This window comes from Cervus elaphus, chromosome 28 (assembly GCF_910594005.1).
Source record: "Cervus elaphus chromosome 28, mCerEla1.1, whole genome shotgun sequence".
NCBI lineage: Eukaryota > Metazoa > Chordata > Mammalia > Artiodactyla > Cervidae > Cervus > Cervus elaphus.
In genome coordinates, this window is record NC_057842.1 from 22,227,177 (window position 1) to 22,371,355 (window position 144,179).

At 39.3% G+C, this 144,179-nt stretch overlaps 1 protein-coding gene and 1 long non-coding RNA gene across 4 annotated transcripts; one reads left to right on the top strand and one right to left on the bottom strand.

Annotated features, from left to right (window-relative positions):
- Positions 1–11,200: 11,200 nt before the first annotated feature.
- Positions 11,201–66,916, bottom strand: LCA5 (lebercilin LCA5). 3 transcript variants are annotated; one of them, XM_043890282.1, is made up of 9 exons: positions 66,796–66,875; positions 63,836–63,913; positions 51,855–52,206; positions 47,073–47,602; positions 18,814–18,951; positions 17,782–17,878; positions 16,909–17,051; positions 14,506–14,638; positions 11,201–14,143 (listed from the first exon to the last, which is right to left on the bottom strand). In XM_043890282.1, the coding sequence occupies exons 3-9, from the start codon at positions 52,045–52,047 to the stop codon at positions 13,284–13,286; spliced, it is 2,094 nt and encodes a 697-aa protein (XP_043746217.1). In that variant the 5' UTR covers positions 52,048–52,206; positions 63,836–63,913; positions 66,796–66,875; the 3' UTR covers positions 11,201–13,283. The 3 variants fall into 3 exon arrangements, with proteins under 3 accessions (XP_043746217.1, XP_043746218.1, XP_043746216.1); XM_043890283.1 differs by lacking the exon at positions 66,796–66,875 and adding an exon at positions 64,353–64,367; XM_043890281.1 differs by lacking the exon at positions 63,836–63,913 and having other exon boundaries at positions 66,796–66,916.
- LOC122685470 lies at positions 54,873–72,635 on the top strand. Its single transcript, XR_006338402.1, has 3 exons — positions 54,873–54,883; positions 64,197–64,201; positions 72,489–72,635. It is a non-coding gene; the product is annotated as an uncharacterized LOC122685470 (long non-coding RNA).
- Positions 72,636–144,179: the final 71,544 nt, after the last annotated feature.

The following is a 144,179-nucleotide window of genomic DNA, read 5'->3' on the forward strand; positions in this document are numbered from 1 at the left end:
CTCTCATTGTGGTTTTGATTTTGTATTTCCCTAATGACTAGTGATGTTGAGCATTTTCATGTACCTGATGGCCTGACAAATATCTTCTTTGGAAGAATGTCTTTTGCCCATTTTTAAATGGGGTTATTTGAATTTTGCTATTGGGTTATAAGAGTTCATTTTATATATATATATTTTTTTTTCATTTATTTTTATTAGTTGGTGGCTAATTACTTTACAATATTGTAGTGGGTTTTGTCATACATTGACATGAATCAGCCATGGAGTTACATGTATCCCCATCCCAATCCCCCCTCCCACCTCCCTCTCTACCCGATCCCTCTGGGTCTTCCCAGTGCACCAGGCCCGAGCACTTGTCTCATGCATCCAACCTGGGCTGGTGATCTGTTTCACCCTAGATAATATACATGTTTCGATGCTGCTCTCTAGAAACATCCCACCCTCGCCTTCTCCCACAGAGTCCAAAAGTCTGTTCTGTACATCTGTGTCTCTTTTTCTGTTTTGCATATAGGGTTATCGTTACCATCTTTCTAAATTGCATATATATGTGTTAGTATACTGTAATGGTCTTTATCTTTCTGGCTTACTTCACTCTGTATAATGGGCTCCAGTTTCATCCATCTCATTAGAACTGGATCAAATGAATTCTTTTTAATGGCTGAGTAATATTCCATGGTGTATATGTACCACAGCTTCCTTATCCATTCTTCTGCTGATGGGCATCTAGGTTGCTTCCATGCCCTGGCTATTATAAGCAGTGCTGCGATGAACATTGGGGTGCACGTGTCTCTTTCAGATCTGGTTTCCTCGGTGTGCATGCCCAGAAGTGGGATTGCTGGGTCGTATGGCAGTTCTATTTCCAGTTTTTTAAGGAATCTCCACACTGTTCTCCATAGCGGCTGTACTAGTTTGCATTCCCACCAACAGCGTAAGAGGGGTCCCTTTTCTCCACACCCTCTCCAGCATTTATTGCTTGTAGACTTTTGGATAGCAGCCATCCTGACTGGCGTGTAATGGTACCTCATTGTGGTTTTGATTTGCATTTCTCTGATAATGAGTGATGTTGAGCATCTTTTCACGTGTTTGTTAGCCATCTGTTTGTCTTCTTTGGAGAAATGTCTGTTTAGTTCTTTGGCCCATTTTTTGATTGGGTCATTTATTTTTCTGGAATTGAGCTGCAGGAGTTGCTTGTATATTTTTGAGATTAATCCTTTGTCTGTTGCTTCGTTTGCTATTATTTTCTCCCAGTCTGAGGGCTGTCTTTTCACCTTGCTTATAGTTTCCTTTGTTGTGCAAAAGCTTTTAAGTTTCATTAGGTCCCATTTGTTTATTTTTGCTTTTATTTCCAATATTCTGGGAGGTGGGTCATAGAGGATCCTGCTGTGATTTTGTTAACCTCTCATCAGATATATGGTTTGCAAATATTCTGTGCCATTCCGTTAGCTGTCTGTTCACACTGTTGATCTGTTGAGAAATCTACCCACAGTCTTGTGGGGCTTCCCTTCTATGTAGCTCTCTCCCTCCCTTTTTCTGTTGCTTTTATCTAAGTCTGACTTCTGACAACTTAATCACAGTGTGTCTCAGTCTAGCCTTATCAGGGTTCAGCATCCTGGGGTCTTTTGGGTCTCTTAGATGAAGTCCGTTTCTTGCCATAAATTTGGGAAGTTTTCAACCATGACTGCTTTAAATACACTTTCTTCCCCTTTTTCATTCTCTTCTCCTTCTGGAATTCGCATAGCTCAAATATTGTTTCTTTTCATTTTGTAAGTCCCACAGGCTTTCTTCACTCCTTTTCCTTCCTTTTTCTTTGGGTTCCTCTGACTGGATAATTTCAAGTGTCCTGCTTCCGGGTTGCTGATTCCTCCTTCCACATGGTCAACTCTGCTTCTGAAGCTCTCTACTGAATTCTTCAGTTATTTTAGTGTTCAACTATCGAATTTCTGTTTGCTTTTCATTGTTTCTGTTATGAACTTCTTGTTTTGTTTATACACTGATTATCGTGAATCCTTTTGACTGAAAGTTCATAGATTTCCATTTCCTTATGGTCAGTTATCAGAGCTTTAATAGTTTCCTTCAGTGGTGTCACATTTTCCTGATTTCTTTTTTTTTGGATCCTTGATTCTTGGCATCGGTTATCTCTGTGTTTGAGTGGTGTGCTCTTCTGAACTTTCCAGGTTTGCTTGGGCAGAGACATTTCTTCACCAGTCAGCTCAGTTTGGGTTTCTGGATGCGTTCTGCTGGTCACATCCTTGGATGGGGTCGAGGGGTAGGGGGCTGCTTTTAAGGTCTGTTTCTGGCTGAGGCAACTACTTGAGCTCTGAGGTCAGGAGGGGTGGGTGTGCCTCTGGCTGAGCGCAGCTGGGTGGACGGCTGGCTTGGTTCCCTGCAAAGGTGGGGCTGCAGGATGGCCTCGCTATTGCTTGGCTTCGCTGGATGTCTCACCAGACAGTCCAGACCCGGTGCTATCCTCAGCAGTGGGCTGGGCTATGAATTAGCGTCCCTGCCCTCGCGGGGTTACAGGATTGGACCCAGGGCCTGGGAGGCTCATTGTTTTGGGACCTAAATCAGGCAAGAGTGCGTGTGCTGAAGAGTGCGTGAGGCCAGCAGCTTTGCCCTGCAGACGGGGAGAGACACGGGCTGTACTGTCTGTTCAATCGCCACTTGACCTGTCAGCAGGGCTGTCGGGCGGGCTGCAGAGCCCGCTGTGTGCTCTGCTGAGGCTCCCTGGTTAGGCAGGCTGACCACTGTCTTCAGCAACAAGTGGGGCTCTGAGTTCGTTTCCTGACCCGAGCTCATCAGCTAAGTCCGAGCTCCAAGGCCACTGGTGCTCTTTGTGGTCCTGACTCAAGTCAGCCTGCGCCCCAGGTTCACTGGCTGAACAGGTGCTACTGGCTTTGCTCTGGGGACCGCCCGTTCTGCCCACTCACCTGCCCATCAGCTCAAGAATTGCTGGGTTGTGCAGCTTCCAGGTGTTCGGGTGTTCTTGTCAGCCCTTTCCATCAGATGGGGGCAGGCAGGGACTACACTCCACGGTGGGCAGGGCTGTGACCCGACTTCTGCCTGGGTGGAGCTGGGAGAGCCCACTTCAGGCAGCTCCCCACTTTTCCTGAAGAGGCTTTCTGGTACGAGGGGCTGGGAGCCGTGATCCCCATGGAGGATTGGGAGGGGGGCTAAAACTCAGCTCTTCTGCTGGATGTGGGCAGACCAGGCTGCAGGGCTGGGAGAACTCTTCATTTGGAGACCCGAATTAGGCAGACTTGGGTGCACCCGAGTTCCCTGGCCAGACTGTGCCAGCCAGCTGGGCTGCAGCAGAGCAGGCTGCTGGTTGGGTTTCTTGTGTGTGCTCTGTAAGCAGGAGCTCTGTCCTCCAAGACCCCATTGCTGCTGGCTGGAAGCCCCCCTCCCTTTGTCTGTCCCAGTCAGATTCCCAGTGGTTGAGCCCACAGAACTCTGTGATTCCCATGGGGCGAAACCAGAGCAGGAGTTCCCAGAGGTGACCCCCCAGTGCTGGGGGTGCTGGATGTCACCCCTGTGCGCTCCTTTGCCACTGGAGGAGCTGTAGGCAGGTGCCACACTGGGGAGAAGGCCCTGCGGTCAGCGCGTAGCTGTTCCTCTCACCCTTTAATGCAGCCTGTCTCGGTCTGTGTGGTGCAGGACGTGCATCAGCCTCATTTCTGTGTTCTGAGATTTGCTCAGTGATGTCTTCTTCTTGCATAGTTGTTAGTTGTTCTTTTGGGAAGGGGAGTCACGTCAGGAATGATCTGTGTTACCATCTTGGTGGCATCATTCTTTTTTTCTGATCTGCAATTCCTAAACAGTTGAACCCATTTTCCACATTGGTATAGAAGTAATTGCTCCAAAATGAAACCCTTATGTCATCAAAAGTCCTCTCTGACTTCTAGGAAGTTGCATTTTGTATAACAGAAGCTCCATAAAGTCTTGTTAAATAGACAAATAAGTGAACACCCAGATGATGGGCAGTGAGTAGATTTAGGTACAGTTATTTTCAGACTTATTAGCTATAAATCAATTGTTAGAAGAAATACCAACCAATTAAAACCATTTGCTAGAATTTAACCTATGAAACAGCGGTCCAATCACACCAAACCATTACAGATGAAATTGATTTTCTTTGTAAGTTTCTTGATTTTATTTCATTAAATCAACCAGAGATGATGATGGCAATTTTAAGAAATTTTGGAGTTGAAAAGACCAATAAATAATATTTATAATAATCACAAGAGGATTTTGGCAGTACTATAGACACAGTAGAGATGTCTTTCTTAGTGGTAATTTAAATTTCAGAATTCTTTCAGTGCTAAATCCATATATATGTTGTGCAACACAAAGGAATATTCCTCCCCCCCCAAAAAAGTGACTAATTTTCATCCATTAAATTATTAAGAATGTGTTATTCAAAACACAACCTTTGTAAGGGTACCTACACACGTTTCTATAAAATTTAAAGCCTCCAGAGATATATAACACTCATCTTGCTATAAATTTAAATGTAATCCTGACCTGTATTTTTATGAATCAATAAAAATGCTACTTTGGGTAATCTGGGTTTTACAGTTAGTCAAGAGAATTGTGCCTGTAAAAGAGTATCCCAGCAACCCCTCAGGAGCTAAGGAAAGACCCAGATGACAATATACACCAGTTTAATTATGCTGCTGGTCTCCGGCAAACTATGCAGTTAATCAAAAAGATACTTAAACAGAATTTTAACAGAAACAGAAATTAAGCCCACAGCTGAAAATTAGCACTGTTGGTAAAAGGGCATAAGGGAAGAATTTCTTGACTATAAAGAGAAATTTTTACTCTGGAACATGTTTATCAAAAAGAGTAGCAATGAAATTGGTAAAGTTATGATAATAGTAGGGGTGTCAGAACCAATATATTATTTACTCTAAGAGCTTGCTAGTCTAAGGGTCAAAAATTACATTGGAATACTAGTAGCTTGGTAGATAAACTTGAAACCCAACTACATTTTCAAGGTACTGCCTACATGTATGTTTTCTAGTGGTGATGCATTGATGTATTTTAAGGAGACTAAGCCCTGGAGAAACACATTTCTCTTGACCATACACTTGGAAATAGAGCTAATTTCATCACCACTACCTCCTTCAACCACCCCCAGTAATCACCCCCACACCCAGTAATCACCCCCACTATTTTACCTGGCTTGATATTTGGCCCCATCTGTATCTGTTTATATCTATATCTGTTTATAACAGATTATGTAGAAACAGTTCTGTCCTAGATGAGGTAGGGTTTGTTCTTTTTTTTTTTTAAGAAGCCAGAGAAAGACAGATGGAGACTCTGTATAGCAAACAAAATCCACACTTGTGAAAACATGACCTACTTTATTTATAAATAAAAACTTCCTCTGGACATCTATAGGCATTCTTGTTTATTTACATCTGCCTTCACCAACACTAAGGAATGGACTCAAGAAATCTGAATACTTAGGTCTCATTTTTATTTAACATAGTCCCTGCACACAGGCTAATTTCTTTTAGATAATTTTAATATTTCTTAAACCTCAGGTACAGAAGCTACTTGCCTGGGTCATTAAGTACACACACACACATATATACTTCTCAAACTTAAGAAAGCTGAACTTTTAAATTTAAGAAACTTTCTACTAATCTCAGACTCCTAATTCATCCAATAAACTTGCCCTAGAAGTTTCTAAATGTTTGCCCTTGATTGCAGTACTTATAACAGTAACAAGGACAGGCCCACAGATCATATTTTGAGTAGCTTGCTCCAAGACAGTTTGTCTTTTTCCTATTTTCTGAGGGTCTGAATAGCAACCAGCTCCTATTCTTTACATTTTCTCCATGACACCTATTTATTTACTGTTTGAAATTTACCATTTAAAATTTATTTACTGTAGAAATTGACTGGGTCTTGGAAAGGGAAAATAAATTAGGAGTTTGGGATTAACATATACATATTACTATATATAAAATAAATAATAAGGACCTACTATATAGCAGGGAGTTATATTCAAATTCTCCAATAACCTGTATGGGAAAAGAATCTGAAAAAGAGTGAATGTATGTGTAACTGAGTCCCTTTGCTATACACCTGAAAATAACACAACATTGTAAATCAACAACGAAGTGAAAAAAGTGCAGGTGTTAGCTGCTCAGTCATGTCCCACTCTCTGTGACCCCACAGACTGCAGCACACCAGGCTCCTCTGTCCATGGAATTTTCCAGGCAAGAATGATGGATCGAGTAGCTATTCCCTTCTCCAGAAGATTTTCCTGACCCAGGGATGGAATCCAGGTCTCCTGCAATGAAGGCAGATTCATTACCGTCTGAGCCACCAGGGAAGCTCTTAGGAAAGTGCTTTGTAAATTTTAAAGGGTCCAGGCAAGAATCTAGGGTGGGTTGCTATTTCCTACTCCAGGGGATCTTCCTTACCCAGGGATCAAATTCGTGTCTCCTGCATTGGCAGGCAGATTCTTTACCATTGCACCACCTGGATCAACTATACTTGAATATAAAATAAAAATTAAATTAAAAAAGTGTTTCTATGACAAAATGTATGTTCACAAAGAATTCAGATGTAAACCCCATTGATTAGTTTTGCTTCAGGGAGGGTTGGAGGATGTTTAGGTTTTTCTGGACGCTTGGGGGTTATAGGCTGTGATGGAGGAGTGACCCAATCTTTTTGGCGCTGGTTGTTCAAAGGCATTTCGCTTTCCTAGTTCAAATCTTCTGATAGAAGACTAGTTTGAATTAGAAGACTAGATCAAATCTTCTGATACATTATCCACAGAGAGCTGACAGACCGTATCTGGTTATAGCCATAAAAAGGTGGAGTATTTCTAGTCTAGGTTGCAGGCAGTGTGATGGACAAAGGTGAGTCCATATCCTGAATCTGCACACTGTGACCCCAAGTCCTAAGTGCTGGATTCAAAGTTGCAAAATCCTGCAGGCAGCCATGTCTGTCTGTAGAGCAACATTCCCCCACCCTCACCGCCTTGTGTTACCTTAGAGCAACGGTTCTCAAACTTGAGCTGCATTGAAATGCCCTAGAGGGACTCTTCATATACAGACTGTCTCATCCCTGGGAATTTCTGGTTCCAGAGGTCTGGAGAGGAGCCCAAGAGCTGGCATTTCTAACAAGTTCTCAGGGGACACTGCGGCAGCTCTGCGGGGTGTGTGTCGGGGGGTGAGACACTTTGAGAACTACTGCAAGTATAAAGCAAATGTCTAGTTAAATGATGCTGAGTCTGTTCTTCAAGAGGAAAACTGTGGTTATTGTCCAGGGAAATGCCATACTCCTGCTTGGGACCAAGGAGTGTGTATTTGTTATACAGTTGGACTTCAGAGTTACAGGCAGCACTGATTCTGAACCCTGGTGATACTGTTTGAGGTGATAACATGAACAGATTTTCTTCTCGACTGAAAATATTTTAGGTAAAGAACAAATCTGTGCTGATTACTTCAAGAAGCTCCTCTGTAAGTGCTTAGGGAGAGCAAATATTACAGATATCATTGAGACTAAAAGCAAATATTGAAGCTAAATTTAAGATTTAGAGGGGGAATTTCTTAGAGAAGGAAAAGACTCCACTACACCTTTGCTACCAGATGTACCCAGTTTTCAGTATCCACGATTGCCTAGGTAGGTAACTCTTGGGTTCTTTTCATCAGGATTAAAAAAAAAAATCTGACATCTATGATGTCCTGTTTTATATAGACTGGGTGAAAAGTATACCTAGCCAGGATCAATATCACATATCACGTGGGACAGGAATTCTGAAATCTGATACTCAGGTCAGTTAAAGAGAGAGGCAAGGCAGCCACGTTTGGCCATGCTATTCAGGGCAACCCTCGCTCCGAGGCCAGGAGGCTTCACCCTGCATTTCAATGCCGTCTGCAGACCACAGTGTGGGCTCCTGATTGCCATCTATTCCTCCTCCATGGAAACGGTTGGTGAAGCAAAACTATGTGTGTAAAACTACTCCTCCCAAGGGCTGCTGATTCCCAGAAGCAGCAAAGTGCCTTCTGCGAAAGACCGTAACCTCCGCGTGGGTCTGTAAAGACAAGAGCCATTTCCAAGATGGCAGATCACAGGGTAAAACAGCACGTTTAGCTTCTTTGGCTCCACATTAGCAAGTGTCTCTTGTTAAAGAGAAGTTTGGGGTGTTGAGATAGAAGTAAAATACTGATGAGCTGGTGCTCTCCCTCTGCTGACATGCTACAGTTTTATTCTCTGGAGAATATATCATCTCATTCATCCTCACAATACCCTTGTAAGATATGATCTGCCCTGTTTTGCATCTGAGGAACCTTAAGAAAAATTATTTGACCAAAGTAGCAAGTAGTTTAAGTTACAAACTCCCAACCCCAAAGCCTGGGTTCTTTCTCCCCTACCCTGGTCACTTACTTCTAATTTTTGTTCTGCTCTGGATTGAGGTGGAATATCTTTGTTTTCTATGGATGTAGATTTCACAAATGTAGCATTTGTATGAGAAAATATGTATCTGGATGTCTAAGCCTTTCCGATAAACTCTAAAGCATAGTTTAAATGTCTTGCAGACTCATCTATTGCTGAAACTGCTCACCTTTAACAAAATGAACTTCATAGCAAGATCTTATCCCCAAAATGGCTTGTTCCTAGGAATAAGGCTTGTTGAGTAAGTAACTAGTGCTATTCCACTGAGAACCTTCCAATATTTCTTTCTTTGAAAGTGTTAGTTACTTAGTTGTGTCCAACTCTTTGTGACCCCATGGACTATAGCCTACCAGGCTCCTCTGTCCATGGAATTCTCTTGATATTCCCTTCTCCAGGGGATCTTCCCAACCCAAGGATCAAACCTGAGTCTCCTGCATTGCAGGCAGATTCTTTACCATCTGAGCCACCAGGCAATAGCCATTAATTTTTAACAAATTGGGCAATGTAGTAAATATGGTTTTCTTTTTATGTATCCAAAGTGTCATCAGAGAAAAATGCCTTCCCCATTCCACAGCAATACTGATCATTCCATGAAGAGATGTACTAGGGTGTCTACCCCTCCCCTGCCACCAGCCCTACAGGCGAGCACGTTACATCAACTAGCCAAACAGACCTTTGCCAAAACTACAGAAAAGATTTTCTCTTTCTGAGGTAGGTGCAAGCTGAAGGGATGCTGTGGCTTGAGGCTGCTAATTCCAATACTATTAGCAAACGTAGAGTTAAAACTGGAAATGATACCCAGCAAGGCAGAGAGGTGGGCAGAGTAAGGACTCCTATTTTAATCTCCAGAGCAAACTACATTTTCTTGAACCTGCCAGATTCAAGCCAAAATAATCTCCTGGTTCAGAAATTTAGGTATCTGTCTTTTACCACTTAAAAAGTACTAATGCAAAACTCTTCCTAAAATATTCTATTTCTCTGGACATAAACTGAGACTAGTGAATGTAGTCTATTACCTGTGTATGATAGATTTGGCACATATTGCAACCTGTTAGTCTCAATGATAAAAGGAGAGCAATAAGTACCTTCTTTAGAAAAAAACTTTGTGAGGATTCAATGAAATAGAGCATGTACATTAAAAATGCCAACCGCCACATATAGAATTCAACAATACCACATCATTCCCCCTTTCCTCCACTACCTTTCCAAAATATCAACAACTTGAGCATCAGATAGTCCTAAGTGTTTTTCATGCATCAACTCGTTTAACGTGTGCAAGTACCACAAGCTAGAGACTATAATTAGCCCATCTTATAGAGGGGAAGGGCGGTATCCAGGGACACACACAGACATTGAGGGAGCTCTGGTACACAAATCGTTGCATTAAGTGATTGAAGTCCTGGGTTTTTTGGATTTCATTGTCGTTTTATGAGGCTAACTCTCACTCCTCCTTATGTCACTAAACCTGTCCTCAGAAAACCTTTCCAAAATTTAGCTATTCTACTCATTTGTATATTAGGGAAGCAGCTCATCAATCACGCTGCATGGTTAGTGCTGAATACAGTAAGGGATATGCCAAGTGCAGGCCTAAGAGGCACGATCTATTTGGTACAGATGTTTTCTCTTAATTCAGAGGTTTAGAAGCTCTTTTTGCTTATATTGTACTCAAAGTATAGTGTCAGTATATCATGTACACATCTATGCTCTATTTTTTTCCAATTATTCCCTAAAGGGAAGTCTATAAATAGCTGTGACGACAGTTGAAGTTTACTATTTGTCAGGTACCAGGCACCCTGCCAAACCTTAACCTAAGTATTTACTCCTCATAGCACGTCTGACTCTTTGTGGCCTCATGGACTATAGCCCACCAGGCTCCTATGGGATTCTCCAGGAAAGAATACTGGAGTGGGTTGCCACTTTCTACTCAAGGGCATCTTCCCGACCCAAGGATTGAATCTGTATCTCTTGCATCAGCAGGCGGATTCTTTGCCACTAGCACCACCTGGGAAGCCCAAGCAGTATTATAAGAGACCAGTGAGTGCAGGAACCCGAGGACACCTGGGGAGTGGACAAAGGGCAGGGGTGGCCTTGCTCCACGTCCACACTGAGGGAGCGGCAGGGTCTTCCTCTTCCTGGCACCTAATGCTGAGCAGGGCACCCTCAGGAAGCACTCAGTTAATGAATGAATACATGCCATGCTCTTCACAAAAGTAAAAAAGCACTTTCAAGTGATATAAAAGGGGACTTTAATGTGAAAGGGGCACTTATTGTGCAGAAGGAAAAAAAGCTTTAAGAGCAGATCCTTTCTTGACAATTTATGGTAACTTCTTTAATCCTAGAAAGTCCACACTGTCACAGTAACACAAATTTCCCGTCCCCTTTTCACCAGGCCGACTTGCGGGCTCTACCCGAGTAACACCCAGTCCAGGACAGCAGAAGTGAGGTATGTCTGAAAATGAGGTGGAGAGGAGGAGCAGAACAACAGTGAGTGAGCTGTGAAGTGGGTTTATGATTCAGTTTAATCCTCCTTACCTTTGAATATTATGAGCAATATATGCCATTATGATAGCTATTAAGGGTGAAATGATTAATTAAAACTAATTATCTGATCAGACTAAGCATACTGTCTAACCTGATTTAAGGCAAATTCATCTACTTCAACTAAAAATACCGAAAAGGAAAATTAAAAAGGTGAATAAGGAAATAAAAACCTTTCAGGTTTTATTTCCACTATATATTTCCTAAGTGACCTAAGGAAAGTATCAGTCAAACAGAGTCACAGCATATTTTAAATTTTTATTAGCAATAGTTTGGAGTACAAATAAATTTAACTTGACATTTAGAAAAAAAAGTTATCCATTAAGGTTTGTTCATAAAGAAAAACTCGTTCTGTACACTTTAATCTCCAATTTTAATGCTTAACTCCATAATGCTTCAAGTCTATAACTTAATTTTAGATTTAATTTTAACAATTCTGCCTTATTACATCTAGTTAAAAAGACTGGAAAACATCAAGTAGAAAAAAGAGACTAATTAAAATGACCTGAATTTAAAACTTTACTAAAGGACTTTTGAAAGAAAAGAGCCTTTAATACAAAAACAGCCTAAAAATGAGAATACTTTTGGCTGAAAAATTAGCAGCTATGAAAAACATTAACATTACATAATATTTTATCAAGACCTGCATTACAAAAATATTGTGGTTTACATATATTAGAATGATTTATAATGTAGTAAATGCTTATTTATATCAATCCAAAAATCTCTTTATAAAAAAATTTGATATAGTTTAGCACTTTTGAGAGATTTGGTTCCTAGTAAGTAACAGGAACACAATTTAGAAGATGTAGGTAGTACATCTTGTAATTAGAGACCTAACCAGTAAGTCTTGTCAGATAATTATGAAATTATATTCAATAATAAGCATTTATATGAACTCAAGATAGTAACTCTAATCCCCTGATCAGTATGTATGCCTGGCATCAGAAATCCTACTATGAACAAATATGTAGCAAATTCTAGAAAACAACAGTTCATTTTAGAACAAGTGCCAATCACCACTTATTCTTGCCCTGATACACTTGTTCCCACCACTCTTCATTTGCACTGCGCTTTCTCCTAGGCCGCTGGTATATTTCTGCTTCTTAGTGACCAATCATGCCCAGCATAATCCAAGGTCCCTGACTCCTCTGCAGCTGCAGACAATGATCATGTGATACCATTGGACTTAAGAGGACTAGTTTTAAAGCAGCCTTGGTGAAAAGTGCTTTACAGATGGAGCTCCTCCCTTGCTGAGTAGGGTGGAAGATGTTTCTGTGCAGAAGGACACACTGTGCAGAAACATCTTCCACCCTACTCAGCAAGGGAGGAGCTCCATCTGTAAAGCACTTTTCACCAAGGCTGCTTTAAAACTAGTCCTCTTAAGTCCAATGGTATCACATGATCATTGTCTCTTTGGTTTGACAGTAAGTTCAAATCTTAAAGTACATACCGAAATTTCCAAGTTACGTTACTCTGGAATCATAATTGAGTTGCAAATCTCGCTCCAGTGGAGTGAAATTTCTTCCATTCTATGCATTTGGTATGACCTCTCACAACCAGTCACTGAGACACAGATAGCATTAGGAGTTCAAGGAGAGGAATTACCGATTACACTGCACCGGAGCCTCTGGAAGCCAGGACAGGGAGGGCGTCGTTCGTGCCAACAGAAAGACGTCTTCCGAATTCAGCCTAATGAGTTAGCACAGCTGTAGGTAAGTGATAATGAGACTCTGTCACTGAGAAATGAGTACCATTTAACTGTGGTTACCTCCAGAAGAATGGGAAATTCCCATGTTGTCACTGTTTCCACTTAAGAGTAGCTCAGTCTTGGCGTATAAGAAAGGGACCCCCTTCACTCTTCGTCACAGTGGAGAGGTTCCTAGTAGCACCAGCTCCCTACAGCATCTCTCCATTTCCACACAACCATCAGCAGGAAAACTGTACTTAGCTCAGTGAGGATAGGATCAATAATAATAGGGATAAAACAGAAAATGAATGTGTATGCCGATGGAGTAAAACTCCTCATAGAGTTGATTCAAGAGGTAAAACCTATTTGCAAAAAGGAAGTGAGATACATCTCTATTTGGACAAAGAAAGTAAGATACATCTCTATTTCTGGTTTCATTCAAAAGAGCCTCCTTCCTTATTGGCAAACTAGCTACATGTGTGTAGCTACTAGTGGTATCAGCTACTTTTCACTGTATTTATATACTAAAAATTATCCCTAATGAGGACTTTTTAATATTAGAAAGCCTAAATGTTCATAATAAATACTGTATTAAAATATCCTAATAATTACAATTGGAAAAAAACATTCTAGTCAGTCATCTCAGCACTACTTCTTCAATTTCATCTTCTGCAGAATCAACTACTTTTACTGTTGGTTTACTGTTTGCATGTCTTAATCGGTGTCTACTAGGATTAAAACTTCTTCCTTCGCTGAGGAAAAAGTCATCATCATCACTATGTTCCCTACCCCGGCTGTTTTTATCCCCAGGGAGAAAATTTAGAGGGTCACAGTCTTCTTTAGTGACAGCCAGAGAATTTGGGTCACTGCTTTTAGAGGAAAGGCTGCTGCTACCACTGGTACCAAACAGCTGTTCCATCAGGGTGGCTTTTCTTTTTTGTCTGGTAATTGAATCTATACTGTCTTTACTAAATTTCTCTGTATTATTTCCTGAGAAATCCAAAAGGTCACTTTTTTGGCTAACTGGATTTGACCTCGCTGATGTTTTTGCAAACGAAGGCACATAGCTACCGAACACAAGCTCATCTGGAGAGGCTGGGCTTCGAGAGTGGCCTGGATTCTGACCATCTCCTTTCGTTGTTGAAAGATTGAGGTCTTGCAAATGATGCCCGTTAAATAATCTCTCTGAGGATCCGGAGGACATGTGTGTTCTGGGGTTTCTCTTTGGGGAATGCAGTTTTGGCTTCAAGTCAGGAAGCAATGGCAGAGAAGGATATTTTACATTCTGAGAGTCTTGTTCTCTGTTGATTTCATTCAGTTTAGCAAGTAGTATTTCTCTCTTTAGCCTTTCTTCTTCCTCTTCTTCCAGTTTATCAATTTTCTGAACTTGGTACATTTCCACTTGGTATCTTCCAGTTTCCAACACTGGCTTTCCTTGTCTCTCCAACAAAGATGTCTTTTCCTTTGGCTTTTTAGAAAGTTCTTCTCTTTCCCACCCTGTATGAAATCAAATTTTTAAAACGGGATTTTATAGTAGTCAGTATTTTCAAATAAGAAAACAACTCTCATCTTAATTTACAAACCAGTTTTAGCTAATTTGTGTATGATCAGTTCACTATAAATTTCATTTTTATACTTGATATTCTGTGTTTAAATATACTTAAAGACTTAAAGTCATCATTCTTTTTCTTTCCTTCAAAACTTCAGATGTTTGTGACTCTTGATAAGAATCCCCCTACCACTGTCTCAACCTTCTCTTGTTCCGAATAACCAGTTCACTGTTCAGCTGGAAGATATTAGGGGATATTAACCCATTCTTTCCCAAGGGATGTTGACTCATCATTTGCTTAAACTCTTACCATTCTCCAGCTTCTCAACATCCTGTTTCACAACACGGAGTCCTTGATCTTTAGCAAATTTGTCTTCTCTTTCCACAGTTGGGTTTAGGATCCCAGCTTCTCCAAGATTATCTCTCTCTTGTGATTCCAGATCCTATTATGTGTTTTTTTTAAAAAAATGCAAGTTCACATGCCGGAAAAGGGGGAAAAGTAAGTATTATAAATTTATCTCCCATTAAGCATATTCCAACTAAGTTAGAAGTTAAAGCAAATTTTCCATTTCTAAAGCAGCAAGCCACAAGTTACTGCCTTTGGAAGATTTTCACAAGCACACAAAATTCTTACTTTAGTTAAAATTTTTAAAGAGGCATTTGGAAGACATAGCAGAACCAATATCCTACATAAAATTCTAAAGTACCCTTACTTCATACATTTCACAACAAAATCTGATGAATTCAGCTAACAAGAAAAGGCTATTTATTCATCAACTATTAAAGGCCCAAGTGACACACTCAATCTTTCAAGTTTATACTATGCCCAAGGCCTCCAGTTAGTAAATCTCATAACATTTAAAATCAATTAAAAATGTAAACTTAAAAAAATAAATAAATAAAAATGTAAACTTAAAATGTATTGTTTCTTATGGTCTCTTTCATGTGTGTGTGTGATTTTTCTTAATAAAAGTAGAATATATAATTAGTGGGCATGCAGAAGAAAGAATTGTCCCCTAGTATCCATTTCCTCCCTCTTCCTTTTAGTTACAGAATCCCTTGAGTTTCAGCAGCGCATAGGGCTCCCTAACTGGAGGTCTCATTTGCTAGTCTTCCTCTGAAGCTAGACAGGACCAGTGGAACGTGAGTGGAAGTATGTATGCAACTTCTGACCACATTTATTCCAACAAAAACTGCTTGCCCTCCACTTCCTTGTTCCTCCTTCTCCCAGGTGTCATAAGCCAATTCCAACCACACAGATGAGGTTACACTCTTTACGACTGAAAAACAGGCAAAGAATGGCTACCATGGAACAAACGTTTCTACCTATCCTGGACTATCCCCTGACCTTCAGTTTACTACCAGAGAAGGCATCTTGAATCTTGCTTGAGCCACTGTATTCTGGGTCTCTTTCCAATAAGTAACAGCTCCCATCTGCTGGGACCCCTTAAAGTTACAGGATAAGCTTCCTGATTAGTTACTACCACAGACCTGAAGGGTAACCCTCCTTGTTTTAAAGATTAGGAAACTGATGTTCCAAGAAGTCATACAAGTCACTAAAATGTTAGAATCATAATTTAATTAAAAAGCAGCACTAACTCCAAGTCCACATCCTCTCTTTCACCATACTAGATCGCTGCTGCTTGCGCTGACTCTTAAAAAGAGCAATTTTTTTTTTTTTTTACCTTTCTAAAATTAAGAATTACTTTGGTATTCTACAGTTTACCTTTAAAAATAAATTAGTATGATCTAGTCTCAATGATGGGCTTTCCAGGTGGCGCTAGTTGTAAAGAACCCTACTGCCAATGCAGGAGACATAAGAGACGCGAGTTTGATCCCTGGGTTGGGAAGATCCCCTGGAGAAGGGCACGGCAACCCACTCCAGCATGCCTGCCTGGAGAATCCCATGGACAGAAGAGCCTGGTGGGCTACAGTCCATGGGGTCGCTAAGTTGGACACGTTGACTTTGCATGCACACATAGTTTCAATGATATTCAAATGTAGGCAGAAACACGGAGATACAATAACTATTTTAAACTGTAAAACAAAATGAAATAAAGGAAAAAACTGGAGTACACACAGGAACTAATTTAGTCCATCCTTTCTGTTTTATACCACAGGTATAAAACAGTTGAGGAAGAGACCTCAACTGTAAACACCAAAGACAAAACCCTATTAGAGAAAAGGACCTTTCAGTACTCAATGCATCCTTTTTAATGAGGACCCAACACAGAGCTCCTCAATGCCACTCTAATTTGAATGATATAAAGTCAGATTCTACTGCAGTTACTTTGTTCAACATTCAGCTAACCTATAAAAGTCTCTTATGCAGGAGGCCAAAAAGATATAGTCAAATTCTGACAAATCATTTGAAAGCTACTATAGTTTGCTATTAAACACAAAAGGAAGAAGGACTTTTAGAGACTATCTGTTAAGAGGCACAAAAGGTAAGACACTTAAAAACTTTTCTTCTTTCTCCAGACCAGAAAGTACAACCTTTCTGAAGCCCCTGAAAGATAGTGTTAACTGACAGTCAATCCAAAGGAGTTTAATAAAATGCACAGATGTTACCTTTTTCCTTATAAAAGGCTAGTTGCATATTTATACAGCTACAGCACTCGCTTCATTGTTGAAATTTTTAAATGTTTGATATTGTGTATTTAGGAATACTTCACACCTAGAGTTTAGTACCTAATCATATTGCTAAACTCACCAAAGAAAGACGTTCGGGTTCTTCCCTTTTGTTTTCATAACACATAACTGTCTGTGGTGTTATAGGATATTCCTCCAGCTTGAAGTCTTCACTGGTTTGTACTCCTTTTGTACACTGGTTTGTAAAATCACTCTGGCATGCAGCTACCATGAAAATTATAAAAGAATTTTTCTAATCGTACAGTGCTAAGATATATGGAATTCAACTGGTATATGTTCATGCTCTACATGAGATAACTCATGTTTCTCAGCTCCATGACTACTCACTATTACTACTTTTTTATTTCTAGGATTTGCTGGCAATTTTGTGACTTGAAGGCAATTCTGAGGAATAAATCCTATTTCTAAAAATAAATCCTATTTTTAGAAAGTTTATGTTTTTAACTTTTTGGAATTCAGAAAAGAAGGAAATCTACACTTTTGTTTTTTTTAAAAAGTATGGATGTGCATAAAAACACCAAAGTATTTATGAGTGAAATGAGCAACAGCTGGGATTTCCTCTAAGGTAGAAAAAAAGTAGACAAACTAGATGAAATAAAATTAGTTAAATGTATAACTGTTAAAAGGTAGGTAATCCAAAAATAAAGGTTCATTATACTATAATCTCCCATTTAGGGTATGCTTATATTTTTTCATAAAAGATAAAAAAAATAACTTGTAATAAAAAAATTTTAATCATGTAAAAAATAATTTCAGTGACCTCAAGGGAAAAAACTGAGAAAGTGAAAGATTTCTGAAAAGTACCTATAAGGGAATTTAAATTTATTTCAATAAAGTTCTTTCCCCTCATCTTCCTTCTACCTAAAAATTAATTAATTTATTTTATTAATAATAAAAACTGCAATATGTCTTTCAACAATAATAACTACTATACCATTTTTTCTTGATGTAAATTCTTTTTCTCTCTTTGGAGAAGTCTTTGGCAGATGATTAGAATATATGTTTTTTATGTCCAGTTCTCTCTCCTTTTCCTAAAAACAAACCCAATATAATTAAGAATGTATAGAGTTTCAGTTTAAAATAAAAATCCTCATCTTGTCCACTGGTATTTTCCTCATCAAACTGGAATACACCTAAGTCCAGCTTCCCTTTGTAACTACCAACTATAGAAAGGAATGCTTTTAGGGCATTTAGGTTAGGGTAGACCAATGATTCTCCATTAAAAATCCAATACACACTAGCAGTCAAGAAAATCAGAATAAGGCAGAAGTCTTTTTCTACCCACTCCTATTGTCTTCAATTGACTTATAGGCCTAGCCTCAGAGACAAAGAATTTAATTAGCATCTCTCAAATTTGGGTTCCAAATTAATGATGAGTTAAAAATTAGACCATTTTTTTAAACACAAGTGTTCTTCACCATTTTGCAGCTAAGACTTTCTCTCTCTGAAAATTTGATTAACAAAATGAAAATTCTATGAAAGATAATGCATAAATGCTTTAAGTTGTACAACATGTCAACCCATCAGTGACTTCTGGATAGAATTAAGAACATCTACTTCAACAAAATTAAATAATTTGAATGTTTTCTCTAAATACTATGGAAAAAAAGGGCATTATTTGAAACAACTTTAAAAATAATCAATCATGGGGTTATATGAGGAAGAACATTAGATTACTCAACCAATGCAACACAGAAAGACTCTAGACCCATAATTTTTCTTCCAGGATTCTATAACTTTTTTCAGTTGTAGCACTGCTATCTACATTAGTGAATCTAATGTCTCATTTTTAGTTACAGTGATTATATTAACAAATATTTTCTTTATAAGTGTCAAAAATATGAGAATTTTGTAAATGATATTGTCTCAAAGTTCCAAATATAAATGATAACAGTGTTAAAATATTGAGTCTTCATCTAATATATATCATAGGGAGAAATGATGCAATTTAAAATAAAATGCTTACCTTTAATTTGTCATATAGTCCTTGTAGTTCTTTTTGAAGAAGTTTATTTTCATCATGAGCCTCACATGCCCTTTTCCTTTCAGCAAGCAACTGTCGTTGGAAACTGTTACTACTTAGCTCAAGGTTTCTTGATAGTTGCTATGATATGTATATAAATACATAGAAAAAAGTACTTAAAAAATAATTCAACAGTAAAATACTGCACATAGTGTCAAAATGACATTTTTTGTGGTACCTAACAAGACACACAAATTAGACTGTGCTTAGTGTTCATAAATATACAATGAAATGGAACATAGATTTATCAACACTTTAGTAAGATATTTAGCCTATTATTTCACTTTCATTGTTTTTCACAATGATTTATACATAAATGCTGCATGAAGAGTACATGGATAATCATTTAAATTGGAAGCAAAAGACAGCTAAAGGATGTGATGAGGAACACTGGCTTTGGGAACCATTGTTTAGCAAATAGAAACTGAGACTGCTGTGTAAAATTACACAGCACTATTCAAGGTGCAGAGAGCAGCATCCCAGTTTTTATTTATTTCAGCTCAAAAGACATACAAGAAAAAAGTGAAAGGATGGAATATGGTATTTTAAGCAAACAGAAACAGAAGAAGGAGGCATAGTTTTACTTGTATTAGGTAAAATAAACCCCAAGCCAAAAAAGGTAACAAAAATCAAAGGTCAATGATAAAGTAGTCAATACATAAGAAGACATAACAATCGTAACATATACTCTCAACACCCAAACACTGAAACATATTAAGCAAATACTGATAGATCTTAAGAGAGAAACCAGTGACAGTACTCTAACAGCAGGAAACTTCAATACCACCTATCAACAATGGAAAGACTGTCCAAACAGAAAATCAACAAGGAAATGTTGGAACCACACTTTAGAACAAATGAAATAACAGATATATACAGAACACTACATCCAACAGCAGCAGAATACTTATTCTCCTCGAGTACACATGAAACAGTCTCCAAGACTGATTATACTGATCACAAAACAAATCTTAGCAAATTTAAGAAGAATGAAATCATATCAACTATCTTTTCTGATCACTTATGCCAGTGTGCTTGTGCTAAGTCACTTCACTTGTGTCTGACCCTCTTTGTGACCCTATGGACTGTAGCCCTCGAGGCTCCTTTGTCCATGGGATTCTCCAGGCAAGAATACTGGAGTGGGTTGCCAGGCCTTCCTCAGGGGATCTTCCCGACCCAGGGGCTGAACCCTTGTCTCTTATGTCTTCTGAACTGACAGGTAGGTTCTTTACCTCTAGTGCTATCAATCAACAAGAAGAAAGTGAAAAGATTTATAAATGTGGAAATAAAAGAACACACTTCTAAACAACCACTAGGTCAAAAAAGAAATCAAAAGGGACATTTAAAAAATTATCTTAAAACCAACAAAATTGGAAATATTAAACACAACATACCAAATCTTGTGGGAGGCAGTGAAAATTCAAAGTTTAGAGCATCAATGCATATATTTATAAATTAGAAAGATCTCAAATAAGCAACCTAACTTTACTCTGAGGAGCTAAAGAATAAGACCAAAATTAGCGAAAGGAAGGAAACAATAAAGATCAAAGTGGAAGTAACTGAAATAGAGACCAGGAAAACAACAGAAAGGATCAATGAAACTAAGAACTGGTTCTTTGAAAAGATAAACAAAACTGACAAACCTTTACCTTGGACTAAGGAAAAAAGAATTGGAAATGAAAGAGGAGCGATTACAGCCAATACTACAGAAATGCTCTGAATCATAAGTGACTAGTATGAACAATTATGTGCTAAAAATTTACATAACCTAGAAAAAATGAAACACACAACCTACCAAGAATGAATCAGGAAGAAACATAAGATGTGAATAGGCTAATAATGAGTAAAGAGACTGAATCAGTAATCAAATTCCCAACATGGAAGAAAGGAGATCAAGATGGTGGAGTTAAGGGGACATGGAGCTCACCTGCGCTAATGAACACATCAAAAATACGTCTACAGATGGAGTAATTCTCACTGAAAACTAACTAGAAACTGAAAAAAGGACAGTGCAACCAAGGCTGTAAGGAAGATACACAAGCAAAGAGGAATGAAAGAAAAGTGATTGGGTAGGGACTTGTGCTTCTGGGCGAGAACTCAGGAAATGAGAAATTGCATGGGGAGTAAGTGTGTTGAGCCACAGACTGGGGTCCCAGTCCCGGGGTCTTAGTGGAGGAGAGAAGCACCCTGGACTGCTTGGACAGACGGAAAGGCTGGGGAACCCTGGACTCCACTAAAGAGCAGCACATGAACACTGGCCTGCCTCTGAGGCAGGGTGGAGAAAGGTCCGCTCTAGCACCTACCTGGTTTCCCACAACCACGTCCCTCCAGGCCCCAGCTCAAGCCAAGTGAACAGTCAAGCCCCGCTCACTCCAAGCCACTATGCAGTAATGAATCTGGGGTAGCCAGGATCAGGGAAAAGACTCAACCTTGGGACACAGAGGCGGCAGAGTCCTGGGGCAGGGTCCTGGTGGGTCTGCAGCAGCCATTTTTGGCATTTTTTAAAGCGGTGCCCAGAAACAGGACATGTTTCTGGGAGCAGCACTGTACCACACCTCAATCTCCCCTGCCACACAAACACAGAGAAACCACACAGGCTCCTCCCCCCCGGTGGAGGCAAGTGGAGACTGGGGACAGTGATCAGCTGTGAGGGGTCCTGCCGTGCCTCTGAGGGGAGGTCTGGCTGGTTTCTGGGTTTCCTGAAACTACTTCACTGTGTGCCCAGCCAAAGCCAAGCAAATGCTCCATCCCTCCTCAGTCCCTGCCACAGCGTGGCACTGGGTATGGGATGGCCACGACCAGGGAGAAGACTCTACCGTGGGTTGCATCTAAAGGAGCCACAGACGACCTGTCTGAGCAGCGCGCTGAACCTCTGTCTGTGAACAGGCCCCACCGGCTTCAGCACTCCTGCTCGGGGGCAAAGGCCCTGGTGCTGGGAGAGGGAAACGCACACGCTTAAAGGGAACGGAGGCAGCTTGAGCCTGACAGGAAGGCTTCTGCTCTGGCAACTTGGGATCAGACCCCATCCTGATAAAGAGGTGACAGCCACTGCACAGAGAGAAGTCCCATCTCATTCCAGGAAATTATGGCTGAAAACTTCCCAAACCTGAAGGAGGAAACAGATATTCAGATAAAGCACAGAGGGTTCCAAACAAGATGAACCCAAACAGACCTACACCAAGACATACAATAAAACGGTAAAAGTTAAAGAGACAATTATAAAGGCAGTAAGAGAAGAGAAGAGTCATATGCAAAGAAGAAAGGAGTCCCCATAAGGCTATCAGCTGATTTCTCTGCAGAAACTCTGCAGGCTAGAAGTGAGTGACATGATATAGTCAAAGGGAAAAACCTGTAACCTACAATATTCTGCTCTGAAAGATATTTATCATTTAGAATAGAAGTGATAAACAACTTGTCAGACAACCAAAAGTTAAAAAATTCAACATACGAAAAACTACCCTAAGGAAATGTTGAGGGTCTTGTGTAAATTGAAATGAAGTAAGAAAATCCCTGTAGGAAAGGCAGTATGTAGATTAAAAGATGAAAAATGTAGAAAAGCAGCTATAACTAAAACAGTTAAGGAATAAGCAGGAAGATGTAAAATGTGATATCAGATACACAAAATGTGGGTTATGCAGCTTAAAAAGGTAGATCTTTCAGAACGTGTTTGAACATTTAAGTTCAAACATTTAAGATTACCCAAGTTTAAAACAAGTAGATATAATTATGAGTCAACATATATGAACCCCATGGTAGCCACAACCAGAAAACAAGCAATAAAATGGCAGTAAGTACATACCTGTTAATAACTACTTTAAATGTCAATGGACTAAATGCTCTGGTCAAAAGACATAGGTGGCTGACTGGATTTAAAAACAAAAACCAAGACCCTTAAATATGCTGTCTGTATGAGACTCACTTCAGGGCTGAAGACACACAAGTGTGTAAGAATATGGAAAAAGATGTTTCATGCAAATAAAAATGACAAAGTATGGGTAGGAATACTCACACAAAATCACATCACCCTTTAAAATAAAAACTATAATGAAGGCAAGGAAGGCCTTGTATAATGATAAAAGGATCAATTTAATAAGAGGGTATTACTGATAGCTCAGATGGTAAAGCGTCTGCCTACAATGCGGGAAACCCGGGTTCGATCCCTGGGTCGGGAAGATGGCCTGGAGAAGGAAATGGCAACCCACTCCAGTATTCTTGCCTGGAAAATCCCATGGACTGAGGATCCTGGTAGGCTACAGTCCATGAGGTCTCAAAGAGTCGGACACGACTGAGCGACTTTTCACTTCACTTCACTTCACACTTGTTAATATATACACACCCAATACAAGAGCACCTAAACATATAAAGCAGATACTAACAAACATAAAGAGCGAAACTGATAATAATACAACAATAGTATGAGATGTTAGCATCCTACTGACATCAATGGGCAGATAATCAAGACTGAAAACCAAAAAGGCACAGGGGCCTGAAATGACAGAACAGTCCAATTAATCTTAATTGATACCTACATGAAGCTACATGCAAAAAAAAGCAGAATACACATTCATATCATATGCACATGGAATGTCTTCCAGTATAGATCACATACCAAAATCACAAAATAAGCCTCGACAAATTTAAGACAGAAATTATTTCAAGCATCTTTTCCAACCACAACAGTATGAAACTAGAAATCAACTACAGAAAGAAAAGTAGCTAAGGAACATATAGAGATTAAATAACATATTAATACTAATAAAAAAAAATGGGTCAATGATAAAATCAAAGAGGAAATCAGAAATACCTAGAGAGAAATGAAAATGAAAATACAACTTTCCAAAATACACCAAAAGGAACCCTTAGAGGAAAGTTCATAGTGATATGGGCCTTCCTCAAGAGCAAGAAAAATCTCAAACAACCTAACTTACCACCTTAAAGAATAATAGAAAGAACAAAGGCCAAAGTCATCAAAAGGAAGGAAATAATAAAAATCAGAGAGGAAATAAAGATTTAAAAGAAACAGTAGAAAAGATCAAATGAAAACAAGGGCTTTTTTTTTTTAGGATAAAATTGATAAACCTTTAACCGGGCTCATCAAAAAGAAAAGAAAAAGGACTCGAGTAAATAAGCAATGAAAAATGATAAATAACAACCAACACAAAAGAGATACAAAAAATCATAAGAAAATACTATGAATAGTTATATGTCAACAAACTGGACAATCTGGTAGAAATGGACAAATTTCTAGAAGCACACAGTCTGCCAAGTCTGAGTCAAGCAGAAACAGGCAATTTAAATAGACCAATCACTAGAAGTAAAATAGAATTTTTAATTAAAAATTCATAATTAAATAAAAACAATACCCAGAAAACAAAAGTCCAGGCCCAGATGGCTTCCTGGGGGAAATCTACCAAACATGTAAAGAACTTATACCTATCCTTCTCAAACTATTCCAAAAAACTGAAGAGGAGATAACACTGCCAAATTTATTCTACAATAAATTATCATAATTTATTTAACCATATTCTGCTTCTTAACATCCAAGCGTTTTCAATATCTCCTATGGTGGACATCCTATTATATCACATTTCAACTTAGTTTTATATTACTTCCTCAGGGTAAATGTAAAGAAATGAAGTTTCTGGATTGATAGACATTTATATGATTTTAAAGCTTTTGAGAAGCATTACCAAAATGCCCTCTGGAAAGACTGTAACAATTACATTCTCTTCAAAAGTCTAGAAGCCTTTATTTTACTATATTCTTGGAATGACTAGATACTGACATTTTAAAATCTGTGGACCAGCAAAAAACAGAATATTACTATTTTAATTTGTATTTCCTGGATTAATAATCCTGAAGTTAAATTGTATATTTATTGACCATCCATATTCTTTATAAACAGTTTTATGGTTGGATGGCATCATTGACTCAATGGACATGGGTTTGGGTGGACTCCGGGAGTTGGTGATGGACAGGGAGACCTGGCGTGCTGCGGTTCATGGGGTTGCAAGGAGTCGGATATGACTGAGTGACTGAACTGAACTGAATAGGAATTTAGAATATAATGACAAAATGGGGAAAAACAATATTAAAAACAAAACAAAAATGCTACAAATTTTCCAGAACTGAAGATATAAAGAGAGAGAATAGAGCTGGAAAACCATCATGATAAAGATTGAATTAGGAAAGAATCATCAGTGGATGTTAAATTTTAATGGGGAAAAAGATTTATACATCCCAAGTGGCTCACCACAGATTGCTTCTTGGTTTCACTGAAGAAGAAAAATAGTAATTTTATCAAACAATACATTGGCAAGGTGATTAAAATTAACATCAACAGTAAAGGATAGGTGAACATCATGTACCTCCAGCTGTGATAGCTTAACAAGGAAATATCACATCACTTATTCAGTATTCTGGAGAAGAATACAAAAACCTCAGTCTAATAAGAAAACATCAGAGCAATGCAAATTAACAATATTCTATTAAATGAAAAGGGATGGGGTACCATATTCTTCAAAAACATGAATGTTGAGACTTCCCAGTGGTTAAGATCCAGTGGTTAAGACTGCCTTCCAATCAGGGGACGTGAGTTCAATCCCTGGTCAGGGAACTAAAAGTTTTAAAATGTGAATGTCATAAAAGAGATTACAAAAGTATGAGGAAATGTTCCAGGTTACAGGAGGCTAAAGCTATCTGGACAACCAACACAATACTTGACTCTAGATTGAATCTTGTACTACAGCAGTAAAGGGGTATAAAAGACATTATTACATCAACTGAAAAAAACCAATATATTGTGGAGAGATTCTAGAATATTATTTTATAAATGTAAATTTATATCATAATTGTACTATGTTTATACAAGGACATATCCTTACTCTTAGCAAATAAAAACAATGCATTTAGAGGAAAAAAGCATAGGTATAGAACTTTCAGGAGCTTGCCAGGTGGTGCAGTGGTAAAGAGTCTGCCTGCCAATGCTGGAGACGTAGGTTTGATCCCTGGGTTGGGAAGATCCCCTGAAGCAGGAAATGCAATCCATGCCAGTATTCTTGCCTGGGGAATGCCATGGACAGCAGAGCCCAGCAGGTTACAGTTCATAGGATTACAAAGGGTCGGACACAACTAAGCAACTGAGGAAACACATAGAACTTTCTTTCAAATATTGAAAAAAAAATTACATGTGTATGTATGTGCACATGTATGTTTGTGTTCACACAAGACAGAGAAAGAATATGTGTACATAAGACAAATGGGGCAAATGTTAACAAAAGGTGAATCTGGGTAAAGAGTATGAGAGTGTTGTTAGAACTACGTATATATTTGCAACTTTCTATGACCTTAAAATTATTATCCCCATATTAAAAGTTAATTTAAATAAGTATACCTTTAGATACCTTAGAGGCAAAACAAGAAACCACTGAACTCAAACAAAATGTTTAAAAATCTACTGGAGGTTAAAAGAGAAAATCAAATTCTAAATGATAGTAACTGTCAACCTAGAATCCAAGACTCAGTAAAACTGTCATTCAAGAATGAAGATAAATTATATAGAAAGACTAGAAAATTAACTACTCAAAAGTCCTCATTGAAAGGATGACCAAAAGGATAAGAAAGAAAGTGAACCCTGAAGGAAAAGTGGATGATAATGAATAATAGTGATATGCAAGTAATAACAATGTGCCAAGAAACTAACTGTAAACCTCATAAAAATGATTAAAGAATTGAGGAATTTTAAAATAAGGTAAATTAAAACAGACAATAATAATATGATGACATGAGACTAGAGAAAATGTTCCACTGTCCTGATAGAATTTGAAAAAACACAGGTATTAAGACTTTCAGTTCAGTTCAGTTCAGCCGCTCAGTCCTGTCTGGCTCTTTGCGACCCCATGAATCACAGCACCCCAGGCCTCCCTGTCCATCACCAACTCCCGGAGTTTACTCAAACCCATGTCCATCGAGTCAGTGATGCCATTCAGCCATCTCATCCTCTGTTGTCCCCTTCTCCTCCTGCCCCCAATCCCTCCCAGCATCAGGGTCTTTTCCAGTGAGTCAACTCTTCGCATTAGGTGGCCAAAGTACTGGAATTTCAGCCTCAGCATCAGTCCTTCCAATGAACACCCAGGACTGGTCTCCTTTAGGATGGACTGGTTGGATCTCCTTGCAGTCCAACGGACTCTCAAGAGTCTTCGCCAACACCACACTTCAAAACCATTAATTTTTCAGCGCTCAGCTTTCTTCACAGTCCAACTCTCACATCCATATTTGACCACTGGAAAAACCATAGCCTTGACCAGACGGACCTTTGTTGGCAAAGTAATGTCTCTGCTTTTTAATATGCTATCTAGGTTGTTCATAACTTTCCTTCCAAGGAGTAAGACTTTAGACTCCCTTAATTCAAATACAGATTATCTTAAAAATTCGAGGCTAAACTTTAAAAGAAGAGTAGTAGAAACTGTCATTCTGAAATCAATGCAAAGGCAGGGTAAAGAGTAACAGGCAGGATGAAAAAAAAAAGCAGAGAAAAGGTGATAATAACTTTGTTTTAAAAAAATAACCCATGTAGATCTACCTATCTCAGTAATGCCAACAAATGTAGTAAATAAATATGGAACAAAATATTCTTATGCTGGATTCATTTTAAAAATTAATCTAGTCAAATATTGTACAAGCACAGAGATAAAACATTAACACAAAAAAAAGATGAAAGTAAAGGAAAAAATATATTAGGCAAAAGAAAAAAAATAAAAGTAGTGTAGATTAAAGAGGCTTTAAGACAAAAGCATTAGAGAGAGAGGATTTTTTATTTAATGTAAAAAAACCAAAACAATCACCAGAAAGGTAAAACAAACCTGAACCAATTTTAGTTTTTTAATTCTGAACCTATAAATAACACAGCTTCCATACATGCTACATTTTTTGGCAAGCTTTATCAAGAAGAAGAGGAACGTATTAACCGCATTAGGAATAAAAATGGGGCATATAACTATAGAAGTAATAGAAATTTTAAAATCATTTGTTGTTATTCAGTTGCTAAGTCATATCTGACTCTTTGTGGCCCCGTGGACTGCGGCATACCAACTCCTCTGTCCTCCACTGTCTCCTGGAGTTTGCTCAAATTCATGTCCATTGAATCAGTGATGCTATCTTACCTTCTCATCCTCTGCCACCCCCTTTGCAGGTGGGTCAGATGGTAAAGCATCTACCTGCAATGCGGGAGACCTGGGTTTGATCCCTGGGTTGGGAAGATCCCCTGGAGAAGGAAATGGCAACCGACTCCAGTATTCTTGCCTGGAAAATTCTGTGGATTGAGGAGCTTGGTGGGCTACAGTCCACGGCGTCGCAAAGAGTAGGACATGATTGAGCGACTTTGTTTTGCTTTCTCCTCTTGCCTTCAACCTTTCCCAGCATCAGGGTCTTTTCCAGTGAGTCAGCTCTTTGCATTAGGTGGCCAAAGTATTGGAATGTCAGCTTCCGCAACAGATCTTCTAATCAATTCAGGGTTGACTTCCTTTAGGATTGACTGGTTTGATCTCCTTACAGTCCAAGGGATTCTCAGGAGTCTTTTCCAGAACCATAATTCAAAAGCATTATTCTTCAGTGCTCCATGTCCTTTACAGTCCATCTCTCACATCTGTACTTGATCACTGGAAAAACCATAGCTTTGACTATACAGACCTTCGTTGACAAAGTGATGTCTCTGCCTTTTAATACACTGCCTAGGTTTGTCATAGCTTTCCTTCCAAGGAGCAAGCATCTTTTAATTTCATGACTGCAATCAGTGATTTTTGGAGCCCCTCCAAATAAAATCTGTCACTGCTTCCACTTTTTCCCCTTCTATTTGCCATGAAGTGATGGGACCAGATGCCATGATCTCAGGTTTTTTTTAATGTTGAATTTCCAGCCAGCTTTTTCACTGTCCTCTTTCACCCTCATCAAGAGGCTCTTTTTTAGTTCATCTTCACTTTCTGCCATTAGAGTGGTATCATCTGCATATGTGAGGTTATTGATATTTCTCCCAGCAATCTTGATTCCAGCTTGTGATTCATCCAGTCCAGCATTTCACATGACGTACTCTGCATAAGCAGGGTGACAATATACAGCCTTGTCGTAGTCCTTTCCCAATTTTGGACCAATCTGTTCTTCCATGTCTGGTTCTAACTGTTGCTTCTTGACCTGCATACAGGTTTCTCAGAAGACCAGTAAGGTGGTCTGGTATTCTCATCTCTCTGAGAATTTTCCACTGTTTGTTGTAGTCCACACAGTCAAAGACTTTAGCACAGTTAGTGCTAAAGGAGACATTTTTTCCCTTGATTTCTCCGTGATCCAATGAATACTGGCAATTTGATCTCTGGTTCCTCTGCTTTTTCTAAATCAAGATATCTGGAAGTTCTTGGTTCACACACTGCTGAAGCCTAGCTTGAAGGATTTTGAGCACTACCTTGCTAGCATGTGAAATGAGTGCAACTGTGCGGTAGTTTGAACATTCTTTGGCATTGCCCTTCTTTGGGATTGGAATGAAAACTGACCTTTTCAGTCCTGTGGCCACTGCTGAGTTTTCCAAATCTGCTGACATATTGACTGCAGCACTTTAACAGCATCATCTCTTAGGATTTGAAATAGCTCAGCTGGAATTCCATCACCTTTACTAGCTTTGTTCAAAGCAATGTTTCCTTCACACTCCAGCATGTCCTATTCTAGGTGAATGACCACACCATCATAGTTTTCTGGGTCATTAAGACCTTTCTTGTACAGTTCTTCTGTGTATTCTTTCTACCTCCTCAAAATCTCTTCTGTTTCTTTTACGGTCTTACTATGTGTTGTGCCCATCCTTGCATGAAATAGTCCCTTGATATCTACAATTTTCTTGAAGAGATCTCTAGTCTTACTCATTCTATTATTTTCTGCTATTTCTTTGCACTGTTCATTTAAGGCCTTCTTATCTAACTATTCTCTGAAATTCTGCATTCAGTTGGGTATACCTTTCCTTTTCTCCCAATACTATGAAAAACCTAATACTGACAAATACAAAATCTGAGATAAAATGAATAAAATAATTTTCCAGAAAATATAAATTATTAAAAGTTAACTAAAAATATAAGATCTGAACCGATCTATGAATGAAGTGAATAAGTAGAAAAAAATTTAAAGAAAAAACAAAAACAAATTCAGAAATAAGCACTAGATCTAAGTTTCAAAAGTGATAATCTACCAAATTTAAAGAGAGAGATATTCCCTATCTTCATTATAATCTGTAAAAGAGAAGAAACTCCCCAAGTCATTATTCATGAGAACTTTTATCATCTTGATCCCCAAACTGGATAAGAACAGCTTGAAATAACTACATTACACACCATTCTTACATATGTATATTGCTTCAAAAATCCCAAATATCAGCAAAAGAAATTTAGCAATGTATGACACCTATATCACAAGCAGCACTTCTCCCAGATAAGCACATCGTAAGAGTAGTATAACAGAAAAAATATATAAATGTAATTTTCCATGTTAATTAAATGAGAAGCAAAAAAAAAAAAATTGATAAAATTCTACACTATCTGTGATTTAAAACAAAAATCTTAGCAAGTTAGTAATAGAAGGAACTTCTTCATCTATAATATATTTTATACACACACACAGAGAAAGATCAAGAAGGGTACACATTAAATGCTAAAACTGATGATATCTGAGTATAAGAACGTTGTTTTTTAGACTTTTTCTCAAGTTTTAAAAACTGTACATGTGCTACTTTATATAAAAAGACAATTTCCAAAAATATGTTTAACTTTAAAGAAAAAAAAAAAGGAAGAAGATATATGAGCTTCCAAACAGTTACTTCTGAGGAGAGAGAGTAGAAGATGGATGTTTTAGAGAAAGTGTAAAGGGAAACTTTAAAGTAACATCTTATTGTTAAGAACTTGACCTAAAGCAAAATTAGCAAAATATCAAGTAGGTAGATGCATGTTTTAAATATTGTTGTCTTCTCTATGTTCAAAGTATTTCATAAGGAAAAAACTTTAAATATTTTAAGAAACTGAAGATATGGGATAGAAAAAGAAAAAAATCTTTGATTGGAAGGATCATGGGTGTTTTTTCCCCTAATTCACTTTCTGTACGTCTAAAACTGTAACAAACATTTTCATTACAGAAAAAAAATGCAAATATCTGAAAAAATAAGATAGAATTCTAACTCTTTAAAGAGAGACATAAAGGTTTACAGAAATGAATTTTTGCAAGTAAACCCAAAGAATAACTGAACTTATTTTCACTTATTTTTCTATTAGTTAATAAAGCAATATAAACTTTAATAACTGCATTTGTTAAAACAGGTCTATAAATGTCAGTTGTTTTGTGTATAGCTCAGTGTTACTGTAACTTAATTAGAAAGGCCTTCGGTTCAGTTCAGTCATTCAGTCGTGTCTGACTCATTGCGACCCCATGAATCACAGCACCCCAGGCCTCCCTGTCCATCACCAACTCCCAGAGTTTACTCAAACCCATGTCCATCGAGTTGGTGATGCCATTCAGCCATCTCATCCTCTGTCGTCCCCTTCTCCTCCTGCCCCCAAATCCCTCCCAGCATCAGGGTCTTTTCCAGTGAGTCAACTCTTCACATGAGGTGGCCAAAGTATTGGAGTTTCAGCTTCAGCATCAGTCCTTCCAATGAACACCCAGGACTGATCTCCTTTAGGATGGACTGGTTGGATCTCATTGCAGTTCAAGGGACTCTCGAGAGTCTTCGCCAACACCACAGTTATCAATTTTTCGGCGCTCAGCTTTCTTCACAGTCGCAGTGATTTTGGAGCCCAAAAATATAAAGTCAGCCACTGGTTCCCCATCTATCTGCCATGAAGTGATGGGACCAGATGCCATGATTGTAGTTTTCTGAATGTTGAGCTTTAAGCCAACTTTTTCACTCTCCTCTTTTACTTTCATCAAGAGGCTCTTTAGTTCTTCTTCACTTTCTGCCATAAGGGGTGTGTCATCTGCATACCCCAAAGCATTTTGATTTCTCCTCTTCCACACAACAGCTCTTTAAATACTGAACTTACGTTTTCCCTTAATTTGAATCTTATCCCTAATTCCATGCTTCTTCCCCTGTTCCTTATATGCCAGTTCTTTGACCCCCCTGCTTCTCCAGCTTGCTCTCTACATGTTAGTTTGTTACCTAAAAGTGGGTACACCTGTTATCAGATGTGACCTGGCCAGTAAAATTAGTTATTTTTACCTCGAGAACCTGGGTACCACTATCTTCAATTAACTGTTTTTCCTTTACTTATCATTTTAAACAGCTGTACGATTACAAGTTCTTCAACTAAAACCTTAGACTCAAAAAACGTTAGTAACTTTCAAGTCAGGTCTCCCATAGAGTAGCCATAAAATGGATAGGAAAAAACTGAGAACTTAAAAGTGAACTTGATTAACTTTACCTTGCTTGTTTTCTGCCAGATTTTGAACCTATGGAAATCAATTCACTCTTAATCTTCTCCTCCATCAAATTAGCTGTCCCTACTATTTATGAACCTGATATAAGTGCCACTTTATTTTATTGATCTATCCATCCATTCATTTCTTTAATTCTAGCCAGATAGCATGTCAAATGTTGCAAACACAAAATCAAATAAGACCTATTCGTGCCCTTAAGGAGCCCAGTCAAATTCACTGATAAACATGCTGAAAGGGACAAGACCTAACATGGCGTCCCCAAAGCACCCGTCTAGAAATGCTCTCTCCAAGCTGAGAGCTGTTTGTTCATTTGTACTCTTTGGGTTCAGTTACTGATCAACTGTAAAGCTTTCTGACATTCTTTTCAACCAGTCCACATTCCTTCACTAATCACAAACATGAAAAATTTACTTTATCTATTATATATCAAGACATACACTATATCTACTACTTGTCAAGATATACCTGCCAGAATCCAGTATATATAGTATACACCTACAGAATATAGATGTACATAGCATATATTATATACTATATAAGTGGTATAGTACAACATGTAGTATATATTGTAGAGAGTATAGCAGATAGTTTAGAATAAGGATGTATACAGTATATGTAAACAGAATATATAATAAATAGTTTACCTTAATGTACCAATCTAAGAATCTTATGAGGAAAAAAGTGAAGACACTCTAAGTGAGTAATATTTTCCAAAACATACTCACAAATTAGCATTTTGTATACTGATTGATAATTCCTAATCTATTTCCACCTATCTTTGAAAACGCTGGTACTTGATTCCTGTTACTTTTCTTGCCTTTCTTATTCTTCCTGACTCCTCAAAGTATACTGACGAAGATTCTGGAATCACATTCACAAGATTCTTCAGTCCTCTGGGGTACATAATTCATCTAAATCTGGAGACTGAGATTTTTTTTTAATGAGTTACCATCACTGACTATTTCTTCATCTATTTTAAGCAGGGAAAGAAAGAAGCAAATACAGAATCCAAAAGTTATGCTTCTTCTGAGCATTTCAAGAAGTGCATTTTGGAACTATTATTCTAATGAAACTACTTTTAAAATGTTTGCAAGTCTTTGCTTACTCTGGATTTTTGTGTTTCAACATCATTAGATTTCACTCCACTGTATTTACTGCAGTTAGCACCAAAACAAATTTCAGAAGTGGCTCCTACCCAACTACATATAGAGAATTAATATGATGAGAGATTTTGAGAAAATGATTTCTTTTAACATGAGGATGCTGATAAAATAGCCCAAGTTAATTTTAATATCTTAATTTATGCTATTATTAAAAATTATGGAAAAACTCAGATGAACTATTATAAGAGGAACGTATTATTCACCTTTTAGATACATGATAAAGTCGCAAGGATTTTTACTAAATAGAAAAGTAGAGTAACAGAATCGGAGACAAACGACTGCAGTTCTAATCCCAGACATGTGGTCCTAATGACCTGTGTGACTCTGTGTGACCTATTATTTAGTAAATAATAGAACATGGCAATTAACATCTCTGTCATAACCTCCTCAACTGTTAAACGCTGTGTTACACTAAACTAGAGAGTACCTATGAAGGCGTTTCATGGGTGGCCTCGGATTGCTGGGCAAGTGACTTTAGGAAGCCCTTGTTGCACCCTAACCAGTTCACGCTCACCCTTTGTCTAAATTAGTACTTGTAAACTTAAAAAAGAACCCTTAGTCCACTGAGCTCAATTTGAAAACCAATGCACTAAATCATTTCCATAGTTCTTTTAAACTGTAGGATACTAACTGTGAAGTATTTATTTCTAAATTGTGTACTTTTCTTTCAGCACATTTTTTTTCATTCATATATTAGGTGGCCGATAAATATCAAACCCTAAACTTTATAAACTTTAACATTAACATGGTTCATCACCTCCTGCAAGGTTTTACAGACTGAAAACAGGTTCAGATAATTTAAGTGGTAAAGCACATCATAAAGTTAGCCCAGAATAGAATGAGACTTGGAACCTTGCTCATGTAACTTATAGGCAGAGTACATCATGAGAAAAGCCGAGCTGGATGAAGCACAAGAGGGAATCAAGATTGCTGGGAGAAATATCAATAACCTCAGATATGCAGATGACACCACCCTTATGACAGAAAGTGAAGACGAACTAAAGAGCCTCTTGATCAAAGTGAAAGAGGACAGTGAAAAAGTTGGCTTAAAGCTCAACGTCCGAAAACTAAGATCATGGCATCCGGTCCCATTACTTCATGGCAAATAGAGGGGAAACAATGGAAACAGTGACACACTTTATTTTTGGGGGCTCCAAAATACTGCAGATGGTGACTGCAGCCATGAAATTAAAAGATGCTTGCTATGACCAACCTAGACAGCGTATTAAAAAGCAGAGACATTACTTGGCCAACAAAGGTCTATCTAGTCAAGGCTATGGTTTTACCAGTAGTCATGTAAGGATGTGAGAGTTGGACTATAAAGCAAGCTGAGGGCTGACGAATTGATCCTTTTGAACTGTGGCATTGGAGAAGACTCTTGAGAGTCCCTTGGACTGCAAGGAGATCCAACCAGTCCATTCTAAAGGAAATGAGTCCTGAATATTCATTGGAAGGACTGATGCTGAAGCTGAAACTCCATACTTTGGCCACCTGATGCAAAGAACTGACTCATTGGAAAAGACCCTGATGCTGGGAAAGATTGAAGGCAGGAGGAGAAGGGGATGACAGAGGATGAGATACATACAGTGGAATAATACAGAGCCTTTAAGAAGAATAAGAAGGCAAGAATGGCATAACCAATATGATGACACAGCTGTTCCTGACTTGGCTCCACTTTAAAAGAAAAACAAGTAACTATGCAAGAAGAAGACATCACTGAGCAAATCTCAGAACACAGAAATGAGGCTGATGCACGTCCTGCACCACACAGACCGAGACAGACTGCATTAAAGGGTGAGAGGAACAGCTACGCGCTGACCGCAGGGCCTTCTCCCCAGTGTGGCACCTGCCTACAGCTCCTCCAGTGGCAAAAGAGCGCACAGGGGTGACATCCAGCACCCCCAGCACTGGGGGGTCACCTCTGGGAACTCCTGCTCTGGTTTCACCCCATGGGAATCACAGAGTTCTGTGGGCTCAACCACTAGGAATCTGACTGGGACAGACAAAGGGAGGGGGGGCTTCCAGCCAGCAGCAATGGGGTCTTGGAGGACAGAGCTCCTGCCTGCAGAGCACACACAAGAAACCCAACCAGCAGCCTGCTCTGCTGCAGCCCAGCTGGCTGGCACAGTCTGGCCAGGGAACTCGGGTGGGGCGCAAGTCTGCCTAATTCAGGTCTCCAAATGAAGAGTTCTCCCAGCCCTGCAGCCTGGTCTGCCCACATCCAGCAGAAGAGCTGAGTTTTAGCCCCCCTCCCAATCCTCCATGGGGATCACGGCTCCCAGCCCCTCCGACCAGAAAGCCTCTTCAGGAAAAGTGGGGAGCTGCCTGAAGTGGGCTCTCCCAGCTCCACCCAGGCAGAAGTCGGGTCACAGCCCTGCCCACCGTGGAGTGTGGTCCCTGCCTGCCCCCATCTGATGGGAAGGGCTGACAAGAACACCCTGGAAGCTGCACAACCCAGCAATTCTTGAGCTGATGGGCAGGTGAGCGGGCAGAACGGGTGGCCCCCAGAGCAAAGCCAGTAGCACCTGTTCAGCCAGTGAACCTGAGGCGCAGGCTGACTTGAGTCAGGACCACAAAGAGCACCAGTGGCCTTGGAGATCCTTAGCTGATGAGCTCGGGTCAGGAAACGAACTCAGAGCCCCACTTGTTGCTGAAGACAGTGGTCAGCCTGCCTGACCAGGGAGCCTCAGCAGAGCACACAGCGGGCTCTGCAGCCCGCCCGACAGCCCTGCTGACAGCGGCACTTGAATGCAGAGCAAGGCCTGAGTCTCTGCCTGTCTGCAGATTCACATGTATGGAGAACAAACTAGCGGTTACCAGTGGGGACAGGGATCGGGGAGGAACAATACAGGGGCAGGGGTTCAAACTACCAGGTGTGAAAAAAGCTACAAGGATGTATTGTTCAACATGGGAAATACAGCCAATGTTTTATGATAACTCTAAATGGAGTATAACCTTTAAAATTGTTGAATCACTATATTGTACACCTGTCACTTATATAATACTGTATAGCAACTACACTTCAACAACAACAACAAAAATACCAACACTGATTCAAGAAGAGAGAAAGTCTGAATAGACCAATTGCTAGTAAGGAGGCTGAATCAGTAACCAAACCCAGTGAGGAAAAGCGCAGGACCCAGATGGCTTCACCAGTAACTCTGCTGAACAACAGAAACAAAATCAAACTAGAGGAAACATTTCCAAATTCATTGTAGAAGGCCAGTACCACCCTAACACTAAAGGCAGAAAATATCAGTACCAGGAAATAAAACTACCAATCAGTACCTCTGATGAACAGAGAAGCAAAAATTCTCAATATAATTCTAGCAGACCAAAGTCAGCAGCACAGTAAAAGGAACATTGCTCATGATTAGGTGGGATTTATAGCTGGAATGCAAGGATGGCTCAATACATGTAAATCAATTAATGTAATACACCACATTAACAGGAAAAAAAAACTCATATTTCAACAAATACAGGAAAAGTGTGACAAAATTCAACATTTCTTCTTGATAAAAATTCTTAACAAATTACAAGAATTATATCTCAACATAATTAAGGCCATATATGACAAGCCCACTACTAACATGATACTTAATTTTGATAGGTTGAAACTTTTTCTCTAAGATCAAGAATAAGACAGGTGCTCACTCTCACCACTCCTGTTCAATATAGCACTGAAAGTCCCTGCCAGAGCAGTCAGGCAAGAGAAGAGGAGGCATCCACATTAGAAAGGAAGAAGTAAAACTGTCTCTATTTGCAGATGGCATGATTTTATATTCCAAACATCCCAAAGACTTCAACCAAAAAACTGTTAGGTCTAATTACTGAATTGGGGAGAGTTATAGAACCTAACATTAACATACAAAAATCAGTAGCATTTCTATACACTAACAAATTATCTGAAAAAGAAAGAAAACAATCCCATTTACAATAGCTTCAAAACAATAAAATACTTAGCAATAAAGTTAATAAAAGAAATGAAAAAACTTCTACTCTGAAAGATACAAGATACTAATAAAGAAATCAAAGAAGACATATGTAAACGGAAGGCATACAGTGTTCATGGATTGGAAGAATATTGCTAAAATGTCCACACTTATCCAAAGCCATCTACAGATTCAATGCAATCACTATTAAGATTCCAATGGTATTTTTTAAGTTATGTTTTTTATTTGGAGTATATCTGATTTACAATGTTGTGTTGGTTTTTTACTGTACCTAATGACTTTTTTTTTAAACCAAAGCAGAAAGAAACAATCCTAAATTTTATATTGAATGGTAAAAAAAAAAAAAAAAAAAAAAAAAACCTATTAGCCAAAGCAATCCTCAAGAAGAACAACAAAAAGCAGGAGGCATCACACACTTCCTGACTTCAAGCTAATACTATATAGTAATTAAAGGGGCTTCCCAGGTGGCTCAGTGGTAAAGAATCTACCAGACAAGGCAGGAGCCACCAGAGACCTAGGTAGGGTCCATCCCTGGGTCGGGAAGATACCCTAGAGAAGGAAATGGCAACCCACTCCAACATTCTTGCCTGGGAAATCCCATGGACAGAAGAGGCTGGTGGGTTACAGTCATGGTGGGTCACGAAGAGTCAGACATAACAGAGCATGCACACACTCACATAGTAATTAAAACAGTATCGTAGTGGCATAAAAACAAGATCAATGGAACAGTTTTGAGCCAGAAATAAATCCACGCATATAAAGTTAAAACTAATATTTGATAAGGGAGTCAAAAACATTCTGTGGAGAAAACATAGCCTCTTCAACAAATGGTCCTGAGATAATTAATCACATATAAAAGAATGAAACGAGACCCCTATCTTACATGTCACAAAAATCAATTTGAAATGGATTAAAAAATGTAAGACGTGAAACCATGTAACCCCTAGAAGAAAACATTCAAAGTGAGCTCCTTAATATAGGTCTTGGCAATGATTTTTTTGGATAGGACACCTAAGCACAAGCAACAAAATAACAGATAAAATAAGTGACATTACATCAAACTACAAAGCTTCTGCACAGCAAAGTAAACAATCAGCAAGTGAAAAGAAAACCTACAGAATGGGAAAAAAATTATTTGCACTAAGAGGTTAATATCCAAAATATATAAAGAACTCATTCAACTTGTTAACAAAAGACACAAATAACCAAGTAAAAAAATGGGCAAAAGACCTGAATAGACATTTTTCCAAAGAAAATATACGAAAGGCCAAAAGTACATGTTCAACATGACTAGTCACTAGAGAAATGCAAATCAAAACCCCAATGAGTTAACACCTCACACCCATTAGCATGATGGGTAGTAGGATTGTAAACTGGTACAGCCACTATGGGATAAAGGATAGAGGATCCTCAAAAAATTAAAAATAGAATTATTATATGATACAGCAATTCCATTTCTGGGAATACATCTCAAGGAAATTAAAATACTAACTCAAAAAGATATCTGCATTCTCATTTATAGCAGCATATATTTATAATATCTGAGACATAAAATAAGTGTCCACTGATGTCCATTATTCATCAATGGATAAAGAAGTTGTAAGGGGTGTGTATGCATGTGTATGTAATAATCTTTTTAAAAAAAAAAAAACTCATAGAGAAAAGAGGTCAGATTTGTGGTTACTAGAAGTGGAGGTAGAGTTGGCAGGGGGTAGGGGTGGTGAGGAGAACTGGATGACAGTAGTCAAAAGGTACAAATTTCTAGTTAAAAAGTACTAGCCATTTGATGTATATATAGGATGAGGACTAAAGGTAACACTGCTGTAGAATATATATGAAAGTTGTTTAACAGAGCAACCAAAGAGTTCTCATTACCAAAAAAAAAAAAATTCTTTTTTTGCTTTTTCTTTTCACTGTATCTACATGAGGTGATGGAGATTTAAACTTGTTGCAGTAATATCTTCGCAATATTGATAAGTCAAATCTTTATGCTGTACACATTAAACTTATACATATGTCAAATTATACCCCAATAAAACCGGAAAAACAGAAAATAAAAAGGAGGCAGATTTAATATATGTGTATGTGAGTGTACACACATATATATATTACACGTATATCCACAAGGATATGTAAAGAGCACCAAAATATATTTTCAGTGAAAAAAACATGAAGCAATGTGTATGGTACACCTTCACTTGTAGTTAGAGGGTAAAAAAATATACACACATATAACCATGTGCATGGAGAGGTGATTTCTTAACAGAAATTACTTCTTGGGAAGGTCACAAAGGACAGCATAGACGGGACACTGGTGTTTCATTACACACCTCTCTGTATTATTTGAACTTGCAGGCCTTTTTTAGTGCTTCTATTATTTTTTCAGAAGAAAGTTATGATTTTAAATATTAACTTGAAATTTCTATAATAATTGTTCTATCTAAATGGGCAGTTTTTAAGAACACTACAAAATTTACTCTCTGCAATGGTTTAAACTTTGCCCTTCAATCACAGATCTTATAATTTCATTGTAAATCTCTACCAAAAATGATAAAAAAGAAACTTGTAAACAACAAAATCTAGCCAATATCTTAAATTATTATGCAATAAAAAATTAATAGGATCTCAATAAATATTTATTTTATAATCAGTTCCTTTTTTCAACATTAGAAATCTTTCATTTCTGCAACATTCAGTAATAGACATAAGGATAATTTTTTAAATAAATATGGTTTACCATACTAAAACCTTTTGACACATGAAAAGTTTAAAAACATGATTTAGACTCATCAGATTTCAGACCTGAGAGTGGCCTCAGAATCATTTAATTCCACAAATGAAGCAACTGAAGTTTGAGCATTAAGAGGGCTCACAGCATCAGAGCAGGGGAAGAATCGAGTTGAACTCCTGGTTTGACTTCTATTACTCTGTCTTAGTTAACTTCATTCTTTTACTAAGACACAAAGCAGGTAGGTGAGGCAAACATGCCTTCTGGGTTTGAGTTTCAGGGGGTGGGGGGAGGAGTGGGGAAGTAAAAGAGCAGAAAAACCTGCTCTTAGAGCAGAAAAAACTCTAAGCAGAAGTTTAGAGCAGAGACCTAGCCTCGAATAAGGTATGGCAGGGAAAGATTCAGAAACAGGACTCTACCTGGCCAACACTGCACAGCTCAGTTCTCATTCTGTATAAACTAGGAAGGGTAGGGAAGACAAGGCTGAATCAATTCTTTCTTCTGAAACTGATTTCCAGTGGAGGACGATATTATTATTTTATCAACAAGAAACAAATACCAACTTGAAAGCAGCCTTCGGGTGAAAGGAATCTGAATGCCAGTTTCTCATAAGGAAAACTGACAAAACAGAAAGTCTATTCAAACTTTCTTTGAGAGCTGTGTGATATTCAGGCTACTCAAATAATTTCCCCAAATCTTTAGAAATTTCTTAAAAGGGAGAGAAAGCCTACTTAATAGTTCCATTATATTTTTCTGACAAGGTTATTCACTCTGTGCCAATTTGATGTTAAAACAGAGCTGGATTTTTTAGTATATTAAAAATGTGTGCCCTACAGTTTACTTGAGTACTTGTAACAATTATGTACATGCTATTACACTTATGATCTTTTCATAAAGCTTAGTAGATAATTTCCCATTTAGTGATTAAGGATACTTACAATAGCTAGCAACTCACGGTATTTGCTTTATGACAGAGTTGTTCGTGGCTCTGACTCATCTCTACCACATCCTTAGATCAGGAAAGCAGCCTCCACTGTCTTTCTTTCTTACAAGGGATGGGAGAGAACTGGTGTCTTTAGCCCCTACTGGAGGCCAGTTCCAGGCCCAGTGAACAACGCTGCAGTTGGGCAGTCATTAATAGAAACTGCAAATTGGGGAAACTGCTAATGAAGCTGATAACAACGAACCACTGATATTCAATCAGTGATTCTCAAAGAGTGGTGCAGGGACCCTCGAGATCTGAGACGCTTTCAGGAATCTGCAAGGTCAGGACTACTTTATGATACAATATTGCTTGCTATTTTCACTCACCATCATGAATGTATGGTAGAGTTTTCAAAAGGCTATATAACATGTGATACTACATAACGAATGAAACGTCATTTATTGCTTAATGCAACAAACGAACATTTTCCAAATGACAAACATTTTCCAAATGAGTAATGTATGGTAATACAAAACCATTCATGGATAAAACATTCATTCAAAGGGGAAGACCATGGGATTTTAATGTGCTAGAGTATAAAAAGTTCTTTGATATGATTTTAGATTCCACATTGCAACAAACCTTTGAGAACACCACTTACTAAGTTTTGATATAGTATCAAAGAATATCCAGTTATCTGAAAAGCTTTTAAATATTCCTCTATTTTCTAACTCCTATAGACATCTGTGTGAGGCTGAATTTTCTTGTATTTATCAACCACAACAATATATCGAAGCAGACTGAATGCGGAAGCAGCTATGAGGACCCAGCTGTCCTCTATTAAGCCTAACACTGAAGAAATTTGTGAACATATAAAATGATGCCACTCTTGTCCCAATTTATTTTGGTTTAGAGAATAGATGTTTTTCATTAAAAGATTTTATGATACCATGTAGTAAGTTTTTATTAATTTTAAATAAATTAAGAAATATTTTTAAATGTTCTCAATTTTAATTTCTAATATGGTAAATATCAATAGATATACCCATATAAACAAAACTCCTGTGGTACTGGGGGGTGTGCAATAATTTTTAAGAGTATAAAAGGGTCTTGAAAACAAAAACTTTGAGAATCGCTGCATTATATAACTATTAATATTTTACTGCCACAAATGTTAGCACCTTAACAGTTTTTTTTTTGCAGCTTTTTACATTTGTTGCAGTTTTAAATATTAATAATATGCACATAACTATTAATATGAAAATAAATATATTTAAATGGGGCTGATACTTTGACAGGACTCTATTCAACAATCTTACTGAAGTTAAAGTCAAAATGAAGGTATAAAGCCGACTGTTAATAAAGAAATAAACATGCAACCTGATTTAGCTGTCTGCCCTTTTGGACAGAGTTCAAATTTAACCAATTTTAAATTTAACAAATTTACCCTGTCAAGCAGCTCTCTATCCCCCTAGGACCCAGCAGACCACATCACACAAGGCTGGCAAGAAGCAACTGCCATGGGTGACTGTCCCGACTCATACTTTTTTTGGTTCTGTCTAACCATCTATCTGCTTCTAAGCCACTGTATTCTAAAACTGAGACTATGCATTCTGTCACTTTCATCAACTAACAAAATAAACCTGTAATCAACCTATAGAGGGTGCAGAGATAAGTTTTTCACAGCTCAACTATTCAGAGGTAACCTTGAAGAATGCTTTCTTTTGCCTCCCGTAAAAAGAAAATATAACACAAGGGTTCTAAGAATTGTGGCTTAATATCCCTTCCGGGATGAGGCAATCTACAAACAAACAAACCTGCCTGTCACAAATTCCAGCCTAAGGACTCTTAAAATGCTATGTGTTAGTAGCTCAGTCATTTCTGATTCTTTGAGACTCCATGGACTGTGTAGCCTGCCAGGGTCCTCGGTCCATGGAACTCTCCAGGCAAGAATACTGGAGTGGGTTGCCATTTCCTTCCAGAGGATCTTCCTGACTCGGGGATTGAACCCGGATTTCCTGCATTGCATATAGATGCTTTACCATCTGAGCTATTAGGCTACACCAAACAAAAACAGAAAACACCACTCATCCTTAGCAAAGAATGGCACAAAACTTAAAAGTCAGCACTACAAGGATTTTACTGCAAATTCAAGGGACACTCAGGACTTTCTCTGATTTTAGTTCATTTGCAAAATGAAACATCACAATAGTTCTTAGACTCCTCCCTTACCCTTACAGTCAGTGGTACTGAGCTGGGAAGAAAAAAGATTAAGTAAAATTTGAAAAACTGAATGAGGCTTGAAACAAAAAAACAAACAACTACTCAGAGTAGTTAAATTAGCTAAAATTTTAAAAACAAAGCATAAGATGAGCAGAATCACTCTACCATAATCATATAAATAAGGTTTACAGCGTAGTCTATAATGAAAAGAATGTGGTGTCAGCAGAGGAAAAGACATATACATCAGAAGAAGAGACTAAAGAATCCAGAAATAGACCCACAAAAATATGCCCAACTGATTTTGGACGAAGGTGCCAAATTCAAGGAAGGAAGAATAGCCTTTTCAACAAATGGTACTAGAACAACCAGGCACTACATAGGCAGGGGAAAAAAAATAGAAATGATCTCAACCTAAACCTCACAACTTATATAAAAATCAACTCAACATGAATCATGAACTTTAAAGTAAAACATAAAACTGTAAATCTTTTGGATAAAATATAGTAGAAAATCTTTAGGGCTACAGGCAAAGGGTGACAGGGATAGGCAAAGAATTCTTAGACCTGACACCAAAAAGCACAATCCATAAAAGAAAAATCTGACAAATTGGACCACATCAAATTTTTAAAACTCTCTGAAAGACTCTGTAAGAGGATGAAAAGACAAGCTACACAGTGAGAAAATATTTGCAAACCATGTATCTGATGAAGAACCTGTATCTATTACATATAAAGAACTATCAAAAAATCAACAGTAGAAGAACAAACAATTAGAAATATAGGCAAAAAACAAACAAATGAACAGGATCTACTAATGGCAAATAAGCATTTAAAAAGATGTTCAACATCATAGGCCATTAGGAATAATATTAAGTTAAAACCAAGAGATATTGCTACACAGTTATAGGAATGGCTAGACTTTTAAACAGTGGGAACACCAAACGCTGACGAGGATGTGGAGGAAGTGAATCACTGATACACTGCTGGTAGAAACGTAAACTGATACTACTACTTTACAAAAGAAAATGGCAGTTTCTTACAAAACCAAATGTGCTTATCAAACAACTCATCAAACAATTTCATTCATATAACCCAGAGAAACAAAAACTAATGTTCACACAAAAACCTGTTCATGAATGGCCATAGACCTAAGGACTGTAGCCTGCTCTGGACAGGCTCCTCTGTCCATGGACTGCTCCAGGCATGAATACTGGATTGGGTTGCCATTCCCTTCTCAGGGAAAGCTTCCCAACCCAGGTCTCCTGAATTGCAGGCAGATTCTTTACTGTCTGAGCCACCAGAGAAGTCAGTAGCTTCATTAGTTAATAACTAAAACTGGAAACAACCCAAATGTCCTTCAACAGGATATACCATAACATTCTTGTATATCCATGTCATGGAATACTACTTGGGAATAAAAAAGGAACAAACTATTGATACATGCAACAACTCTGATGGAGCTCAAGGGGAAAAATGAAATCTGCCAACCTTAAAAGGTTAAATAGTAGAAGATTCTGTTTATATTACATTCTTAAAATAACAAAATTAAAGAAATGGTGAACAGATCAGTGGATGCCACACCAGTGTGCTAGAGAAAGCAGGAAGGTAACTATGCCTATAAAGGTTGGTAACACAGGGGAGCCTGTGATGGAACTGTTCTGCACCTTGACCACAGTGATGGCCACGTGAATCTGCATGTGATAAAACTGCACAGAACTAAATACACACACACATACACACTCAAACACAAATGAGTCCATGTAAAACTGGTTAAATCTGAATAAGGTGGATGAGCTATATCAATGTATCACTCCCAATTTCCTGATTATAATATTATATTTGTCTATGTGCTTCCCTGGTGGTTCAGCAGTAAAGAATATCCACCTGCAACACAAGAGACACAGGTTCAATCCCTGGGTAAGGAAGATTCCTTGGAGAAGGAAATGACAACCAATTCCAGTATTCTTGTCTAGGATAATCCCATGGACAGAGGAGCCTGGTGTACTACAGTTCATGGAGTTGCGAAAGTGACTAAACAATAACATATTATATTCTACTTTTGCTATATGTTACCACTGGGGAAAATGGACGGAGCGTATATGGGATCTATTTTTTTTTTAACTGCATGTAAATCTACAATTAACACCAAAGTTTTTTTAAAAATTTCTTACTCCAGTAAGAAAAACCTAAGAATTGAGAACACTGTACAGTAAGTATTTCAAAGACCTGAAGCTTCCCTGAGGGCTCAGCAGGTAAAGAATCTGCCTGCAAGGCAGGAGACACAGGAGATGTGGGTTCAATCCCTTGGTCAGGAAGATCCCCTGGAGGAGGAAATGGCAACCCACTCCAGTATTCTTGCCTGGAGAATCCCATGGACGGAAGACCTTGGAGGACTACAGTCCATGGGGTCGCAAACAGTCGGATGTGACTGAGTGACTAATACTTTCACTTTCACAGACTTATCACATATGACTGATTTTCATGCTCTCAAGTGAGTAGCCACATAATTCAACTCCATCTACAACACAGAAGCCACAGATTTGTTCAAGTTTTCCTTTCTTCTCTGTCTTTCCTCCTCTACCATTCCAACAACCCCCTTCATAACAAGCTATAAGAGAGAACTGCAGTATACATGTGTGGGGTGTGTGCATACATGTGTGTGCACTACAATTCTATGTTCTCTCTAGTTTTACAGAAATACACACAAGGTGTGGGTTGTTTTTAACCATACTTAATAATCAACCTTCTGTGCTCTTGGTTCCTAATTTTAAAATCCATATGGGCACATTTTGTACTTCCCTTTAAAAATAAACATCAGCTATTCATGACAATAGTTGCTTCCATCCCCTACCCTCACCCCACTACCTAGGTAGGTAAATGGTCCTTCAAAAAAAGTTTTCATATGGTTGCTCTGCAGTTTGACTTGATCACTGGTGGAACCTATGCAATAAGATATTTTCTGTATACTGAAGCAAAAGTTAATGATTGCTAATATTGGAGAATAAGCTAAGTTCTTTTTCTGGCCACTGATATACACTCTATTTAATAAGCCACTCTCTTTGGGCAGGGCATTGGTATATAGAGTCTGTATATTTTTTGCAACCTTTGCTTTCCAAACAGATTATATATATATATATATATATATATATATATATATCAGGTAGCTTCTAATATAAGTTCTCCATATAACAGTCATGGGGTAGTACTCTTTTCCTTTAATTTCAAGAAAAAAAAATATTTTTGTAAGATCTGCTGTATTCTCAGACTATTAACTCAGCATCATTCCACCCACTTTTCACATCAAGTCTTATTTGAGGGAGTAGAAGCACACCCTGCCCCAAAATATATCTTTCACAAATTTTCAAAGAAATAAAAACAGAAATTATTCATGTGGCATTTCTTACACAATGGCCCCAAATGTCAGTTTTATATACTATAGTTCTTATAGTATCATTTTCAATTTTCAAGAAACAATCACATAATCAGTGTATTTCCCCCAAATAACTAAGATTTGGGGAATTAAACATCTATTAGCATGTGGCCCATTAATGTACACAATTTTTCACATCTTGCTCTTAAAGATAAAATCTTAAATTTTTCCTAATCTCTTACTCAGAAAGATACTAAAAAAAAAAAAAAATCAGATTTCATTTCCAAGCAAATGCTGAACTGCAATAAGCAGTCTTAAAAGTGCACATCAAATGCCCAATGAAAAATAACACAAAACAGCACAATTAGAAACTGTGGAAATTTTACCTTAATTCTTCTCTCAGTGTCATCTAATTTTAACTCTGCAGAAGAGAGTTTCTTTGCTAAATCATCTCGTTCAGGTAGGTGTTTAGCTTCAGAGATCTTTTTCAGTTTCTGTAAGGAAACTTTTGTCCTAAGCAGTTCACCTTCTGTCTCTTTCACCCTTTTTTCAGCTGCCCGTTCTTTCTCTTGAGATTTTCTTAAGCGGTCTTTGAGTGCTGTAATCTCATTGTTATGACGAGCAATAAGTTGAGAGATTTCATTTTCTGTGTCTTCAAACTTATTCAGGGCTTTCTCCTGCCTGTACTGAAGCCTTTTCAAAGCCTTATTTTCTTTTAGCAGCTCGGCTAACTTGACCTGGAGTTCAGTTACTTCGTTCTGCAATTCATTGATTTTTAGCAGTCTTGCATAAAGAACCCGTTTTGTAACAAGATCAGGATCTTTCCGAAGGGGCTCCCTATTGAGGCTCTGGGAGCGAAATCCTGCTCGGACTCCCTTTCTGTTTGGTGAACCCTTAGGGCTTGGTTTCCTAAGGGCTGAAAAAGAAACAGTAATAACGTAAAGTGAAAGCTGTATCAGATGTAGAATTATTGACTCATCCTAACACAAATGAATCCATAATATTCTTTAGTAATTTTGTTTTCTTTAAGGAAACATTTTTAAAAAATGATTCTATAATATTTAAATATTTGGTTTTACTTAGAGCTTTTAGCATGTCGTTTTTATTAAGAAAGGTTTGAAATCTTTTAAGACAGTTCAAGAAACATATTCTGATCCAGCAAAACAATATGCCATGGTTCACAAGGAATTATTTTACACTGTTTTAAAATATGGCAACATCAGACCACCATTTTTACCTTTGCAGATAAGATGGTCAGCCAGTATTCAAACATAGGCACCATCAGCATTAGCACAGTGCCTAATAAATACAAAATATCATGATAATCAAGTCATCTGTGCCAAGATATTTGGGATCATAATTTGAAATATGGAAACATATGATTTTTTAAATTAATTAGAAATCTTTATTTCAGGAAAGAAGATGACAACATGACAGCAAGAAGATTTGGGGCTCAGATTTACTACTTAATAGATCCTTGGGCAATTCAACTTAAACCTTTTCCAGGTCTATTTTCCCTTTTGTTGTGAGGATTAACTGAAGTATGCGTATAAAACAGAAAATTCTCCACAAATATTCTCTGTCAGTATTAAGAACTTAATCCCACGTATCAGTGATTGAAAATGGAAAACACTTTAGCAGTACAGATGTGATTCTAAATGCTTTCTCAGAGGCTTTCTTTTGTGTGATGTTCAAATAAAAAACATCTGGCATAATTTAAGAACAAGATAAACGACTCCAGCCTAAAAAATTAAAAGCACACGAAATCTTTAAAGTGTACATATCACAACATTTCACAAAAATTTTGAATATTATTTACTCAAAGTTCATTAAACCTTGGCCTCAATATACAGAGCACCTGCCCTTTAAAAGAGGCATCTGGAAGTTTGCCATAGTTGAGAACAGCGAACTTTAATCTCTAAGGTGACTGCATTTTTTCTAGAAGGAAATGCATTCCAGAGGGGAAAAAAATGAAGAAAAACTAGAAAATCCAATCTTTCCCTACCTACTTCACCAGCCATGGATACCCTGATTTTACCATGTAAACAAGGAAAACATGTTTACAATGTAACATTATAAAGTTTCATTTAAAGAGACAGAAATTTTGTAGAGGGTATATTAAATGTGTACTGATTTGGGATTCCAGCTCTATACATGCATGAATGTTTGAAAAGAAGTAGTAATAAAAAGAAATGAAGGAAAGCCTATTAGTAACTTTGAAACTATGCTATCCAATACAGTAGTCACTAGCCACATGTGGCTACTGAAAACTGAAATGTGGGTGATCCAAGCTGAGTCCATAACTGAAATACACACCAGATTTCAAACACCTAACTCAAAGGAAAAAAAAAAAGGAATGCAGAATATTCCACACACTATGTTTTATACTAACTATATTTAGAAATGATAATATTTTGGATATTCTGAGTTAAATAAAAATTATTAAAATTAATTCCACCTTTCTACTTGTTTTTCTTTTGGCAATAAAAAATTTTATGTGTGGCTTGCATTTGTGATTTGCGTAATACTTCCATTGGAGAAACTGCTCCAATTTTAAATTGAAGCATCACCAATTTTCTTTCTTTCCCAACATACTGAGTAAACAGAGTTTTAGTATCTATATGCTATTATAGAATATGTATTCAGCTCTTGGAATGACAGAAACTTTATACATAAAAATGGTTGTACATAAGAATAAATGTTAATCATCCCAAATCTCTGATTTTTATGTATAAAATTATATTGCTCAGCAAATAAGATTTCATGCACATGGAAACTTAATTTGAGAAGTGAAAGTCTAGATATTGTACAAATCAGGTTACAAATTCTCCACTAATATTTTGTTCTAAGATATAGCCAGACAAAAAGGGTTTCTGCCACCAACATTTGACATCCTCAAAATCTGAACATTGTTTTCTACTATATTCTATTAACCAGATCTCAAAAAATATCTCTCACCTTTCATTTATCTCTTTCATTTTCAAAATGATCAAGATGAAATACAGGGCTAGTAACACTCAGAAGAAAGATGACTGACTGTTGAAATCATTCTTCATCTCCCCCTTGTTACCACCAAAAAGGGTGGGACAAATACTGTTTTCCTTCCATCAGGTGTTAAAATTACAGTATGACTCATTAAAAAAACATGTAACAAAGATAAACTATGCATCTACCAAAAACGTAGTATGTTTATATTACCGATAAAATGAGAAACAGAATATGTACATAATATGTAATATATAAATATGTATAACTGAAATTATTATTAAATTGTATTATACATATAACTTCTGATAGAGCACAAATTTTATTTCTAAAATAATAAAATAAGCTGAAAATGTAAAAGGAAGAAGGAAGAATATGTTACCAAATGTAAAATTTGCAAATTCAAGTGTTCAAGATGCTTTTTAAATCACATTTGGTTTTTCCTTAGTTTAGTCGACACTGATAATTGCCAACTTAAGCCGAAAGAAATCAGTGATTAGGGACGTTATCAGTTTGCCCTGTTGGCTTGCACTAAAGTAGCCATATTACCACAGACTTTAATTCAAAGGACAATGCAAAACAGAAAACAGTACAAGTCAGGTTGAAATTTTTCTGGGTGATACTCAAACTGTTTCTCACAGCTTTTTCTCAGATATCTTCTTAAATAAAACTGCTTCTAGGTAAGGAGTGAAAAATTAAAGTATTCCTACCAATAATTCCCAAGGTATGTGAATGATTTCTTAGGAATAAACAGTCATTTTCTAAGGTTCAACCCTAAGGTCTGTTTATTCTTAATTATATAGCAAAAGTTTAATATCAGATCATGCTCTCAACCACAAAATCAAAACAAGAAAATGACCCTGAGACAGATTTGGAGGAAGAGACTATGAAACCTGCAGCACTGTACTTGTAGCAATAATAAACAAACAAAAACATACCAGCAAAAACCATATAGAAAAAAAAAAGAAAAAACTTTTAAAGTTTTTAAAAGTTGTTGTTAAAAGTTGTTAAAAGTGTCAACATCCCTGGGAAGCCTGATCAAGGATTCACAAAAAGGTTGCTTTCAAAAGAAACACACATTCTTTGCAGATTTTAAAAAGGTAAATGTTACTTTTCAAAGTAAAAATTTATAAAGGCAAATTTAATAAAACCCCTGCTTCAAACTTTTCAATAGCTAACTATCCCCCCCACAGAAACAGTCAATATCTTAACACAGGATTCTAGGCATTTCATGACCTCACCCTGTTTTCCTTTTCGGCTCACATACTACTTCTTGCCTTGCAATCTTACCACTCTAAGCTACGAATGTGATGGCTGTATTGTATCTATTAACCGATACTATAAAACCTCATTTTACTGATGCTGGGAAAGACTGAAGGCAAAAGGAGAAGCGGGTGGCAGAGGATGAGATGATTAGATAGCATCACCAACGCAATGGACAGGAATCTAAGCAAACACTGGGAGATCGTGAAGGACAGAGAAGCCTGGCGTGCTGTAGTCCATGGGGTTGCAAAGAGTCGGACACGACTCAGTGACTGAATAACAACAAATAAAACCTCATTTACTTCAGCTTACCTATGATGTACTATCAGTCCTTACATATTTTGTTACTAAATACATACAGATTTTCTTGACTAGGGATTTATTAAGATGAAGAAGAGATTTCCAGAACATTATGCAGTCAAATATGTATTAATACCTAGCTCCAGACTAATAACATTCTAACAAGAAAAATTATTTCTAAAGATTTATGCTGTTTCATTATAACACCATTTAATAGAAAACAGACTGGTGGTCCCAAATTCCATTTCTAAGCTGAGTTTGAACTTTTTCAGTAAGAAGAAGTAATTTTACCCAATCTATAAAAAGGTCCCTTAACCACTTTATATCCATGCCTTTCACAACTTTCTGAAAATAAAGGTACAAATGTTTTGTGATTTTTTTTTTTTTTTTGCCTTTACAAACCCCAAGGCTATCATTTATTCAGGAACAAGCAAAAACAAAAATGAGAAACCTCAGTTAGAGTTCTTTCTTCTGGATACAGTATGGCTGTGAATGTAACAAAGGGTAGTACACTGTGAGCAACATTTATAAAAATATACCCTATTCTCATTCACACAGGTTTCCTTAAGCACTCAGAATGAATATGCTAGGTCTACTGGAGTCTTTTAAAGGATGCTTACCGTGATGATGCACTTGGCTCTCTGAAATTTGTTTCTTAGGATGTCTTCCCTTAACACTTGCAGGTGGGGAGGGATGCACCAGCGACGACCGGCCAGAAGACTGGGGAGTAGTTCCAAATTCAGATGAACAGTAATCGTGTCTGCTTGTCTTACTTTCTCGATCAGTAGCTGGACTTCTTTCTCTTTCCCCCATGGCTTTGAAAAATAGTCTCTATTCACATAATTTCACAGAGTCTTCTCAGAAAAATCCAAAATAAGCCTGAAGAGCAATTTTGAGTCTTCAGATCCTGGGGATAATATTCAGGTCTGTACAATCTGTTTTCTCTATGTACAGAAGATATGCTTTTTTCCTCTACAATTAAGGAAGAGGGAGGGAAACTCATCATATTTCATGAAATAGATTTCAAGAGTTAATTACAATGAAAGATACCAAAAGCAAAACAACATATTGCTTAGAACTTTAAAAAGAGGCCATAATTTAATTCATCTATATTTTCATACCTAGTTGTCTACAGTATTTGGAAAAACGATAGACTGTCATAGACTAGATAGAGAATGTGTAAAGTACCTGACATACACCTGCTTCTGAATAAATGTTAACTGAATTTGACTCCCTTGAATCTTAAGATTTATAACAAACACAAAAGCTAGGTGAAAATAAAGTCACCAGTTTTTGGTTTTGGTGGTGGGGGTGGGGGGAAAGGTAGTAAAGAACAAGCCTGCTAACAAAAATAAGAAAAATATCTAAGACTGACTGCATAAAAATGTAAAACTGAACCATGCAAAAAATTAATCAAATTAAAGCATGTGAAGAAAAATATTTGCAACATGACAGAAAAATCATGACCATCCTTAACAATCAATAAATACCTCATATCATGCCACAAGAAAGACAGGAAGTCAAAAGATAAATGGGCAAATACATGTTAAGACCCACAGCAGGCAATACAAAAATAGGCACAAAAAAATATTTAACTTCACGCATCATTTTAAAATCTATCAAATTACCAAAGATTCCTCAAAATAACACTCAGTGCTTCCAAAATGGCTATCAAAACAAGACTGGGGGAAAAAAAGCTGGCAAAATAGGTTAAAACTTTAATTATGCTTTTAACCTTTGATTCAATAATTCTATTCCTGGATACCAAGAAAATTACCCTAAAAACAGGGGGCAAGTTATGCACAAATGTTGAATGTGGCACAATTAAAAAGAAAAAAAAGTAAATGTCTAACCATTGCAAAATAAAAAATTAAGAAAAGTATTGAAAAAAATTAATACAGCATAGTATTATGCAGATGTCAGAAATGTTTTAAAAAGTTTGTCAACAAGGAAGATGCTTATACTATTATGGTAAAGGAAAAATTCAAAGTGTTGTATACAATATGATCTCAACTACACAGTCATTGAAAAATGCTGAGTCCTCTTTTTAACTGAACTCAGGAACTGGGGGAAAAAAAAAACAACCCTGCAAAAACCAAGGTATACACGTACACAAAAATAATTCTGTCTGGGCAACACGAATTTTAGATAAGTTTATCTGTCTCTTTAACAGAGTTTAATTTTCTAGTAAAATGAAACCGGATTACTTTTATAATCAGAACAACTGTTCTTAATATTTAGAAGAAACAAAGTCCATTGAGGAAATGCGTGTTAAAAGAACCCTGGGTCTAGTAATAAATGAAAAAGACATACACGAGGCAGCATTGCTGCTGTTGACTGCAGCACTGTGCGGTGGTAAAGGCCTAAATCAATCAAAATGACCAGCAACAGGGGACTGGCTACCTACACTGTACACCTCCACACAGCGAAGTACTGTGCTACCAAGCTCTTAAGGAAATGAGGACTACCTCTGCACACTCTCTGCAGTCTGCAGTGATCGCCAAGATACACGAAGAAAAGGGGGAGGGAGAAAGGCATGCATAGTGTGCTACCACTTATTGAAGGAGGGTTATAAATTCATCTATGTAACTTTCATATTTTTAAAAAGGAGAGGAACAAACTATACCCTTCATGAAAACACAATGGGTTCTTCAGGGCAGGGGTGTCCAACAGAACTGTCGGCAAGAAGGGAAATGTTCTTAGAGAAGAGACTGGTGGTTGCCGAGGGGGAAAGAGATGGGAGAAGAATGGAGGGGGAGGTTGGGGTTAGCAGATGTAAGCTTTCATATACAGAATGGATACTGCACAGCACAAAGAACTACAGTCATTATCCCATGATAAACCATAATGGAAAAGAAGGTATTTATTTAGAAACAAACAAACAAGGTATATATATATGTCTAACGGAGTCACTTTGCCGTACGGCAGTAATTAGCACAGCACTGTAAATCAACCACACTTCAATTTTAAAATACAGAAATGGTTTAAAATCAGTTCGGGATGATAGCTAGCTGCATGCAGCTACTGAACACTGAAATGTGGTAAGTGTGAACGAGGAACTAATTTTTAATTATGTTGAATTTTAATTAAGTGCTAAAAGCCAAATGCACTGGTGGTTAGCTGACTGGACGATACAGCTGCAGAGGAAGGGAGGAAGCCGAGCTGAGGGACAGGGATAGGAGTTAGACTTCTTTATGTTAACTTCTGTAGATTCAACGCTGGAAATCATACTTTTTAGAAATTAGGTTTTTAAAAAGCATTTCCTATGAATCAAAAGAAAATCTAACTGTAGGTGGCTCAGACAGTAAAGAATCCAACTGCAATACTGGAGACCCGGGTTCAATCCCTAGGTGGGTAAAATGCCCTGGAGAAGGAAATGGCAACCCACTCCAGGATTCTTGACTAGAGAATCCCATGGACAGAGGAGCCAGGAGGGCTACAGTCCATGGGGTCATAAAGAGTCAGACACAACAAAGCAACTTTCAATGAACAACTAACACTTTCACTTTCATATATACAGTTGGTGGCAAAGTCACACAGATTAACCAGTACTAACAACTTTAAAGAACACAAACCCTAGAGAGATGATCCTACTGACGAAAGAGGTCCAAAATTTTTCTAAAAACAATGTTCAATAACTGCATTGCTGGTATTATTCTACAATCTAGAAATATGGTCATACTAGAGAGCAAGAAAGATATGAAACACTCGTGATGGAGTGTCAGAAGGGTTCAGGACAGTGCTCCAGGAAGCTCCGATCAGTCAACGATGGGACAATTGCATCTTCAATGAGAACTGTATCAGCAAAGGATTAAAACACATAGAATGTGTTTAAATTCACGAGGTCATATGTTATTTTAAAAAACTAATGAGCTACCTCTGAAAGATACTAAGGAACCAACTCATTCATCTGAAAATTAACAGATGAAGAGGAAAAAAATCCAACATGTATCCTGTCTACACTGTTACAAGCTGTATCTTAGAACAACAAAATAGTAGATAAGAGGAAGTACTTCTTTACAGAATTATTCTAGCTAATAAATTAAAAAGGGGGATATTCGAATGACAGAATTAGAACATTGTCTTTTGCAGTTACTAACGAAATAATGAAACTAGATCATGCTCACTAATGGCTGCTAACACCACAGAAAGTAATCAGACATGGTGTGCCTCCAGAGGAGACGCAACAGTTCCACTGAGGTAATAGATTCCTTCTGCAAGAAAAACAAAATCTGACTTTGATCAAACTTCTAAACTGAAATGACAATTTATAGAAAATACAGGGGACAGAGGTAAAAGGAAGCAATTAGCAAATGTGGTACAAGGAAGAGGTACAAGGACGTAATTAGCAAAATGTGGCCAATTCTGTAGGACCAACTGGCTTCTTTAACATAAATTGCAAGCAGAAAAAGAAGAGATGGGGAGAGCTTTCTTTATATTTTAAAAGCCTCAGGAACACAAACAACTGCCATCTATGAGCCTTGTTTCAATCCTAATTCAAACAAATTATGTAAAAGAAAATTATAAAATTATAAAACTGAGAAAATTAAAACACTGACTAGATATTTAATGACATTAAGGAACTGCTATTGCTTTAGGTAAGATCATGATATTGTGGTTATTTTTTTTTAAAGAGTCCTTATATTTCGAGGCAGATGTTGAGATATTTATAGATAAAATTATATAATGTCTGGAGTTTACTTCAAAATAATCCATGGAGAAGGAGGTAAAAGTATATGTTAAATAAGACTGGCCATGAGTTAGTAAAACAATGTAAAAACTGTGGAGACCTGCAGCTTCATTACTCTAAAATCACTGCTTTTGTATTTGTTTGAAATTTCCCTTAGTAAAAAAAAGATTTTTAAAAAATCAAGCAAACTAACTTAGAACTTAGATTTTATTGCCTGGCAATCTCACTCACTGTTAAAATTAGCTTTTTGAGCTGAAATCAGCAAAGGCAAGGACTAATATTAGAAATATATAAATCAGTCTGAAGCTTTCACTTTGCAAATCATGAAAGAAAATATTTACACATGTAAAAAACTGTCCAAGAAAAAAGGATAATGAATTAAAGCAATTAAGTGGATCCATCACTTATCAGCTGTGCAAATTTCAATCTACATCTAAATCTCAATTTTCTCCTCTGTAAAATGGAAATAATAATGGTATCTTCCTTAGAAAATTGCTGTGACAACTAAATGGAATAATTTACTATCACACAGTAAGCACTTGGTAAATATCGATAATTATATTTATAATACAAACATACAAGATGCTCGGTAAATTCTGATTAACATTCCCTGTCAAAGACTTTCGGTTTTAATTTTTTAATAGCATAATTAAAAGTTGACTATATGATACGGATGAGGATTATTTCTGTTTATATGCATGTAGCAGAAGTAGTTCCCTATGACCTATCCCCTCTAAGTCAGGAATCCACCTAACTTTTCTTGCAAAGGGTAAGAATCCACAAAAACATTACCTGTCATTCATCTCATATGTACCAACACTAGCTCTCTCCCTACCCACCCCCCGCCCCCAATATATGCATCTTTTAAAAAAAAAAAAAAAGAAACAAGGAATTGTTATCCAAGTCTTGTTGCCTAGGACAACTATTTTAATGGCCTATACTTTTTTGCTTATACTATTCCTTTTTATTACTATAGTTGATTCAAAATATTGTGTTAGTTTCACTGTGTGTATACATGCATGCTAAGTCGCTCCAGTCGTGTCCGACTCTTTGTGACCCTATGGACTGCAGCCCGCCAGGCTCCTCTGTCCATTCCCTTCTCCAGGGGATCTTCCCAACCCAGGGGTTGAATCCAGGTCTCCTGCATTGTAGACCTGGGTTCCATCCCTAGGTTGGGAAGATCCCCTGGAGGAGGGCATGGCAACCCACTCCAGTACTCTTGCCTGGAGAATCCATGGGCAAAGGAGCCTGGCGGGCTGCAGTCCATAGGGTCACAAAGGGCCAGGCACAACTGAAGCGAGTTAGCAACACGCAACTACACGTTGGTTATGCAGAGTTTTTTTTTTTAGAAAAAAAACATTCTTCTTACCACTGATATCTATCAGTTTCTTAGTCATTCTATCTGTAGCCTGAAATCTGTTATTCTTCTTCTTAAGGACATTTTTTCTTGGAGACCAGTGATTTCCTATTCTAACTAAAACCAATTACTTTCTACTTACTGTACCACTGTCATTCTGGAGTTATTTTTATTGTACTTCTATGTTAATCTACCTTTTCTAGGAGTCCATGTCATTTTTATTAGTTTTCATTGTGTTCACTGCTCCATATTCTCACGTAACTTCTTCAGGAAGGGTCACCTGAAGTGAAAGCTCTGAGTCTTTGTATGCCTGAGAGTGTCTTTATTTTGCCTCATACTTGATTGTTTTCGTAGGTTCCAAATTCTAAGTCATTCTCTCTCAGAACTTTGGAGACACCGCTCCACTGTCTTTAAAACTTCAGAGCTGCTTATGAGATGTGACAGTCATTCTTTTATTCAACATATGTTTCTTGTGCTCTCATTATGCAACAGTAATGAAAAAAACAATGAAAAATCTCTGCCTTACGGAGTTTACACTCTAGTTTTGTCCACCTGATTCTCATTCTTTATAGGTAATCTTTAAAAAAAAAAAAAAAACTCCTTAGTTGCCTTTAGGCATTTCCCTCTTGCTATACTGAAATGTCACAAAGATGAACACACAGGTGTGAGGTTTTTTTTTTCATTGTGTTGCCCTTTTCTTCCTTATTGTGCTTAGGTTACATTTTTGATAATTGACTCTCCCTTTACTCTTTTTTAAACTTCTACTGGTTAAATAACAGACTTTGTCTTTTTGTTCTATTTTCAAAGACATTTACTCAATTTATCTTCAAAACCATCCAGGATTTTTGAATTTGTGCAAAAATCTTATTTTCTAAGAACTCTTTCTTGTTCTGATTTTTTTAAAACAATTATTCTATTCTTGCTTTAATGAGGCAATACGTTTTCTTCCCCTGAGAACACTCTAAACAAACATTTTGTGTAAGATCTCTTCTGATGCAGAAATTATCTGTTTCACATAGCTACAGTTTTTCACTTTGTTTAGCCTAGGCTTTTTAAATACTGCTAATTTCTTTGAATTTTTGGTCACCCATAGGAAAGAAGAAAAAGGATGAACAAAACTGCACGTGAGCATGGCCTCCTGACAAGCAGACGTTGCTTCAGGGTGAGCAACAAAGAATCAGCACTATATGGGGGACTGACTGAGAGTTAGCAAAGAGGAGGGATTCTCTCCAAACACAAATGTCCACCATGGCAACTCTACTTTTTAAGTGTCATCTTTGTTTTCATTTCCAGAAGAAATTACATCTGTATTTTTTAATGGGAAAGAGAGGAAGGGGTGAAGGGCAGAGAGAATCACACTGACTGTTGATGTGCACAGGCTTGGGTGGTAAAGGAGAAACAACTATTCCATTCATCGTTTTTCAATTATTCTTTCTTCCCATTTTTAATTTTTCCTTTCTTTTTAAATCCTAAGATTCTCTGAGAATCTGCAGGATACATCAGAATACTTCTTTCCCTCCTGAGTATCTTGTGACATAGTTCTCTTTGTTCTAATCTGTTCCATGCATCATTTCCCTTTCCTGTTTCAGAAATGTGTTGTATTAATAATCTCTCATCCACTGAGAGTACTCTATCATCCTTTCAATGTTAAAGGTTTATTCTCTTTTATCTTTAATGTGATTTTAATGTTGTCTCCAACTAGAAGAAAAGACAAATACATATGGTCAGATCTACATCTTTAACAGCAAATATAACTTTTTTTTAAAGTAAATGGCTATTTCTTTCTTTTAAATTTATTTTTAATTAGAGGATAATTGCTTAACAATGTTGTGTTGGTGTCTGCCACACATCAACATGAATCAGCCACAGGATGAGTTATCTTTAGGCTAACTATTCCTAATAAAAATGCTCAAACTTTTAACAGAACTTGATATAAGCAATCACTTTTCCAAAGTTTATGAAATTACTATTCAATTCATACACCTATTGAATTCAGTCAACAAAAATTACTAATGGCTACAGATGCCGTTAGTAGCCAATGAGGAAATTAAGATGAGCAAAACATACTATGAGTTCAGTTAAGGTAGGGTCTGGCTCTTCCATGACGGCCAGTTAAGGAAAAAAATCACAGTAAATTATACTATGTATCCTTTATATAGTCCCTAAAAATATTACATGTTAACTACATGAAAGCATTTTTTAAAGTGATAAATTCAGCCCCAGGACAGCACATATATACAGAGAAAACTATAATTTGAAAAGATACATGCAACCCAATGTTCACTGCAGCACTATTTACAATAGCCCAGATGTGGAAGCAATCTAAAGTCCACTGACAGAGCAATAGATAAAGAAGATAAGGTACATATATAGAATGGAATATTACTCAGCCATAAAAAGAGTGAAGTAATGCCATTTGCAGTGGAGGCCATGGATGGACCTAGAGATTTATCATATTAAGTGAAGTAAGCCAGAGAAAGACAAGTATCATATGATGTCACTTACAAGTAGAATCTAAAAGAAAAATGATACAAATGAACTTATTTATGAAAGAGACTCTCAGACTTCAAAAACAAACTCACCTTTACCTAAGGGGAAACACTGGGTGAGGGACAAATTAGGAGTTTGGGATTAACATATACACATTACTATATAAAAAATACATAATCAGCAAGGACCTAGTGTACAGTACAGGGAACTCTATATTCTGTAATAAGCAATATGGGAAAAAAACCTGAAAAAGAATAGATACATGTACATGTATAACTGCATCACTTTACTGTCCACCTGAAACTAACACAGCATTGTAAATTAACTATACTCCAATAAAAAATTAAAAAAAGAATAGTCCCTGGAACACTAGACAACATTTTCTTCCCTTTGCAAACTTCTGATTACTTAGCATCCATGCCAAAAAAAGGTAGGCTATTTTAAAAATATGTATAGCATATTATGTTACAATTCTTTATGACAACAAACAAGCATTCCTTAGAATGTATAGCAACCCGAAAATCTAAACATTCGTAGAGAATGGAAGTTTAGACACTTGTGAAAATTTTCTTTTATAAAAACACAGTTGCCTGGCTGACACTGCTGCCAGAAAAAACAGTTCAAACAAGCAAACAGGAAAACAAAACAAGTTAAAGAACATACACAAAGTATTAGACCAAAAAGACGAAAGGCAAGAAATGGATACAGACAAGATAATGCAACTATTAGAATAATAACTAATAAGTTTGTTACAAAGTACAAGAAAATAAAAACCCATGAATTACTACTAGTTAAACAAGATTATGTAACAATTTAGCACTGGAAGGAACCCTAAGAAATCGGTCCTTTCTTTGCATTTTTAAGGAAACTAAGACCCAGAAAATCAAAGTGATTTACCCAAGACGGCAATTTATCTAAGGTCACAGAGTTAGTAAAATCTGAAATGGACTACCAGTTTTCTGATTCTTAGTTGAGGGACCTATTCAATACTTCAATAGCAACAATCCGGTGAGAAATACCTTATCTTTAAAGGTGCCTCCATCTGCAACTACATCTCTTTATGGCACTCCCCTGCTAAAACTGAAGAAGCATTGCTGCTCCTTCTAAGAGCTAAACTTCTCACCTGCCTTCTTTTCCACTCCTCCTCTCCACTCAAGGACTGCACACCTGCAATTCAGCCCTCTTTACTGGGTCATTCCTACTAACAGGCTCTACTAAAGCTGTTGCTTGGCTCCAGGTCCCCATTGCATTTACAACCCAATTTCTCCACTCCAATCTTCCAGTAAAAGAATTCTATTCTATCTATACCAGAATAGTCTTCCCAACCCAGGAATCGAACCCAGGTCTCCTGCACTGCAGGCGGATTCTTCACCAACTGAGCCACCAGGGAAGCCCAATCTATACCAGAATATTATACTATATGATAATCTAGAACGTTATACCTCTACTTCCTTCCCAACATTTTTCTAAATTTGCACTAGTCAGGTTTTCATCTTGACCATTCCCCTGAAATAGCTTTTATCAAAACAAACAATGAGGTTCATCCTGGCAAAATCCAAAAATCGCTTTTCTGTCCTATTTGTCCTTGACCTCAGAGAGCATTTGAAGACTAACCATTCACTCCTTCCTACAACATTCTCTTTATAACTTCCACAGTCTCCTGCTTTCCTGGCTTTCTTACCACCTCACTGGCTATCTCTTCGTCTTCTTTATCTGTCTCCTCATTCTGATCTCTACAGGCTGGAATACAGAAGACACCATGTATTAGGCCCTCTTTTATCTACACTCTCTTCTTAGGTGATCTCATCTAAACGTCACTTACCCTGCCTTCCAGATTCATATATTCACTTTCCTGTTTGACAACTCCAGCTAGGTATCTAAACATGCCAATACAAAATCATGATCTGTTCGATTTCTACTCCCACCAACTCTTTCCTATTTTTCTGACCTCAGTAAATGGCATTTCCATCTACTAAATTATCCATGTCACAAACTGAAGGATCATCCTGGATTTCTTCTTAACCTTACATCCCACAACCAAACCATCTGTAAAACCAGGCTGGTTTATCTCCAAAACATATTCCAAATTGGATGATTCCTTATCATCCCCACTGCTACTGCCCTGGTCCAAACCACCATCTTCTCTCTGCAATAGCCTCCTAACTGATATCCTGCTTTCATCCTTGCTGCCCCAGTTACAGAAAGCTACGTGACACAGAGATCAGACAGCATCAAGCAGATCTTCGGCTTAATACCTTTCAATGGCTTCCAATAGTCATCAGATTCCTTAATTAGACCTACAAACTCCTGTAAGATCTGGCCCTCCTACTTACTTCTCCATCCTGATCTCATGCCTTATCTCTTCCCCTCATCTTCTGCAGCTACAGTGGCATTCTTTTGTGCCTCTAACGTGCCAAACCTGTCACCAACTCAGCGATCTGCTGCACCTTTTGCCCAGGACCTTCCCTTAGAACTTCACAAGGGTGAGATTACTCTGATTTTCTTCACAGACTTCATTACTATTGGGAATAATCTCACATTTGTCTCTTCCTGTTAAATATAAGACCCATGGGAACAGAAACCTTATCTGTCTAGTTCACCAGAATAATCACAATACCATGTATTAATCTTTTTGTGAAATGAATGATTAATCTATAATGCTATTTTGAATACAATATTAGTAGTTTCATTCAATAAAATGTACCTTTCTATTTTAAAGGAAATAATTAAATCATCCCACATTCAACTAATTGCATAAGACTTACATAAATCTCTAAAATGCCTAAGAAGGGAGAAAATGAACAAGTCAAAAGTTTTGCTCTGAGCCATTCCCATCATAAAGTTGGAATATTCTTACTGGGTTAATTTTAAATGACGGAAATAACCTGTAGCGCTTCAGACAAAATAAATTTCACCTGAAGTTACAAATATAAACTAGTCACATTAAGTGAACAAAATTTTTTTCTTAAAAAATTATCAACAGAGAACACTGAAGATTTATACTTCACGTGTAACTCTCCAGCTAATTTAAACTAATTTTTTGTGACATAGAATGAATCAGTTAACAGTTGTTCATCTGTTTCTCTTAATTGTACAAGGGTAACCAGATAAAAACAAAAACTATAAATCTTGTCCAATTTCAATTTCTAAATTGTTTATCTTCCAAAAGTGGCCAGGAGTGCTACTGTGGCAATGCTAGAAAGCCATCAAACCTACCACTTATCATTTTCCAACTGGTCTTTAAATAAAGTCCCAAGTAGTACACATCACAGGTCAGAAAAAAGATACCAGAAGCTTCTGCAGTAACAGAATTGCCTCCTATAAAGGATACACAAATCCAGTTTCAAATGAATCAGAAAGTAAACCAAAGCTGCAGAGTCCACTGTATATTGAATATTATAATAAGCATCTGATCCACATGACTTTAAGAAAAATTCATTTTAAGAAAAAGAAAAAAAAAGTATGTAAAATCAAAGAACTGTTCATTTCCTGTCATTTCTCTGTGTTCAGCTTCTTTGCATAAAACATTGCTACCTGGCTACCTCTGCTGCCAACAAGAGTTCACACAATAGCCAACTAGATGAGTGAAATAAAAATAAACCAGGAGAGAAAGATACGAACAATACTTACCCTCTCTCCCACTAAGAACACTAATAACTGAAGATGAGATTAAGGTAAAAACAATACTGCTGCATTAAAGCTATAACTCTTTCTCTCCTATAAGGGAGAAAGGATTAGAAACAAGTAGTGTTTCCATTCCTCTACTTCTCAACATTCTAGGACGTTGCTAAGTGGTTCCTTATCCTACATATATTTACACAGCACTGACTTTTGCTTAAAAATCAAACTATGTTTAGATTTTAAGTATAGTTTTCTAGACTTTAGGTCAGATGACAGTAAAGGCTAGACTTAAGATTTAAGGTATAATCAACTTCTTTTAAACAGCACATTGAAACATGGGTCAAACTAAAGCATCTTAACTACAGTATGTATTCCCAAACTTCAGTCAGTTAAATGAAAACATCACAGAATATTCATTCATTCGGCATTTACTGAATACCTACCATCAGGCACTGAACTATGGATAAAGCTGGAGACACAAAAATGAGACAACTGGTCCCTACTATTAAGAAACTTCCAGCCTGAAAAGAAAGATAAATAGTATTAAATACTAATGATAAAGGGAAGTATCAGAAGCTGAGGAAACGCAAAACTATGATTACAGGACCAAAGGGTGTTTGGGAAGACTGCCAGAGGAGAAAATGCCTAAAATTGAGTCATTTGGTATAGCAGAGGTCAAGTACAAGTATGATTTGGGTTGCGTATTTGTGTTCTATGGGGGCAAGATGACAGCTAAGGTTAGCAAAGAAGACAGCTGATGAAGCAGGACTCTATTTCGGTAAGAGGAAACATGTGCAAAAGTAGAAGGCGTGAGATAAACTGCAAACAGTTCATAACTGTGCTGTCCAAAGCAGTGATGACTGAGAACCTGAAATACAGCTAGTTAAAACAGAAATAAGCTGTTAAAGATAAAATACACATGGGATTTTGAAAACAGTATATGAAAAGAACGTAAAATACCTCTTTAATCATCTTAATATTCAATGTGTGTTGAAACAGCATTTTGGATATCTTGGGTTAAATAAAATATATTATTAAAACTAATTTCACCTGTATGTACTTTCTTGGGCAGTTCCTGAAAATTACATATACAGTTCACATTATATTTCTATTGGACAATGCTGGTTTAAAATGATTGTATTGGCTGGGGGTAGTGATAAAGTATGGATAATAATAAGTGAGATAGAATTAAGAGGAAGAGACCGTTACAAGAAGGGTTTTTATGCCATACTAAGTTGATTGAAAGCAAAGGATCTTCAATAAGATTAAAATGACCAACCCTGACAAAGATCTGACAACGATTCAAAAATAGAATGATTCATCCTCAACCCAAGAACTGGAGAGCAACAAAGCTTAAGGAATAATAACAACTGGCCTTGAGATCAGGTGACAAATGACAGAAGTTTGAACTAAGGTTCGGTAACTTAGAAATACAGAATGCAGAATTGATTTAGACATGTTTATCAAGTAAAATAAACCGGACTTTGTGGCCTATTATACGTGGAGTAGGAGAACGAACCTAAATAAACCCTTGAAAAATTGGGTGAATATGGTACCATTCAACAGGACAGATTTGGCGGGGAAACCTGATGAGTTCAATATCAGACACAGTGAGTTGAGGATGCCTATGGGAAATCTATGTGGAAATACCAAAAAAATAATTATATAAATTTGTAGCTACCTCAAGTGTTCCAGGAAAGAGATTAAAAAATGCATTGTATATTGATAAAAATATGGAAGGTGGAAGTGAAAATTATCAAAAGCCTGAGAATGAACTCAGCCAAGAAAAGAATACAGAGTGAACAGAAGACAGAAGACTGAATTATGAGGAAACACAATAATTAAGTGGTGGATAAAGGAGGATTCTATACAGGAGATGAGGAATGACAGGCAGGAGAAGAACCAGGGGAGAGATTAGCATGTTTATCCTGTTTATCCTAACAGTCCTCTACTGTGTCATACAGAATTATGGTTCCATGATTGTTTAACAGAAGAGATGTGACTCTGACAAAAGAAAAATCACTTTTCTAAAGTCACAGTTTTTGACATCTAAAATGACACTCTGTCAACTTAAGAGAATCAAAACAAATTATTTCCTATTATGTTTTGAATAAACATGCAAGTCAACATTCAGCAAAATCCTAAAGTGAAATATTCAGAACAGTAAAATAAATTTCCAATGTAAAACTACAACTGAAAAAGATGAAAATAATAACCACACTAAGGTGAGCAAAAAATAATCTCCAGAACTGTATCCTTTTCTGTTTTACTGTTTTCCAAGTTGCCTGAGGCCCCTTCAACAACAACAAAAATCATTTAAATGATGACTTTGATCCCAAAGAGATGGCTAATCCAAACTCTCAACCTGAAGTAAAGGACCATCATAAACGTGTAGGTGCCCAAGTGTACTTTTGTAGAGACAGGAGCCAAAACTTTCTTCAGACTTTCAAGGGGGTGCTCCACAACTGAAAATCACCACTCAGGGCAGACTATTTAATAACCAATTCTTTTTTTCACTTATGTAGGTATAGATGTGGACAGTCTCAATAAATTTAATCTTCACGGTATCTATACCATTCCCATTCTGAAATGGGAAAAAGTGATGCTAGTAATTTGTTCCTAGCCAGGAATCTGTTACTAATTAATGTTTGTAGATTATCCAAGGCCGCAAAGTGCATGAGAGGGATTTAGGCTCAGGTGAGTCAATGAGAGGGGGTTAAGCCCAGGTGAGTCAGAGAGGAGATGAAGCTCAGGCGACCTGGACCCATGATCTTCACCACTGTTAAACACTATCCCGTGGTCCTGCCAACCTAAAACACCAAGTATTTGAGCACCCACTCCAACTCATCTACGCCAAAAAGGCATTTTTTTTTTGGCCAACTCGTTCCTCCTCTCATCCCATCTCTGAAGGTTTCATAAGAATTTCACAGCCTGCACCAAAGATCCTCTCCACGCTAACCACAGTATTCCACTTCCCATCATTTATCATCCCAGAGCTACCCAAAGGCTCACAGCTTCTTCCCCCTTCTTGACTCTAGTCCTCCTTTCCCATTTCAGTCTACAGGCCTCTGGGGTTTTCTAATAACTCCGAACCCCTTTCTCTAAGTACTCCTACAATGCGTTCCCTTCCTTCTCTTCCCGATTCCCAAATCAACCTTTTCCCCCAACTCTTTCCCCTCAAATTCCCCTCCTCCCGGGACCCTCCTACGTGCCGGGCTCGAGATTTACTTTCCTAGGGACTTTCTCCTCCCCGCGCCCCCAAATCCTCCTCCATCCCTAATCCTTTAACAAGTCCACTCGCACGCCCCTATCCACGAAAAACACTTCGCCAACGGCCCAAAAGCCGGGCCTCACCCCGCACCCCCAACTCCCCCCATGTCTCCACGCCCACCCCAAAGCCCACCTCCAACCCTCTCCGGCCCCTCCTCAGCGCCGACGCGGCGCCCGCCGCCTTGCCTTCTCTCCGCGGGGCCTCGGCGTCTGTCGGCTAAGGAGGGGGTGGGGGGTGCCTGACTCGGCTGCGGGGGGCAGGGGAAGCTGCGGGGCGGGCGCGGAGGGGGCCGGGGTGCGGGAGGTTTGAACACTGCGCTAGAGCAGGGGCGGAAACGTAAGCCCCGGGCGGCCACAGCGCGGCGACCTCGACTCCAAGGTAACGGAGGCGGAGGCCCAGACTGCACCGCGGGGCGCCGGCAGCCAATGATATGCCCGCCCCCGACTTCCCATTGGCTTCTGTTGTTACAGGATTCTCTTTCTATTGGCTTCGGTGGAACTGGAAGGCGGAACGATGCGTACAAGGGAAGGCGGCCATTGGCTGACCGCTCTCGCTGTGGCAGCTGAGGAGAGGGCCGAAGCCCTGCGAGCCGCAGACCTGAGAAGCGCGCTCGGCGCTTTTTAGGCTCCGCGGAGGCAGTCATGGCTGCAGAGGGTCTAGGGGCTTCGTGGGTGGTTGGGAGGTGAAAGCCTCTGCTGAAGTGAATTGTAAAAATGAGCCACTGCCTAATTGAAAACATTGAAAATTGTCTCGGATCGCTTTGGAAATCACTTGGTTTGGAATTAGAAACAGCCAGTCGCTTCTCTGTTTTTAGCCCTGAAATTGCTGATTTTCAAGAGGATGTGGAGTAACCATAATGATTCTTCTGCCTCGAAGTCCTGGCTTTCGTGAAGGACGAAAGCGCCCCGTGTTTTAGAAAGGGTTTGAGGTGGAATGACATGTGAAACATTTGCGTGTGTGTTTTTTTTTTAAAGGAAACATCTGTGGCGCATGCCAGTAACTATTAAGAGCTGCTGTATGGCATATTTTCCCTTTAGAAATAATAGTGTATTAAACGGCATTAATCGCGGGAGGCGAGGAAGGTTAAAAAAAAAATCCTCTTTGTGATGAAGGTCCTTTTAAGCCTTTCAAAGCCTTCTGATGATATCAAGATGGTTTAACACCACACTCCGCTGTCTCGCCATTGTTAAAAGCTCTAGAACTTGCATTCTGCAGACAATCTAATTCTTGAAGGCAAAGGTGTTCTAATCAACCCTTGCCATGAATTATGATAATTCCTTTTCTTGCTTGGCCTTGTTTTAGACTTACACACTTTCAAACCTTTCATTTTATCCTATCAATATATTTCAAGTTAAAGATTAACCCACTTAAACAATATCATGTGTGCCTGCGTGATCGCTTCAGTCCTGTCCGACTCTGCGACCATATGCACCATAACCCGACAGTCTCCTCTGCCCATGGGGATTCTCCAGGCAAGAATACTGGAGTAGGTTGCCATGCCCTCCTCCAGAGAATCCTCCCTACGCAGGGATTGAACCCTCATCTCTCATGTCTCCCACATTGGCAGGCGGATTCTTTACCACTAGTGACACCTGGGAAGCCCAAACAATACCATAATTAAATATAATTTTCTCTATGCGCTAATAATCGCTTGAAGAAAGTAATTATGTTAGTGAAAAAGATGAGTAATGTCAGAAAATGCACTGAAATAACTTTTCATTAATTTGTTTAAATGCTAATATTCTTCACTAAAATAGCTCACTAGTTAGTACTCCGTAAAGGAGATCAGTCCTGGGTGTTCATTGGAAAGACTGATGCTGAAGCTGAAACTCCAATATTTTGGCCACCTCATGCGAAGAGTTGACTCATTGGAAAAGAACCCTGATGCTGGGAGGGATTGGGGGCAGGAGGAGAAGGGGATGACAGAGGATGAGATGGCTGGATGGCATCACCGACTGGATGGGCATGAGTTTTAGTAAGCTCCAGGAGTTGGTGATGGACAGGGAGGCCTGGTGTGCTGCGATTCATGGGGTCGCAAAGAGTCAGACACGACTGAGCGACTGAACTGAACTGAAAGTTAATACTACATAGTTCAGTGGATTACTTTTAAAGGAAGTTGTATAAAGAGTCGAAAAACCCGAAAGACAAATAAGTCTCCAGAATCAACTGAGGTTTGCTAGCACTCAAGGACAGTTGAGAATGAATGGTATTTATTCAGCCATCACAATTTGATAGTCAGTGTAATCTCATTCTATCTTCACCCAGATACTAGACGGGTATTGTTATTCATCATTCTACCTGAAGAAAAAGATTCTGAGAGGTTAAAGGACCTACCACTAGATACCAAAGTAGTAAGTGGTTGAACCAAGATTTAAGTCAAGTTAGCTAAATTCGAGGTTTCAAGTTTAAGGCCTTTAATATGTTTCACCAACAAGTTGGTAAGAGTTTCTGGAAAGCAAGAAAGAACTGAAAAGTTTAAGAAGCTCCATAAAATTGTCTAATTGGATGTGACACATTTTCAAGATCTTTACAATGTAGAGTTTTATTCACTCTACATATCATATTTGAAATAACAGTGACTATCAATTTATTGGACCTAGGAAAATGATCAAAAGAATTTATAAACCTACAGAAGTTAGAGATCAGTTTATTGAACTAGGTTATCCCAAAATAGATAATTTCAGATGTTTTTATGTGATTTTACACGATTTTGATATTCTGATAGGACTAGAATTTTCTAAGATTATACCATTTGCCATCTCATTTCACTATACTACATAGAATTCTGCTTTTCAAAAAAAAAAAAAAGGAAGCAAAATCAATAAAACTACACCTTTATATTTCTGCCACTTGAAATTATAATCAACAGTAAACAGGCTTCTTCTTGTTTTTAAAGATTATATTTATGAAAAAATTATTCTAATAATCATTAAGCACTTTAGAGTTTTATTTTAATACTCTTAGGCTTACATTGGTATTACAATATCTCCAGATTTAACTGAATGTTAATTTTTTGCAGTACTCTGATTGCCTTGTTTAATGCTATATGGCCAATGATACAGATGATATTAATGAAGATTTTCCTAGAAATGCTTATGAACAGACTTATTTCCATTTTCCATAGGGAGAAACTAAAGTGTTTGAACAATTTGTTAGAAGCTTCATGAAATTAATAGGCAGAGTAGTAAGTAGACTTTGCACCTGTAGACAATCCAGAAATTACAATAACTATAATTTAAAATGGCCATACTAAAAATAATCACAACTTAGAAAGTTCACCAGCATATAGTTACTCTTAGCTAAAATTCAGTTGTCCATGTATACAATTAAAAAAAAATACTGTCGTAGTTTTGTGTGTTTTACCTAGATATGTGATACATAATGCAAAATTCAAAAATTCTAAATCTAACTTTTGGTGATATATTGCTAGAAAATTTTAAATTCATTAATAAATTCCAGGTAAATAGTAGATTGTCAGCACATACTATTAACTTTAACATAATCTAATACACCAAGTGTTTAAAAGAAATTGAGTGACTTCCCTGGTGGCTCAGTGGTTGAGGATCCACCTTCCAATGCAGGGGACACAGGTTCCATCCCTGGTTGGGGAACTAAGATCCCACATGCTGTGCGGCAGCTAAGCCTACAAACCACAACTAGAGAAGTTACAATGAAAACCCAGCACGACCAAAAAAAAAAAAAAAAGAAATTGAATGGCTTCAGAAAACTTGAGTATAAAGAACAGTAAAGTTGGAGACACAGAAAGTGGTCTCCTCGTATAAGAACAAATTTAGTCTGATTGTTGTTATTATTTGCCTTTGCAGTACAGAAAGGCTGATACCCTTTGATTATTGCTTTATTTAAGTAAGGGCTTCCCTGGTGGCTCAGATGGTAAAGAATCTGCCTGCAATGCAGGAGATGCGGGTTTGGTCCCTGGGTTAGGAAGCTCCCCTGGAGTAGGGAATGCCTACCCACTCCAGTATTCATGCCTGGAGAAATCCATGGATGGAAAAACCTAGTGGGCTTCCCGCTACATGCTGTACTACATGACTGCAGTCCATGGAGTCCCAAAGAGTTGGACATGGCTGAGTGATTAACATACTTTTCTTTAAAGGATAAATTTTATTTGATCACTTTGAGAGTTACAAGTTAATTATTTTGTTAGTGGAGAAAGAAAAGTATTGAGATATTTACTAGTACTTTTCTTTCATAATTGGTGAGTAAATCACTAATAGTTTCTCAATTTCATGGAGTCTATTTGAATGGGGGAGGGGGTGTTGCGTTTGTTTTGCATGAATGTGTTAGTAAGTGAAAATCGCTCAGTCCTGTCACTCTTTGCGACCCCATAGAGTGCAGCCCACCAGGCTCCTCTGTCCATGGGATTCTCCAGGCAAGAATACTGGAGTGGGTTGCTATTTCCTTCTCCAGGGGATCTTCCTGACCCAGGGATTGAACCCTGGTCTCCTGCATTGCAAGCAGATTCTTTACCATCTGAGCTTTGTTTTGCATAAAAAGAACGAAACCCAAAGTTGGTTTAAGCTAGTTTTTAATACATGTTTTCATATTTTGTTCCTCCACAATTACATCTTTAAGTAAGTCACTTTTAGATCAAAATGCTGTCTTCAACACAGTAGGACTAGCATTGAAGGAAAATGTAATTCTATTTGTATTCACATTATTCAATGTGAAAGGGAGAATAATATAATTTCCTTAGTAGATAACTTGCCTGTTCTCAACTGAAAATAACCCACAGGAGATTCTGTTAAAATAAGTGACTAAAAAAAATAAATAAATAAAATAAATAAGTGACTATTTTTAATTGACAATAAACATCCTATGTAAAGAAAAAATATTCCTACTACTTCAGAGTTCTAGCAGAATAGCCAGCTATTTTTTCAGTGAAAACAGGTAAATGGCATAGAAGAACTGCCATTTGGAAAATGGAAAATCTGAACTAGAAACCTTCATTCATTCATTAAATACATATTGAGTACTTGGGGGAATACAGAGATGAAAAATGAAGTTGTCTTCCAGCTGCCTGCTATCTAATGAACAAGAAAGGTAAGTCTTTCTGATTGCAGATCCTATGCAATAAGGGCAATTATAAACATATGCCTAAGGTGCTAAGGGGACTTGGAGAAGAAGCTCTCAACTCATCCTGGTGGCCCAGATATGCTTCCCAGAGGAAATGACTCTTGAATTAGAGTTTATGTCACATAAAGCTAACCAGAAGTGGGAAGAAATAAATAAGGCAGAAATAAATCAGTATATACCCAAGCAGGACAGCACATGCCCAGAGAGGCAGGGCAAATCCTTCAGTAAACATCACAGGGCGGGCGTGGGGAAGCGTAGAGCATACACTGGGTGAGGGAATGGCGCCCTCTCTCCAGTGTACACCTGAAGAGGAAGCAAAGGCTAGATTTTAAATGAATTGGTTTTTTTAAATGTATTCACTTGGCTGTGCTGGTTTTAGTTGCAGCACACGGGATCTTTGTTGCATCATGAGGGCTCACTAATTGCAGCGCATGAACTCTTTAGCTGCTGTGCATGACCTGAGCTGCTCCAAGGCTTGGGAACCCTAGTTCCCCAATCAGATCAGCGATCGAGTCTATGTCCCCTGCGTTGCAAGGTGGATTTTTAACTGCTAAACCACAAGGGAAGTCCCTAAATGCCCTTTTAAGCTTCTGTTTAATCCCAAAAGCCATGAGGTAGTGACGAATAAATTTTGGGATCGATATGATTTGATCTCTGCTTTAGAAAGAATTGACAGGCTTGCCTGGGAGCTCAGACAGTAAAGAATCTGCCTGCAGTAAAAGAGACCAGAGTTCGATTCCTGAGCTGGAAAGATCTGTGGAGAAGGGGATGGCTACCCACTCCAGTATTCTTGCCTGGAGAATTCCATGGACAGAGGAGCCTGGCGGGCTACAGTCCACGGGGTTGCAAAGAGTTGGACACGACTAAAGCGATTTCTCACGCACGCACACTTCACCAAAGATGGTGAGAACAGAAGGACAAGCATGAACGGTACTTGTCAAGGACAGTAATAGGTGGTTCGGTGACCATGTTTGAGATATCTTTGGGGCATACATTTCTAACATGACTTAGTAATTTCACTCCAAGGCATTTACACAGGAGCTATAAAAACATATATCCAAAAAGTACTTAATCAATAGTGTCTATAACAGCTTTCTTCATATTAGGCAAAATAGGAAACAATTCAAATATCCATCACATGAAAATAAAAATTATAATGTAATGCTGGTCATCAATAGAATTAACGACTGATCAACATGGATAAATTTCAAAGACATGATGTTGAGCAAAAGAAGTCAGACACGAAAAAATATATATATTCTGTATATTTCCATTAATCAGTTCAAAACAGACAAAGTTCATCTGTACCAGTAAAAATCAGAACAGTCAGGTACTGGTTGACTGAAAGAGAGTGAAAGAAAATTTTAGAGTGATGTGAATTTACTATATCTTGACTGAGGTAGTAGTTAAAAGAGTGTTTCCTTTATCTAAACTTATCAGAATTTATACTTTACATGTTTTTCCCTGTATGTGAACTTAACCTCAATTTTTAAAAATGGCTTAGTAAAAAAATAAAAAAGAGTAAATTAATAGAAAAATCTAGAAGTAGACCCAGCTCCAAATATGGTGGTGATTTATCCCCAAGTTCTGTCCGACTCTTGTGACCCCATGCATTGTTGCCCACCAGGCTCCTCTGTCCATGGGATTTTTCCAGGCAAGAATACTGAAATGGGTTGCCATCTCCTTTTCCAGGGTATCTTCCCAACCCAGGGATTGAACCCGGGTCTCCTGCGCTGCAGGTGGTCTCCTGCATTGCAGGCAGAACCTCTACCAACTGAGCCATCAGGGAAGCCCAATTACATTTTTGTTTTCCCTTTATCTCTTGCACGTACCTTCTAATGTGCAGGTTTTATATCTGGCAGGCTTTCCCTGTCAGGTTTGACCACCAAAGCTCCAGGCTTACATTCTATTCGTCTAACAACCCCATTGGAAAAGAATACCTCTTTTCTGATTGATCCAGAAGAAATCCTGGTATTAAAATCTCTGCTTATACCTGAGCATGAACTAATTACTGTGGCCAGGTGGATCCTTTGGGTGGGGAAGGCAGAAAAGAATTTTCATGTTCATCCAGGAGAGTTGAGAGAGGTGGTTATCCAAAGGAAAATGGGAATCTTGCTACTAAAAGAAGGATTATGGGACAAAACCAATAGATGTCCCCAAGGTGATGATAAACTTTTATTCAAACGGGTTCATAGCATCTGGTGATTTTTAAATTCGTTTAAGAAAAGCACATGTAAGTCTAAGTTCCCTAGTCTTTAATATATATAAGATCAGCCAAACTGGTTGTTTGCTGACCCCTTCTGATTTATAGTATCTCCAGTGTCAAGGGAGAAGGCAATGGCACCCCACTCCAGTACTCTTGCCTGGAAAATCCCATGGATGGAGGAGCCTGGTAGGCCGCAGTCCATGGGGTCGCTAGGGGTCGGACACGACTGAGCGACTTCACTTTCCCCTTTCAATTTCATGCATTGGAGAAGGAATGGCAACCCACTCCAGTGTTCTTGCCTGGAGAATCCCAGGGACGGCAGAGCCTGGTGGGCTGCCGTCTATGGGGTCGCACAGAGTCGGATACAACTGAAGCGACTTGGCAGCAGCAGCAGCAGCCACTGTCAAGACACCCCCATCAATAATTTCCAGGACTTTCCAGAGAGTATCTCATACTTACAACTAACCTCACTGGTAATCCTCAGGAAAGAGAGCAGGGCTGCTGCCCTAGCATGTGACAATCTACCTCATTTGTCTTCAGAACCCAGCAGTTTTCGCTGGTGGCTGTCACTGATCGACCAAGTACCATGACTTACGTCCATGCCAAAGCTGAACTGGAATTCAGCCAGTTATACGCTATTGTTTCTCAGTTCCTAGCCTCCCTTTCTATATTCTCTTATGTGATGCTGAGATTAGAACGCAGCTAACTGCATCTCCCAGGCTCCCTTGCGAGTTGGCTCACTGTCAGGTTCTGAGAGCAGGAGGCATTACGGAAAAGGCTAGAAGGCAGGCAGTGAGGACAGCCATGTTCTTCTTCATGTCCTTGCTCCTATAATGTTCCTCCAGCAGCAGCAGCAGCAGTTAGTTCTAGTCTGACATGTTGTTCGCTGCTCCTTGGACTAGATACCTGGATTTCTCTCCTATGGGTATAGATACCAGCCCTGTTGGATCTTTCCTCTGAGTTCCTAAGTTTTAGTGACCCCCCCACCTCTCTTCTTTGGTCCCCTTAACCCATACAGGTAATCGCCTTTTGCACAGCCCCTAGAACATTAGTTAAAATGAAAGCCTACACATAAAATAAGAACATTAAAAAAAAAAAAAAAAAAAAAACTATTGAAACTGCCATCTGAGAGGGGACTGATCTGATCTACCTCTCAGTCTTTCTCTGCTTCTATTTCTGGCTAAGAAGGTATTTAAAGGTCACTGTAAACGACTGCCTGTCTCCAAGCTTCTCAGTTGGCTTCGCGCCTCCTTCTATTTAATCCTCCCAACTGAACATCTGATTCATCATTTTAACAATAACCCTCTCCCTCTGCCTCCCCTCCCTTCGTGGCTTTTCTTCCCATCATTTGTGGCTGGGCTCTCCTCCCTGGCCTGTCTGGACATGCTTGTGATGTCAGATGCCTGCACTTGAGCTGTCCTTTCTGTATCCATGGTGATGGGTGAAAAATAAGCTGCTTTGGAATGATTTAAACTTTAATCCATTCAAATGATGCATGCTTTATTACTATGCAGGTGACTTCCCCCCACCCCCCCCCCCACCCCAGTACTTTCAGATCACTGAAATCTTGAATTATTAAAGAATTAACATGCCTTTTCTTTCCTTCCTCTCTTTTCCTTTTCTTCCTTTTTAAAAATCTTTTTTGCCTTGCTAAGTTCAAATAATCTTTTTCATCTCAGGATCTGCAACTCTTTTCTTGATAATTAAATCAACACGAAAATAATTTCAGAAATATGATTCCAAAGGAAAAGGAATTACAAAAGATATTTAAGGTTCCTCCTCACCACATGTATATAAGAGACTTGTATTAGGCTAAGTAAAGATTGGAGAGCCTATATAACACTTGGGAATACATAAGCAAACTGTAAAACATTTACAAAGTGTCACTTCCCAAAATGTTGGCCTCTTAAAACCAGTATGTGAAATGACTTCAGTGGTCTCTAGGTACAGTATTACATAACTGGCTGCAAATCTTTCTGAATTCAGGAAAGAGAAAATCTCAGCCTGGTGGCAGTTTTCAGCACTAATGCTAATACCTGCTGATCATTTTTAAAAAACAGGCTTTGTTTTATCAATACAAGCTTTTTTAAAAACAAGCATTTTTTAAAAACAAGCTTTGCAAGCAATTGTTTCTAGTTAAAATGTATTAACTCTTTCCATTCTATCAATGTTTATAGTTTCCTTCTCATTTATGAATGACACTGACTTTTCAGTGATCTAAAGTTTCTTTACATTAAAAAAAATGTAATAAATACTACAAATGATACAAACAAATAGCAGAAGTCATGAAGGCAGCAGTTATGGGACACTTAATTCTCCACATTTGGGCTACAGTCAAGAGCCAAGGTCCTGTCTGTTTTTCTGGTGGGGAAGGGGGCGAGGGGGTGATATGCATTTGTACACTTTTCTTAACTATTACCTCTCTTATTTTCCTGCTCCAAAGTCTGGACACTCTTTGAATTAGTGTTTTTGTTTTTTGGATATATACCTAAGAGTGGGATTGCTGGGTCATTGCACTCCAATGTTCATAGCAGCATTATTTGCTATTGCCAAAATACAGAGACATCCATCTACAAATAAACAGATAAAGAAGATGGGGTGTATATATACAATGACTATTACTCAGCCATTAAAAAAAAAAAAAGAATGAAATTGTGCCATTTGAAGCATGAATAGACTTGGAGCATATTATGCTAAGTGGAATAAGTCAGACAGAGAAAGACAAATACTGTATGACATCACTTATATGTGGAATCTAAAAAATGAAACAAACTAGTAAATAAAACAAAAAAGAAAGACTCACAGATACAGAGGACAAACTAGTGGTTACCAGTGCGGACAGGGAAGATGGGAGGGGGAAGGCAGGGGTAGGATTTTAAGAGGTATAAAACTATTGGTTATAAAATAAGCTACAAGGATATGTTGCACAACACAGGGAATAGAGCCAATATTTTGTAAGAACTATAAATGGGATATAACCATTAAAATTGTATACCTATAACTAATATAATATTGTGCATCAACTATACTTCAATTTTAAAAATAGAAAACAACAACAACAACAAAACCCCACAAAAGTCTGGCACTCAATGATCAATGTAGACAGAGGTGAGTAAGCCTTGGGAAAAAACATTAATATCATATGAACAACCCAGAATAAGCGAGTTCATAGAGACAGAAAGTAGAACAGAACCAGAAACAAAAGAGAGAAAAAGGGATGGGAGCTACTGTCTAAAAGATACAGAATTTTTGTTTGAGATGATGAAAACCTTCTGGAAATAGACAATGGTGATGATAATGCAACTTTTACATTTATTTAGTGCCACTGAATTGTACGCTTAAAGTGGTAAATTTTACACAGTGATGTTTATTTTGGTGGTGGTTTAGTTGCTAGGTCATGTCCAACACTTTGCAACCCCATGGGCTGTAGCCCACCAGGCTCCTCTGTCCATGGGATTCTCCAGGCAAGAATCCTGGAGTGGGTTGCCATTCCCTTCTCCAGGGGATCGTCTCAACCCAGGGATCAAACCTGCATCTCCTACATTGCAGGCAGATTCTTTACCACTGAGCTACCAGGGATATTTTACCACAACTTTAAAAAATACTGCAACTCAAGGCTGTTCTTAACCTTGATGACAGAAGCTGTCGTGAACTGACACAGGTGGTCACATCTGGCTTTAAAGTTGAGTGAAGCTGGCATGCACGGGATGCCCTTCCTGAAAATTCAGAAGCAAAGCAGGACTCAGGGCAAGTCCAGGCCGTGGCTGAGCAGCAGTAACCGTGCGATTCATTAGACTGGATCCTGAGACGAGAGTGAGGGACCTGGGACTTCTCTGGTGGTCCAGTGGTTAAAAATATGCTTTCCAATGCAGAGGACGCATGCTGGATCTCTGGTTGGGGAACTAAGATCCCACATGCTGCAGGGCAAAGAAGCCCATCCACAGCTGCTGACCCCAAGCACCCTTGAGCCCCCTCGCCACACCTAAGAAGTCGGAGTACCACAACGAAGTACCACACCTAAGGCCAGATGCAGCCAAGTAAATAAATAAATAAGAAACACAAATATACCCAGTTGCCTATGGCTGCTTTCAGGAAAAAAATAAAAGAATGAGTGACTCTGAATCTGAAGACTCAGGCAAGAAATGAGACAGCAGGAAGCCAGATCCCACTTGTCTTGTTTGGCATCCCTGAACTGTTTCTTCTTGTCAAAGGCACAGTGGCCAGTTGCTTGCTCCTGGTGACAGGACAAGAGTGGGATTGTGGTCATGGTATCAAGAGGCAGCAGGTTACTAGGTAAGACATTACCTAAGACATTTAAGAAAACTAAGAGTTGAATGAATTGAGAAGACTTTTCACCAGATAATAAAAATTAAATAATATAAAGACAGAGAGTGGGATAAAAGTTATTGAACTTGAAAAGTATCTCTGGTCTTCCCCTTACCCACTTCCTAGTATTACATGAGATTTCCTGTTGGTCCAGAGTTGTAGCTACTGCCCAAAGCAGAGCTCATTCTCTGAGGTGAACTGACCGTGTTAGTCGATCACTCATGTCCGACTCTGCGACCCCATGGACTGTAGCCTGCCAGGTTCCTCTGTCCATGGAATTCTCCAGGCAAGAGTACTGCAGTGGGTAGCTATTCCCTTCTCCAGGGGATCTTCCTGACCTAGGCAGCGAACCCACATCTCCTGCACTGCAGGCAGATTCTTTACCGTCTGAGCCATCAGGGAAGCCCCATCATTCTTTAAGGAGCCATAAATAATCAGGACTCAAAACGTTCCACCAGAGCTTATTAAAAAGTATAGAATCAACTTTACCACTACCAACCACCACCCTCAGAAACTCCTTTCTTTGCCTTCATCTTACCAAAGGAAAGGCCTAGTGGGTGGGCGTGAGGGGAAGAAATCCAGAAGAATAATTCAGAGAGATTCATCAGGTGCCTTGAAGAAGAGCAGGCTAAGCATCTTGGTCTCTGAATGATGTCTGCTAAGTTGCAACCTCTTGGGAACTTTGTGCTGCCATTGGACTAAAGCATTTGAGCTGGTTGGGGGTGTCTCCCAGTGTTTATGAGGCATGCATAGAGACTAAATGTTCATTTCCAGGCTAAAATCTCTGATGGTGAGAATAGAGAAGCCACTCCCAATAAGACTTGAAGATACAGTGTGCCTAGAAGAAGGAAGGGCTCCTGGCCCCAGTCTGTCGGCCGTGGTGTTAAAGGACACGGCAGGGACATCTGGAGCCTCAAGATTCCATGTGCAGGAGCGGGGAATTAGAGGAGGAGCAGAAGAGCATGGGGCAGCCCAGGAGACCCATGGGTGGTCGAAGCACAACCCAGACAGACTGGAAGGATGACCAGCAGGGCAACCTGAAGGAAGTCTGGTTGGACCTTCTCTTCCTCACACCAACAGAGGGGACCAGGGGAAAGCTGAGCATTGCCCCAAGGCACCTACACTTCATCTGCCTGGGGACCACCTCATCCTCGGAGGCATTGGCATCAGACAAGAACGTGATGAACCACAGAGAGACCAGTGATGCCTCCCCACTGAGACCCATGGGCCATCACAGAAGAAGGTGGAGGTTGATCCCCTCCATACTCCATAGCCAGCCGGACCAGCTCCCTGCCTTTCATTGTGTTCAGAGCTCCAGCTTCTACTATGTGAGGGGAGGAAAAGAGATTGAGTCAGAAATGAGCCTGAGGCTTTAAAACTGAAATATACTTCCAACCCTGAAAGTAGCAGCTGTGTTATAGAATCTGCCCAAGATGTTAATCTGGAATTCAAGAGAACACAGTGGAAAGCAGTGATACTGCTGTATTTTTTAATATGGAGACAGCTTCATTAACATACATAATCCAACTATATACGTGATTTTTTATGAGTTTTTTTCACTTGATGACAACAATTTTCTCATCTTAAAAAAATCTTCACACTCGCAAAAAAATCTATATAAATATTGTTTATAATAGTCTATTTCCATTTTACAGATATGTCACAACTTGTTAACCATTAATATTATAGGATACTGATGTTGTTTTCAAATTTTAAGAATTCTAGCATTTATTTGTTCCTTTAAATGTGATTATTATTTTCATTATTAAATATCCGCTGATCCATGGACAAAGATATTCTGACCACCAAGTAATCCATTAGAAGAGTCTGTGGTATTGGTAAGCTAGCCAGGAGTTTCTGATAATGCATTTTCTAAGCTGGCAGCATTACACATTTTATGCTTCTGGTGCTTGCCAATTTGTATGGAGCTGATGGCTGTAGTCCTAAAGGATATAACATGTCCCTGCCTTCTAGAATATAAGCACCTCAGGGTGGGAGTTTGTCTCTGTTTGATTCTCTGTCATATGCCTGGCACCTAGAATAGGGATCCACACAAGAGTAGGCACCAAAATAGTTTAAAACAAAAAATGAATGTAGTTTTCAGTAGGAATGGGACGTAATTACTCTTCAATTTCCTTTTGGTTTTTGCAGAGGGCATTTATGAGAACCACATAGGAGGTGGTTAGGATAAGAATAGACCTAACAGAAGAAAATGACGGGAGGCAGGGCAGCTAGTAGGACCAAGCCAGGGAAGGAGCTTCACGTTCTGGTATCTGAATAAATACTGACACCATGCTACAGCTTTGTATTTATTGAGATTTAAGTTAACCAATTCAATTAGTGAGATATCAGATTCATAATAACGTGGCTGAAACCATGCAATGGTCATACAGGGGGGGTTAGTTATTCCTAGTGTTGCCAAGTGTGGACTGAACACACACATCTAACCCTCTGCCTCATGAAGTCCCAGGGAAATAACAGAAGAACCATCACATAAATCTTAAAAAACATTTTAAAGATTAAAAACATAACATACCTCCGTGGGACAGAGATAGCAACTGGCCAAAAGTTTGCAGAAATCCTAGAAGACAGAAACTACTTAGGATCAGACTGAAGGTGCAAATAGAGAAGTGAAAAGCTACAGTCTAAAACTTCATAGGTAAGAGAATTCCTTTCTAAATGAGGCCCAGAGAAATTCCAAGTTCAGAGACACTGTTGGCAAAAGTCAATTTAAGATGGGGTTATCATCAGTATAATTAATTAAAGGACTACTGAGACAGTTGGGTCCTCCCTGCTCCCCTTTCCCTCTCTTTCTCTGTCTTTCCCTGGGTTTATATCCCCAAACTCCGTCTACAAACAGCACGCATGGAAGAGCTCTTAAAGCCAGAAGACACTATCAGCATGATGTGCTTGTGTGTCACTAAGTCACTTCAGTTGTATCCGCTTCTTTGCAATCCCGTGGACTGTAGTCCGCCAGGCTCCTCTGTCCATGGGATTCTCCAGGCAAGAATACTGGAGTGGGTTGCCATGCCCTCCTCCACGGGATCTTCCTGACCCAGGGATCAAATCCATGTCTCTTACAACTCCTGCGCTGTCAGGCAAGTTCTTTATCACTAGCGCCACCTGGGAAGCCCTATCAGCATTATAAATGTCAACAATTTTTTAAAAAATTTAACAAAACGCAGGAAGGAAAAAGGTGGAGTATCTGTAAATGTCCTAATTTCCTCATCTTTCATAACTAGTTGATGAAGACCACCTAAAATTAATGTCAATAAATAGAAGTGAGAAGTTAGAGGGTAACCACCACAAAAAAATAAAATCCTTTACATTCAGAGGACTAGATGAAAATGATTACCCCTGGAGAGTGAGACTTGGCACGGGTGATGGGGGGAGGGGCAAGGAGTCTTAGAGAAATCTGTATCACTTAGAAGATATCTAAGTTTTGATATTGCTTTAATAAATTGTTAAATGTTTAGTAAGAGGAAAATTGGGCTTCCCTGTGGCTCAGCTGGTAAAGAATCCTCCTGCAATGTGGGAGACCTGGGTTCAATCCCTGGGTTGGGAAGATCCCCTGGAGAAGGGAAAGGCTACCCACTCCAGTACTCTTGCTTGGAGAATTCCATGGACTGTATAGTCCATGGGGTCACAAAGAATCAGACACGACTGAGCGACTTTCACTTTCACTTCAAGAGGAAAACAGAAATAAACACACTAAAATGTTAATAGTGATTGCTTTTGAATTATAAGAATTAGGGACATTTGGGGGTTTTCTATAGCTCTACATTGTCCAAGCTTACTATCTCCATTACTTCCATCATAGAAAAAAAATTTTATTATGGAACTGTATAGCACAGAGAACTATACTCAATATATTGCAATAACCTGTAAGGGAAAAAACCTAAAAAACAATATATTATGGGCTTCCCTGATGATTGAGGTGGTAAAGAATCTACCTTCAATGTAGGTTTGATCCCTGGGTCGGGAAGATTCCTTGGAGAAGGAAATGGCTATCCACTGCAGTATTCTTGCCTGGAGAATCCCATGGAAAAGAACCTGGCAGGCTATAGTATATATAAAACTGAATCACTTCCTGTATGCCTGAAAGTAGCACAACATTATAAATCAACTATACTACAATTAACAAATTAAAAAAAATTAAAAAGATATGAAAAATTAGGCTCTCAAATCACACACACACGAAGTAACTGTCATGACCATGGCTTTGCTGTACAGTATTATGCATGCAGACAAAGAATTTGAAACAACATATAGCTAAAGGGAGGAGGCTTGGTTTTGTAACTACTGGTAACAGAAAGAGACAGAAATTGGACCTGAAGAGCAGAAACTGGCACTGGTTTCAGAAAGGAATGAATTCTGCATGGACACTGGAATGGAGAGTTTGACCAGCTATGGGTTTACTGAGCCACCCCTGAATTTCCCCCCAACTGGGCTTCTCTGCTTCTCTAGATTCTTCTGTAGGATGAGACATGCATATCCATCTTCCTCCCTGATTTAATATAACCGAGACAAAAACCTGACCACTGCAGAGGTCACTAAGGAGACCTTCCACATTAGGGCTTACTCTACCCAGACCTGCTGCTTCCGGGCTTTGCGCTGGCTGGTCCTGTCTGATAGAAACCAGACCTGATCTTATAGAATTACCTCCATGGTCACCTGACTGCTATTCCAACAAATGGTCAAGTCAAGACCACATGGGCTGTTAAGTTCTTTACAGGGTGGTCACCACATATGGTGTGGTGTGGTGGTGGTCGTTCAGTCATGTCTGATTCTGTGCGACCCCATGGGCTGCAGCACGCCAGGCTTCCCTGTCCTTCAGTAACTGATGACCCTAGAAGATGCCTCTGCCTTGCCGGCATAACTATCTGTGTCTCAGATAGTTATGAAAACCTGTCTTACTGCGACTTCGATGTCATGACCTCGGCGTCTGTCTCTGGGCCTTTCTAATACTTTTTCTGCCAATGTGCCAGAAGAGTGTATCCTTTCATGCAACATCCAGTAGAGATTTTCTATGAAAGTCAACAGTCAAGGGTGCAGTGTTACTTGAATATACAAAGGGGAGCGTGCCAGTCTACTACAGAGAAAGAGCTCCTTGAGAAATATCCATCATTTTAAGGAACCCTGATGAAGGCTAATTGAGAACTTTTTCACAAAGTTTCAAAATTTGTTGTTCTTACCCCCATTTCCAAGCTTTTATTTATTGAAAATCTTTCTATTGAGGTATAGTTGGTGTACAATATTATGTAAGTTTCAAGTATACAGTAGAATAATTACAATTTTTAAAGATTTTACTCCATTTTTTAATATACATAATTGGGGGACTGTTGCTTTTTTTAAGCTGTACGGAGTCTTCACTGCTGTGCATAGGCTTTCTCTAGTTACAGCGAGTGGGGGCTGCTCTTCGTTGCGATATGTGGGCTTTTCATGGCGGTGACTTCTCTGGTTGCCGAGCGTGGGTTCTAGGTGAACAGGCTTCAGTAGTCATGTTGTAAAGGCTCAGCTGCCATTTGCTGTCTGGGATCCTCCTGGACCAGGAATTGAACCTGTGTCCCCTGCATTAGCAGGTGGATTCTTAACCACTGGACCACCAGGGAAGCCCAGGACTGCTACAGGTGAGCTTTTTGCATTGCAGGCTATAAAGAGATTTTGAATTATGTACAAGTTCTTCAGAGTTAAAAAGCCTCATCTCTTAAATCCTTTATTATATAATGGAGCAGTAGAAGCTATTGAAATATTAAAGGAGTCCTGGCTGCTTTGCAGTGAGCTAAGTGAGCTCACTAAAGTGAGCTGGGATATTTTTGGCTAAAATCTTACTTCTCAAAGTGGCATCCACAAACAAGCAGTGTCAGCATCTCTGTGAGGCACTTAGTCTCAGGCCCCGCCCCAGACTTACGGAATAAAAGCCTTCATCCAGGTGATTTGTATACACAGCAAAGTTTGAAAAGCATTAGGTTAGGAGAATCCAAGGCTGCTTTGGGAATGTTTTCAGTTGTCAAAACAGTGACTCTTCATTTATGAATTTTACAAATACTATCTGAGCATTCTATAATGGTTGTTTGATACTTAAGGGAGGTTACATGCTTCTCATAATGACTGCAGTATTTCAGATTGCAGTTACTCTAGGCATGAGACTCTATGCCAAAGGTTTGGAATCAACCCCTCATTGTCTTGGTGATTCGAACCCTTTTAATTGTGTTGCACTAGACCAGAGAGAATCTCATCTTCCAAAGAGTATTCAGTTTTGGTATGGAAGCTGCTTTTCAATCATGGCTGGAATCTTCCTTTGAGAAGCAACTTATATAATATACACAACGAAGTGAAGAAAGAAAAAAAATAGTTCGTAGTTGGTGTGAATCAAGGAACAAAGTTCTCATTTTACCATCTAATTAGCCACGGTCTCTGAGTTTGTATCTGCCAGTCCCAGTGTTACTCCGATCAAAGTTATGGAATGTTGAGGAAGATGGGTGGAAATAATTTTCAGGACTATTTTCCATTGAAACTCTTCAAAATCACAACAAACTTCAATTTTAGACAAGATACACACATGTGCAGAAGAACTGAGTGCCAAAGGAAAAGTTTATCACATAAATGAAGATAACCATGCTTGTGGCCCCAGTGAAAAGAAGAGATCCAAAAATTGTGTGTTTTGGTTTGTTTCCTTTTATGTACCACTTGGACAAACATGTAAACATCAAAACAAGAAGAGTGACTTTTGCAGTCATGATGGACAGAAACCATCAGAATAGCAAAGATTCTAGATGACTTAATCTTGTAAGACTGAGCCATCTTCCTTTCTTTTCCATTCAGTGTCTTTGATAATGAACAGATTTCTGAGAAAATTATATGGTCTGTCCCCATTTTTAAAGGGCTGTTCTTCATTCTGTTATTGTTCATAAGTCATTATTTATTATTCATTTCTTAGGGGACCATAAGTTATTATTTATCATCCATTTCTTAATGTCATTTTAAAATTATGTGGCCAAATGAGCTGTGTAGAGCTTATAATTCTCAATGTTCTTTGGAGAGGCAAATGACCTGTTTTCCCTCTTATTTTTCATGTTGTAACCATAGTAGGTATGTTCATGCTATGTCATCATGATAGCTGTCTACTGAAAAAAATTAAATAGGAATTTCTGGAAGTATCTAGAAGATTTTTATATAAGAAATTCCAGAAGTGGGAGAGAAACATAATTTCTAAATCACAAAGTTTGTGCTAAGGACATAATATATGCAAAAATATTAATAGAGCCTTTCTAATCTTCTTTTGACAAGTTCTACTGACAGTCATTTGAGAATTCTTGTTTCTAGAGTATTCTTTGAAATTCAATAGAGGATTTATTGAGGAGTCTGCAACAGGGAATAAAAAATGCTGACTTGAAATTTGTAATTCAAATGTACTTTCCTCCAAATCCTAAGTTTCAGTCCATCAGAACATAAGTCAGAAATATAAAATGGAATAGCTTTCCTACGGCAGAGTGATGTGGTTAATAACACAGACTCTGAGGTCAGAGGTCAGAAAGACTTGGCTCTGTCACTCAGAAGGTGCATATTGGGGCAAGTTACTCAAAACGCTCTGAGTTTTAGTTTCTTTGTTTGTAAAATGGAAGCCAAAATGTTCATTTCCTCAGATTTTTGTAAACTAAATAACATAATTGAGTAGTAAACCCTAAGGCCAATGAGTGTAAGTATATGTAAGTGTATGTATATTATTATATTATTACTATATACCTAGCAATATCTAATTAGACAATGAAAGAGATAGACATTATATAGATAAATATTGTCATTACAGATACTGTTATGAAATATCTATCAGTATCTGGCTAGATAATGTAAAAGACAAGTAGTCACATTTCATGACCTACATAAAGAAAAAGCTAAAAATATACCATGTCCCTGGAAAGGAAAACTGAATAATTTAAAGGTGTCAAATCATCCCAAATTGATTTATAAGTTCACTGACAGTCCAAACTCCATTTAAAAATTTTTTTCAAAATGATCTTAAAATATATTCAAATGAATAAGCATACAAAGTAAGGCTAAAAATGAAAACTAATAATTATGAGGAGAAATATAAAATGTTCAAACATTAAAATATTAGAGCACTACCAAAGTTTTTATAATAGTAACATAAATTTAATATATTTAATTTAATTTAATTTATTTAATTAATTAATTTATTTAATTTATCTAATTTATTTAATTTAATATGCCATAAATTTAATATATGATAAAGAAAACTTCTCAAATAAAAATAAGAATTATTCATTAAATGACTCTGGGGAAAATCACAGACTTAGAGATCTCTATTTATAACAAATATCTTATACTATTTTATCAAATACATACCAAATGAATTTAAGAACTAAATATAATATTCAAAATATAAAAAGCAAGTATAACATGAAATATTTATCCAATTTCTGCAAGCAGGAAGCTTTCTAAAGTTATAAATAGTGAAAGAAGTTTCCAGTAAAGCATATAAACAAAAGATACAAATATAGACAGTTGCCCAAAGAGAAGTTAAAGCATGTTAGAAATATGGAAAAGTCTAACATCATTAGAAGCCTTTAAAATTTTTCAAAATCAAGTGATTAGGTCCAAGTAGATTCTGTTTTCATTTCTCCACTTATTTCTTATTTCAAAAATAAAAATATTGAATGCTGGTAAGGAGGTATTCTAACAGGCACTCTCAGACACTCTGGTAGTATAAACTGCTTTGAATTGTTTTGTTAGTAGTATATCAAAGTCTTAAAATGACTGTATCCCTCAATCCAATAATTCCACTTTTAGAATTATTCTGTTTGAAGAAATTCCTCTGTACAAAAATTATAATGTGCAAAATTCAATAATCATGAAAGTATTTAAAAAAGAAAATTGAAGATACTATCAATTGTAATGTGATTAAATATTATCATATTTGATTAAACTTTGGAAATATTAAAAATGTTAAACTTATAATGAGGAAAGGAAATAATACAATAATTTTTATTTTTCTTATTTTTATTTTTTTAGTTTTAATATAATGTATTTATGTTCTTTAATTAGGAGAGATTGTCTAACATTTAGAAAATATCTGTGAATATTATACATGTTAAAAGTGGGAAAAATACTTTACGGAAATTTAGATAAGTACAAGATAAGATTTTAATATTATTTGGATGAAAATTCCCAATGGAAATCATCCTGAATTTTTTCCATGAAAACAAACATTACCCAAGGAAAGGAAACAATTGATTCACAGTATTATAGGCATTTTATTTGAAATTGGTTTATTTATTATTCACTGCAACTACAAAAGCTTGCGTTATGTTCCTTAAGCTTTTATTTATTTATTTTTTCATTTATTTATTTATTTATTTATTTTTATTCATTTATTTTATTCATTTCATTTATTTATTTTTATTAGTTGGAGGCTAATTACTTTACAATATTGTAGTGGTTTTTGTCATACATTGACATGAATCAGCCATGGATTTACATGTATTCCCCATCCCGATCCCCCCTCCCACCTCCCTCTCCACCTGAGAAACAAACTTCAACATAATAGCATAATAAATGTGCAAAAATATTAACTCTAGCTTTGGATGATGGAACTACTGGATATTTTTGAATTTGTGTTTTAAATATAGGTTCTAATTGTCTATTATGAACATGTTTAACTTTTATGATTAGAAAAAGATAAAGTACTTTAGAAAACTCAGTAACATATTTACTTTTATAACAATTCATGCTTTTCTGCCATGTGAGAAATATATAAAATAACAATTGCCAATTTATATAGCTTCACAGACCACAATTATCGAGTCTTGGAAATCCCATGTACAGAAGAGTGTGGTGGGCTGCAGTCCATGGGTTGCAAAGCGTTAGACATGACTTAGTGAGTCAACAACAACAAAGGTGTCCAAGTAGAATGCTATTACATACAATTCAATAAACTTTGATCTAAAAACATGATTTGTTTGTTTTAATCAGCAGATATAAAAGAGTACTTGCACTTTATAATATTTTATAATTTCTAAATTAAATGATGATAAGTAAGATGATTGAGTAAAGAAGACACACAGAATTATAATGTGAATCACTGTAATTTTTATTAAAATTGATACCTATCAAATTTTTCCCTTTTAATTAATGATCGTTTTAGTGATTTATGACAAGAAAAAATAGAATTAATGACTTTGAGAAGATTTTTAAATTTCCAGATTGTTATTAAAATATGAAAGGTTTAAAAGTTTATTGAGCAACAAAAAGCATCCAGAAAAGATTTTCAAAAACATCTGTAAAATGAAATAAACAATGTGAGGAGCTATTAATACAGAAATGAGAGCAATGGAACTATTCCCCTGGGAGTGTTCCCAGATTGTAGCAAATATTACCATGCAGTAGCCTACTAAAGGTAATTATGTTTGGAATATTTATATTTGGACTAAATGTGCACTGGAGGAAAATGCATTGTAATTAGTAGTGGATAAGCTTGCTAGGACACTGCTTCAGCCAGCAAACATTAGAAATCCAGAGAATGTCTTTTTTCTAAGCCAATTTTAATATTTTACAATTCATTTATGTGTCCCATTTGGCATGCAAAACTTTTTCCAGGATGCTTCCAGGAGAAAAGTTACCCTTGATTGCACAGAGTTTGGAATTAATCAGGCTGGAATGGACAAACAATTATGTATATTACAGTTTATTATTTTGAACTTCACTGATTTAAGACATGATCATTCAAGTCTGACTTGGCTCTTGTTTTCCTTGGAATCATCAAGGGAGAAAATGTTTACAATGCAAATGAATAACGTAAATGAATCTCCTAAAAGAGAAAAGTTAATTTAAACACATCAGCACATTGATTTGCTATGAGGGTCAAATGAGTTTCACTTGAATGAAAAGAATGAGTTATTCCTGTAGGGAAGGAGATAGCATAGCCATGAGGAATGAACAACAGATGAGAGGATGTGTGTGGAGTCTGTTACTTTAACCCCTGCAGACAGCTCAGCTCTTTGACTAGATGGACCTTTGTTGGGAAAGTAATGTCTCTGCTTTTTAATATGCTATTTAGGTTGGTCATAGCATGCACTGGTGCCTCAGATGGTAAAGCGTCTGCCTGCAATGCGGGAGACCCGGATTCGATCGCCGGGTTGGGAAGATCCCCTGGAGAAGGATATGGCAACCCACTCCAGTATTCTTGCCTAGAAAACTCCATGGATGGAGGAGCCTGGTAGTCTACAGTCCATGGGATCGCAAAGAGTCGGATACGACTGAGCGACTTCACTTCACTTCAACTTTCTTCCAAGGAACAAGCGTCTTTTAATTTTATGGCCGCAGTCACCATCTGCGGTGATTTTGGAGTTCCCAAAAATAAAGCCTGTCACTGTCTACATTGTTTCCCCATTTATTTGCCATGAAGTGATGGGACCAGATGCCATGATCTTAGTTTTCTGAATGTTGAGCTCTAAGCCAACTTTTTCACTCTCCTCTTTCACTTTCATCAAGAGGCTCTTTAGTTCCTCTTCGCTTTCTGCCATAAAGGTGGTGTCATCTGCATATCTGAGGTTACTGATATTTCTCCCGGCAATCTTGATTCTGGCTTGTGCTTCATCCAGTCTGGCATTTTGCATGATGTACTCTGTGTTTAAGTTAAATAAGCAGTGTGACAATATACAGCCTTGACACACTCCTTTCCCTATTTGGAACCAGTCTGTTCTTTCATGTCTGGTTCCAACTGTTGCTTCTTGACCTGCATACAGATTTCTCAGGAGGCAGGTAAGCTAGTCTGGTATTTCCATCTCTTGAAGAATTTTCCAGTTTGTTGTGATCCACACAGTTAAAGGCTTTAGCATAGTCAATGAAGCAGATTTTTTTTGGAATTCTGCTGGCTCCATGATCCAACAGATGTTGGCAATTTGATCTCTGGTATCTCTGCCTTTTCTAAATTCAGTTTGAACATCTGGAAGTTCTCGGTTCATGTATTGTTGAAGCCTAGCTTGGAGAATTTTGAGCATTACTTGGCTAGCATGTGAGATGAGTGCAATTGTGTGGTAGTTTGAACTTTCTTTGGGATTGGAATGAAAAATGACCTTTTCCAGTCCTGTGGCCACTGCTGAGTTTTCCAAATTTGCTGGCATTTTAAGTGCAGCACTTTAACAGCATCAGCTTTTAGGATTTGAAATAGTTCAGCTTGAATTTCATCACCTCCACTAGTCTTGTTCATAGTGATGCTTCCTAAGGTCTATTTGACTTCACACTCTAGGATGTCTGGTTCTAAGTGAGTGATCACACCATTTTGGTTATCTGGGTCATGAAGATCTTTTTTGCATAGTTCCTCTGTGTATTCTTGCCACCTCTTCTTAATGTCTTCTGCTTCTGTTAGGTCCCTACCATTTCTGTTCTTTATTGTGCCCATCTTTGCGTGAAATGTTCCCTTGGTATCTCTAATTCTCTTGAAGAGATCTCTAGTCTCTCCCATTCTACTGTTTCCCTCTATTTCTTTGCACTGATCACTTAGAAGGCTTTCTTATCTCTCCTTGCTGTTCTTTGGAACTTTGCATTCAGACGGGAATATCTTTCCTTTTCTCCTTTGCCCTTTGCTTCTCTTCTTTTCACAGCTATTTGTAAGGCCTCATTTTGCATGTTGCTTTTCTCTCGCTTGGGGATGGTTTTGATCACTGCCTCCCATACAATGTTATGAACCTCCATCCATAGTTCTTCAGACACTGTGTTTATCAGATCTGATCCCTTGAATCTATTTCTTACTTGCACTGTATAGTTGTAAGGGATTTGATTTAGGTCATACCTGACTAGTTTAGTGGTTTCCCCTACTTTCTTCAGTTTAAGTCTGACTTTTGCAGTAAGTAGTTCATGATCTGAGCCACAGTCAGTTTCTGGTCTTGTTTTTGCTGACTGTATAGAACTTTTCCATCTTTGGCTGCAAAGAATATGATCAATCTGATTTCAGTATTGACCATCTGGTGATGTCCAGGTGTAGAGTAGTCTCTTATGTTGTTGGAAGAGGGTGTTTGCTATGACCAGTGTGTTCTCTTGGCAAGACTCTGTTAGCCTTTGCCCTGTTTCCTTTTGTACTCCAAGGCCAAACTTGGAGAACAAACATATAGTCATAGGTTTACTTTTAAGAAATGAGAAAGAAACCCTTCTAAACAGGTGGTGGGAATGCAGTCACTATGGAGAACAGTATGGATGTTCCTTGAAAAATTAAAAACTGAGCTGTCATTTGAGCCAGCAATCCCACTCCTGGGCATATACGCAGTGAAAACTCTAATTTGAAAAGATACATGAACCCCAATGTCTATAGTAACATATAAATTTTCCGTGAAATAAGAAAGATCTCTAATTGACCTTCTGACCAATGGTGAGATGGCTACTACTCAGCAAAATATTCTGGTGACAAACTGACGTGAATATATAAGATGCATCCTTGGTACTTGTGTTGTTTTTTAATTTAAATAAAAAAGTTGGAGTTTTTATTTTTTACTTTTCTAATTTTATTGAAATATAGCTGATTAATAATGTTGTGGAAGTTTCTAGTGTACAGCAAAGTGATTCATATGTATTTTTTTTTACACATACGTATAAAAAAAGTTATACCTATGTATTCTTTTTTTAGACTTTTTTCCATTATAGATTATTACAAGATACTGAGTATAGCTCCCTGTGCCATAAATGCGTCCTTTTTTGTTATCTATTTTATATATTGTAGTGTATATATTTTAATCCCAAACTCCTAATTTATGTCTCTTTCCCTCACCTTTGGTAACCATAAATTGTTCTCTATGTCTGTGAGTCTATTTCTGTTTTGTAAATAAGTTCATTTGTATCATTTTTTAAGATTCCACATATAAGCCATATCATATGATACTTGTCTTTGGCTCAATTCACTTAGTATTGTATTCCCACGCGTTCTGGGAAACAAACTCACTCAGAAGGACAATGCAGATAGTGGAGTGCAGTTTATTACACTGGCGGGCCCAAGGCAGAGTCTCCTCTTAGCCAAGGACCCTGACCAGCATTTGTGAAAATCTTTTATATCCCATGTGTACGTGTCCGAACCCACCACCCCAAATTCCTTGAGACTTACATAAACTAAGGAAGAGTAAATACAACCCCAATAACCCCATCACTCATGTGCCATATGCTCAGACAGTTAAACAATTAGCCATTAATCAATAAGCACGAGGTTACACTCTGACAGGTACAGAAAAACTTATGGCCTGTCTGGAGGTCTGGAGGAAGGGGTGATTAGTGTATGTGTTCTCTTAGGTGATGAGTAACCTGGATACGATCTTCAAGGTTTGCCTGTCCGGAGGGGGTCTTATCCTTCTGTTGTAGTTTCCATAGACACTGAACACAAGAGTGCAGAGTCCATTGGAGAGGTGGCCGAGCATGATAGCATGAACAGGCCTCAGGTGGAGTCCAGGCCCTATGAATTCCTTCTTCAGTATGACAATCTCTAGGTCCATCCATGCAAATGGCATTAGTTCATCTTTTATGGTGAGTAATAGTCCATTGTGTGTATATACCACACCCTCCTATGAAAATGTTCAAACATATGCAAAAATAGAACAATATAATGAATCTCCATGTGTCTATCACTAAGTGAAAACAATTATCAATATTTCCATGGCATGGACTTTGATTAGAATTACCACGGGCAGGTGTGTCTTCTCTTTCCCTTTATTTTCTGGAATACCAAGCAAGGATTTAATGAACAAATTTCAAATTACAAGAAAAAAAAGGATTTAGTTCCCAAAGTCGTAACAGGAAAAAGGGAGCTAAGACCACTGTTGGAAGAACACTGCACTCTAGTAGACCAGTTTGATATTAAAACTGGTTAGATGAAAGTGTGAAACAGAATGAATCACAATCTAACCACATACCACCACCCCTCCTCACCCCCCACTGCCTGCCAGTACACACACACCAAAAAGGTAGGCTGATCCACTTTCCAGGGTCCAGAATGAAGGAAGAAAAGAAAGCGGTTAACATGTACCAGCTTTCCAAAGAATAAAAGAGGAGCTATTTTGGAGGTGTAGAAGAAGGGGCACGTCAGGAATGAGGGATGGGATTGTTAGGGAAATCAGACCGCCTTGTTTAGGCTTCAGAGACAAAGCAGAGCAGGCCTCTGAGCTAGCTTCTAACCTGCCTGGACACTGCCCTGACCAGGAGTGACTGTGAGTGACTGCCTGCTGTGAGTGCAAGACTTGCAGCACCCTACAGAAGATGGGGGAGGAATCTTGAGATTGTTGAGCCCCTGGAGGGGAACTGGGCAACCAAGGCCCCGGTTTAGCAACATTCCAAGTTTTACAAGACAAAACAAACAGCATTAACATGAAACCAGAGCTGCAATTTGGTCACACATTATGATGAAATCAGTTTGCTGTCCTGGGATTATAAACAGGAATCCGAACTGCAATATTTGAATTTTCACCCCCCCCCGCCCCAAGCAGACAGGTTCCCTGGGACTCTTTCCCAATTGGGACTCCAGATGTGCTATGATATGGGACTTCCCAGGGCTGATTCAGTCTGGATGTTGGTCAAAAACCCAATTTGGTGATGTATTCTGCTCTCTATTTCTCTTTTCTTTTAACATTAGTATATTGAAAGTAGGCTACATAATTCTTTAATAAATATCTATATTATTTATTTGTATATAATGAATGGCTTATTTTGTTAACAAATCCTTCAAACCTGAGAAAGTGAAAACTTTTGGCGAAACAGGGATTGATAAATAACAGCATATTGCAAATACAAAAAGGAAGCCAGCAGGATGAAAGAATCAGAAGCAGGTAGAAATGACTGAGATAAATAGAAGGTAGGAACTTTGAAGGAAAAGAAATAGGAAGCGTTCAGGCCAGTAAGAGGCATCTGAAAGCAAAACAGCAAGTATAGCAAGTAGCACAACCTTGGTCTCTGATGTCATCCTTACAGAAAGGAACCAGGGCTTCTAAGAGGAATGGCTGATTCCAGGGCTGGTATGCGGCTACCATACTGAATCATACAAGTGTAGTCTCTTCCCCCTGTTTTACAGACTAGTAAATAGGGACCTCAGCAAGTTAGGTAACTTTTTCAGTCATACAGTTTGAAAGGCAAAAGTCAAAATTAAAACCCACATCTCCTGATTCCTAGAAAGTTGCCTTTGCACTATGTCACATTGTTTATGTGTATAAATGTTTGTATGCATATAATATTTATTTTATTTAGTTATATTTTATGTTTATATATTTTATATTTATACTTTTATATTTACTTATAAAGAAAAATTCACATATTTTCAAATGAATACTATACTGCAAGCTCCCTGAGAACAGGGATATTTTCTTTCTGATTCACTGACATTTTATCAGTGCCTAGAAAAGTAATGACACTTTATTGATGCTTAGGAAATAGTTCTTGAACAAATGAATGTATGGACAAACAGTTATAAGACTGTTTATCACACAAATCATTTGTTATGTGATATCTTAACTAATCTGATACTAATAACATATGAAAGCCAGTACTATATTTTGTTCACTATCCTGTCTTTAGTTCAGTTCAGTAGGTTCAGTCACTCAGTAGTGTCTGACTCTTTGTGACCCCATGGACTGCAAAACCCCAGACTTCCCTGTCCACCACCAACTCCCAGAGCTTACTCAAATTCATGTCCTTTGAGTCGGTGATACCATCCAACCATCTCATCCTCTGTCATCCCCTTCTCCTCCTGTCTTCAATCTTTCCCAGCATAAGGGTCTTTTCCAATGAGTCAGTTCTTGGCATCAGGTGGCCAAAGTACTGGAGTTTTAGCTTCAGCATCAGTCCTTCCAATGAATATTCAGGACTGATTTCCTTTGCCATTGACTGGTTTGATCTCCTTGCAGTCCAAGGGATTCTCAAGAGTCTTCTTCAACAGCACAGTTCAAAAGCATTAATTCTTTGGAGCTCAGCTTTCTTTATCTTAGGCACCTAGAACTGGGGCATGCATAAGTGCATTCTAAGTCGCTTCAGCTGTGTCCAATTCTTTGCGACCCTATGGACTGTAGCCTGCCAGGCTGCTCTGTCCATGGGGTTCTCCAGGCAAGAATACTGAAGGGGGTTGCCATTTCCATCTCCAGGGAAACTTCCCAACCCAGGGATCGATTCACGGTCTCATTCATTGGCAGGCCTGTTCTTTACCACTAGCACCATGCTAATAAATATTTAACTTTTGAAGTAGCTATGAAAATAAATATGAAAAGCTGTGAAAATAAAACTTTTTGAAATGGCTATGAAATCGTGATTTATTTGTACCACAAACTTTATTTTGATGAGCAGTAACATGATGTGGCAGAAAGAGCAATAGTATTGATGGGTGGTCTGGGTTAGGAGCTCAGCTATGCAATTAACTGACTTGTAGTTTTGGATAAGTTCCTTCAGCTCCCTGGACAGTGCTCAGATGAAAGGCCATATCTCCAGTCTCCAATTCACCTCTAACACACTCAGATTAATCTCCTCACACCTTTGCCAAAAAAACTCATTATCAACAGTTTCGCAAAACTCCAGATATAACAGCTTAATAACTCACTAATTTTCAAAGGTATTTCATTTTCTTCTGAAAACTATCATATCAGACAGGTCACGAGGGAACCAAGACACAAAGTTGGGTTACAACTGCTTTGAACAACAATTTTCATCATCTAGATCACAGAAGTAAAATGCTGAAAAACAGGCACCTTGACAGTGGCATAAAAGAGATCCAGTGGCAAAATTTGCGAGCCCCTGCAGTTAAATGTGAAATGCATCTAATGTGAAATGCATTTAAACATGGATGTTTCTTTCGATTCCAGAATATTAGAATGTTGAGAGTTGAATAATGTCACTTAAGCACAGAGCAAGGTGTATAACATAACAGGTCAACTACTATTAGTGGTTAATCCATTTTCAACATACAGTTGACCATCACCAATAAACTTTACTTAGTCATTTGTCCCCCTTCTATGTAAAATCCATCATAGCCACCAGTGTCTCTTTCTTCAAGGATTTCCACTGCTGTGCTTTATTGGTTTCACGCACTGCCAACCACCGTCACCGCTCCCAATCTGAATCATTTTGAATGGAAATAATATTAATCATTCATTTTATTATTTGTCTGTGAGTTAACCCTTGAAATTTTATCCTATTTATAAAGTAATGACAATAGAACTGCCTTTAAAAAAATCATGTTCTCTTATGATTTTTAAAGTTTATTCTGTCAGGATATGCATGGGTTGGAATTAAAATTCTACATCTGAAGAAATAATCTAAGTTGGTTTTTTTTTTTTTTCGGCCACGCAGCTTATAAGGACCTTAATTCCCTGACTGGGATCGAACTCAGTTCCCCTGCAGTGGAAGTGTGGAGTCCTAACCCCTGGACCGGCATGGAATTCCCTCTAAGTTCTCTTTTGAAGCTTGAGTCATGCAGTGTTGAATGACAGTGATATGAAGAAAAGGCAAAATCCCATGTTTTCAGGGTGGGTTTACTCCTACACAGCTTTTAATACAATGTCCCCTATTTTTGCAATGAATTTCCCTCCTACTTGTCTGTCTGTAAAATAGACAAAATCCTGTGGTATTCAAAACCAAACTCAGGCACTACCATCTGTTACAGATCCTTCACAAAATTTCTCTCCTTACAGCCACAAACTCGGATAATCACCTCCCACACTGACTTTTGGCATGGCCAAGGAGCTTGCTTGGCCAATGAGAATAAAAAAATATGACACAAGCAAACACTTGAAAAGTGATTATGCATTGGAACTCACTTTCTCTTGCTGTTTTGACCTGGTTTTCAGCAACTATAACAAGAAGCCTAGACTTCCTTGCTACACGTTGGAGGCATGTCCCTGTTGCTCCCGTCACCCACTATATGTCAGTGAGCCCATTTATAAATAACCAGACCCCAGTTACATACCAGCTGAATGGAGCCACGTCAGTGAGTCCAGGTGAACCACCGTGGTAAGTCCAGCCAAAATCGCTGATTTACAGATTTGTGAGCTAACAGATGATTATACTATTAAGGGACTAAGTTTTGGAGTGGTTCATTACAAGCAAACATGAACTGATATAAAAATTTTTTTTGTAAGTGGGTCATTGCTATTGCAAATATCTGAAATGTGTGACAATTGACTTTAGGGCTAGGCAATCTGCGGAGGCTGGAAGAGCTGTGGACCATGGCTGTTAACAAAGACTGGGATAGTAGCAAGGAAACAGTTAGCAAAGGCTGCAAAGAATGTTGAACCAACCACCAGTGAAGGCTGGAACAAGAATAAGTAAACTACGGCAGCAGGCTGAAAAAAGTGGTGACCCATTCACACACTACTGCAACAATTCATAATTGTCACCTGCGGTACTCTGGAAGATAGAAAATATAGCTAACAAAATTGTGGAGCTGACTATGGAGATTTCCAGGCAGTGCTGACTGGTTTCTGCTAGCTGTCTATTAGAAAGTACCCTAAGGAGACTTCCCTGGTGGTCCAGTGGTAAGACTCTATGCTCCCAATGCAAGGGGCCTGGGTTTGATCCCTGGTCAGGGAACTAGATCCCATATGCCACAACTAAAGATCCTGCATGGAACTGATGCAGTCAAATAAATTTTTTTTTAAAGTACTGTAAGAGGGAGATGAGCCAAAGAAGAGACTGGGCAGTATGTAAATAGAAGACAATGACCTTCATGCCTGGCAGGAGAAAGTTTAAGAACATAAAACTGCATTATATTTTATTCAATTTTTAACTTTTTATTCAATATTAATTTGTACTTTCCTTGAGTCTGCAAATTTTTTGCTAATTCAACCCACTCCAGTACTCTTGCCTAGAAAATCCCATGGATGGAGGAGCTTGGTACTGTCCGTGGGGTTGCAAAGAGTCGGGCAAAACTGAGCGACTTCACTTCTGTCATGATGTTTTATTAGGAAAAGCAAATCTCTGAGGTTACAGATGAAGTCATTAAAGCTAAGAAATTTACCCAATTATATCAGTTCAGTTCAGTTCAGTTGCTCAGTTGGGTCCGACTCTTTGTGACTCCATGAATCACAGCACGCCAGGCCTCCCTGTCCATCACAAACTCCCAGAGTTTACTCAAACTCATGTCCATCGAGTCGGTGAGGCCATCTAGCCATTTCATCCTCTGTTGTCCCCTTCTCCTCCTGCTCCTAATCCCTCCCAGCATCAGGGTCTTTGCCAATGAGTCAACTCTTCACATGAGGTGGCCAAAGTATTGGAGTTTCAGCTTCAGCATCAGTCCTTCCAATGAACCCCCAGGACTGATCTCCTTTAGGATGGACTGGTTGGATCTCCTTGCAGTCCAAGGGACTCTCAAGAGTCTTCGCCAACACCACAGTTCAAAAGCATCAATTTTTCGGAGCTCAGCTTTCTTCACAGTCCAACTCTCACATCCATACATGACCACTGGGAAAACCATAGCCTTGACTACACGGACCTTTGTTGGCAAAGTAATGTCCCTGATTTTTAATGTGCTGTCTAGGTTGGTCATAACTTTCCTTCCAAGGAGTAAGCGTCTTTCAATTTCATGGCTGCAATCACCATCTGCAGTGACTTTGGAGCCCCAAAAAAATAAAGTCTGACACTGCTTCCACTGTTTCCCTATCTATTTCCCATGAGGTGATGGGACCAGATGCCATGATCTTAGTTTTCTGAATGTTGAGCTTTAAGCCAACTTTTTCACTCTCCTCTTTCACTTTCATCAAGAGGCTTTTTAGTTTCTCTTCACTTTCTGCCATAAGGGTGGTGTAATCTGCATATCTGAGGTTATTGATATTTCTCCCAGCAATCTTAATTCCAGCTTGTGCTTCTTCCAGATCAGCGTTTCTCATGATGTACTCTGCATATAAGTTAAATAAGTAGGGTGACAACATACAGCCTTGATGTACTCCTTTTCCTATTTGGAACCAGTCTGTTGTTCCATGTCCAGTTCTAACTGTTGCTTCCTGACCTGCATATAGATTTCTCAAGAGACAGGTCAGGTGGTCTGGTATTCCCATCTCTTTCAGAATTTTCCACAGTTTATTGTGATCCACACAGTCAAAGGCTTTGGTGTAGTCAATAAAGCAGAAATAGATGTGTTTCTGGAACTCTCTTGCTTTTTCAATGATCCAGCGGATATTGACAATTTGACCTCTGGTTCCTCTGCCTTTTCTAAAACCAGCTTGAACATCTGGAATTTCATGGTTCACATATTGCTGAAGCCTGGCTTGGAGAATTTTGAGCATTACTTTACTAGCATATGAGATGTGTGCAATTGTGTGGTAGTTTGAACATTCTTTGGCATTGCCTTTCTTAGGGATTGGAATGAAAACTGACCTTTTCCAGTCCTGTGGCCACTGCTGAGTTTTCTATTTTGAGTTTTCTATATTGAGTGCAGCACTTTCACAGCATCATCTTTCAGGATTTGAAATAGCTCAACTGGAATTCCATCACCTCCACTAGCTATGTGCATAGTGATGCTTTCTAAGGCCCACCTGACTTCACATTCCAGGATGTCTGGCTCTAGGTGAGTGATCACACCATCGTGATTATCTGGGTCATGAAGATCGTTTTTGCACAGTTCTTCTGTGTATTCTTGCCACCTCTTCTTAATATCTTCTGCTTCTATTAGCTCCATACGATTTCTGTCCTTTATCGATCCCATCTTTGCATGAAATGTTCCCTTGGTATCTCTAATTTTCTTGAAGAGATCTCTAGTCTTTCCCATTCTGTTGTTTTCCTCTATTTCTTTGCATTGATCGCTGAGGAAGGCTTTCTTATCTCTCCTGGCAATTCTTTGGAACACCGCATTCAAATGGGAATATCTTTCCTTTTCTCCTTTGCTTTTCACTCCTCTTCTTTTCACAGTTATTTGTAATGCCTCCTCAGACAGCCATTTTCCCTTTTTGCATTTCTTTTCCATGGGGATGGTCTTGATCCCTATCTCCTGTACAATGTCATGAACCTCCATCCATAGTTCATCAGGCACTCTGTCTATCAGATCTAGTCCCTTAAATCTATTTCTCACTTCCACTGTATAGTCATAAGGGATTTGATTTAGGTCATACCTGAATGGTCTAGTGGTTTTCCCTACTTTCTTCAATTTAAGTCTGAATTTTGCAATAAGGAGTTCATGATCTGAGCCACAGTCAGCTCCTGGTCTTGTTTTTGCTGACTGTATAGAGCTTCTCCATCTTTGGCTGCAAAGAATATAATCAATCTGATTTCGGTGTTGACCATCTGGTGATGTCCATGTGTAGAGTCTTCTCTTGTGTTGTTGGAAGAGGGTGTTTGCTATGACCAGTGCGTTCTCTTGGCAAAACTCTATTAGCCTTTGCCCTGCTTCATTCCGTACTCCAAGGCCAAATTTGCCTGTTACTCCAGGTGTTTCTTGACTTCCTACTTTTGCACTCCAGTCCCCTATAATGCAAAGGGCGTCTTTTTGGGGTGTTAATTCTAAAAGGTCTTGTAGGTCTTCATAGAACCGTTCAACTTCAGTTTCTTCAGTGTTACTGTTTGGGGCATAGGCTTGGATTACCGTGATATTGAATGGTTTACCTTGGAAATGAACAGAGATCATTCTGTCGTTTTTGAGATTGCATCCAAGTACTGCATTTTGGACTCTTTTGTTGACCATGATGGCTACTCCATTTCTTCTAAGGGATTCCTGCCCACAGTGGTAGATATAATGGTCATCTGAGTTAAATTCACCCATTCCAGTCCATTTTAGTTTGCTGATTCCTAGAATGTCGACATTCACTCTTGCCATCTGTTTGACCACTTCCAATTTGCCTTGATTCATGGACCTAACATTCTAGGTTCCTATGCAATATTGCTCTTTACAGCATCAGACCTTGCTTCTATCACCAGTCTCATCCACAACTGGGTATTGTTCTTGCTTTGGCTCCACCCCTTCATTCTTTCTGGAGTTATTTCTCCACTGATCTCCAATAGCATATTGGGCACCTACCGACCTGGGGAGTTCCTCTTTCGGTATCCTATCATTTTGCCTTTTTATACTGTTCATGGGGTTCTCAAGGCAAGAACACTGAGTGGCTTGCCATTCCCTTTTCCAGTGGACCACATTCTGTCAGACTTCTCCACCATGACCTTGCCGTCTTGGGTGGCCCCACATGGCATGTCTTAGTTTCACTGAGTTAGACACGACTGTGGTCCTGGGATCAGATTGGCTAGTTTTCTGTGATTATGGTTTTAGGGTGTCTGCCCTCTGATGCCCTCTGGCAACACCTACCATCTTACTTGGGTTTCTCTTACCTTGGACGTGGGGTATCTCTTCATGGCTGCTCCAGCAAAGCGTAGCTGCTGCTCCTTACCTTGGACGAGGAGTGTCTCCTCACGGCCGCCCCTCCTGACCTTGAACGTGGAGTAGCTCCTATCAGCCCTCCTGTGCCCCGCAGCAGCCGCTCCTTGGACGTGGGGTAGTTCCTCTCGGCCGCCGCCCCTGACCTCGGACGTGGGGTAGCTCCACCCAATTATATAGTACGTTGTAAATCCAGGGTCTGATCTTGAGCTATCTGGATTCAAATTTAGTACTCTTTCCTTCTTCCCTGTTTCCTAATACTATCAATAAAGAAATCCTTCCAATGGATGAGTTATTTAACTTAAAATGTACTGCATTTTTTCATTATTGTAATGATTCTCAAAAAATACACAAGAATTTCACAGAACTGAATCCTTTTAATATTCAAGATGGGTGATAGAATGATACATTATGTATGAAGGGCTAGAATATGCTTTCCACTTTGGTAATTATAATAGAGAGGAAATTACAGTGCTCTGATAGTTTGTACTGTTGAAGGTGGACTCTCTTTGATATTTGACCCGTAATGCTCCCCTGGTATATCTCCTGCTGTTTGGGGCTTAGCGTCTTCCTCTTTTTTTGGAAAAGCTTTTCTTCTTTTTTTTTTTTTATTTGGAAAATTCCCATTTAGATTAATGAAATGGAATTTTCCCTGGCAGGAGAACAAGGAAGAAATGGGTGTTCAACAACAGGAGGATATAATATTAAACCTACTTAGGAAGGAAGGAATACATTCAGTTAATATAATTGTTCCCTTTCTTTCCCTTTCCACAAAGTGAACTCCATTCTTGGAACAATTTATATGTTATTTTCCCTGAAATCAGAGAACACATTAAACTTCTTTAAGTCTTCTATTTTTCAAAATTTTGCATAATCTCCATTCTCTTGGGATTTGGAAAAGAGAAACTTCTCCAGCTTTTTAAAACTTGAATACAATAGTAATTAAGCCTCCTACAGTGACCTTTATGTTTGGCAGAAGAAATGTTAAGAAACTGCACTGGATTTTATTTAATATTTAGATTTTTGTAATTCAACATTAGTTTGTACTTTCCTTGAGTTTGCAAATTGTGCGTCTTTTACTACCTCCGTCATGATGTTTGATTTAAAAATTAATGCTCATCAAATGCAGTTGTATCACTATCTTAAGTACTATAGAATTTATCAAATATCTTACTACTGTAGAAGAAAGGGAGCACAGCCTTATAGTTTATCGTGTTACTTGGTATATTTATAAGCACGATTTCTCACTAGAGGCACTATTTAGTAGTATTTTGGGCAGAAAGATAATTTCAGGTGTGAGACTGTTCAAAGCATAGCATTAGTTTGTCACATCTGATCCCAACACACTAAATGGCAAAAAGACCCCAGAGTCATTGTGATAAGCAAAAATGCCCACGTATATTTATAATTACCCTCTGGGGGTATGGTATTGTCGCTAACTGAAGCAGATTCATTGATACAGTACAAATTTGAGACATCCCAAACTCTCTCCTTCTCCTCTCTACATCTCTTGCAATGAATTATAGGAGTCATGCAGGGCTTCCCTGGTGGCTTAGATGGTAAAGAATCTGCCAGCAATGTATAAGATCTGGGTTCGATCCTCGGGTCGGAAAGATCCCTTGGAGAAGGGAATGGCTACCCACTCCAGTATTCTTGCCTGGAGAACTCCATGGACCGAGGAACCTGGCGGGCTACAGTCCATAGGGTCACAAAAAGGGTCAGATACAACTCAGCGATTAACACTTTCCCTTTTCACTTTCAGAGGGCATCTCACTTGCGCACATGAAATTGACCTCTCCTCTGCCACATGGCAGCAGCTAATTTCCTTCTTCCTGCTCCAGCCTTCTGCAGTGATGTCCATCACATCATTACTGGTACTTTTTCCTGTAACAGCTCTTTCCATTACACACTTGTACTGCTTGCTTCCTCCCGTTAAGTCGTGAACTACAATGTTGCATCCTGACAGTGAGCCCTGAGGGAACTCAGGTTGGAGGCAGAATTTGCCTGCCATCTAGCAGTCAGCTCCTGCCGCACCCCCTCCCAGGGCACCCCGAGGAGGCTCAGGATGAGAAAACACAAGACACTGGCCCCAGAGAGTGAGGTGCATATCAAAGGAAATGTCAGTGAGCCCAGACTCTTTCATCTTCAGATACATGGAAAAGCGCTAAATTTCTTAACTTGAGATCTCTGGTTTTCTTTAATTCACAGTAATCTTTTGATGTTCTGATTACCTGGTCTTTTGTTACAAAAGCTCTCATACATTCTGGCTCTCCACTTGCCTCTTTAGAACAGTTTCTCAGCATTATCTGAGATGCTGTCTCCAGGTTTGAAGTCCTCAGAATGCCCACCTAATAAAACATAATTCTCAACTTTTGGCATAATTCTCAACACTAAATGGCAAAAAGACCCCAGAGTCATTGGGATTACCTTTTCTTTTTTCATGTAATATAGTATAAAGTGGGTTGAGTGGTATGCCACCGTTAGTCTCAGGGTGAGGAGGATGAAGCTGAGAGTTCTAGTCTCTCATCCCAGAGCCTGTGTTCAACACTCTCCTCCCTGAGAATGAGTTACTTTCCTGAGAGCATCTCAGCACCTACCGGATTCTGGATTTAATGAGAGCAGGGACTTCTGGGAACAAAACCTGGATCATTGCTGGCCTCAGATATTTAGAGCTTGGATTTATCTTGAATTCATGTATTAAGTTTCCTGAACTAAGCAGCAGTCTTTGCCAGACCTCTAGATAGACTTAAAAGTGTCCCATCCAAGGAGTCCTATTTAAATTCCCAGGCTGAGGGACCCCTCTGTAATTTTAGCTTTTACAAACGTAGTTAAAATCTTAACTGTGCGCTCATCTCATGTTTCCAATTGCTTATATTTTTTCTGTTGTCCCAAACTCAGTATGTTATCTTTCCTGTCACATGTGCTAGCAAGTCTTTCCGACTTCTTAAATTTGTGGAGGAGGGGAAGAGGAATCAGTATTATCATCATACTTCCTGAGAAGCTTTGAGGGAATTTTTGACTCTCCCGCTTCCACACGTGTGTGTACGTGCGTGTGTGTTGCACACACACTCAGTGGCTCAGTCGTGTCTGACTCTGTGCAAAGTCATGGGCTGTCAGGCTCCTTTGTCCATGGAATTTTCCAGGCAAGAACATTGGAGTGGGTTGCCATTTCCTACCCAGGGATTGAACCTACATCTCTTGTGTCTCCTGCTTTGGCAGGTGGATTCTTTACCACTGCACCACTGGGAAGCCCTTCTTATTTTTATTAGATACTAACTATGATGTTAATCATTCTTTTTTAGTGATCTAGTATGTTACTTATTTAAATGAGGCCTTTATAAATATTTTCTTAATTCATCAATTTATGTTCTTTTCACAAGGCCATGACGCTATTTTCGGATGTTTATTGCCTTTGTACTGGATTAATCAACTACTTTGTGACTCAATTTCTCCTGATTCATTCTTTTTATTTTTCCTTTTGGACACAGCACTTGGCATGCAGGATCTTAGTTCCCCAACCAGGGATCAAACCCGTGCCCCCTTCAGTGGAAGCTCGGGTCTTGACCACCGGGCTATCAGGGAAGTCTTTCTCCCTGATTAATTCTGCTTTCTAACCTATAAAAGTGAAGTTTCCATTGGACCACCATATACACCTCTGTATCTACTTGGTCAAATATACCTTGATATCACTCATTTTACAAATATTTATTAGATGTTTATTATGTACCAGACCTTGCTCTTCCTTCCCTTACTTAAAAAAATATGCTACTTATTTAATGTGAAATTTATCCTGATTACTTCAATCCACATAGTTCTTTCCTTTCCCTTTATCCACAAGAGCTCACAGTCAGAACTATGAAGTTGGAGTTTTATTGAAAATCAATTGTCTTCACAATCAGTTATAAATTCTTGGAAGACCTAAATCATAGTTTATTTTATTTGCACATCTTTATATTATCAATAACAGGGGCTAGGTACATTACAATTGCTTGTGAATAAATACTTGTTCCTATTTTTACTGAAAGTTTAGATTTTCCCAAGATAGGCCTGATTCAAAAATGAGCTGGCTGGGATACAGCGTATAAAATCCCCATTCATTGATCTTGGCTGGTTTCCTACAAGCTGTGATATTTCGTGTTTTTAAACAAAATAAAATCGTGCTAATTAAATTTTTTTAGGATAGATGTTACAGAGTTAACTCATTCCTTAATCTTCCACCAATCCTTTGAAATAATTTAATACCGCTTTGTGCAGACTCAATGTTATAGAAAAATTATAATTAAAGAAAGTACACCTGCAGAAAAATTTTATTAAATTGCTTTTGCAAAATGTGGTAAGTGAATTTAAAATTTACACAAGGGACTTCCCTGGTGGTCCAGTGGTAAAAAATCCACCTTCCAACGTAGTGCTGAGTCACTCAGTCGTGTCTGACTCTTTGCAACGCCATGGGCTGTTGCCCACTAGGCCCCTCAATCCATGGGATTCTCCAGGCAAGAATACCGGGGCAGGTTGCCATGCCCTCCTCCAGGGGATCTTCCCAACCCAGGGATTGAACCCACGTCTCCCGCATTGCAGGCGGATTCTTTACTATCTGAGCCAACAGGGAAGCCTCATTCCAGCTTAGAGGACAGGGATTTGATCCCTAGTCGGGGAACTAAGACCCCACATGCCACAGGGCAACTAGAGAAGCCTGTGCATCACAAGTAGAGAAAGCCCATGCACACAATGAAGACCCAGTGCAACCAAAATAATAATAATAATAATTTTTAAACAATAAAAATAAAATTATACAAAAGAGCAAAACAGCGAGAATAGCCAGGGAGAAAAAAAGCAGAGCCAATGTACTGTTGAAGAAAAAAAATGCCATAGGGAGATGAGAGAATTTACTCACCAGATTTTGAGGATTATTTAGTTTCACCAGTGTGTTAGTAGGGCAGAGATAGACCAATATACTAATGCAACAAAAATAGGAACCAAACCTCAGAGAGAGACCCTCCCATATGCATAAGATAGAAGCCAGAGCTGCAATTTTAGAGCAGTATGGAAGGAACAAATGACGTAATAAATAATGCCCAGACAGTTTGCTTTCTATATGGTTCCACATCATACATAACCAAAAAATAAATTCTTGGTGGTTTAGATACACATAGATTTCTAAACTTTCTGAAGAAAATATAGATTATCTTTGCAAACTTGTATCACAGAAAGGATTTCTTTTAAAAAAGGCAGAATTCATAAGGTAAAAGAAACAAACAGAAGTCTGCCAAAATAAGAACTTCTGTGTATTGGAAGACACTATTTTTTTTTTTTTTCGGAAGACACTATTTTTAAAATGTAGAAACACAAGATATAAACCATGGTAATGTATTTCCAACATATATTAGTTAGAACAAAGTATTAGAATCATATACATCTATGAAACTTCAATTAAAAAAGTGTGGACCAATTTTAAAAATGGGCAAAAAAGATAGGTATCCATTATATAGAAAAGGAAAAGCCTATAATGAATATTCATATAAAAACATGTCCAACTTCACCTGTAATCAGGAAAAGGCTGAAATATCCTTTTGCACACAAAATGTTGGCCACAATTTTAAAGCCTGACAGATGAATGTGCTTATGAGGATGAGGGAAAACAGAAATTCTTAAATATTGCTCCTGAGAGGATAAATATGTCCACTCTCCTTTGATAATAATTTGACATTATCTAGTAAAGATGTACCCACCTAATAGCTAGCGATTCCAACTCAAGCTAAATATCCCAGACTAAAGAAACCCTCATATATGATCAGCAGAACACTAAAATATTAAAATATTTACTGGTACTAAAATATTACAGGTACTGAAATATTCACTGCACTACTGGTTTTAATAGTAAAAACTGGAACCAGTTCACAGGACCATTGACAGGAGACTGGATAAATAAATTGTGGTAGGTACATAAAGTGGAATGCTTAATTTATAGCAGTGAAACATTTCATTCATGTGGATGCATTAAACAATAACAGTGTAAAGACGACTCACTCTTTACAGCTCTATCTTCCTTCATCAAGAGTTCACACCCAAAATCTATGGAGGAAAACTATCAATGGGATTATGTAGAAAGTCAGAGTAGTTGTAAGGAAATGGCGCACTGGGATTATTTGTATTCACTCTGTATAGGAATAATTTGGGAGATTTCCGCTTTGCTCTACGCTGAGTGGTGACAAGCTGCTCAACATAACAATTTTGAATTGTCTACAAATTTCAAAATAACGTTTTTAAAAATAATCCCCTTCCTCTTCCTCACAACTCTTCCCCACACTCCGAATCTTTAGGAACATATAGCAGTTCCCAGAAAAAGCCAAGTGGCTATCTGAAACATTAATACACTCTGCTGCTATGAGCACAGGAATAGAGAAAACCGGGAGTCCAGCAATCTCCTCACACAACCACTGCTGCCTGCCAGCTCTTACATCAAATAAAAACCATCACTTCGGGGAAGGATGGTTGCACAGTGACTAAGCAGACAGATGGCAGGTGTGAGTCAAAACACTCTGGGGTGCTAGCTCAAATCATCCTGCACTCCTCACTGCTAGAGAAAGAGGGAATCGAAAAACCAATCGCCCAATGGTCAAGGAGCAAAATGCTGAAAACACAACTGAAACAAAAGGTGGAGGAGAGAACCAGGGTCTTAAGCGTTGTACATATGAATGAGTTCTCATCCGAGAAGGAGTTTTTAAGTCCATTTTGTTTGTAAGTCTCACAAAGTTAGTGTAGGTACCTGACTAACACAGTCAGCTATATAGTACTGTATTATAATAGGTTTATAACACTTTTCACACAAATAATGTATTAGAAACACACACACACAAATAAAGAGTTTTATTCTTGCAGTCCAGTACACAAAAGCACAACCTCTCCGTAGAGGATGCACGCACATGACAATATACTCCAGACGCATGAACTAACTTACATGATTGGACACGGGAACGCACGTTCGCATCTTTGAAAGTTCGCAACTTGAAGGTTCGTGTGTAGGGGACTTCTTGTAACTTCTAACTGAATTCTTCAGGCCTGCCCTTTGATCTTTGTCTGCCTTCGTCTGACTGAAGCTTCTCCCACCTTCCTTGCTGGTATTCCCGTGAAGCACAAGGAGGCTGTGGTTTCTCCCCTTTACTACCACCCCAGAACCACCACCAACCCCCCACCCATTACCCCCCTGCCTACCCCCGCCCTGGCCAACTCCCCCACCCCTGGACTGGGACCACCTGTTACGCAGAGGTTAGCCAGCTGCATTCCCAGAGGGCACTTTCCCAAGGCCAAAGGTAAGATGCTAACCACTTCCTCACCTGCGCAATATCCTGTGGCCATCAGAGCCTCAGCCTTCAGTTCCTGGGGGCACGCAGGGAGGGGGTGCAAAGGGAAACCGAATCTAATCTGTCTGTGCTGGATGCTCAGAACAAAACAGACTCAACCACTCCCTCTAATTTGCATAATTGTTTTCACTATTGCCATCCTGAAGATTAGCTTTCATGAATATGAATGTAATTACAGAAGAGGGCCCTAGGTGGAGCCTCAGTACTGGTGGCCACAAACGCAAGACCAAGTGGAAAACAACATAAATCAAAGTCCTCTAAAAATGCCAGAAGGAATGACGGCATCTTATCCCCACATTTGTGTGTTGCTGATGTTGTGTTTCTGGCATAGGAAAAACATGAATATAGAAGCATATGTTTTGCTTAAGAATAACTCTCAAAAGAGTGTGTTCCCTAATAAAGAATGAAAGCACATTATTCTGCGGTTCGCAGTTGTAAGCTATCATATGTAGAATGGATAGACAAATAAGGTCCTACTGTATAGCACAGGGAACTATATTCAATATTCTGTGCAAAACTAATGGAAAAGAATATGAAAAGTAGTATATATAAATGGACTTCCCTGGTGGCTCAGATGGCAAAGAATCTGCCTGCAACACAGGAGTGCTTAGTCACTTAGTTGTGACTCTTTGGGATCCCATGGACTATTGCCCGCCAGGCTGCTCTGTCCATGGGGATTCTCCAGGCAGGAACACTAGAGTGGGTTGCTGCGCCCTCTTCCAGGGGATCTTCCCAACCCAGGGATGCAACCCCTGGTCTCCGGCACTGCAAGTGAATTCTTTATCATCTGAGCCATCAGGGAAGCCCAACGCGGGAACCTATGCAGGAGACCTGGTTTCAGTCCCTGGGTAGGGAAGATCCCCTGTAGAAGGAAATGGCTATCCACTCTAATATGCTTGCTTGGAGAATTCCATGGACAGAAGACCCTGGCAGACTACAGTCCATGGGATCACAAAGAGTTGGACATGACTAAGGGACTAACACACAGACATGCATATATATGTATAACTAAGTCACTTTGCTGCACTGTAGAAATTAACACAATACTGTAAATCAACTATACTTCAATTTATTCTGTCTCTGAGATAGTTTGGGTAAGAGGGACTGTCCCTAACCTCTTAGCACACTCTCCTCACCATTTCTCTTCTCTCCTTAGAGGGATACCACCACTAACTTACCTATTTTAAGAGTAAAAAGTCTAACATTATAAGAGAAATAATTAGAATTATTTTTTAATGATTTGCTGTTATTAGATTACAAACAGAAACCACACGATGTCAAAATTAACTTTTAAAAAAATCTTTGTCACTATCCTCAAAGAATGAAGACAGACTTATTCAATTTTGAAATTTTATTTTATTTTAAGGGATCTATGTAGCGTTTTGAAAAATGTATTTGTATTTGTTATCACATGTAAAGATTAATAATGCAACAGTGAAATATGGAAGACTGCCAATCAATGACAAATAAGTGGTGGAAAAGAGACAAAGTGACTGTGTGTGTGTGTGTGTGTGTGCATGCATGTCCAACTTGCACATGTCCAACTCTTTGTGATCACATGGACTGTAACACACAAGGCTTCTCTGTCCGTGAGATTTTCCAGGCAAGAACATTGGAATGGGTTGCCATTTCCTCCTCCAGTGGATCTTCCCAACCCAAGGATCAAACCCATGTTTCCTGCGTCTCCGGCATTGCAGGTAGATTCTTACTGCTGAGCCAGGAGGAAGCCCAAAATGAGAATGCCTGCCTATAATGCATGAATTCTGCATTCTGGGAGAATTCTTGCAGTTGGAATCCAGGACATTTGTACTGATCCTCTCTCAATTTAAACATCTTGATATTTTGCTCATCATGATTCTTTTTCCCTTAATTTTTATTTTTAAAAATGTTGTAAATGTAAAAAAAATTTTTTAATTTATTAGGGACTTCCCTGGTGATCCAGTGGCTAAGACTCCATGCTCCCAGTGCAGGGGGTATGGGTTCGCTCCCTGGTCAGAGAACTAGATCCCACATGCTGCAACTAAAGAGCCTGTATTCCGCAACTAAGACCCAGCGCAGCTAAATAAACAAATAAAATATTTAAACAATTTTTTTAATTTATTAAATATATTGAACATTTGTTAAATACCTTGATAGTGGAGTTCTTTGGTCCTCCTTAAATTTTACAGTTGAGGCAATGGCTTTACTCATCTCACCCTGGTCATAGACCTGATCTATAGGGGTTTATTATTTTCACAAACTTCTAATTGAAACTTAGCATTTTCTTTTTTAAAGCATTTCCTTTAACTATAACCTTAGGCAACAAGCTGTAAATGTATGAATATTATCTGTGACTTGAGGCCAGTAGAAATTACTGATATTTTCATGCGACATTATGACTGTGGCAAATATCACCAAATATTTCTGCTCATCACAAATTTCAAATTATTGGTATTTACATCTGCATTGTTATTTAATGCCTTAATAAAGAAGCACACATTAATATACCACAAATTTCTTTTTAATAATTTATAGCTATAGTTTAATATAATTGCTTTATTTTATAATCTTATGAAATTTCTTTTATTCATTTAAATGAATTATTCTGAAAAGGGATCCACAACCTCACCAGACTGTCAAGGGATCCAAAGTACAATAAAGGTTAAAAAGTCCACATAGGATAGCTACCTGGCTAGCTAATAATCTCCTGGCCAAATTATCTCTCAGTTGGGACTACTCATTAATTCAGGTAACCTATAAATCATATATACATACATTCATACTCACATAAAGTATACATAGGTAGGTAGATAGACATAGCTAGATTATATATAGTGAGAGATACAGATAGATAGATAAAACAAGTTTTTAAAAAATTAATTCATGCTGAAGTAAACCAAATCTGTCTAATAGTATAAGGACAAGCTGTTGTTCAATTGCTAAGTCTTGTCCGACTCTTTGTGACCCCATGACTGCAGCACTCAAGACTTCCCTGTCCTTCACCATCTCCTGGAGCTTGCTCAAACTCACAGCCATTGAGTCGGTGATGCCATCCAACCATCTCATCCTCTGTCGTCCCCTTCTCCTCCTGCCTTCAATCTTTCCCAGCATCAGCGTCTTTTCCAACGAGTTGGCTCCTCGCATCAGGTGGTCCAAGTATTGGAGCTTCAGCTTCAGCATCAGTCCTTCCAATGAATATTCAGGGTTGATTTCCTTTAGGATTGAGTGGTTTGATCTCCTTGCTGTCCAAGGGTCTCCTCCAACACCACAAGGACATAAGGACACTTAGTATGATACAAGTTCAAGTTCTGGAGCTCAAATCTTACTTGAAATCAAATCTCCTGGAGTCTTGGACCTAGAATCAAATTTTTACATGAGTTTCCTTGAACTTCTGATTCAGACGGCTGTTGTCCTAAATATGCCTCAAACTCCAAACCTTAAATGTTACTACAAGAAGTTGTTAAAACCAGTTCTCAATGAGACTTCCAAACCATTCAGAAAAATCTCTCATTTTAAAACTCTCTGTATTTAGAATTGCTTCTGTCCTTTCAACGTTCTCTTTCTCTCTCCCTCTTTCCCTTCCTTGCTTCTTTCCTTTTAGAGAAATTGGCTTTTTGTTTTATTTTGAAATATTTCAAATAATTTAAAGGAAGATTTTTTAAAAACAAAATCTGAAAAAAAAAAAAAACCCAAATCTGTGTGTGTATACACAATCCAGCATAAGAAATTAAACACTGCAAATAAGGTTTAAATTCTGTTATTAATTTCTGATCATATGATACTCCCTCACCTTCAAGAAATAATTAATATTCATAATTTGGTATTTATTATTCAGATATATGTGTTGAAAATTACAGTACATATGAATGTATCATTAAATGACATTATTATACTAAATGCTTTTACATTTGTATATTTGGTTACATATTATGTTTCATCTTGAACTTGCTATTTTCTCAGCATTATGTTTGTGAGATTTATCTATAATGATACAAGTAACTCTAGTCATTCTTTTTAAATAATAATAAATTTTTTATTTTGAAATAATTTTAAACTCACAGAAAAGTTAGAGGGTACAGAGACAACCCACATATCACCTCCTCAACTTTACCCAGTGTCAACATCCCACACAACAATAGTACTTTTGTCCAAACTAAGAAATTAACATTCATACATTACAAACAACTAAACTACAGACTTTATTTAGAGATCACCAGTTTTTCTACTAATACTCATTTTCTGTTCCAGAATCTAATCTGGGATATCATATTGCATTTAGTATTTACTCTTCTTTTTCTACTGTATTTTTTATTTTTCTATTCTTATGTTTATAGGCAAGTTGCTTCCAGTTTTTCATCAATATACCTGATGATATTTTTGGGGACACACATGATATCCTTGTGCACATACATGTAACATGTGTTCTTCAAAGCAGTTATAACAACATGTATCTCACAAATAAGTGAAAGTTCCCACTGCTTCAAATTCTTCCCAACATGTGGTATCATCAGGCTACTATTGTTACCAATTTTATTGGTATAATATAGCATCCACTTTTACTTAAATTTACATTTCCTTTACTACTAGTGAGACTGAGCATTTTTCTTGTGCTTCCTATTTTGCAACGGGTTTGTTCACATCCATTGCTATTTGATTTTTTTGATATTGATTTGTAGATACTTATATTTACACATACATACTCTACAGCTCATGAAACTGAAAATATAATTTACTAAAATTGATACATATTTCAGTACAAGAAATAATCTTTAACCACGAAGGAAACTGAAGCAGTAATTTAAAATTTTTCCCTGAAAAAAATGGCAAGCCCCATAAAGTTTACAGGTGAATTCTATCATATAATTCCATCTTTATGCAAACTCTTCTGCTCACGAACATAGCTGCAAAAGCTTGCCAAAGTATTAATGAACTGGATCTAAGTAAGTATTATATTTATGATATATTATGACCCCAAGTTACCTGAAGATGAATTAGGGGATATCTGATAAAACTAAAAATGAGTTTTTAATTCTAAAAGACACAGGTACGCCAGTGTCCACTGAAGCACCATCTACAATAACCAGGACTTGGAAGCAACCTAGATGTCCATCCACAGATGAATGGATAAACATGATGTGGTACATATATGCAACGGAATATTACTCGGCCATAAAAAGGAACGAATTTGAATCAGTTCTAGTGAGGTGGATGAATCTAGAGCCTGTTGGTTATACACAGTGAAGTATGTCAGAAAGAGAAAAGCAAATATTGTATATTAGCACATATACATGGAACCTAGAAAAATGGTATTGGTGAAGGGAAAAGAATTTGAAGGGAAAGAATGGAGACACAGATGTAGAAAGTGGACTTGTGGACACAGTGCGGGAGGGGGAGAGTGAGATGAATGGAGAAAGGAGCATTAACATACGCACACTACCGCGTGTAGAATGGATAGCTGTATAACACAGGGAGCCCAGCCTGGCACTGTGGTGACCTAGTGCGGTGGGATGGGTGGTAGGGGGAGGCCCAAGACGGAGGGGGCAAGTGTGCAGTTGTGGCTGATTCACAATCTGTTCTGCAGCGGAAGCCTACACAACACTAAAAATTTTTTTAAATAAATAAATAAAGCTGATGACCCCAAACCACCAAAAAAAAAAAAAAAAAAAAAAGAGTGGTATCAGTAGAGCTACACAATAGATCCATGGAACAAAATACACACTTTTGAAACAGATACATTCAGAGAACCCTGATTTATGATATAACAGGCATTGCAGGTAAGGGAGTAAAGGAAAGTGTAAGATAATTATCTTAGCCTGGTTTTCTAGAAACCAGAGCCTAGGGAAAAGCCTAAGGCCTTTTATTTTACTGGTAGATCTAATTTCTGAGGGGCAAAAAGTGAAGGGGGCATTAAGACTGTGAAGGGGGAGAAACACATTTTTGAGCTAGCCACAGCTTCACATAAGGACACAGTTGGCTGCGCACTGCTCAGTCATGCTGGACGTTTTAAGACAGGGTGTTCAGATGCATCATGTTTCAGGTACGGGGAGGGGCAAGGACTTAATGATCTGGTTCACTCCTATCTTCTCTTCCTCTTTGGGTCAGAGTTTGTCTCCAAAAGCATGACCCCCAGCACAGTTCCAGGCAGTATCACTTGATCTCTTTGGGCCACCTCTAGAACACTCATACCCTGTAGTGTTGGATTTTGTCCAGAATGGGCAGAGGCAGGAGGAGCCAGAGATTCTGTGGGTCGATTCGGTTTGAGCCCATGTTGGGCTGCACCCAGCAGGCCTGCAAGCCCTGTACCTGCCCAGCCTCAAAACTGAAGGAAGAGCTCAGAGTCAGGAAGCAACAGAGACATTAATGGTTTAATGGATGGGGGATCTTACATGTCTAAAACAAGATCCTGGAGCAACACCCCAACATGTGCAGCAGATGGCCGGCAGGACATGCTGAGGGTCTTTGCCATGGGGGTGGGGACAGGGGTGTGTATAGAGGGACCTGACATCCCGTTTGCTGATCTGTTACCAAGGAAACCAGCAAAGGTGCATGCCTTCACCATCCCTTTGATAAGCTATCATGGTGAAGATGCTCTGATCAAAGATTAGAACAATCACTAGCTGTGATGGGGCAAGTAGGTACTAAGAGGGAAGGTCAGCCATGTGAGTAGGATAAAGGTGGAGCAAGGACCAGTCCAGCAGGGGATGTACAGAGAACAAGAGAACAGACATCTTGACTGAGCTGACCATACTGCCCGGGTTCCAGACCCACTGAGGTTACCACGGCAATAGTCACGATGGGGGCGATGCTGGAGTTGCTGCTCTCCATGGGCAAGGTAAATGAGGCATTAGCAACATGCTAATGAGGCATTAGCAACAGCAACCACGGAACCACCAGGAGCTCATCAAGCATGCTCAGCAGAGGACCCTGAGCAAGGTGAGGCTGAGTAAATCTGAGGAGCCGCCTTAACTGTGTCCAAAACAACTGGGAAAATACGACATTTGATCCTACCTCACACATTAAAAAAAAAAAAAAAGCTCAAGTTGGGAGTCAAGATCTAATTGCGAATGGCAAGACATTTCAGGAGAATATACTTATTCCTTGAAGAGAAGGAATGTTTAAACATCTCCAAAACGACTGACACAAACTATAAAGTTTTTTAAATTTCATAACATTATGGTTAAGAATCTACTGTTCATCAAAAGACTTCATAAAAATAAAAGACAAAAATTTTGGAGAAAATTTTTGCTAAATTATAACAGATAAAGATATTTAGACTATATAAAAAAGTATTAAAAGCAGTATTAAAAGGACAAGCAACCAGCAGAAAAAAGGCAAGCGCTATGAATAGTATTTAACAGAAGACAAATGGCCTGTAAGCATATTTTAAATGCTCAAACTTAATATCTGAAATCAATCAGTGTAACACATCAAGCAAAAGAATAAAGGACAAAAACCACATGAACATTGCAATAGATGCAGAAAAAGCATTTGACAAAATTTTAACCTTCATGATAAAAACACTCAATAAACTAGAAATAGAAGGAAAATTCTTCAACTTGATTAACGGTATCTATGAAAAGCTTCTACCAGACAACGGTGAAAGACTACATGCTTTCTCCTAAAGATCAGGAACAAGAAAAGGATGTCTGTTCCTATCACTTCTATTCAACATTCTACTGGTTGTTTTAAGCCAGGGCAATTAGACAAGAAAATAAATAAATAAAAGGACTGGATTGGAAAAGAAAAAAAATGAGCTGTATTTGCAGATGATGTGATCATTCTTGTATACAGAAAATCCTAAGAATTTTACTAAGAAACTATTAGAACTAATAAATGAATTCAGCTGGGTTGTAGGACACACGATTTATATGCTACAGAAGTCAATTGTACCTCTATGTGGTAGCAATGAACAAACCATAAATGAAATTAAGAAAACAATTTGATTTACAATAACACCAAAAAGAATAAAATATTAAAGAACAAATTTAATAGAGGTATAAAAATTATTCTGAAAATTAAAAATAATGGTTGAAAGAAATTAAAGAAGACCTAAAATAAATGGAAAGACATCATGTGCTCGTGGGTGGTGGTGGTTTAGTCACTAAATCGTGTCTGGCTCTTGCAATAGCATGGACTGTAGCCTGCCAGGCTCCTCTGTCCGTGGGATTCTCCAGGTGAGAACACTGGTGTGGGTTGCCATTTCCTTCTCCAGGGGATCTTCCCGACCCAGGGATCAAAACCGGGTCTCCTGCATTGCAGACAGACTCTTTACCATCTGAGCTATGAGGGAAGATAGGAAGACTTAATACTATAAAGATGGAAATACTCTCCTAATTGATCTACAGATTCAGTGTAATCCCTATTAAAATCATAGTTGGTTCTTTGCAGAAACTGACAAGCTGAATCTGAAATTCATATGGAATACAGGGAACCTAGAAGAGCTAAAGGAATGTTTAAAAAGATCGGAGTTGGAGAGCTCACACTTCCCAATTACAAATTACTACAGTCCTGCAGTAATCAATGGCACCCCACTCCGGTACTCTTGCCTGGAAAATCCCATGGATGGAGGAGCCTGGTAGGTTGTGGTCCATGGGGTTGTTAAGAGTCGGACACGACTGAGCAACTTCACTTTCACTTTTCACTTTCATGCATTGGAGAAGGAAATGGCAACCCACTCCAGTCTTCTTGCCTGGAGAATCCCAGGGATGGGGGAGCCTGGTGGGCTGCCGTCTACGGAATCACACAGAGTCGGACACGACTGAAGTGACTTAGCAGCAGCAGCAGCAGTAATCAAGGCAGGTGGTACTCAAATATAGCCAGTCAATTGATTTTCAGTAGGGCACCAAGAAAATTCAATAGGAAAAGAGTGGTCTTCTTAAGAAACAGTGCTGGAATAACGGTATCCACAGCAAAACAATAAACTTGGAGCCCAACTGTATTTGTTGTTCAGTCCCTAAGTTGTGTCCAACACTTTGCAACCCCATGGACTGTAGCACGCCAGGATTCCCCATCCTTTACTATCTCCTGGAGTTTGCAGAAACTCATGTCCATTGAGTAATGATGCCATCCAATCATCTCATCCTGTCACCCCCTTTTCCTCCTGCCTTCAATCTTTCCCAGCATCAGGGTCTTTTCCAAAGAGTCGTCTCTTCGCATCAAGTGGCCAAAGTATTGGAGCTTCAGCATCAGTCCTTCCAATGAATATTCCATTAGGAAATGGTTGATTTCCATTAGGATTGACTGGTTTGATCTCCTTGCAGTCCAAGGGACTCTCAAGAGTCTTCTCCAGCATCACAATTCAAAAGCATCAATTCTTTAGCACTCAGCTTTCTTTATGATCCAACTCTCACATCCACACACGACTACTGGAAAAACCATAGCTTTGACTATACAGACCTTTGTCGGCAGAGTGATGTCTCTGCTTTTTAATATGCTGGCTAGGTTTGTCATAGCTTTCCTTCCAAGAAGCACGTGTCTTTTAGTCTATCAAATGTAACTCTATCAAACTCCTAAAAAGCAATGCGTCCTATTATTAGGCCAGCATGAGCCCAGAGTCATAGAAATAATGAAGGTAGAGGAAATGGGGGCTTTGTCCATGGAGCATTTTCAAAGAGTCAAGATAGGACTCGATGGGGGTGATGGCCACCCTCTGTTTTGCTATGAATAGAGGAACAGTAACAGTAGATAGAAGGCAGCACTCTATTTGTCCCTGGCTACACTCCCCTGCCCCAGAGAATCAGGATCAGAGGAAGGCACTGGCCCTTCCTTCCATTCTTGAGCTGGTTCAGTTCAGTTCAGTTCAGTCGCTCAGTCGTGTCTGACTCTGTGCGACCCCATGGACTGCAGCACGCCAGGCTTCCCTGTCCATCACCAACTCCCGGAGCTTACTCAAGTTCATGTCCAGAACCTACAGTAGCCACACTGACCACCCACTCCCCCAGGCCAGGGAGAAAAACCACACTGACCCGTTCCTGTCCCCTCAGGCACAGAAGCAGATGCTATCTGTCTTCTTGTTGCTGAGAAAAGTTATTCTTCCTTTCACCTGAAGTGGGTTCCCAGCTTCTCTTGCCACAAATCATTTGTTTTCTAAGTGTGACATATTCCCAGTTGTCCTTTCTATTAATAGATCCTTACTTCTCACACCACCTTCCCAGGTGACACTGATGTCATTGATTTGCTCCGTCATCACAGCTTCCTCTTCTGACCACAGACACTGAAAAACATCTCAGGAGACTCCTAAAGCTCACTCTCTTCCCCTCCACCAGCTGTAAACAAATCTCAGTGTCAGCTGAAGGTTTTTACACCCTGAATCTGCAAACTTTGATCATCTGGCAACCTTATTTACCTAAGGTGGTAAAACCCATGAATCATGACTTTAAGGCAAGTTTTTCTTCCCTAAAAAAAGGTGGCAGGGAACCCAATGGGCCACAGAGACAAGGAATTTTAAATGGGTCTGCAGGGGAAAAAAAAAGAAAAAAAATATATATATAGGCTGTAATAAAGTAATGCCTCAGCAATGCAAGTAGATTTTACCCTTAAAAATCCAACTTTCACAGATAAAAGTGATCATTTTTTTAAAATGAAATGTTTACTTATTCTCACTCAATACTCTTTGGCATAGCTTAAGAGTAAAAAGGTCTTTTCAATTTTCTACCAATTCAGTTTCTTTGGTCACTGCTCATGTCAACATTTAAGGGCTAACCATTCACACTACACATTATTCTCTCTGTGAGATTCCTGAAAAGTCATTTTGCTCTGAAGGCCTCTATCTTTATTTATTTATTTATTTATAATTATATGGTACTTGCCTCAAGAAGATTTTTGAGGGGGCTTAAAATAGAAAATATAAAAATAATATATTTTTTACTATGCAACTACAATTACAAATAAATAAATAAAAGCCATGAAAAAGAAAGGAAATAAATATATACAGAAGGAAGTAAATACAGCTACACCAATTGAGCCCTACCTTGAGCTTCCTAGCAGCCAAAGGAAAAAGGAAAATGGAAATCATACCAATACATCAAATTAGAAAAACAGGTTTGGTTTCATTTTACAACCAAATCTAAAAGGAGTTCACCCAAAAGGAAACATTCATTCATTTATTTGGAAAGTATTTATTTTATACTTAAAATGATCCAACTCCTACATGAGATAATAGGAAAACATTATTAAATGTTTTGAAGATAGCCTCTTCTCTTAAGAACCATATAGCCTATTGGGAGAGACAGACAATAAGCAAGTAATCAAGCAAGTCAAAATAAATCACAACTAAGGATGTATACAGGGAACTGAGAATAGCCAAGATTCTGTCAGGAAGGACTCCCTGAGGGGGTGGCAGTTAAAAAACAAGTAAGAGGTAAAATGTAGTCTCTGCACAGAGATAAGATTCAGGGCAGAAAAGACCCTAAAGTAGTCTCACAGAAGACCTACTTTTTGAGAGGCAGAAACTCAATGTGTGTTTGCTGACTATATCCTGCTTAGTGATGTTACAGAGGGGCTTGCTGAAAGGCTCCAGATTTTTAATCAATATACCAAAATATATTTTCATTAGTATACCTAAACCAGGTAGTTCTCAATTGTGTTGGTAGAGATGAGTGAATTTACTGCCAATGCTTTCTAAAGCATTGTTTAGATGTTTTAAATAAAGCAAATGTTTAGTATTCATTATAATAAATAAAGTTGTGAATAATTGTTAAACTGTCTAGATATGACTGAATACATAAAATAATCATTTGTTAAATGTGCTCTAGAACATATAATGTTGAATAAAAATGTCTTGAATTATGAAAAGTATACTTGAAGATATTTTAATTAGTATATCTAATTTTTAATGAATATACCTAAATATGGGATCGAGAGTTAAGGGAAATTTTTAATGTAAGGGTGGCTGGAAGTTAGATTTACATAAAGAAGGCACAGAATCTGTTTCTGAGAGTCCTGAGGGGACATGTCTGCCTACTTGGACTTGGGGTGATTTTTTGCCTGAACTCAAAGGTTAAGAAAAATGGTTTCATTTCAGTAGCTTCTGTCCTTATAATTGCTTTCCTTCTCTTATCTCCTATTTAAGGAAAAGAGAGATAAGTAAGAAATGCAGTTTTATGATGGAAACATTATAATTCAGATTCGTATTTAAGGTTTGAATAATTTACAGACTGAAAAACGAAGAAGGGGTATAAAATGTTTTCATCCTTTTTTAGGCTGCTGAGAGAGCAGGGTCAGAGGCGGAGAGTGCAGAGGAGAGGAGAAAAGGAGGGAAGTGTGTGTGAGGGTGAGACTCTGCTTCAGAAGGAACATGATGCTGAAAGAAGCTGACAGGCAGAAAAGAAGCCTAAGCGGTGTTGCTATGGTTACCGTGCCATCTGTGTTCCCGCCTACCCCACACCAAAGGCTTATATAACCTTGTAAGGAGATAAACATGAAAATGGACTTCACAGTGAAAACCCGTTATTTCTGTTATTTTTAAAAAGGGTGGTTCTAAATCAAAACGAAACACTGCACAACTGTTTTTTAGGTCTACTTCCACATGAAACACTCCTGTGGGCAAGCACAATTCCCCTGAAGGCATCACGGATCTCTGAAGTATTGCAGTGCTCCTGATTTTCCAGTCTTTTGAAAGGCTATTGTGCTTATTTAATTTATAATTAGGTGATGTCCCAGCAGTTGATATATTTACAGGTTTTCAATTGCAGTTGATTTCTAAATAAACCAGTGGTAAAGTGAAACACAAGAACTGTTCTCCACAAGGAAATGAGATTCTGCATGGACCCTAAATCCAATTTTCCCCAAAAGTGAGAGCGGGCAAAGAATACACTCTTCCAGACACAGAGAGGAGAATATTCTAAATTCATACCTCTGACTAGAAACAGCTTTCTTGTGCAAGTTTACAGGAACTGAGATCCAAATTGTTGTATCACAACCAGCAGAAAACGGAGCCCTGACCCACCCACCCCCTTGCCCATAGCCCATAACATGATGTATTAGAAACACCAGCCACAGATGAGCAACTTGCAACCATGACAAGCAAGAACTTGGCAGCTGTTGAATTTTGCCCACTTCATCCCCAAGCTGCTTTTCTGGGAAGACTCGTGTTAGGGTTCCATGAAGGCCAATCATTCCTAAGTCTGTGCTTCTAACTTTCAGCTCTTCCCCACTGATATCTTGCAGGGACCTCAACATTCACACGTCCAAGGATTAATTCAACTTTTCCATCTCCTATCACTTGTTCTGCTTTCACTATTCTGGTTAATATCCAAACCAGAAAGTTCAAAGCTACCTTCAACTTTCCCACCTTCAAATGCTTTAGCCATAGAACTTAGGTAAGTTATCTCACCTGTCATGACTGAGACTCGATGTCCAAAAAGCTACCATTTTTCTCAAGTTAGAGAAGAAGGTTAAATGAGAAAGTGTGCAGAGACTGCTCAGAACAGTGCCTGGCCCTCGTAAGTGCTCAGGAGATGGTAGTGGTTTCACAACTACTACCAGATGACTGTGCATGATTCTAAGCCATCATCCTGAAGACAGAACTTCCCCACTTTCCCCACATTTACTCTCTGCTCTCTTTAGAGGCCGGGAGAGGCACAGTGTATAATCATTTACCTACTTGCAATTTTCCTGTCCTGTGTCATTACTGTGTGTTGAGTATACGGGCAGTAGAACCCTTGTCTTCTATTTTAAATTAATTTTTATTGGAGTATAGTTGATTTACAATGTTGTATTCATTTCTGGTATACAGCATATTGATTCAAATATTTATATCTATATATTCTTTTTCAGATTCTTTCTTATTAGAATTTATAACAAGATACTGAATATCATTCCCCACACAAATAAACAGTAGGAACGTATTTGTTTTATATAGCGTATATCTGCTTTTTTTTGGCCACACACAATATACTAAATGAAAAAGGACAGGTTGTAAAACAGTATGAATAGTATAATCCATTTTTTAAGTTTGCAAATAAACATACTTATGCCTAGCGGAAATCTGAAAGGATATATGCCAAATGTAAAGCGGTTATTGCTCATGGAATAGACTGTGGGAGATATTTTTCCCTTTCTAATTCTCCGTGATTTCCTAAAAAGTCAGTGTGGTGTTGTCGCTCGGCTACTGTGGAGCCACCCAGGTCCTGCTCACCCGAGTCCAAGTCAGGCTGAGGCCACTGCGCACACAGCCCTGGGAGACCCAGGCCAGGGTCTCCTAGATCCCCCTGAAGCTTCCCTCCCCTTCTTCTTCTAATTTATCCTCCCCACCCTTGGTGACCAGAAGTTTGTTTTTTTCTGCCTGTGAGTCTCTTTCTGTTTTGTAAATAAGCTCATTTGTATCTTTTTTTAGATTTCATATATAAGTGCTCTCATATGCTATCTGTCTTTCTCTGACTTACTTCACTTCATATAATCATCTCTAGGTCCATCTACGATTCTGCAAATGGCATTCAGTCTTTTTTATGGCTGAGTGATGAGCCATGGAGAAAGGTGGTGATGAGTGTATATGGTGTGTGGCCAGAATGTGCACTGTGTTAGGCGGCAGGGTAGACAGTTTCCCCAAATGCCGGCATCAGCATCTCCCATTGCACAGGCTTTCTTCAAGGTGACCCGGCCACTTCTCTCCCCAAGAGACAGAGCCTCTTTTCTCTCCTCTTGAAGCTGAGCTGGCTTCATGATTTGCTTTGACCAGTAAAATGTGACAGCAGGGACACAGGTCTTATAGCTTCATTTAAAAGCTGTAACAGGGACTGCTCCGGCCATCCAGAGCTGAAGACTTTGCCTTCTGGTGCAGGTTCTATTGCTGGTCAGGGAGCTAAAACCCCACATGCCTCTCCAAAAAACCAAAACATAGAACAGAAGCCATATTGTAACAAACTCCAAAAAGACTTTAAAAATGGTCCACATTAAAAAAAAAAAATCTTTTAAAAAAAAGTATAAGCAAAAAAAAAAAAAAAGGTTTTATAGCTCTTTTCCCACTCCTAGCAACTTTCTTCTGAGAATGTTGCCTAAAGCCCCTCACGCTGGCAGCAACGTGGAGAGGCTACCTGCGGTTAAGATCAATGTGCCTTGGCCGACTGCCCCTGCTGAGCCCAGGCCCCAGCCAATCTGTCACATAGATGCAGTCCTATAAATGATGTTAGGAGAGATGAGTGGAATCACCCAGGCAACTCATGGAATCATGAGACAAAAAATAAGTTGTTGAACTATTAATCATGTGAATGAATACCTCCATAATCTTCCCCTCTTCTTACAAGTTAATTTCCTGTTCCCTGCCCTTGACACAGCATGAGGAATTATTGATACTTAGACAAATATTAAGATCATAAGTGTCTTTACAGAGTATTATCCAAAGCCACCTTGAATTCTCCATGTTTTGGTAAAGCTGTAATATTCAGAGCAAATTTTTAAATGTGGGGAATTGAATCAATGAGTACCCAGATTCAAATATGAAGTGCCGTGATGAAGTCTGTGGTGTGGGAATGCAAGCAGCTGAACAAGCAGAGTTCTCATCCATTGACTGCTGGCACCCAGGAGAGTCAAAATGCAAGTTGCATAAAGAAAACTATGAACACGTGTGGTTGATTACAGTCAGTTTGATTAAACACACTCAAAAGAGAGATGATTCCCACGGAGCCAATCACGAAATGAAAACAAGCGTCTGAAAGCATGATGACAGAGTTGGTGACAAGGAAGCAAATTTCACCTTGAGGTATGATCTTGGTGGAAAATTTTATTTTGGTTACTTCTTCTCCTGGACATCAAATTGCTGACTTAATCATTTTCATCCCCAATGGAAAGAAACCAGAGGCTTCTCCTTTAAAATAAATAATAAGGTCATGAAACTGTAGAGTACTATTCAATTGGTCTTCTGAACCTGATTTTCCAAGTGGAGAAATTGATGCTGCAGGGCCTTTCCAGAGGTATGAACTGGGTGGGCTGGCAGACTGGCTGAGGAACCGCTCACAAATCCCAGGGGCATCCTTTGGATCCTGGGTGGGGGTTGCAAAGGTCCCTTTTGCCTTTGGAGAGGGCAAGTCTGCCCTGCTTAGCTCTCCAGGGATCCACCCCAGAAGTCTTAGAACAACCTTCACATGAGATTTTTAGTTTGTTTTGCTTGTGTGTTTGTTTTGGCTGTGCTAGGTCTTCACTAAAGCGTGAAGGCTTTCTCTAGTTGCAGAGCGTGGGCTCTAGCATGTGAGATCTTAGTTACCTGACCAGGGATCAAACCCAGGTCCCCTGCATTGGAAGGCAGATTCTTAACCACTGGACCACCAGGGAAGTCCCAGTATTTTCAGGTTTTAGTTGATGGGCCATATATTTTGTTTTCTTAACTCTACTTAGCCATAGACACACCTATGTGTGTGCTCAGTCGCTCAGTCGTGTCTGACTTCTTGCGCCCCATGGACTGTAGCCTGCCAGACTTCTCTGTCCATGAGATTTTTCAGGCAAGAATACTGGAGTGGGTTGCTACCTCCTCTTCCAGGGGATCTTCCCCACCCATGGATCAAACTCACATCTCCTGCATTCCAGGCAGATTTCTCTACAGCTGAGCCACCAGGGAAGCCCGTATACACACCTATACCTACCTTCTTTCCTATTCGCAGGTCTCTGAAAACTTATTTTCTTCATGTTGAGCATTAGATACCCTTGTTGGAAGAATTTAGACTTTCTGCTATTACGCTAAGGCTTACATTGCATTTCACTTGCCAAGTTGAGCGCTGCTGAGTCGTTATAACTGAGAGAGACATCAGGGCATCAGAAAAACAATCTGACACTAGGTGTCTTGGCTGGCTGGCAGACCCTTTAGAGGTCATTTGCTTTCTGGTTAAAACATCACAAGCTACTGTGTCAAGGATATTTGATCTTTGACTTTTTAGAAATCAGAAACCCATTTTCTCCTTTTTTTTTTTTTAACTAAATACCATATTTGGGGGGCATTCAAGCTCTGGAAAAGTTCCTTTTTCAGATCAGTGTACATAAATGAACGTCTTTTGTCATTGACTTACACGCTAAAATCTGGATGGAAAGTTCTGCTAGGACTTCGCTGGTGGTTCAGCTGTGGGTTCAGCTGTGTGGTTCAGGGACATGGGTTCAATCCCTGATCCGGGAAGATTCCACATGCCGCGGGAGAACTAAGTTCGTGCGCCAAACTCTGCATGCTCTTCCCCAAAGAGCATGCTCTTCTTCAAACTTCCCCATGCTCTGCAGCAAGAGAAGCCACTGCAATGAGAAGCCTGCACACCCCAAGTAGAGAGTAGTCCCCACTCTCCACAACTAGAGAAAGTCCATATGCAGCAACAAAGACCCAGTGCAGCCAAAAATAAAGTTAGTTCTGCTAACAGTAAGCATTGTATAAGAAATGCCATTACCTACTACCACATTCTTTAAAAAAAAAAAACAACAACTATGTTTTGGATGTTCATTATTTTCAGAATCAAACTTTGGGCTCCAGTTTTGAGATAAACATAAATTTTTTTCTAGTTGTTTAAAAGGAAAACACACATTGCTTCTTTATTGAGATAACCAGCACCACTCCATAGTATATCTCCAGAATTCTTCAGATCTTTAAGAGAGACTTAGCTACTGACTTTACTCCAGGATCCCATCCACGTTTCCCCAGCACTCATTTTATAAGAATGTAAATAAACAAGGGCCTACTGTACAGCACAGGGAACTATACTCGATATCTTACAATAATCTCTAAAACAAAGTCTGAAAAAGAATACACATATATATATACAAACACAACTGAATCACTCTGATGTACACCTAAAATTAACACAACATTGTAAACTAACTATACTTCAATTTTTAAAACATGGTTAGAAATAAGTAAATAAAAATGAAATTAAAAAAGAATGTAAATAATCTTGTTTCACAAACATGCCTTTCTGCATAGAAGCCTGGGTTGCTCCCAGGCTCACAGTGGTCTCCAATGATACAGTTTGGTCTTAAAATTTTCTGCAGTTTGGGGCTGCCCTCCCGCCCCCCAACCCCCTCAGCCCCCCACCCCCCAGCTGATTCCCTGTAGTTTCAAAACCACAGCAGTAGACCTCTAACCTTGCAACAGAGCATGCATAAACAAGAAAACCAGCAACCTGACGGAGAGACCCCGGGACGGAAAGCTGAGGGTTGGATCCTTAGGCTCAGAACTCACAGCTGGGCAAACAGCACGTGCTGGGTTCCCAGTGTACCTGGCAGAAGGCAGAAATCCTGGCTCTTTTGATTCCTTTCTCTCTTTGTTAGCATCATCTCTCTTTTTGAAACCCACAGTCCCATTGAGCACTTCTTCCATGGATCTATGGACAGACCAGCTATTCCAGCCTTTCTTCAATTCTTCTCTTAGAGGCTGGGAGGTGCTTCCATTCGGCTCAATCCTAACCTTCTGGGACAGCTGTACTCAGCACACAGACACTGCATACTTAGGCATTCCATCCATTATGAGAAAGAAAAGTAGCAGACGACTGGAAAAGGGTCCTCCCTGGCTTCTGAGCTTCCCGATGGCTCAGTGGGTAAAGAATCCGCTTGCAATGCAGGAGACGCAGGAGACATGGGTTCAATCCCTGGATCGGGACAATCCCCTGGTGAAGGAGAAGGAAAGGGCAACCCACTCCAGTATTCTTGCCTGGAAAAATCCTATGGACAGAGGAGCCTGGAGGGCTATAGTCCATGGGGTCACAAAGAGTCATGCACGACTAAGGAGGCATGGCTCACTGGCCTCCTAGGAAAATAGTAAGCAACATCACCGGGATCAAAGTGAGCCAGGACCAGCTCCTCAGTACCTCTGGCTCTTCCGATCTGCAGTTTATCATCTGATGAGTCATGTATAAGAGTCTCATCTTCCACAGTCTAGATTCAGTGTCAGCTTCCTGTGAACAGTAAACAGGTTTGACCCATTGAGTTGCCCAGAGGGCTTGGCACATGGTAACTGTTCAGAATGTTTGACTTCACAGGACCCAAAGCCTCCTCTGAAAAGATCACAGTATAAATTGAGGGCAGGACCATAATCACATGGGACATCACAACAATAGATTTTATAAAGATTCCTAAAGTGCCTAAGCAGTTATTATTCAGGGGTGAAAATCTTATGACTTACAATATCTTTCCTTTTTTTTTTTTTTTGGCTGTACTGTGCAGCATGTGGGATCTTAGCTCACCCACCAAGGATCGAACTTGTACCCCTTGCACCGGGCATGTAGAGTTTTAACCACAGGACTGCCAAGGAAGTCCCCCAAATCTTTCTTTTCATTTTACCTTTTTTTGGTCTTTTTTTAAAAAAATTGTAGTCGATTTATATATGTTGTATTAGTTTCAGGTGTATAGTGAAGTGATTTGGTATTATATATATTCTTTTTCAGATTCTTTTCCATTATAGGTTATCACAAAATATTGACTACAGTTTCTTGTGCTACACAGCAGGCCCTTGTTGGTTATCTATTTTATGTATCTTTCTTTTTCTTTTTTCCCCCAGAATTCAACCTCGGAATCTGTCTTCCCACCCTGGCTGTAGATCAGAACCACCTGGAGTGCCCCTTGACCCTACAGCTGCCTTGTTCCAACCCCACTCCCCTTACCACCAATTTTGAGGCTTTAGACGTGGGATGGATTTGGAAAACATGCATTTATTTTAAGTTGCCCAGGTAACTGTCTCACGCCTGGCAAGGTTTGGATCCACTCCTCCCAGAGAACGCTGAAATGCAAGCCTTGTACTAAACCTTCCACACCCTGCAAAATTGCTGGGCAGGCTGGGGTGTAGCACTCTTAACCATTAGCTTCTTATCAGGGCTGGAAGACGCAGGAGTGGAGATTTAGGTTGATCATTTATACTAAATACGCATGTACTGTTGGCCCTCGAGGTGCCTCCTCGTTGGTAAGCAACAGAATTGTCTCTTGTGTAATAAGCACCTTTCTAGTTCATGACATTGGACATTAGGATGTATTTGAAGCCGCTATGCTGAGAGTCAAAGGAATGGGGTCATGTTGGCTGCAAAATAAAAGTTCTATGAGAAGAAAATGTATATAAAGGGCAGGAAGCATGTACTATTTTAAAAGTCTTTGTTTGCCCAAGGTCATTGCTTAGGCACATCCAGATGAATCTGACTAGGAGATAAAGAATGGCCATACCCCATACTGCCTTTGTTTTCAGAATACGCCCGCAGTTCCAGGCCCAGAGTCCTGACTCGCAACCCTGCTATCTCCCTGCTGACAGGCATCTCTTCCAGTTAGAGGAGATACCTGTCTTTCTTTCCTTCCTCATGTTTCTGTCCATCCCCGACCCCATAGCATGGTTAAGTCAACAGAGCCATCAGCGTTGGGGCAATGCATTTTCTATGGTGATTATTAATGATTCATTCATACGCAATTGATCCAATATATTGATCTAAGCAGTCATATGGCTGTATTTCCATCAGCAGTTAGGATTCTAAAACACTGACTCAATCTTGTCTCAGCCTGGTACCTTTATTATGAAGACAATCTTATTTTCCACTAATGCAGCAAATACGCTTGTGAACAAAGAGTTAGAAAAGTCTAGGGAGAATCTTATTATCCATTTATCCAACCAAAAAGGCAGGCCAATCAAGTCTCATTTCTCCTGTGACCCAGCAAGTGGAATTGCATTTCTGCACAAGGAAGGCACATTTCCAATATCAAATTAGAGAAGTTTAGAAATGTCATTACGCAACCTGTAATAGTTTGAGATATGCTGCCTGAGCTAATGCCTGCCTTTCTAAACCCTAATTTTACATCTGCTTCTTCAAGGATTGCAAGACGTTCTTCTGACATTCTTACTCTGGAGCAAAGGAGGGCACAATATTACTACTGTTTTTCATAGAGTCGAAAGAGTCCAAAGAAGCTACCTGGGAGAATGAAAGAGAAATTGGAAGGAAGCCTCCAGTCCAAGTGTTACCAAGCCCAAGCTCATCCTGCTTACAGTATGACAGGTCAATAAATCAGTGCGTCAGGTCAACAGATAGCGACTTTATTTGCAAAGTGGATAGACTGAGAAGATGATGGACTAGTGTCCCAAAGAACCATTCTGCCTGAGTTAGAATTCAGACTTGTTTTACACTAAAAGGGAGGGAGTAAAGTCAAACATTTCCTGGTTCTGGTCAGTTTCTAGAAGGGATACGTTAATTTCTTCCTTCCTGCAGGCATTCACAGGTGAGCCTGGTCAGGATGTTTCCTATGAGCTAAACAAGGGTATATTAGCCTAATACTCATTACCTGGGAGGCAGGGTTACCTGGGAGGCAGGGTTCACAGTGATGGGCCATTAAGTATAATCTAGGCTTACAGGCAACATTCCTTTAGTGATTAACTTGTAGTAGAATACAAAGGTTCTTCCGTATTATACAAGTTTGCTGCTAACTAGTTATTTAACTTTGGATAGTTACTTGATTCATTGACTCATGACTTTCTCAGTCATGCATTTTTTTCATTCAATACAGGTTTCTTAAATTATGTGCAAATATTTAGAGTCAAAAGATCTCATAAATAAAGTGGTTCAAAGGTTCACACTTTCAGCGTGAAAAGACAGAGAGGATCTCATGCACTTGAGGTCAATGGGGAGACTGCACCCTTGGCCTGCCTCGTGCCTGGTGAAAGTGAAACTGTTAGTCGCTCAGTCATGTCTGATTCTGCAGCTCCATGGACTGTAGCCTGCCAGGCTCCTCTGTCCATGGAATTCTCCAAGCAAGGATACTGGAGTGGGTTTCCATGCCCTTCTCCAGGGGATCTTTCTGACCCAGGGATTGAACCCAGGTCTCCTGCATTGCTGTCAGATTCTTTACTGTCTGGGCCACCAGGGAAGCCCTTGATGGGGCCACTCTTACCTTCAAAAATGTTCCCAGTGTTATGCCCGATGTCCGAATCCCCAAGCGGGAAGAGAGAGAAGGCTTCCAAGACAATGCAACTCGCAAAAAGGGAAGTTTATTACTGTCTCGAGCCAGGGCTTTCTGCCACAAACATCACAGTGGTGCAGGGTCAGAAAGTGCTGAGCTCAAGCTTGTTACACAAATTTATAAGATATGCAAAAGTGGTTAGTAGCTGGCTTAAGCGGATTGGTTACATGTTTGCAAAGCAATTCTATTGGTACAGACTTTCGCGGGCTTTTCAGCTCTCCCTTTGTTCTTACTGGGAGCATATTGATTGGCTGGCTCCAGGTTACCTGACGGGGGTAGGGAATCTTACCATTTCGGGGGAAGCTAAAACTTAGGTCCAGGCCGCCCGTCATGGTATTAACCCTGGCAGCCTCACACCCAGCAGTTCACAAGTCATGAACTTGATGACTATGGCCCTGTTATTAAAAAAAAAAAAAAAAGATGCTTTTCTTTATTAACTGCATTGAAATACATCATCCAATGAACTTCCAGTCAAAATGCTTGGACTTCACGTTGTGTAGGACAAGTCACTCCAAAAACGTCACTGGGGATGGTATTTTTGACATTCACTCTTAGGATCAAGTGATACCTGATGCTGCAGCTCCTCTGGCTTCACAACAGGTTGAAAATTTTTCTCACCAATTATGTCTCAGTCCCATGACTTCGAGCTCAGGTCTTGGCCACACACAACCTTCTTTTACAATGTCTGACACATCCTATCTTCTACACAAGGTCTGACAGTGGCCAGGAATTATGTGCATGTCTGTCATACTTCATGGTTCAAGAAAGGACTGGTCCCTGGTATACAAGTAGGTCCCCAATAGAGGTGGATAGTATGAAGGAGTGAATGAATGAATGAATGGACACAGTTCCTGCTTCAACCCCTGTCATCACTTGTTTCTTTACTCTGCAGGTCATAGGATCCTCCTCTGCAGAAGGAGAAGTGAGCTTCATGATCTTGGGCCCCATGTCCTGCTTCTACACAAGGTCTGACAGAAATGTCCTGGGTCTGGGAGATGGGAGACCTGGTCATGCATAGCACATAGTAGGCATGCACATCAAAATGAATTCACTAAATGGAGCCTGTATTCTTGTCTTGAAGTTGTAATTAACTAGATCACGTGATGGGAGTAAGGATCTAAACATAAGTGTTCCCATATGTGAAATAGAGGAGTTGGACAAGGTCACCATGATTATACCTTTTGGTTCTCAGATTCTATCATTTTATTATTTTATATCCTATCTACCCACAGCTTGATCTTCCTGTATGAGGCCTGATCATTAGTAAACTGATCCGAGTATCACTGTTGTCATCTACAAAGGTGGGCAATAATCCTAGGGCTGTTTTGTGATTTGAATGAAAGGAATGAAGTTCCTAGAAATATTCATGACACATGCCCAACAAATGATAGTTGTTGCTATTTTCATGATTAAATAACAAGTTTCCTCTGCTCTTTCAGTTAATAGAGCTTTGCTAAATTGTGTGTGTGTGTCTTCAGTCATTCAAGTCGTGTCCAAATCTTTTTGACCCTGTGGACAATAGCCCACCAGGCTCCTCTGTCCATGGGATTCTCTAAGCAAGAATACTGGAGTGGGTTGCTGTGCCCTCCTCCAGGGGATCTTCCCAAATCAGGGATCAAACCCACGTCTCTTATGTCTCCTGCATTGCCAGGTGGATTCTTTACCACTAGAGCCACGTGGGAAGCCCTTGCTAAATTAACTGGCCTTAAATTAACTAGAGTGTGTAGCTCTAGTCTCTAAAAATAGTCTGTCATGGGGACTTACCTACTGGTTCAGTGGCTAAGACTCTACACCCTCAATGCAGGAGGCCTGGGTTCGATTCTTGGTCATGGAACCAGATCCCACATGCTGCACCAAGATCTAAGGCAGCCAAATAACTTTTTTAAAAACAGTCAGTCGTGGACTCCAGTGTTGGGCTAATCCAGATTCTTACTAGAATCAGCCACTTATTAGCTCTGTAACCTTAAACAGGTCACTTAACCACTCAGAACCTCAGTCTCCTCATCTGTAAAATATGGGTCATTATGCTTCTTTTGCTGGTTTTCTGTGAGGATTAACTGTATGTAAAAAATCTGGCATAGGAGTGGCTCAAAAATACCAGCTGTAATTACAAGTCTATTGTGTTAGGCGAGGCAGGGCTGGGTTTTTTTTTTTTAACAACTTTACCTTCCATGGGAGAAAATAAGTGTAGTCTATTAAATTCCATTCTTCCTGCTGCAGCCTGCAATGATTTCTGCCAGCATTCCCCATGGTGGTTTTAGTCCTCTCACCCCACCTTATCTGGAAACTTCCAGATTATTGTCAAGGATCTGATAATAAATAGGTGACAAAATATAACCAGTTCCAACAATAAGGATAGTTAGTGCCACCTACTCCCTGTTACAAGGCTACTAAAATACCAGCTCAGAAAACATAAGTAACCCAAACAGTGAGTAATACAAAAAATAATTTTGATTTGACCTTGACATGAAGCTTGCATGTTATGGCAACAAACTTCCTCTCTCATTAAGTTCTGCTGGGGATAAAACCAACAGCCATTTCCTGAGTTCACAGCAACTGAAACAAGCAGTTCAAAAACCTACTTGGTTTCAGAGAAGCCCAGCTTGCTCCATGTTAAATATTTGCTACAGAAATCCTCCAGCAATCCACAAAAATGCATAGAACCAAAAACTATCTATTCATCAAGTGGGAAATGCATGGAGAATGGACTCTATGAGTTCAGCCAGCACTGGCCAGTCCCACTAATGTGCCTGTGTTCTTCCTGGCCATCTGGGGCCTGGGCCAGCCCTCCGGGACATCTGACTGCAGCCCTTGCTGTTAGTGGCTTTACCTAGAGTATCTAAGGCACTCTGCTGACAAAGGCCAGACATACTGGGACTTTCTTTCTTTTTTTTTTTTAAATTTTAAGTCCAGTTTTAATTTGTTTTAACAAATTGTTTTAACAGTTTTAAATTGTTTTAAAATTTGTTCAATTTCTTTTTTTCTTTCCATTTATTTTTATTAGTTGGAGGCTATTATTTTACAATATTGTAGTGGGTTTTGTCATACATTGACATGAATCAGCCATGGATTTACATGTATTCCCCACCCCAATCCCCCCTCCCACCTCCCTCTCCACCTGATTCCTCTGGGTCTTCCCAGTGCACCAGGCCCGAGCACTTGTCTCATGCACCCAACCTGGGCTGGTGATCTGTTTCACCCTAGATAATATACATGTTTTGATGCTGTTCTCTCGAAACATCCCACCCTCGCCTTCTCCCACAGAGTCCAAAAGTCTGTTCTGTACATCTGTGTCTTTTTCTGTTTTGCATATAGGGTTATCATACTGGGACTTTCTTTAGCGGTTCAGTTGGTAAAGAATCTGCCTGCAATTCAGGAGACTGGGGTTCGATTTTTGCATCAGGAAGATCCCCTGGAGAAGGAAATGGCAATCCACTTCAATATTCTTGCCTGGAGAATTCCATGGACAGAGGAGTCTGGCAGGCCACAGTCCATGGGGTCCCAAAGAGTTGGACACGACTGAGCGACTAACACGTTCCCACTTTCTTTATCTGAGAGGCAGGTGTGGGGACACCTCTGCAGGGCTGTTAACCCAAAGCCAAGCAGTGTGCTGTCTAGCCGATAGCTAATAAAAGATCAACCAGACTGTCTTCTTTTAGAATCAGAAATGGAAAGAATCGAGGACATCTCTCTCCATTTTTATTCCAGCATCAAAACCCAAATTAAACCCAGCTGTTCAAGTGCCAGAGGAAGGCCTTTGGTCCTGAAAGTGCTTGAAATAGGCAAGCAGCGACCCAGAGAAATAAAGAGCCACATTCCCTTCAGTGAGCAAAACTGACTCTTTAAAACTGTTTTTTTAAAAATAAAGTTTTAGTGTGTAGTATATTAAAGTATAATCCATAATTTCTGGGGATAGTGGGGGAAAATAATGTAGAGAAGGAGTTATACTTTTTTTTTTTTTTACCACCTGACAGTATTTGTATTCTAGAGATAAAGCTTTCGTGTAAACAATGTTTGCATGAACCTTGGCATCCCCACCTGTAGATCATTCTACTTCAGTCACTCCTGGAAAGCAAATTATTTGGACCTGATTCATTTCGTGACATTATTGTACCTTCCCTCAGGAAGCTGGGTTTGGAGCATTACCTGATGTGAGACAGGGCAGCCGGAACCTGGGCGTCTGGCCCCGGTCCCAAGCCGAGGCAGTGAGACAGGAGAAGCCACGTGTGCCCTCTCAGGGTCCAGAAGACACTCTATGCACGATTCTCATGCCACTGTGGTGGGTGACAGCCTGTGCAGGTCTCTCAGGTTTTTCTTCTCCATGAACATTCTCCGTTCTCTCCTTCTGCCCACTTTTCCCTGACACTGGGCGAGATGGGGAACACAAAGTCCAGGGCTTGTTTTTCAAAAGCCAGACACACAGGACACAAGGTTTGAGGGAGAGGCAGAGCCCTGGAGGGCATCAGAGGGAGGTAATTAGGCTTCCCAGGTGGCACTAGTGGTAAAGAACCCACCTGCCAATGCAGGAGACTTAAAAGACATGGGTTTGATCCCTGGGTTGGGAAGATCCCCTGGAGGAGGACATGGCCACCCCCTCCACTATTCTTGCCTGGAGAATCCCATGGAGGGAGGAGACTGGTGGGCTCCAGTCCATGGGGTTGCAAAGAGTCAGACATGATTGAAGCAACTTAGCAAACACGCGGGTCGTGAGTTGGTGCTCTCATAATGGGACTAATGCCCTTTTAAGAACAGGAAGAGAGGCCATAGACAGGATCAGCACTCCTATAAAAGACACACCCCCATCCCCACCCCAGGTCTCCCGAGCCACCATGTCTGGACACAGTGAAACGTCTGTGGCCCAGAAGAGGGTCCTCACCTGACCCTGCTGGCACCTGATCTCAGACTCACAGCCTCTAGCACTGTGAGAAAGAAATTTCTGTTGTTTATAAGCTACCCAGACTATGGGATTTTGTTAGAGCAGTACAAACAGACTAAGTGACTTTCTATTTTCGAACCATCCTGAATTTTAGTTTTGAGAGCCCTATGATTTTCACTGACCAGAAATAATAATAAATGGGGTTCTACCCTATCTTTTATGGATGTGAGAGTTAAACTATAAAGAAAGCTGAGCGCAGAAGTATTGATGCTTTTGAACTGTGGTGCTAGAGAAGACTCTTGAGAGTCTCTTGGACTGCAAGGAGATCCAACCAGTCCATCCTAAAGGAGATCAGTCCTGGGTGTTCATTGGATGGACTGATGCTGAAGCTGAAACTCTAATACTTTGGCCACCTGATGCGAACAGCTGACTCATTGGAAAAGACCCTGATGCTGGGAAAGATTGAGGGCAGGAGGAGAAGGGGATGACAGAGGATGAGATGGTTGGATGGCATCGCCGACTCAATGGACATGGGTTTGGATGGACTCCGGGAGTTGGTGATGGACAGGAAGGCCTGGTGTGCTGTGGTTCATTGGGTGGTAAAGAGTCGGGCACGACTGAGCGACTGAACTGAACTGAACTGAACCCTATCTTTTGCATTGCTAAAAAAAGAAAAAAAAGTCACATTCACCTGGAGCCAATGCTCCAGTGCTTTTCTGCTTTTTGTTTTTGCCATTTAAAAGACAGACAAGGTCCAGCAATTATTTAACCACCCTAGCCCTCCAGGGGTCTTCATATATGTCTATATGAACCCTATATATGTCTTCATCTGCAATACTGAGAAGACACTGACTGAACTGACAAGGACCATGCACAAAGGGAGACGCTGATCTCCAGTCTCTGCCCATTTCACACCTGGTCTCCATGGCTTTGCCACCATGAATTAGTTTCTTTACCCATGTTTAGTCAACGCCGAGTGAACACTGGGTACTTGGCAAATAAAGTATGATAAAGAAACTCCTCCGTGATAAGCACGTCCTTGAACATTTGTCAAGTGTTTCATGGTTCACAGTCAGTTCAGTTCAGTTCTGTCTCTCAGCCGTGTCCGACTGTGGCAGGTCCAAATATTCAGTGGGGTTTGATACTTTTAGCAATTCTATGAAGTAGGTACTGCTATGTGCTTCTGGCATAGGGAAGAACAAACCTGACTCCATAATAGAACTGCTTTTTTTACTCCAAGCTTGTGCTCTGTTACCTGTACTTAGTCATGCTGACTCTCTACCTTTTGTAAAAGAATGTTACCTATAGCCTGAAACATACAGGATAGCCTATTCTCAAGGCTCTGACCTTTAAGATGACATTTTTCCAGTCACATAGAGATAAAAAGTTACACAATGGAGAAAAACATTTCTTTTGTTGGAAATTTACAGAAACACCCTGAACTGACCTACATGGACAGCTGCAACAACAAAGGATTTGGACATCAATAAACCATGCCCTTCCCTCAACTTGCCTTCAAAAGTGCTTTGCTGAAACCCTTTGGAAAGTTCGGGGTTCGAGGGCCATGAGTCACCTATCTCCTTGCATGGACATGTTACAAATCTTTCTCTGCTCCAGACTCTGACATTTCAGTTTGTTTGGCCTCACTGTACATACAGACTGGGTTTGGTAACACGTCTTACAGATAAAGAAATACAGGGCTTTCCTGGTAGTCCAGTGGTTAAGAATCCATCTTCCAAAGCATGGGATGTGAGTCCAATCCTTGCTCTGGGAACTAAGATCCTTCATGCCACGGAGCAACTAAACCCATGTCCCTCATCTGGGGAAAGTCCACATGCTGCAACAAAGACCCAGTGCAGACAAAAGAAAAACCAAAGCAGAGAGCTAGAGCAGGAGGTCGTGGTGAAGCGCTCAGGTCATTGCCTGTCGTCTCGCAGAAGTGCCATAAAAGTCTGGGTTGCTTCCACAGTGATGCCTTGTCTTAGGCCCCAGCTTCATACTCTGAATTCTGAATTCTTCCTTGATGACAGAGGGACTTCTTTTAACCAGAAATTGGAAATGTAAATATTGTGTTCCTCATTTTGCTTCATAATAAACATTACGTAAATGTGTCTGGTTCTTCGAACTCTCTGAAGAAGGCTCTTGATAGAAAACACTAAAATAAAAGGATATTTGTAGTCAGTAGCCCCCGGGCTTTCTTCTCAGACTCATTTCTTGCTCTTTGTCCTGTCTTCCTCCTTCCTTGTTCTCTTGTGCTATTTGGCTTCTTTTCTTGCCTGAGAAACAGGTTGTTGCTGGTGGGGACAGTGAAATCATACTGCCTGGTTCAAGGCTTTGCTGCTTACCAGCCGCATGACCTCAGTAAGTTCCTCAACCTCAGACTTGTCACTTTTATAACATGGAGATGTGGAGTCATTCACTTTGTAACCCGACTGTAATGAAACGGGCTCACATAAAGAACCTAGCCTAGCATCTGGCCGTTAGAAAGTGTGCTGGACGTGTCAGGTGCGGTGGTCTCTCAGGAAAGCCCTTTCATCAGCTCATCTGGACTAAAGTGTATCAGACTTTTTGTTGTTGTTGTAGGCTTCTGTACATTTTTGTTTAATGACATGATCCTCGGAAGAAAAGCTATGACCAACCTAGACAGCATACTAAAAAGCAGAGACATGACTTTGCTGACAAAGGTCCGTCTAGTCAAAGCCATGGTTTTTCCAGTGGTCATGTATGGATGTGAGAGTTGGACTATAAAGAAAGCTGAGCACCAAAGAATTGATACTTATGAACTGAGGTGTTGGAGAAGACTCTTGAGAGTCCCTTGGACTGCAAGGAGATCCAATCAGTCTATCCTAAAGGAAATCAGTCCTGAATATTCATTGGAAGGACTGATGCTGAAGCTCCAATACTTTGGCCACCTGATGTGAAGAACTGACTGAGTTGAAAAGACCCTGATGCTGGGAAAGATTGAAGGCAGGAGGAGAAGGGGATGACAGAGGATGAGACGGTTGGCTGGCATCACCAACATGATGGACATGAATTTGAGTAAGCTCCAGGAGTCGGTGATGGACAGGGAGGCCTGGCGTGCTGCAGTCCACGGGATTGCAAGACTCGGACAGGACTGAGCGACTGAACTGAACTGATGGTCCTCAAACTTTTAGACTAAACCAGAATGGCCCCGGAAGCTAACACCTTGCTGGGTTCTAAGTCAATAAACCTGGATGGGGCCGGGGGTGTTGACCTCCAAGCAAGCCTGAGGGGACTGGTGTTCAAACACCAGAAGTATAACAGGAAGAGCAAAAGCTTTGGAGGCGGAGACCAGAGTGGGTTTCAAGTCACGTGACCTGGGGCCTATCACTCAACTCTTCACACCACATCCATAAACTCGGCATAAAAACACCTCTGCCGGGCTTTCCTGATGGCTTAGCGGTAAAGAATCCACCTGCCAATTCAGGGGACACGGGTTTGATCCCTGGTCCGGGCAGATCCCACATGCTGCAGAGCAACTAAGAATAAGGGCCACAACTACTGAGTCTGGGCCCCAGCGCCCTCAGACCCCAGCTGCGGAGCCCGCATGCCCTAGAGCCCGTGCTTCCCAACAAGAGGGGCTACCACGATGAGAAGCCCATGCACCCGCAGAGATTTGAGAGTAGCCTCTACTTGCCACAACTAGAGAAAAGCCTGGGCAACAACGAAGACACGGCACAGCCAAAAATATAAAAGATAAATACGTTAAAGTCTTCACAAATTAAGAAAATATGACTGTCATGGGGTTACCGTGTGGAAAAAAAAAAGCAAACAGAAAATGTATAAAGCCTCTAGTGCAGTGGGATCTCAGTGCCGGAAGGTAGTGTATTCAGAAGGAACCTCAGAGAAGGGCTAATTAAGCCTCTTTATATTAGAAAAGAAAAAACAGATTTATGCAGTTAATAGATGCTCAAAAGATACTTACAGAAAGGAGACCAGGCCTCGAACGTCAGAGCTGGGATCTGAATTTGTCTTTCCTGTGCAAATCAAACTCAAAGACCTTAACAAGACTCCAGGCTCTGCGGAGCTCACTCTCATGTGTCATGTTATGAGTTATGTAACCCTCTTGGGAGGGATCTCTAGGAGCGAGAGTGATGGCCACACAGCACTGGACTGGTAATTTGATGCACCAAGGAGGGAACCAGTCAACCAGTGAAGTTGCTCAGTCGTGTCCGACTCTTTGCAACCCCATGGACTAGAGCCTACCAGGCTCCTCCATCCACAGAATTCTCCAGGCAAGAATACTGGAGGGGGTTGCCATTTCCTTCAAAGTCTTACTTAGCTGTAGCATGATATGGGAGAAGGAAGTGTGAACCCCTCCTCCCGTTTCTCCTCCTCTTCCTGTCCTTCTCCTGCCTTTCCTCCTTTGGCAGATACTCTGTGTTCTAGGAGGAACTGTGGCCTAAGGGGAGTCAGAGGGCTTCCTCCTTACCCCTCAGTGTGACATTCTGAGCTAGATACTATGTTACTCTCGCAATCTGGTGCCTGCCTTCCCATTATCACCGACAGTTTCTTGAACTGAAGAAGCAGAGGATAACTGCCTTGCCAGCACAACCAAGAGCTGCTGACTGTTGTCATGAGCATCTCTTCCTTAAAAAATGAAATTCTTCTTCCCATTTCCACCCTCAAAGTTGCAGAGGAAGGTTGGAAATACTCTACATGTTTCAAATTTCAAAGTGGAAAGGGATGTAAAGAATCATGCTTTCAATCTTTTTTGACCGTAACACATAGTAAGAAACACATTTACACATGACTCAGGACACACACACACACATACGCATTCTATTCTATTTCACATTTTAACCTCTCATTGACCTATTAAATTGGTTTCTTGACCCATTAATGGATCACGATGTGAAGTTTTAAAAATACTGCAGTGGAGCTCACAGTTCAACTTCTCTATGTTGTGTGGAGAAAAAAATCAAAAGTCCAGAAAAATGAAGTGACTTGTCCAAGGTCAAATAGCCAATAGATACAGAGAATAACAGGTTCTGAGACCAAGAAGGCTGAAACAGGATGTAGGGGAGATTGGTGAGATAAGGGAGTAGGGAGTAGAAGTCCGTAAGCCAGTGAGTCAACATGAAGCTTTGTGTGTGCTCACAAATATGTCCTCACACGTACAAACTCCACAAGCTGTGGGGCTTGGGGAGGATTCTGAACAGGCAGCTAACCAACCAGGGCCATGCTTTTAACTTCCGGTGGCCAGGGCACTCAGGAGGTAGCGGGGGCGAGGCAATCCTCCTTCTCCTTCTCTTGTCCTTTGCAATAGCATCTTTCCAACCCTTGGGCACATTCCCATCTGTGACAAGGATCTCACCCCTGGGAGGGATTCCAGTCTTCACTTCCTGATACCAGCCCTAGTAATTTCAAAACACATTCCCCACCCCCCCCCCCCCCCAAAAAAAACAACACACCCAGATGCCTCTAACATCAGGATTCATAGTTCTATGCTTCCTTGACTCTGATGACACCATTCTACCTTCATCATTTCAAACAAGACTACAACTTAGACCGTACTGTCCCTGCACACTGTTCTCAGATCTTATCCTATGGAACTGCTCAGATTCATCTCCATCCACCCACCTTCAATTCCAGCAAGCATCTGGTCCCATCACCTCATGGGAAATAGATGGGGAGACAGTGGAAACAGTGTCAGACTTTACTTTTGGGGGCTCCAAAATCACTGCAGATGCTGATTGCAGCCATGAAATTAAAAGACGCTTACTCCTTGGAAGGAAAGTTATGACCAACCTAGATAGCATATTAAAAAGCAGAGACATTACTTTGCCAACAAAGGTCTGTCTGATCAAGGCTATGGTTTTTCCAGTGGTCATGTATGGATGTGAGAGTTGGACTGTGAAGAAAGCTGAGTGCTGAAAAATTGATGCTTTTGAACTGTGGTGTTGGAGAAGACTCTTGAGAGTCCCTTGGACTGCCAGGAGATCCAACCAGTCCATCCTAAAGGAGATCAGTCCTGGGTGTTCATTGGAAGGACTGATGCTGAAGCTGAAACTCCAATACTTTGGCCACCTCATGCGAAGAGTTGACTTATTGGAAAAGACCCTGATGCTGGGAGGGATTGGGGGCAGGAGGAGAAGGGGATGACACAGGATGAGATGGCTGGATGGCATCACCGACTCAATGGGCATGAGTTTGAGTAAACTCTGGGAGTTTGTGATGGACAGGGAGGCCCAGCATGCTGTGATTCATGGGGTCGCAAAGAGTCAGACACGACTAAGCGACTGAACTGAACTGAACTAATGTTCCAGGAAATTCATGAAGGGTGGAAAAATACCAAGGCATGTGATACACAATCCTGTGCTCAGGAAGACCCTAATCTGGGGATAGAAAGACAGACTTACAATCCAGGGTGGGTATACTCATGCTGCTGGTGGTGGCAATAATGGTAGTAGTTCACAATCATAACTAACACTTGTTTGGTGCTTCTTATGACCAGGCATTATTCTAAGTGCTATGTGGATACAAACTCAGTTGTCTTAAACAAGTAAAGGTAATTTGACTGGCAGGTGTCAGAGCCAGGATTCACAGTCAGATAGTCTGGCTCTAGAAGCCGTGCTAAAAACCATCCATGATGAACACACGCTGCTGTGGGAATCTAACTGGGAGGACCTCACAGAGAATATCCCAGAGAAGGCGACCCCTGACATGAGTCTTGAAAGGTGATTAGATTTAGCCAGCTGGAGATTGTGAATTGGAAGGAGGCGATCCATGTAGAAAAAGTAATGAGTTGGAGGTGAAAAATGACGGACAACGTTATGGGTAAAGCAATCAGTTTAGCTTGGCTGGAATACAGGATGCATGCATGGGAACAGCAAGAGATAGGGTAGGTGAGATACGAGTTTCATTTCTTTCTGTTCCCTGGCACCCAATGTTTGGGGCTCCAAAATGTTGGAAAATGGTATGGCCTCTTTGAAATCTTCCTTTATGCCTGAGGCCCAGAGGTTTTCCTCCTTCTACTGTTTTCCTATGCTTGTTCCTACAGCATCTGCACTGGGCCTCACACCATCACGGCATCTGCCTTGTCTCGCCCTCTGCAGTCTCTTAAGCGTCCCTCCCTGAAACTAAACTAGAGCTCTGCACATAGTAGATACTTACTTCCTCATCCAACTAGCTCCAGGAAGGATTCAAGGGAGCTTTCGAGCACCTATTTGACACACACAAAAAAGCCTCTGATTCAAACTGAAACAAAGCCTGACTCACCTCTGGTGATGGAAATGAAGTATGGGTTTCTTGGAGGTCAGTGGTCATAGGAGAGGGAAAGGGGGCTTTAGGAAGGGCTAGGCTATAAGCCATGACAGACAGCAGGCAAGTCCATGGAGCAGAGAAGGCTAAAGTCACTTCCTGATGTGGTGGAACTCTGGGAGCAGAAACAGAAAGTGCCACAGAAGTGACCCAAGATGACCTGGAAGTTTATTCCCTGGGAGGGGGTTTCAATCCAAGAAATCCACTCCTGGTCCCCTCTGAGAGCTCAGCCTAAAGACTGCCTGGACAGGGACGGGCAGGGGTGGCCTAGAGGGCTCGTCAGTAACGTCACCGGGGGACGGTGGGCTCAGCACCAGAGCTCAGACATTCCTGGGTTGGCTGGGCGCCGCCTCTGCTTGGGAGGCCATGAGGCCCACGGATGCCACAGGTTTGGGAGCATCAGAGTGGGGATCACGTGCTCCTGGTGGGGGAGAGCGAGGCTCAAGCACAGCTGCAGTTTCAGACAACCAGCCAGCAGGGCTGGACCAACTAGGTGATGAGTTGACACCTGGATTATACTGCCTGACTGATGCGGTCAGAAAAAAACAGCGGTTAAGAGTCCAGTCGATGGACCTTATCACCACAGTGACCTCTATGAGGCAACTTCGGGGCAGGATAACCCTGCAGCGGGTGTAGTTCACTGGTGAATGAAAGTACAGGCTTTGGAGTGGGGCCCAGATGCAAAAGAGGCTCTACAGCTTACAAGACAAACCACTTCACCTCTCTGAGCCTCCAGGTCCTCGTCTGTGAAAGGACAATAACATCTCTCTTAAAGAGTTGCCACGAGGATTAAGTATAAGCATACTTATAAAATGTCAAGTGCAGCAACTGATCCTTATTAAAAATTCCATAAGTTGTGGTTATTATTTTTTTTGGAGCGTAATTGCTTTAAATGTTGTATTAATTTCTGCTATACAACAAAGTGACTCAGTCATATGCATACATCTGTCCCCTCCCTCTTGAGCCTCACCCACCCCTCGAGGTCATCGCAGAGCACCGAGCCGAGCTCCCTGGGTGACACAGTAGCTTTCCATTAGCGAGCTGTTTTATACATGATAGTGTATATATGTCAATCCTCATCTCCCAATTTGTCCCACCTTCCCCTCGCCCACTGTGTCCACATGTCCATCCTCTACGTCGGTGTCTCTATTCCTGCCCTGCAAATAGGTTCATCTGTAC

Bases quoted from the DNA above. Each gene is read 5' to 3' on its own strand.
- LCA5 (XM_043890281.1), bottom strand. From the start codon at position 52,047: ATGGGGGAAAGAGAAAGAAGTCCAGCTACTGATCGAGAAAGTAAGACA. The intron at 18,952-47,072 runs GTAAAATTTCCA...TACATATCATAG, and splicing joins ACACTGAGAGAAGAATTAAG to CAACTATCAAGAAACCTTGA. The intron at 17,879-18,813 runs GTAAGCATTTTA...GTTTGTTTTTAG, and splicing joins GACTATATGACAAATTAAAG to GAAAAGGAGAGAGAACTGGA.